The following is a 143603-nucleotide window of genomic DNA, read 5'->3' as shown; positions in this document are numbered from 1 at the left end:
TCAGCCTGGAGATGTTTCTGAGATGATCAGTTTAGATTTGGTGACAGATTTAATGCAGGGTAGAGTTCAGGCTGGTGCCCAGGTTGCTGCTTCAGAAGAATCTGACTGAGTGAGTTCTTAACATTTGGCCCGCAGGGCAGTGAGAAACATTCAAAGAACCAATTTTCTGAAACAGTTTCAGATGACATTTAATTTTAAGTTTTGTTAATTGTGTTACAATTATGTGCAACAATAAAGTCATACTTTGCATATTTATTAGACACATGTAAAGTCAAATAGCCTTGTAGTTCTATTTTTAAATAAAGGACTCCAGTTTTCTTTATGTAAAGTAGCATTTTATTATAAGAAGGGAAACAATAACAGGGAACACGCCACTTTAAAAAATGTCACACAGAGGTAGGGGGCTAATAGAGGCAGCCAGAATTTGTAACTCCCCTGGTGGCTCCTCAGCTGCAATCATCCATCAGGAATGTGCACCCGGAGAAAGAAAACGGCAATTTGTCCCTTTTCTTCTTTTGTTTTCTATTTTTGACCGTAGATCATTTTAGATAATTGTTGCAGGGGTGTAGAGGAAAGGAACAGAAGCGGTGGCGGTGGATGCTCGGATAAAGACACCGTGACAAAGCTGCTCGGCATTGTGAGGAGGAAACAGTCTGACATTTATTCACAATTATTAAAAAGCAATTATCATTAACAAAACCTTTTTTTATTTTTTTTTATTTTGTTGAACCAAGCGACTTGACCACCTGGACGTGTGGACAACAGCCCTGCGAGTCTGAGTGGAGACCCCATTCTTCTGCTGCCATTTGCTCCCCCTGCTTTCACCCACATTTTATTTTGGGAAAAATATATTCAAAAACTACTACTTGGGTTTCAACAATACCCAGGCTAACAACAGACCATGAAGAAACGGAGAGAGAGAGAAACTGTGAAACTCCAGTGTGGATCCATTATCTGTGCTCCGCATGGGTTCTTGTGTGCGTTCTAATCCATTTACCACGTGAAACTGCGTCATCCTTGTGACGCAGCCCCGACCTCTAGATACATACATATGGTGCTCGAGTGTGTTAATGTGGACTGAATATCTAAAGAGAATGCTGTAATTAGTGGAATTAAATGTCTCATGTTTCCTCCTGGCAGATGTGGGGTCTTTCTTGGTCCACCTGGTGGCAAAAGGCCTGACCTGAGTCTGAACCTTGGCTCGGTGAAGCTCCTCAGTGACGAAGCCCCATGGTGTTGTAGCATAGTGATAAAAATGGTGCGTGTTGACACAAATGTAAATAACAGAGTGCTGGAAAAGAGGTGTTCTACTAGAAGTGTTTTGCTTGAGTGTTGAAGGTAAAACCATGTTCTGGGCTGTAATATTCTAGCAGAAAGCCGAGGCTCCTGAGCCACATCGCTATGAATTTAAATCCAAAAGGTGTCTTTTTTTTCCTCAAATACAAAAATGTTGTCATCAATACAATGACATGCACTTTAACACTTTAAAGCCAATGGTAGGATTCTCCTACTCTCTATTCTAAAATTTCCCCTCTGGCGACACTGATAATGATCTATGTCATGGCATCTGCTCTGAGGGATCTTGATAAACTGTTGTGTATTTGGTCTTAAAGGGCCCCCACTGTTGTGAAGGCCCTTGTGGAGATGAGCGAGGCTGATCGGCTGTGTTGAAACAGAGATAGATGGCAGATGAAAGTGAGCCCGGGGTGCGGCACTTGAGCACTTTGGGTCTCCAAACTGAAATTGAAGCTAGCGGGCGACGGAGCAGGAGAGTTGGTGGGGAGGGGGCGGGGGGGGGGGGGGGGGGGGGGGCGAGCACGGTGCAGAAGAGCCTCTTGTCTTCGTCCTCGAAGAAGAGTGAAAACCACCACCTGCTTTCATCCGCTGCGTGAGCTGCTTCAGTCGCCAAACATCCGAGGCGTCTTATCTAATGCTGCGTCCTGGGTCCTCTGATCCACCTGATGCACCTGATGCACCTGATGCACCTGCTGCCTGCCTGCCTGCCTGCCTGCCTGCCTGCCTGCCTGCCTGCCTGCCTGCCGCTGGATGTCGGAGAGCTTGTGCTCCACAGATGCTCGCAGCAGGGATGTTTGACAGGATCGTTCGGGGAAAGGCCAACCGTTACCCGAGCACACATGCAGGCGCGTGCGCTCCAATGCACTTGCCAATATGCGAGCACACCGGCGTCCCAGCTCTCGTCTGATCACCGTTTGTATTGGCATTTTGACTGTTTGCAGCGGCTCCCTGCTCATCCTCCTGGAGGACAGCAAGGAGCCGGTGCCTCTTTACGTGCGCTCCCTCCAGAAAGTGAAAAGTTTGACTTTTTCCTCTTGGTTTTACGTTGAAAGGAAGCAACGGTAAAGCAGGACTGCAGATGAGGAGGGTGCAGGGAAGGTTTGCCAAGAAAAAAAAAAAACAGGGAGAGGGAGGGAATCGGGCAAAAAAGAATCTCCGTCTGTCCTCAGAATCAGTCAGGAAACATTAGGAGGCCTGCTTTTCTGATTGATTAATCCAGCAGATGGCACAAGCGCAATTGAGAGGAGTAACGCTGAGTGAGCAAAAAGAAGCAGGTGGAAGGTGGGAGAGTTCCTCCCTTTCATGCGGTAAGCTTTGAGACGTAGCGGCCGACAGGACGGAAAAGAAGTGCGCTTTCATTTGTGTTCGCTCGGGTCCCTTTCATCAGGTGCGGCGGCAGCAGATTGGATGGTGGGGGAAGATGGGAGGGGAATTGGGGGGGCAACAGCTGAGGGGCTTAGCTGGTGGCCGCAGGATGGAGCGGCAACATCCAACAGCAATCAAAGGCAGGAGAAGCTAAATCCACCTCTCCCGCCGAGGCGACCTGCTGTCTGGGCAGCGCCGGCCGCAGGAGACAACGCAGGGCCAACGCCTCCACCAGTCGCCTCCTACCTATCGCCTCCACCCGTCGCCTCCACCCGTCTCCTCCACGAGTTGCCTCCACCCGTCACCTACACCCGTCGCCTCCTACCTATCACCTCCACCAGTCGCCTCCACCAGTCGCTTCCTACCTATCGCCTCCACCCGTCACCTACACCCGTCGCCTCCTACCTATCACCTCCACCAGTCGCCTCCACCAGTCGCCTCCACCAGTCGCTTCCTACCTATCGCCTCCACCCGTCACCTACACCCGTCGCCTCCTACCTATCACCTCCACCAGTCGCCTCCACCAGTCGCTTCCTACCTATCGCCTCCACCCGTCACCTACACCCGTCGCCTCCTACCTATCACCTCCACCAGTTGCCTCCACCTGTCGTCTCCACCAATCACGTCCTACCTGTCACATCCTTCCCGTTGCCTCCACCAGTCGCCTTCACCCGTCACCTACACCCATCGCCTCCACCCATTGCCTCCACCTGTCGCCTACACTCGTCGTCTCCACCAGTCGCCTCCACCAGTCAACTCCTACCTATTGCCTCCACCCATTGCCTCCACCTGTCGCCTACACTCGTCGTCTCCACCAGTCGCCTCCACTAGTCACCTCCTACCCATCGCCTCCACCCGTCGCCCACCTCCCCCGTTTGTCTGGCAGCTCATCTCACCTGGGGTCAGGCCGAGTTTACCTTCATTTGTTCCCTTGCGCATAAGTAGCAGGCGGAATCAAAGCGTCCACAAAGGATTGATAGGCCGCCGCCGGGATCCGGATTAAAACGCCGGCTGTTCCGTCTCTCAGATAAAGTGCCTTGTAGACAAAAGAACTAATTCGCCGGGTTAGAAAAACGAGGAGCTCAATGAGGGGCATTCTGGCGGCGCATCAGCTCCCGCCAACGCAGCATCTCTCCCAATCGATGAATATTGAGTGGCCCCCGCCACCAGCATTTGGAGTAAGGCGGGGAGGAGGGGGGTTGGAGAAGCTGCCGATGTTCATATCTCTTATTGATATTTTCTCTCCTTTTTCTTCCTGCGTGCTCCCGGAGCCTCAGTCAGCAGCGTCGCAAAAAGTTTCTGTGCTCCAATAACCATGTTCCAACTTTCCATCTGTACGCAACGCAGGTCTTTTTGTTTTTTATCGTTTTTTTTCTTCAGTCCCCGCTTCGCCTTCCCGAACACATACCTTTTTTCATAATGAAAAGGTTGCAGAGGGCCGTGTTCCCATTGCTATTCACTTTGCATTCATTTGTTTGTTTGTTTTTTTTTTTGTTTTTTTTTTGCCCGTGTTTGACATTCACAGCTCGTTTGCGCAACAAGCCTGAAGCAAAGAAAAATACGTTGTTGTTGTTTTTCTTTGCAAAAAAAATAAGCAAGCACACTGTAATTACATGTTTCACGCACAAGCGCACACATGCACACACACGAACCCGGCACCAATAAGTAGAACCAGGGAGAGAGCATGTACCGTCGCCTAATAGCCCAATTTATTTGAGGAATATTACTTATTAATTTGCATAATGATTCAGATGATTCCGACATTTGTTAGAGGCGGAGTGCCGTGATTGATGGAAATTTAATTATGACACCTCTTAGTTATTAAACTGTAATCAGGCTAAGCCACTTATCTTTAATGCTTACCTTTTGCACATAGAGGCGGCATGGGAGAAATTAATGGCAGTCACAGGCCTGGAACGGAAATAAAATTCACTCCTCGTCGCTCCTTCGACTCAGCGCAATTTTAAAACATACCCGCGGCGTGAGGACATGCACAGCAGCAGCCCTGTAATGATCGCTGTTTATTCATTTGGCTGTTACATTTGTGCTTTTCTCAAACTCAACTCCTCTGCCTGCCCACCGAGAGTGAAGGACCTCCGAGAAGCGGAAAAAAAAAAGTTCCCGAGCGCCAGTTTGTTTTAATATGCCGTTTTAAATTGTGTACTTTGGGCTCAGTGGAGAGGCGGAGTTGACTCCCGCCGAAGCGTAAAATGGCTTTGACAAATCACGCTCCTGCCGAGGTGGCATTTATCTTCCCGCGTACGGCTAAACGCGGCGCTCCTGATGCAGACGCGGCATCACAACTCCAGAGTGTTGGAAAAGTGATAAAATGGCAGCGGAGACGCAGCGACACCCCGGGGCACCCAACTGAAAGTAATTATGCCGTAAAACCGCTGAAAATGTCACATATCTCCCTATTTATTTTCTGTTGGGGAAGCGTTGTGAAAGAGTTGTCATTGTCAGAAAGCAGCAGCACTGAAGCACAATTCAGGCAGGAACAGAATGAAATGCAACGGAAGCGAAGCTTTTGTTTCTGTCTCTACTGTTTCAGCCTGTTTTCCTAAATGGTTTCTTGAAGCTTGTGGATGTGGGGTAGGTAGTACCGCCGGTCACCATTAGGGGCAGTGTAACAAGACTCGAGAATGACACTCTTGAAAGCACAATTTTGGACTCGCACAGGAAGTTCTGTCTGCTGTCCACCTGCTCGCCCTCTGACTCAGCAGTACTGAGCCAATGAGCAACTTCATCAAATGATCAAATCACTCTCTAGACATGCAATGAATGATTTTTTTTCTTTTCGCTTTCTAAAGAGAAAGAAAAAGTGTTTTCACTATGTTTAATTTCAGAACCTATGTTCCAAATTTACTTGTTGCTTATTTGGCAGACGGAAGAATACTGGTGTGGAGGAGTCAGATGTATAAACAGTGGCTCTAAGATGTTGCTACCAAGTGCTTTGGAAAATGTTGTGTAGTGAATCCTCCCATCGAAAAGACAAAAGGCGATCTTGATTGTTGGAATGTCTTTTGCTGAGCAGCTATAAAGGTCAACAAGGGCTGAAGCCACTGACGGGAGAGTCAGTGGATCCAGCTGCCAACCAGTCAGCAAGAAAAGTGCGGCAGGTCGACTGTTCCTAAAGAACGCAGAGCAAACTCTCCTCCTGTGGTGTTTCTTTGTGCTAAATTCCTGTATTCCCGCAAAAAGAAAGGGAAAAACAACAGCCGACTGAAACACAAGGCTGTTAGTCGAGCTAAACATGATGTCGACGCTCAGACTCGCTGCCCATTTCAGGACACGCCCCCCAAAACAACCTCACGTTGTATGTTTTTGATTTGTTTTAGTTGCACAAATTCAAAGAAGTGACAGGTGAGGTTTCACCAATTACACTCACACATCCAATTACAAAAAAAAACTACTAATTTCTGTTGATTTGGCCCATTCTTTCTGTCCCTTTTGTTAGTTTCTGTGTACTCTTCAACAAAGTGCATCCCAGCGACTAATTTCCACCGTTCCTATTTACGCCACGCCTTGTTTCCCTGCACTCTGACAGCAGCTGTTCACAGCAAACATCCACGTGTCAGCCACCCCGCTATTTGGCCCCGCGTCTCTCCACCGTAATTATATGTATCAGTTTCAGGGCGAGAGAGAAATAACCACGCAGTACTCCCCTCTCCTCGGGAAATTTTGACAGCAGCTCCCTCCTTCGCCGAGTGGAGAGTCTACTGAGGCCGTTAACACACTGCTGATCTGTGTGTGGAGACCGCTGTTTAAGTGACAGGCCTGTGTCGCGTCAGCAGAGTGTGTGTTTAGCAGGACTCGCCCATGAATTCCCCCCCGTTTGTTCGCTGACATCTCACCTCTGTATCCCAGCGCTGCTGCTCCAGGCTTTTCCCTCCATGTTGCACTAAAACCACTATTAAAGCTTTATCTTTGCTAATCCGACACCCCAGATGGAATTATTCCACACGCAGACACAAAAAAAAATCCACTGGATTCATTTTTGCATCATTCTGAGAAATGGTCCAAAAAAATGAAAAAGTAAAAGAATGTGGAAATGAATTGAGTGACAAGGAGAGCTTCTTCACATTTGCTAACTCGTCTACTGCCTGCCTTCCACTGTGCTGTTTATGTAAACTCCAGCCAAAACCAGTTGGGAGTAGAGAAACGTACTTTCCTCCTCCATCAAAACATAATGCGCCATTTTCACTTGAAGTGAGCTGGTCACATGACCCCGTATGTCTTGTCCGGTGATGCATAAACGCGAAAAAATGTGTTTCGCGATTCTTTTGCATAAGAGTGTCAAAACCTTTTATCAGTATTTGAGAGGTTTTTCCAAGTTGAGCTGTTTCCATCACCAATTTTTATTGCGATATTTAGGTTTTGTGCAATTCGAGGGGTAATGAAAACACAGCTCGTGGGTCATGGCCGAAAGCCCACCCAACAGAGGACCACATGGCTGTGACTGGCCAGGATGCTTTATGTCCAGCACTGTACTGGACTGAATGGCTTCAACATCACACTGGTGTGAAAAGCAAAATCATTCACAAGGTTGTTTTTGGATCTGGGTGACTGAGCTGGCAAAGGTAGAAACCCTCTTCTTCCTGACAGAGTCCACGCTGTAACTGTGTTGTACCACAAACCACTCTGCTCTTCTCTTTCAAGAAAGATGGGCTTGACTAGACAAATAGAAGTTTGACTGTCCAAGCTGAGATCTGTTCCAACCAAAGGAATAAGGTTGGGGAACGAGGTAATCCTGGAGATCGTCAGGGGATCGTAAGAAAATTCTTACAACCACTCTGGAAATGACAGAGCTGTTGGTCAGCGTTATAAAAGAATCAATAAATTTGACCACAATTCAATATAAAAAAAAATGCACTTTCGGCCGTAACAAAATGTTCTTTTTTTGGTGGGGATGGGCGCACTTTAAAGCTGTCAACGGCGGCGGCGGGAGCAGAATTTCTCTCAGGGGAAAATAAAAAGGACCTCAATATTACATCCGCCGGCTGCAGTCTAACGATATAGTAAGAAAAACCACAGCAGAGATGCAGAGGCATCAATATGGCCCTTGTTATCCTCTGGTGCCACTGACACCAGCAGACGGACCAGCGACCTTCACGTTGACACGCAGGAATGGAAGCGGCTCGTGTTTGTGCCGCAACAACTCCCGGCCGAATACATCACACTGTCACCACCACTCGGCTGCTGCTGCTGCTGCTGCTGCTGCTGCTGCTGCTGCTGCTGCTACATCACGCTGTCACCACCCTCAGCTGCTGCTGCCGCTGCTGCTATGCATCCAGAATGACACACGCACAGCGTACATGGCGCCGAGCTCGTGCATGTCACGACGCAGTGCGAGGCTCATCTGTGTAGCTTCTCCAGGGCAGGATGGATGAGGGTGCGAGCGGCTGTGACGGCCACAGGGGGGCGCTGCCCAGGAGAAATTGATGGTGTTTACCTGAGTGGCCGCAAGCCTTGCGGCCGCTGAGGAGATTCGTGGGGGGGACGGCGAGGGAAAGGTGCAGCAGATTTAAGACCTCCATTACCTCCACCCACCACCCAAACCCACCACCGCCCCTGACCCCATCTGCTGATTTACAGTCGGTGGGGTGCGTGGCATTACGATCGGCAGCCTGGAGGAAGTCGCGCTGAATGAGTATCGGCCCAGCGGTCGCACTCGGCACTCCGGGTTGTAAATGTGCTTCTGGAAGAGGGTTGTTGCGGGGGGGGGAGTGTGGTGGTGGTGGTGGTGGGGTGGGGGCGTGGGGGATATCCGGTTCAACGCTGACCTTTGGAAGGAATCGCTTTTTCGACAAGCGGCCGGCGGGAAAGAGCACAGCAGCCTCCAAAGCGTCTCTGATTTCACTCTTGCTTTTTTCCAGCGGAACGAGCTGCAACAAATAAGAACCTTTGTCCCTCGGTGTGAAACTCACCGCTTGATCCCATCGTGTGATTCCAGGAAGGAGAAAGGAAAGAAGGAGAAAGAGAAGAAAGGGGGTACGGGGAGGGGGGGGCAGGCTGCTGTGACTCACCGACTCCACGTGTTCCTGGCTGGGCTCGATCAATAAGTAACCTGGCGATGATTCCTCACAGTGATCAGCCGCAGCATTAGAAGCACTGACAGCTCAGATGATTAACATTGATCATCTCGACGTGCTGCTGGGAAACAGTCGCCCTGGCCTGATCAGGACATGGCTGAAAAATGAGGATCTATGGAGTTTCCTTTTTTTCTGAGCAGTTGGTTGTTTTGGGAGAGAGAGAGAGAGGGAGAGAGGGAGAGAGAGAGGGAGAGAGGGGGAGAGAGAGAGAGAGAGAGAGAGAGAGAGGGAGAGAGGGAGAGAGAGAGAGAGAGGGAGAGAGAGAGAGAGAGAGAGGGAGAGAGGGAGGGAGAGAGGGAGAGAGAGCGAGAGAGAGAGGGAGAGAGGGAGAGAGAGAGAGAGAGAGACAGAGAGAGAGGGAGTGAGGGAGGTTGTGCTTGAGAGAATATCCAAAAGCACCACTGGGTCTCAGGAGGATCCTCGGCAGAATGTGACAAATTTCACTCCTGTCACATTTCATTGGCTTTTACGTGGTGCCTGATTTTATGTGTTTGCCATAAAAACTTTCTCTCTTTAACTGTCAAAGTGGAACCGCTCCGGAGTTCCTGTCCATTAGCAGCCGACCACGGCTACGGCTCTTGAGCTCCGGGAGCTTCGCTCGTCATCGATCGCAGCGATTCCAGTCCAACAACGACACGTTTTCAGAGGGAGGCGCCGACAGGTTGCTGCCACTCGCTGAGAGAGCACCCCCACCCCCCACCCCGTCCGACCTCCAGTTTCAAGTATCAGGGTTTGTTTTGTTTTTTCATATTTTGATTTTTTTTGGCAGATTTTGGCAGCAGTTTTTTTTCCTGCGTCGCTGGCTTTAAGTCGATCTTCTCTGTTGAGAGCCAACTGAACCAAACTGGCCTTCAAATATTTAGTTTAGTGATCACTTTATTTTCAGCAAAGAACTCCCTCTCTTTTCTCCAGATATGTTCTTTCCCTTTTCTCTGCTAGCAGCCAGCAACAAACATAATATTCTCGGGCGCTTCTTTATTACTGCAGTGCGAATGTGATTACAGTGCTGGTAATGAGATCGAGCTCTGCTGAGCCATTTTATTAACCTTACGTTGAGAGACATTAAACGCAGTGTTTTATTTCTGCTGAGCCACTACGATAGTGTTTTTAATTTAAAGCCGTGGCCAGAAACTGAACTCAAAGACGAGTGATGTTTTTTTTCTCTCTCTCTCTCTAACGTCAATCAATCTTAAGTTTAAAACAAAGGAGACAGGATTCATTTACTCTGTTCATTGAGCGAAAAGCTTTGATAAACACAGAAATTGCTGTTTTTCTGGGCGGCCGCACCCAAAGTCTGTGAATGTCATTTAAATTCAGCTTCCTGTTGCCTCGAAGTTTCCGCCAAGTGAAGCCAGAACGGCAGCTTCTGCTCTCGACTGCTCATATTTGTTCAATCATTTTCAACGCAGCACTTTTTTTCCGCCGTACAATATGCAGGATGTGTTACGTCCTTTTTTTAGTGCATCGACCCATTTTTCCCAACAGGGATCATTAAAGTTTCATCTAATCTTAATAAATTGTTACTTCTAATAAAAAAAGAAGACACTGGTTGCGGATTGAGGGAGGGTGAGGGGATGGGGGTGGGAGGGGGTGGGGGGGGTTGGAGCGTCTCGTCACACCAAACATCTGCAGAGAGTCCTTGAATTGAAGCGCAGCGCCTCCCCAGTCTGCGGGGCTGCGCACAGAGAATGGAGAATGGATTTTCATCTCTGACTTTATCCTCTTTTTTTCCCCCTTTTTTTTTCTTTTTTACCGACTGCTTTTGTGCCGTTTGATTGAAGACGGCGTCGTTCGGGGGCTGTGAGACGGAGACAGCCGCCGCCTTGACACGCAGACTCCCAGCGCGCTCGCCGAGTGAAAGAGGAGTTTTAATAAACACACTGGGAGCAATGGAGCGTGAGCGTTACGCGTCTTCTCCCTTCCCCCACCACCACCACCCCCACCCCCACCACCACCACCACCACCTTATCTTCATTCCATTAGTACTTTCATCCATTTGTCATCACCTCCGCTCACCTCGGCGTGGGTGAGTGTCTTCCCCCACATTAACCACAAGGAGCAGGAGGCAGGAACCACACGCAGAACACGGTGCAGCGCTCCTGTCGGGCTCCACCCACTGCTGGACCCACGTGTCACATGTACGTTCCATTTGCGTGGCGCAGGCAGGCAACCAATTAGGGCACGACGACGTCTGAAGTCGTTCAATAAAAAAAGAATAAGAAAATCTTGTCAGGCAAGGATCACATGATAAAGAAAAAGAAGGAATGTGAATTCATTCTGAAAGTCGCTTTATAGCTCTTGACTATTCCAATGCACTGATATTTCCAGTCAGACCGCTCCTGCCTGGGGAGCTGCCTCACAGGAAGCTCAGATGCTGTGCGCGCTTAAAGCAGCACTCTCCTTATTCCAATTATTTTAGGTTGACGTTGCAGCTTTGCTCAACATGTTGTTTTCAAGGAAAATGAATGATATGGCCGTCTCTTGCTTGTCATACAGTCAGCGTGCCTGCACGATATCGAGGCCTCATGTTGTTTACAGTATTTTGTACATGACACAGTTTGAAGCATTTTTCTTTTTCCTCCCTTGTATATTCCTGACTTTCTATTTTTCCCTTTTTTGCCGCTTCAGTATCATCTCCTGCAGAAGCAACTGAGCTCTACACCATGTGTGTGCCTGTGTGTGTGTGTGTGTGTGTGTGTGTGTGTGTGTGTGTGTGTGTGTGTGCTGCGATGGTGTCAGGCTGGCGCAGGAGAAGAGGTGGGAGGCTAAACCCACTGTTGCCACCTGGTGCTCACAGGGGGGAGGACTCAGTCTGAGGTGTGAGGGAAGACAAAGTGGGTCAGTGTGTGTTTGGCGCAGAGCAGCGGAGCAGAGTGTGTCTGCTGACAAGACCGAGCAGCAGAGCGCACGCGCACACACACACACACACACACACACACACACACACACACACACACACACACACACACACATACCTTTGGGAGCAGCATCCTCCTTTATGCCGTCTGCGGTTGTCAAACATGTGTGATTGTTTCTGCGCTGTGCTAAATGGCGCCCTGGCCAGCGCAGGTTGGCCAATCACTGAGGCCCGACACGACGCGGTCACTGTCAACGTTTCGCAATTAATTATTCTGCTGCTTGATACTCTGAATAAACTGCTCTTAATTTTTTAAAATGGATTTAGATTCCCAGACTATTGACTATTTGATAGTAGTGGCTGCCAAAGTAGATTCTCATTTTTATTTATTTTTTCTGTTATTAACTATTAACCAGAACCCACACAGAACAACACTATGTCCTTTAGTTTTGTGCAGATCGAAAATACTAAAATATTAATACTACAAATACCACAGCTTTATGCTTTATGCTTTTCGCACTTCAGTATATTTTTGGTAGTGTATAACATCAATAACTCATCAGTAACTAAACTATTGAGACCTTGTTGAAATGATGCGCGGTTGAGTGGAACTACTTTTCCTTCCGCCTGGGTAAGAGTGTAATGTGTAAGAGCTGCAGCAGGCTGAGCACAGAGGTCTGGGGCAGGAACTGCACAGGTGCAGAGGGAGGAGATGTGCCCACAACTGTTGCTGTTGGACTTGTTCAAATTCATAAATATAGTTATGAAAATAAGTAACAAAATAAATAGAAAGAATTCAATTCAATTCTTCAATTCAATTATTCAATTATACTTTATTGATCTCTTGGGAGGAATCCCTCAGGGAAATTGGCTCCCAAACACAACACTACACAAAAGGTATGAAGTATAAAGTGCAGTCAGTTATAAAATAGTATAAACTAGAATATTAAAAATTACAATTGAAATATATACACATATATATAATTGAGTCACCCAGTGTTAGTGCCGTTAGTGTCGGCTATTTAGAGTACATGGTTGAATCTAAACCAGATGAAGCCTTGAGTGCAAAGGAGCCTCAATCTTTAGTCTTTCGTTAGTCCCTGTGATTTCTCGCCCATGTTAAATTGAAACAACGAAAAAGCTCCCAGTCACTCCAGCTTCATGTTAACTGTGGCGTCTTTGTGCAAAGTCTGTCAGCATGTAACTGGGGAAACAACATTGTGTGGCTGCAGTAGCAGAGCAGACGTCAGTGACGGCGTCCATGACTTTGCTTTAATCAGTGGAAGCATGAAGAGGAGGAGCTGCGGCGCCAAGTCGACAGCAGAGCGGCAAAAGGCCAACGCCTCCTAAACGCACTGCGAAGAGACGCAACGTGACGTAAAAAATGAGTTTCCTCCTCGGTTTGTCAGAAGCAACACGGTGTGAAAACGTGCCAGTTCTCCCCTCCTGCTACTGTGGGCTAGTGTGACCAGATATTACGCAACACGAGAGTGGACGGAGCAAAACCAAAAGTGCATTTATTGGATTTCACCTCAGCCAGACAGCGAGGAGGCTGCGGCCGCAGCACAGACACAACGACACCGAGAGCGGCAGGACGTGAAAAACCTCCGAGAGAACGTTGGCTTCCAAACTTTGCCGTTTATTTGCTCCATCAACCCCCCTTCACCTCCCAGCAGCCCCTCCTTCAGCTGCCACGAGGAGGGGGGGGGGGCATCTGAGCCCTCCTGAGTAAATTCTGGGTGTCAGGTGTTGGCTGGGCCCAATAAATCCAGCCAGGCCGACATGGGTGGGAGGATGGGAGGTGAAAAGGGGAGGGTGGGGGGGCGGGGGGGGGGGGGGTATAATTTGTGGCCCCGGTGAAAAAATGGGGACATTCCTCCTCGCCGCTCATAAACCAAGAGACCGCGACCTGCCACACTAATCCAGAGATGACCGCCCCACCCCACCCCCCCCCCTCCCTCGCCAGCCAGGCGGGAGGGGCTGACATCGCTCTCCATCATTTGTGAACCATTGCAGGGCGGCGTGGCCCCGTCACTTATTCCTGCACCTCCAGTGGCGGGGGGAGGAGGGGGGCATGCGTGGTCGATGGGGGGGGGAGTGACGCGGAATATCACAGCCGTCTTCTCTCACCTCTCGCCGCCGCCTCCTCGCGCTCTGCTTCCTCTGCTTCCTCCCCCGAGCTGCTGCTGCTGCTGCTGCTGCTGCTGCTGCTGCTGCTGCTGGACTGTGCAGGTCCTGCGTGCATGTGTGTGTACGTACGTGCGTGCGGCAGCAACACGAGGGAGAGGCGTCAGGCGGAGGAGCGGCGGAGGCGGAGGGGAGTCGCTCTCATGAATCTTTAACACAGGTTCACAATATGAAAATATTTAATGAGAACCTCACCCATTCCTCCCTCCTCCTCCTCCTCCTCCTCCTCCTCCTCCCTGCTCCTTCCTTCATACTGCACAAGATGAGCTCGGCGCGCATTGATGCCTGCCGTGCGCTCGTGGAGTGTGTGTGTGTGTGTGTGTGTGTGTGTGTGTGTACTTTTGAGGCCGGCAGTACACAGCTCCCTGGCGGAGGCTCCTTATATGTAGACATATGCACCTCTTCGGTCAGTGTTATTGCCACCTAATAGCTCGCCGGCTGTGGATTTATAGTCTCGCACTCTGCCACCCCCCCCCCTCCTCCTCACCCCCACCCTCTCACCCCACCCCCACCCCCACAACCCTCACCCTGTCTGTGCAGCCCGTCCCTCCACGGATCAATGCATTCCAGCCCGCTGCTTTGAATACCAAACCGGGCCTGCTGCTCCGAACAGATTGCGCGTGGTCACTCGCAGCAACCGCCTCGGAAGAAACGCCTTCCCCGTCCCTGGCTCCCTCCCTCCCTCCCCCGCCTCCCCACACACACACACCCTCCCCCTCCTTCTGCCTCCCTCTGTGGCGTCTAACAGCAGCTCCAGCCGCCCTCTCCTGGCGCAGCAAGACGCAGGCCTGCTGAGGAGCCCCACCACCCCCACCACCGGCATGCAAAATTTATGACTGCGGCGAAGGAGGGTGGGAGGAGGGGGGGGGGAAATGGAAAAAAAAAAAAAAAACACAAAGGAAGCGCGAGATTCAGGAGCTGTTATATAGGTTTTCAAATCCCAAACTCGTGCACCCCGAGACGCCGTTCGTTTCCTACTGTGAGACTGTGGCAAGAAAGGTGTGTGTGCCTGTGGCTGTGTGTGTGTGTGTGTGTGTGTGTGTGTGTGTGTGGGTGGGTGTGCATAGCAGGAATTGGGGGGGCTTCTCGTCTTGTCTATTTTCATCCTGTTTGACAGAGTTTCTCTTTTGTGTTCCACTTGAAGCAGGGGGAGCAGACTGCCGAGCCGAGCCGAGCCGAGCCGGGCTGAACCGGGCTCTCTCTCCTCCGGCTGCGTTACCCCAGAGCACCGCAGCAGCCCCCTCATGTTCCATCAGCGGCAGGTGCAGGTGGAGGCAGGAGCCCCTCGTTTTCTGGAGCCTTAAAAGCAGCGACTCGACTGGCTGAGGAAACACAGGTCGAGGCTGCAGAGGAATCGCTAAATACACATTGTCCACTGCTAGCACTGTTTTTTAACACCACAACTGAAGCCATTTTCAGGGTTTTAGAGCGTTTGCGAGGCCCGCTGATAAAACGTACACAGCCAGCACAGACGTGTAGGTCCGTATCTGTGGATGGCTTGGCTTTGAAGCGGAATTGCATTCTGGATAAGACCTCGCGCCGGCGCTTTATTCTGCACCGTGCAATCTGGTTGGCTACATTGCTAAAAAAAAAATAATAAAATAAATAAAAGCGAAAGTGCCCTGCAAATCAATAGAATCTAATCTTGACTCATCATAAGTCTGGGCCTGCGGAAATCAGGCAGACGGTAAACAAAGTCGGACAACTTTTTAAGGGAGCGGCGGGCGGCGGCGCAGAGTCACGCCGACGAATTTCAGGTCAGTCATTACACGCTTGACCTCCGCCGCGTGTCGTCCCTTCTCCCAGGAGTCCGGCGGTCGTTAATCTGTATTCCGAGACGTGATGTGGCGTTTCTTCTAAAATTGCCGTCCGCAGAGAGGAGCGATTAGACAGACAGAGCGGCTGGATGAGCATGTGACGGCTCCGCCAGGCTCGGCGGCGCTCGTCTGCTTGCCACCGCGCTGCACAATTGATTGGCCTTAATGATATTTTTTGCGGGGAAGGAAACAAAGTTGAAGAAACAAAGCTGTCCAGAGTCCTGATTGGTTCGGTGGCCGGGTGTTTATTAGTTGGTCCATAGCAGATGCTGTTTTTCTATCAGCTGTCAGGGAGAAAAACGCGGCTCCACCATTGATTTATGGTTTTACGTCAGTGAGAAAGAAATAGAAACCTCCGTCTCTCACTTCAGTCAGCCTCAACTTTTCACCACGCTGGGTATCGCAGTTTGATATTTTCCAGATTTTTAATTCTTCCATCGCAACTCTTAAGTCATCTTGTCATCTGCGCAGGATTATTGTTTGCTAGTGATGTTTCTGGCTTGGGTTTGTTAAATCGGTAGTTTGACAAGAGGCAGCGAATTACATTTATGTTTGTAATTAGTTGAGATCAAATTTAACAAGTACATTTTTGCTCTTAATTTCCACCTGCTAACTTGTAGTTTTTTTGTAAAACGGTTCAACGTTAATAATATTAAAGCAGGCATATCAAAGACTGCCATTGTGTTGAAGATGTTGCTTGATTATGGATTATTCTGGACAATTTAAGAGTGATATTGTGTATGAACACAAGTGCATCATCAGCATAGAAACCTTCTGCCTGCGTCTCTCTCTGAACACCAGAATTTTTAACTATACCAAACATACATATAGTGTGCACACTCAGACTGTGCGCTTGTTTACCGAAGACCAGGGTCGGGAAAGGAAGTGATCAGTAGGTCGCTGGCAGCCGTGTATTCAGACAAGATGGCTATGCAATAAATACATTTTGAAAAAATGTGGATTGCAGAAAGGTTTTTGAACAGCTGAATTTTGAGATCCAATAGGGTGGTGCAGGATAAGCAGCGATATGAGATGGATGGATGGACAGATGGATGGATGGATGGACGGACAGACGGACGGACGGACGGATGGATGGATGGATGGAAGGACGGACGGACGGACGGACGGACGGATGGATGGATGGATGGAAGGACGGACGAACGGATTGATCCAAATACTAAATCCTTTTATTTACAATAATTATTATTACTCAAAGTTTAATCGTTGGCAAAAAAAAAAAAGAATATGTTTGTCCACTGTTTTATTGTTTCATGATTGAAAGACTGCAATCTCTGAAAAGTCTATTGGCAGAATGAAAGGCAGACTGAGATGATTCTATCATATTTACATTTATTTGAACATTAAGTGCAGAGGTATGGATGGACAGAGCGCTGACTGGTATGACTAAGCAGGGCTATTTCTCTCTGTGCTGCAGGCTTCAGCCCTCCGTTATTACATGCTTGAATGCACCTTTCTCCACAATTTTGCTCAAAATCTATTAATTATAGCTGTCTGTGACCTTCCCTTTTCTATTTTAAATGTATCCAAAAAAAAATATCTTCATAGTTTCTGGCAGGCTTCCTAAAATGCCCATTAATCTTAATTCCCCTAGTTATCGCCTTCCTCCTCAGAGTGATAGTTCGTATTTCCACTGGCGGGGAAAATAGCTTTTTAAGATTGGCCTGATGTGGTAACAAATCACAGCCTGACATCACCGAAAAGGGGTCAAAATCAATCAGGCGCCCAGTGGCCTTTGACATTCAATAAACGTCAACGGGAGGCTTGTATGTGGTTCCCAAGCCCTTGGCTAAAGTAACGGGCGGCACGTGAGCGAATACGATAAATAAAATAAATAACAATTAGACAGACAGTGTGCACGGATCACCGGCTAAATCTCTGGCACGCTGGGAAATAGAGTCGGGGCCCAGGGGATGAAGGGCACGGGTGTGTGGCGGCCAGACTGAGCGGCCGGCGGAATCATACCATTAATGTGATCATTTACCAGAAAGTCCGGCTCAGCCCACACAAACCCAAATGTCAGCGTCTAAATCCAGGCCTAATTAAAGCCCGCGCTGAGTGGAGAGGACAGGAAGTGCAGAGGAGACTAACAATATCAGTTGTTTACGCTAACATCAACCGTCTAGTTACGGGGGAATCTGTGACAGGGTGATAAGGTCACACATGGGACTCAATTACGCTAAAGCAGATGCAGCTCCGTGTGGTGAAAGTGATGGCGCCAACCTTCATCCTGTCCGAGTTACACTTTCTCCGCAGAGAGTTCCCCCGCTAAGTTTTTCACGGGGAGCCAGACGTCAGTTGCATCTGTGCACCGTTGCTTTTTCTAAGTAGTGGCAACAGATGAGGATGCGGATCTCGTGGCTTTGTCAAAAAATAAAATAAAAAAATTGAATATGCTGGCATCTGAAAAGTAACCTGGCACTCCAGATGGAACTTTGGGGAAAATCTTCGGATTTATATTGTGTTAGCGCCGTCTGCTAAAGAGCTCATAATAAGTGTTTGGAAAGGGAAGGCAGCCCTCACTGAATCTTTTTCCAGCTTTCTGACTGCAAATCAGCATCCATGAAAGCTGCTAAATCTGTTTTTAATTGTAATCTGATTAATTAATTAGGGTGATTTTCTTTAAAAAAATAATAATGATAATAAATTAAATCCCTTTGGGCAGGTATGGCTAGCAAGCTGCACTGAAGTTTTTGAATAAACTATTGTCAAGGCCAATCAAGCATTAAAAAGAAAACATATTATTCCACCAAGAAAACCTTGAGTGCTGTTTTTGTTGTGCTTTTAGTGTAGAAATGCCATCCAGCTGTGCTTAGAGCACTGCAGCCACAGAAACTAGGCTACAAGTTGCCATTTTGTTTTGCATCTCGGAGTGAAAACATCTAATAATGTTCCCAGAAAAGTTGTAATGCTGCCTTTGGCGTGTCTGGTTGGTGTGTTGCGGCCATTTACAGCATAAAGATAAAAAGAGTGTCTCAGTGGCAGATAATGGGTATCTTCTCGCACGTTTGACCACATTTGTATTCAGCTTGGCTCCAACACTTTGCCTATGTTCCCTTCCATAGGTGCAGCAACAGCGAGTCCCCTGCCGCCTCGACGGCCAGGTCCAGCGCAGCCCCCTTATACTTATGATTGATTGTTTTAATTTAGGAACAAGATGAGGTATCTGTTTATTTTTGGCCTTATTTATTTCACTAACAGGGGCTCCTATCGGTCGCTGACAGGTTCCACGATTCCAATTTCCCAAGTTGCTCCCCAACGGAAAAAATAAATAAATAAATAAACCGCTGAATGCATCTAATAATGGCCTTTCGCTCTATCAGCCGCACACTCCTGACACCCGTCCTCACCTTTGGCTTGGGCAGCACACATTCAGTCCGTCATTGTATTCCTCAAAGTGAGGAGATAGGTCAAAATAGACAGACGTTTGGCATTTCCGGGGGAAAAAATGTGGCGGAGTACAAAGATGAAGTCGGCCATTCAGCTGTCTAGATCCAGGCGGAATGCACTTAGCGGAAAGATGGATGGAGACGTGAAGCCAAAACGTGATCGCCCCCTGTTGGCTGACTTTAATAAAATTCATTCATGAGCCCAAATGAAAGAATTAAAATTTAAAAATGGCTTAAAAAATGGAAGAGATTTTCATTTTCTAGCAGTAGGTGCTATTTCCCTCCAGCTAATGCCAGAGTAAATCCATCACGGCAACGTTATTATTCCAAGCGCAGTTAATATATAACAGAAAACATGTAATTTAGTGTCACCAACCATCAGCATTACATATGTGTAGAGAGATATTTTCTTTCCCCCAGCCCTGCAATTATTACCACCCAACCATGGTGCCAGTCTCAGGGACCTTCCACAATGTAATTTCCACCAGACGCCCCCAGAGTCCCGACTAGGTTGTGGGTAAACACAGCCAACGAACTGGGTCCCCGAGGCCCCGCGGTGCCTGAGAGAAAGGGTAAGTGAGTGTGGATAACAGTGCTATCAAACAATGAGACGGCAAATAGCCGGCCATAGAGGGACCTTAACTCATTACAGCCGAGGAAGGCCGGCTCTACACTTGTCTGCTTATCGCTGTAAGAACTTCACTTTTATGGCTAACTGGGATCCTGCAGCAAAATGAGGTGCGCCGCTACCAGGGCCGGAACCAGATTGCAACGCTGTTTGGAGCCGAGCCAAATGAAAAAAAACAAGGTAAAGATTTAGATTCCAGTAAACACACTGCCTTTCTATTAAAGCTGTGACTGTTTCCCTTTTCCGTTTAATCCATCACATCAGTTAATCGCGCAGAGACTAAAGAGAGAAGATCAAATAAGTGTCGAATGAAATCCCAAAAAAAGGAAGTGTGTCTGAGCCGACGGAAAAATATTGTATGTGAGATAATATTAGAGAGGTGGTCCTGTTGCGTGCACATTGCCCCTCTGTGTGTGTGTGTGTGTGTGTGTGTTTGCCCAGCAGTTTTCCATTTCCCTCTGGTTCGAAGATCAAAAACTTAAATCTGAAACCAATTTGCTGCTTTCACCTCGCTGTAAAAAAAAATGGGTCAGGAGCAGCGTGCGTGCCAAACAAATGCAATCTGGGATCTTATCAAAGCATAAATATATGGGCTAATTGGCAGCCTTTACAGGAACCAGCCTCTTTGTTATCGTCCAGAATACTAATCACATGCTAATTACGGGCGAGACGCACTTAAATGGTACAGAAATAAATTTACCTTGAGTTCTACCGCAAGGTGCAGATCTACCATATAATTGGATTTAAAAAAAGAAAAAAGTCAAAACTACAAGCACAAATTATAGGTTGTACCTGTATCAATGCATTCCCATCGGTCGGCAGGTCGGTTCCTAGTCCATAACTTCTGGTAGTGACGTTGGCACTGTGCCATTATGAGAGTAGAGCGTCTGTGTTAGGTCACATGAAGCACAAGGAAGCCCATTAAATCTGTCAAAATAACACAATTCAGTGACACAGCTGTCACGACTGCATTGTACTCACTTTAATACTTTCAAATTGTTAATGCTTTTTGTCAGTGTTCATACTGTAGTTCCTAAGCTAAGCTAACATTTGCCAACCTTTCTATAGAACAGTGCCTTGACATTGCTGGTCAGTGGATTTTCATGCTGAATTCAGGCGATAAACAGTCAAAAGTCCAAGAGTGTGTCGGCCCGTACTTCACACAACACAGCTCAGATTGAAGGACACTGAGCAACGGTTACACACGTCATGCCTATCAGAGACTCCTGTAGGGTGAACAGCCGGCAAAGAGATGCAGACATGTTTCTTTGACAAGTCACATATAGTTTTCATAAGATGGGGAAAGGTGTGTCACTGCCAATCTAAGTGTTTTACCTGATGTATGAATTCAGGATATAAACTGTTTGTCCGGTTAGGTCGCCGCTATCACCTCCCACAGTGTTAGCCTCCCTAACACTTCGCTCTGAGCAGGTGAGGGCGACAGACAAAAGGAGGCCATGGAAATGTGTTTTGGATGCTCATCGGTTCACATAAAGAGACTCTTTTCCACGCAATGAGAAACGAGGTCAGCGGTTTAATCCCTGTACGCCGTATCTGGAAATAGACAAAGCTGCTGTTGACTCTGTCCAAGTCAGTAATTTTTTTTTTCCTCAGTCGTTTGAGCTCTTTCAACATATTTTCCATATAAGCAGAAGGAAAAACATCAAAATGCCGGCAAGTTTATGACAGGACAGCACAAGAGCCTTCAGTAATCTTATTAAGTTCCTTGAAAGAAGACCGACTGTTTTCTATTATTTCCTTTCCCTTGCCACTGACAGTCACGGTGTTTGGGACTCAATGAACTAAAAAGAACGTGTTTATTTAAATGATATGTGACTTTTGCCTGAATGTCACAGAAGAGTGACTCTGAATTTTCCACTCGTGTTTTGGTTACAACATTTCAGAAGAAAGCTGTCTGGCCGCCGGAGGCTGTCCTCGTGGGCAAGGTCGTGTACTCGGCCCTATGTTGCTGTTGTTTTTTTTTTGTTTGTTTCTCCCTGAGAAACATGATCCTAATTACACTGAGTGGAGACTGCTGATTGAATTGTTGCAGTCCGGTGCACCTTCAAACGTTCTTCAAATACACTCCGGAATAAAGGTCAGGATCTCAAGGGGAAAAAAAGAAAAGAAGTTAAAATGATGATTTGAGGCACTTTAGCTTTCTATGATTAAAGTATTCCAAATTATTGAATTTATATACCATACCAGGGAAAATACTCCTAACCTGTATCTTTAGCCTCTAAGAGAAGTCCATCCTTTACTTCATTTGCTTGCACCACTTCTCAGAAGCTGTGGAGGTCCATCCAGAGTCCGTGCAGAGCCCTCCATGATGTCACAGAGGGCATCTACATGTCTAGTGGCCCCTACACCTCTTCCACCACCTTGTGACTGGTGAAACCCTGTGTTTTTGCAGGGGGCTGTAAACAGAGGGCTAAAATTGCTAATGGCTGTAATATGAGCCATTCAAAACCTGCAGTTTACTTTGCTCAACACCGCTCATCGTGTTGTATTGAATTCTCTGAACAAGGCAGGTGTGAAATTTAGAGCAAATTTTTGTCGCCTCAATAAGTCTTTGTTATTTCAAGTGCCACCACTTTCCATGTGGCGTCTGCCACCGCTCTTTTTGTCAATGCTCAGGGATACAAAACAAAAAAAATCATCTAAATGCCTCAAGAATTCTTGGAGTGGTTGTCTTTGTGAGAGAACCTGCGCTGCGCTGCGCTCACTCGCTCTCGCCCTCCACTTTCCCGTCAACTCGCCACCTGATGAATGTCAAGCAGTCGTCCGGTGAAAAGCAGCGACGCTCCTTCGTCTTCTCTGCACTACTTCAACACTGATGGATTTCCATCCTAGCCAGAATGCTAACCTGTGTCTCCCTCTTCACATTCTCTCTCTCTCTCTCTCTCTCTCTCTCTCTCTCTCTCTCTCTCTCACTCACTCATGGACAAACTTTGTGCCACCGCCGCCGCTGCTCTTTGCCGCCATCGCTCCCCCCCACCCCCTCCAACACTCTCTTTATCTCTGCTGCTCCTCATTGTTCTTCATCTTTTTTTTCCTCGCCCTCCATCTGCCTGCGTGAGTTCATCCCTTCCTCAAGCTGCCGGCTTCTTCCACGCAGTCGCCTTCATTTTTTATCCATTTATTTCTCTCCGGCCTCGTTTTTTTTCCTCCCCTCCCTCGCTTTCTCCACTTCTGTTGCCGTTTTAATGTGTTGAGCGGCGGCGGCAGTATTTAGGGCTTTTGGTTATTAGCTCAGTCAGCTTGTTTGCCGAGTTCCTGGTTTGGAGCTTGATTTAGCGGAGACAGTCGGCACATTCGGCCGCCGCGCCGTATATTATGGGCACGGCAATTCTTATCGCTGCCGATTCTGCCACAGCGCACCCAATAAAAGCTCCTCAGCTGCGCAGTTTGGGGTTTTTTTTACTCTCTTGTTTATGTCGTTGTTGTCCTGTTGGCACAATATTATCTCGGGCTGGATGTGCTGACGGAGGACGTGGCGGTTGCACGCTAGCGTCAAGTGACGGCCTGCAGAAACACAGAGGGAAATTAGCTGCTAGCCCAGGCATCCAGACATGGGCAAACCATAGCCCAGGGGCCATATGCGGCCCATTATGCCTTTAATCCGGCCCGCAGAACTTGAAGAAATTATGTTAATAGTGAGTAAGTAAGTCATAAAATAGCTGTATTTCAATCTTGTTTTCAGGGTTTTAACAGTCATTTCAATAAAGAGCTACATACCGTGGGGTTTAAAAGACACTGATTTTGTCGTAACATCATTTTCAGTTGAAATTAAAGCAACATGTTTTCGACATATCCCATGATATATTTTTTCCTCCTATGAGGTGGCCCCCAAAAACACTCCATCCATCTGCTGCTGCTCCGGCTCCTCTGTCAAATTTTAGAAGCCGTTGTGGCCTCACCAGTCAAAAAGTTTGCTCACCCCTGTTCTAGCTCTTCCAGCTCGGGATAGCATCTTCCAATAGTTTTTGGTGTTGTGCACTTTACCTTCATGTTCGGGGAAGGTGGACTGGCCGGCCGTCACAGGCTTAGACAGCAGAAATTAAACATTAATAGCTGCGCCCCGGTTTGGCCTCCATCATCTGTCTTTGCCTTGGGTCACGGCGGGGACCGGGAGCCGTGATCCACACGAGCAGGGAAGGGGGTTTTCTCCTCTCCCTTGGCACAGTAACAGATCTCTCTGTTTCAGTATTAATGGCAGAAGTTGTTAAGGCCATACTGTGTGAAAAAGCACTTTTCAAACAGCTACCAAGGTGCAATAGATCACTTTGTGTCCCGCGCCGTGGAATTTATTTTGCCTTGTCTTATTCCATCAGATGGCTCCTGGTGCCTTGTTCCATTTCCTTCGCTTTGCCTTTCTCCCGGTCATATCCTCTTCAGGATGCCATTCCTCATCGACGGTGCAAATGCAGACATAATGTGTTGGACTGGTGTGTGTGTGGGCAAAAAGTGCACAGGCGTCGCTTTTTTTCCCGGCTGTGTTTAATGGAAATCTGCTGGGGAGTCTGAAAGAACATCACTTTGCACCTTTTGCTCTCCGTCACAAACAGTTCCTGGTTTTCTAAGACATCTCATCTCGCTCCTCGCCCAAGTCCGCCTTCGACCAATCACCCGCAAGACGTGGGAATTTAAAATTCAGCCTCCCTTTCGGCGACGGGGACATACGGTTATCATCCAGTCGGCCCATTATCCTCAATCAGTCGTCCAATCAGATGTTCCTGTTAATCGCGTCACCAGGCTCCGTTCGTCCACGCCAGCAGCAGCAGACAGACAGACGGCGTTGTGTTTCACCGAGTCTGTGGAAAAGTTTGGCGCATGTGACTTGAAACGCAAAGTTACATTTTACATTTTGGATGGACACCATGACGGCCAACCAAAACATTAATATTGCAGAACATAAATCAGTGCCGGCAGGATGGGCACTTTCAGGGCCCCTCAGTGACCGCTGATATGGATTCTGACGGTGCATGGCTATTGTTGAAGCAGCAATATGAGGCGGTTCTGGTCCTTTGACCTCTTTCTCTCTTTTCCTGTTAGATTTTCTTGCCATTGAAATAAAACCCCTCTGATGTCGGACCTCTTGTTCCCAACCATGACCTTCTATTATTCACTCTCTCTTTTTCAGCCAGCGAGTTAAAATACCCCCACATCCTTCCCCCCATTCCCAAAATGGTAATTTTACATCCAGACTGGTTTTCATTAACACCAGCCTTTTCTTTCCTCTTTAGATATTGTTTCTCATCACTCATTCACACCTTCATGTCCCGACTTTTTTACCAAGATTTTGTCCTTTCTGAATTATTTCTACTTTACAAAACCACCTCCTCCGTTGACGGTACCCTCATTGCTGCTTTGTGTCCCAGGCTGTTCTCCATTGTTTTGGCTCCTCTCTTATCTCTCTTTCCTTTATGACTCACCTTTGGGTTGTGAAATTGTGTCTGTCTGGATGTTTCTGCAAATCCAACATCGTCAGTTAGTTCTGTTTATTTGCTGAAAATCGGAGACAATGTCCCACTACCAGTGTTTTGCTATGACGGGATAATTGTTGGTCGGTTGTGATGCTACCTAACAGATTTCCAAAACACACTGCCATCATCATTATTGCTATTATTATAGCAATTTTCCTGTTTGATTCGACAGCATTAGCGAGAAGGAATCCAACAGTTAGAAGGAAAAGGTGCGACAAAATAACCACTACCCACCAACCGGAATTCACATTTGAAAAGAAGCAACCAAACTTGCAGCCGCACATCGTACCAAGACTGAACTAACAACAACATTTTTCACCCCGCAAACTTTGATAGACTTTTAAATAGAGAATTTAAAAGTGCAGGTGGCAAGAGTAATATTTAAGGAGGTCTGGGACCTGACGCACACATGCGCACGTGTCTCTGTTGGAACTTTAAAAAACCAGACCACATCCATTAAGGAAGCTTTCCTCTTCAAACACAATTTTATTTTATCCTTGGTTTTTTTCGCTCCCTCTCTGGCTAAGTAGGTATTGCTGATCAGATCAGCGCGTGAGGCACAGGGAGGAAGCAGGATGCAGAAATCCTCAGCGGGTCGATACACCAGGCCCTAAATTACCTCCACGGTGCTCACTTTTGAAATTGAATAGGCTTCCTGAATGATTTAAGAGGCGGCTTTATGGGAATAATGGAGAGCGAGAGCGGTAACATGGTGCAAGCTGGGTAACAAGCTTCCCAAAAAAAAATCCAGATGCAGATAAACATGATGGCGGAGCCAACAAATGGATGCCAAGACACACTACTTATGTGTGTGTGTGTGTGTGTGTGTGTGTGTGTGTGTGTGTGTGTGTGTGTGTGTGTGTGTGTACTCAAGCGCACTAAATCTCATGAATGGGCCAAACAATGTGATGCATCTGTATTTGTGTGTATTTAATGCTCATGTTGCTGCTGTTGCACGCTGGCGTCTCTCAGCAGGAGGTCTCTTTCTCCGTCAACGTTTTTCACATCAGTGACTTCAAAGTTCCACATTCTATCCTTGATCACATCTTTGGTTTTGTTTTTCGTTTTCTCCTGGATCCTGCGTAGCAGACTCACATAATTAATCATGTAAAAATCTCTGTGTCTTCAGAAAACCTCAAATTTAGCCTTGTGTGAACGCCCCCCTGCAGGAACACTGTTGCAGCTTCCTGCTAAAACTGAGGCTTTGTTTGCTTTAGAAGGACAGAACCAACCAACCAACCAACACTTGGCTGATGGTGTTTTCTGAGAGAGGTGGCAATGCACTTTTTGACATCACAAAGGGTTGTTTTCGATGAGTTCATGTTTTAGCGCACAGCTTCTGAAAACGTCATGTTCGATGGAGTTCACTGACAGACTAGAACCACAAACTGTTCTTCAAAAACATTAATGAAGTGAAATTTGCATCATGTCCTTTAACATGGCAACCTTCGCACTTCCTTAGTAAAGAATAAAAAAAATGAGACACATCACCAGTATGCAGCTGATCAACAACAGTCCATGTGCACTGCGTTCTTCAACGTTGAACATTTTCAGCTCTAGTGTGTTTGTCCTGTTCCATCAAAGAAAAAACCCAAAGCAGCTGCTGTTGTGACTCAGACCCTGTACTTCACTTGCAAGGCTCTCTTCTTCTTCTTCTTTTCTAACGGGCCTTCATTTGTTCATTATTTGCGTCCCTCCACCTCACGGCCTCGCCCTTTAACTTCTCATCTCAGCCACACTTGTTTGTGTCCTTCCTCTCTTTGTCTTCGTCCTCATGTTTGTAGTTCAGGCCGGGATGCTGCTCCGGCACTTGTCGTGCCTGTCTAGACTGGACACCAACAGTGACTTTCCTATGTGTGTAGCCGCTGCAGATTAGCATGCGCCACACACACACACACACACACACACACACTTTGGCGGTGGTGGCAGCTTCTTTTGCCTCTCGCTGCTTCGTGCGCATACAGATATTTTCACGCTCAGCCACGGAGGGAATCAAACCTCTAACCACGCTAGTGTTACTGTCACGCTTTGCCAGCGGAGCCCTCCATACAGGGAGCTCTCTACTTACATGGGATTATTCAAAAATATCCAGCAGCAGCACAGGGCTCGGCGCCAACACGAAATTCCTCGACTGCCTTGCAATACTTCACACACACACACACACACACACACACACATACGCACAAAAAAAAGTGGAGCACTTTTTGCTGCATTTTCCACACAGCCTTGAAGCAGCATTGCCGTCTTTGAGAGGGAGCGGCACCCAATCACAGCACACTCAAAGGAAATGCTAAACAAGGTGATTGGTCAGGAGTGGAGCATTTTTCAGAAGGATGTTTCTCCCTAATTCACACACTGCAGTCGGACGCCCTGGTTTGTGTTGGCCGCTCATCATTTTTAAGGTGTGTGGCAAGAAAAAAATGATAGAAAAAAAAGTCCATACACATGAAAGTATAAAAATGAGCAGCAGCCGTCTCCCTTTGAAATCCAATCTTCGGGCTTATATGCAATATTGTGCAAAGTTGCCATGGAATCCCTGGCCAACTTCCCCTTATTATGCATGAAATCTCCATCTAATAAGCAGCGCAGCCTGGTGGTAGTCATCACCAGGCTTTTTCCTTCTTTTTTTTTCCACACGGGCAGAAATTATTGCATCAATTTACAGTTTGTGTACCATTTAAATGTAAATTCTTCCACGCGTAATCAGGCTGAGATGACTTGTTTACTCCGTGTGGCACCTGGGGGTCAGCTAATCACCGGGATGACGTGATTTGTGCCCAACGTCTTCCTTCCTGAGTCAATGCCGTTGTCTAATTAAGGAGGCTGTGGCAGCGGAGCCACGGAGGATCTTGGTTTGAGAGAGTGTCTAAACAGATGTCAGAAATGATGACTATCAGCGCAGCGCGTCGCGACGAATGTTCAAGGCTTTTTTTAAAAGGCTTTTAAAAAAAAAAAAAAAAAAAGCCTTCGCTTTGATTTTGACCTCTTTGCGTCTGACGCACACGTAGACGCCGTGTGTGTTTCAGTCAGCGATGCCGGCAGCGTCCATGAAGCTGAGAGTCTTTCGAGTCTCTGCAGTAAAAGTCTGCCCTCTACTGAGAGGAGAGAGGAGTTTTACAGAGAATCCACACTGCATCCTGAGCAGCTTTGTGCGTTTGCTGCTGCGGGCAGTTTAAACCTTATTTTTGTTCCTGTTTGCCCCCCTTAGCAGAGAGGTCCTGAATTAGGTGGCCTCATTGTTGCACTGTGAAAAAGAAAGTCACACTTGTATGTACCAGCATTCAATTGGCCAGCATGAATGATCATTTCAGAGGGTTGGCCTCTGGGTCCTTTTCAAACGACAGGGGATTTTGTGAAATGTCAGCTGCATCGACCCGCAGGTTGTCTGATGGCGACTCCGTCCAAATGTTGAATTGCATTTGTCTTCTTTTAACAAATGATCTCCACTCAACTAAACGCTCAGTCCAAAGCAGCGATTCTCCCTTAAAAGTCACATTCGTAAAGTGGCTCTCTGCTCATACGTCACATTTCAATCAAGCACAGTCACACTTGGATGGATTTTAAAAACTGATTGATCGTGCGTCTCTTCCAGTGGAGGGAGCATTGCTCTGCACGGCGACAGGTCCGGCTCGCAGCCAGAAAGAGCAGGAGTAGAACTATAAGACGTTTGAGCCCTTTAATAGCAGGCAGTTTACGCTCACACATTGTTCTTCATTTAAAGCGATCTCTTTGTCTTGATGATCTTTTGTCACACTGCCGGCTGGGTTACACAAGCAGATGCGCACCCTAAAAAAATAGAAGATTCTGCTCTAGTGGGAATGTCTGTCCACCTCCACGTTGCTGCTCTGAAGCCAGTTTGGGGGTAACGGGTGACACCGTTGGGTAAGTATTATGGTTCGGGTTGAAAGTCGTGTTAGAGTTCGTGTTAGGGTTAAGATTGGGTTTGGGGTTTGGGTTAGAATGATCTCAGTGGCTCCCCCTACCTCCTGGACAGTCAATGCTGTGCGGCTCAGCGCACGTCATCTGCAGCTCTGCTGTCCTGACTTGGCTTGACTGTGGATTTAGGACTGTTTGGGAAACAGTGTTTACTGGTTTACTAGTGTTTGCTAGTGCACTGTAGCAGCAGTAATTTACCGGCTTTGGTGTCGACATCCCTGATGGTGACAAACAGGTGGAGCAGAAGGCAGCGAGCCTGCCTTGAATCATCCTGCGTGGGCGTGTTTTCCTGCGTGTCCAGAAGCAGCGCTGGAGCTCTCGTTATCGATCACTTTGAGAAAAAGGTGAACCCCATTACAATTACTAATTTGACCCACGGCAGCTCCCACTTTAGCTGAATATGTATGGCTTTGGCACGCAGTCGGTGATCAGGGCGAGCCAGCATTGGGAATATGGATTAAGAAGGAATGTGTACATAGTTTAACTCCCACACATTCATTCTAATCCTTGCGCATACACATTTCCGCTCGATTGAAGGGATTTGCACAGGTTCCAAACGACAGATGAGATGCTATCAAAGATTGGCTTTATTCTTTCTCTCTTTCTTACGTACTGTCATCCATTCTTTATTTCTTTTACAGTGCATTATTCATCAAAAAAAAAAGCTGATCAAAAGGCAGCCTCCATCACGTGTGTGTAGCGCGGCACACACTTAATGCATCCTCGCTGCTCGTCTCCACTCGCAGCCGACGCTGATAACATACAGCGGGAGCCTTATCTCCCCCGTCTCCTCCTGCACAGGGGCTCTGCCACCGTGTCACCATCGCGCTCAAAGGGGACGAATCTGCGACTTGATAAGTCCGGGTGACATCAAGGAGAAGCCATGTTTTATTCATCGGCACAAAGCTACAGAATTCGCTCAAATCAAATTCACCCGCCTTTGTTTGAGGGCCCGGGCTTCAGGTCTGACACATATAGAGATGATTGGATTTCTCAGGTTAATGTAAGAAAAAAGCAACACCAAGAGCGTTATGGGTTATTGGAGCGGCTGCATGGTGTTTTTAAAGAGTTTTTTTTTTGTTGTTTTTTAAAGTGAACAAACTAAAAAGCAGGATGTGCAGGCAACGCTTTACTGATTTGAATCCACAGCGGAGAATTTTTTTTTTTCCTTTGGTCTTTCACTGTCAGGCTTTCACCATTTCACACAACCTGCTTCCCCAACGGTGACTCTTGATAAGTCACTCCTCTCACTCCCAGTGACCTTGGCCCCCCTGCTGTTTTGTTTTGCGCTTGCCTCCTCCTTGCTGATTTTCTTGTCCATCCCTCGTCTCTCCCACTCTGATCTCCTGCAGTTATAGAGATTCTAACTACTTTCTGGTGCGGTACCCAACCAAAGTCAATGTTGCTTGCAAGAAAAAAAGAAAGAAACCCTGAGTTGTTCCTGCACTCTGATTGGACAATGCTGCAATGGGGCAGAAAGGTCTCATTTGTTTGATAAGTCTTCAGTAAACACAAGTCAAACCCTGCGGGACTTTAGACTGATTAAGAATGAATTTGCACTTCTTTTGTTCTTTATCAAATTTTTGGGGGATTGTCTTTTATTTTCATCTTATCATTAATCCTCTTTCACCGTTTTCATCAATTAAAGTAAATTAAACTAAACCTCCGTAGACACTCAGCTGGGACTGTGGTGTGTTTGAGGTCACAGCAGCAGCAGTGTCAAAGAACCGGAGTTTCCTGAAGGTCTTATCCAAACTGAGCTCTCTAGTTTGGGTTATATGACACTCATGACAACCAATGTGTTGGCTTTGCTCCTGCTAATATTAGAATTGAGTAAAAGTGAGGCCTTATTCATGTCAAAACCAATGCCTTAGAAAACAGCTGACTTAACAGTTGCTATAACCAGTTGTGATGTGTGTGATTCTACAAGATACCAGACAAATAAATCCATCCAATAAAACAACAACCCTAAAGGTGGGAACCGATGGGGCATTTGAAATAACTTGGCTGTCTTGCTGCCGAAGTGACAGGTGTGCAGCGGTGTCAGTCGTACTGTATTTAGCCAACACATTTTTTTCTTTTAATGTACAAACAGACAAGAATTGGAATCTTTGGAACTTACTATTTTTTAAAGGCCAGCTGCCCAAAAGATAAAATGTTGAAGTACATGGAGAAAGGTGTCTAAGGGTGAAGGGGATTTGCCGAGTGGTGTCTGACTTTCACTCCTAAGTCTTTTGCCAAACGTCACATTTTTAAGCCCAGCAGCCCCGATGATAACGATAAAAGTGGCAGGATATCACACTGTGAGAGCTCAGGTCGGATAGCTCATAAAGTTGAAAGGCTTGTTCAAAGTCCCAAAGGTCTTTGGTTCAGAACTGGCCAAAGGCAGTGAGTTTTAAAGGCCTGTAACACTGATGATAACGTTAAAAGCATCCAAAAAGAACCTGTGGTGGGATAATCTGCAAATATATACTTACAGACTCTTACTGATGTTGTGGAAGTCGGTCAGCTCCTTTCTGTGATTCTCACAGCAGATGTGGTTGAAGATACAATGTGTAATAAGGGTCAGTCATCCACGAGGTGAAGATAAACGTGTGACAACAACAGTTTCCCACGAGTTGGAGGAGTTTGAAGCCACATTTACTTTGCGTTGTTCAGGCTGCTTGCATGCATTTGACTCTTACAACGATAAAGCTCATTTTGTCGAATGATAAAGATGAAGGTTACGCCGTCAGGTCAGAGCGCTCCCACATAGGGGGAGTGTGTTATATTGGTGTTAAGTGCAATATAAGTTATACAAGTTATACAAGATTCCTGCGCCCATCGTTGAGAAGGTATTGAAAAGGGGAAATGTCATGTTGACATTTTCTTTTTCATTTCTAAACAAAGAATAATGTGTAAAAAAAAAATGAGTGAATTCAATTCATGCATGAAAATATGATAATACTGTGTATATGCATTATTTTGTCAACATTTTGCTGTTGTGAATTATCTGGAGGTATTCACTGGAGGTCTACTTAGCATACAGAGTAATTACATTTCCTCTTAGTTTTCCCTTTTCAAAATCCCAGAGACCGCATGTCCTAAAGTCCTAAAGCGAAACCTGGTGGTCCAAAGAACAAAACCTCCATGTTCCTCATCTATTTCACACGTTTGTGTGTTAATTGCACTTTTAGGTTCTCAGAAATAAAGCCACATTCACTGGAATGTGTGTAACGTTATTCACACAGTTTTTTTTAGTTTAGCATAAAAAAAAACGGAAAGAACCTGAAATCTCAACATGTCGAAAATTTAAATTCCTGGATCAGCTCAAAAAGATCAGGGAAGGCTGTTCACTGATAGTTTAGCAGGAAAAAGACAGAAGACGTAGAAGTAAAAAAAAGAAAAATTATAACCTTTTTTTTTGGGGGGGGGGGTCGGAAGGGTGATGAGCCAGAAACTCACTCACATGATAGTTTAGCATGAAACTGGATGATAGCACACAAAATCCCAACATATCCAAAAATCAAGGGGGGAAAAAAAATTATACTGTACCTTCCCACAGGAAGTGGCCTGTAGCAGGACTCGAACCTGGATCCCCCATGTGACAGTCAGTGGTAGAACCCACTGAGCTATAATCTCCTCTTAATAAGTACCTCAAGCACATATGGATGGCAATAAACTTGTTCCTGAATTTCAGTTGCCTGACACTGGGATTGAACCCAGGGCTCCCGCGCCACAAGTCAGCAGTCTAACCCAATGAGCTATCCTGTCTGCTTCAATGTCAAGGCTTGAGAAGTTTTCAGGTACCTCGGAAAAAAAAAAAAAACACGCACTGGAAAAACTTTTTGGAGAAGTTTTTTTTGCCTGTAGCTGGAATCGAATCTGGAGCTCCCACTAGATAGATAGAAAAAAAAAATCTTTACTAGTTGCTTCAACCAGGAATTGAACTCAGGTCTCCCGCAACACAAGCAGTTGGATAACTGGTTGTAGCAAGCTGTCCTGCTTGCTGCAAAGGAGATGTGGAAGTACACATGAATCTCTAAATGGAAACACATTTGAATTTTTTACAAGCGAGGTTCTGTTGCCTGGAGCAAGTATTGAACCCAGGTCGCCCACAACAGTCCATCTTACCTCTTCACTTGTCAGCGCTGAAGACGGCCTAGTGGTGAACAACACTGACTCCCAAGCAGGACATCGCAGGATCAAATCTCAGTGCGGACCAAAGGTACAACACGTGTGTGTGTTCGTGTGAATGTCTCAATCAAACAAACAAACCAAAACTCAAAACCAACCAAACAAACCAAAACCTTGCGTTCCGTTGCGTTCGGCGAATTTCCGAGCATTTCAAATTTCCGAGCATTTGGAATTTCATTCACCTGCGAGCAATGGGATCTACAACAAACAGGTAAGAGAAGCTAGCGCCAGCTAGCTCCCCCTTCCTTCTTTTCAAATTGTATTTGAATTAAATAAAAATGAGCAGTGAGAAAGAAAAATATTGTGTATGTTGGATTGAAATTCTTTAAAAACGTCCCAAATGGGGACAAAAACTCATTCTACACACTTTTGCTTTTTTCAGGGGGACAAAAAAGTAGTTAGTAGTAGTAGTTAGATAGTCAGATTGTTTAGCATGAAAAACAGTGATAGAATGCAAAAATTGAGAGAAAAAAAGTCATACTATACACTTTACACATAAGCCCCAATTCATTGAGAATCGTGTCTGCCTGAGTCGGGTGTTGGTGATAAAGAGATGAGTGGCTTTGGCCTCAAATCTGCAGTATACGAAAGTTTAGCTGATTGTGTGTGTGTGTGTGTGTGTGTGTGTGTGTGTGTGTGTGTTTTAAGGTAGTCAGTCAAGACTACCTTTGTCGTGTGGCAATCCACAGCTGATTCTTCTAATTCTTCGCAAATCCTGCATCACGACAAAATAATGTACCTGGGTCAATAATCTTATTAGAACACCTGTCATAAAAAGAAGAAATCAGAAATGTGTAAGAAACCTTTGAAAACTTGTTTGAAACAAAATGTTATAGTTATTTGACATGTATGAAAGGGAAAATGAAGTAATTTGAATGCACCTTTTTGCCAGCGATAAAAATTAATAAGCACTATATATGTTTTGTTTAAACGGATACACGAGGAGTCTACAATACTGACATTATAAACCTACTCCATCAGTAGAGTTCATTGCCAAGTCGTGGCTGACTTGGCTGCTTTCTTACGATGCTCTGCTGCAACCATGTGGCCGTCTTGGAAAATGCATCTCCGGGGAAGAGAGAAGGCAGCAGTGATGGTGTGAGCTGGGACGAGTCGCTGTGTACAGCGGGGCCCCAACACATTTATCACCGCCAGTGGCCCACATTGGTGCGCTATTAACAAAAGCTTCAGCACGTTCACTCTCACCTATAGCTATTGATAAAGCAATCACACATTCTTCTCCTCTGCGGACACCGGTTTTCATTGGCACCAAGACAAATGAAGTGTCAAGATGCTCCTCCAGCTCCAATACTGAGCTCCGCTGTGAGCATGCTGCCCTCAAACCCAGAAGGGCCCGGGCCAAATCATTCAATCAGATCCTGGAATCCATAAAAAATGGAAATGGAAAAATGGGTCATATCCACATCAATTGACAACACATTATGTGGATTAGAAGATGGCTAAAATAATGAAGAGAGGAAAAGACCAGAAAAATAATATTGAAAATCCATCCATTTTCAATAGCTGCCTCTTCCTGAGCTCAGGGCCCAGAGGTCTACTGGAGCCTACAGTGTGAAGACAGGGGGGACCCTGGACAAGAGACAAAGAGACCATAGTGTGAGTACACTCCACACAGAAATGTCCCAGGGCCAGAATCGAAACCATGACCTTCTTAGTCCACTGCACCACCATGTCGCCCATATTGAATATCATTTTTTTTTTTTTTTTTTTTAATTTCTGAATAGAATCATAGCTGCAAGCCACGCCTTCGCTCTCTCCCCCATGTTGTGTTAGTGAAAGACAAACTACTTCTCCATTTCTTTTTATTAATCCTTTGACAGTGTACAAATACTCACACACAAAAAAGTTCTCGCCCCCTCCCTCCCTCCCACCCGAGTGTCTCGTAAACATTCTCCTCATCGCGCAGTTCCGTCTGTGACCTCAGTAATCGTGTGCTGCCACTATATAAATATTCTCTGTAAAAACAGGCCACGGCGTCACATCCTGCTGCTCCGCCCCCGCCCTGCCCTGCCCCGCCCCGCACAGGCCCGTACCGTCCCCTCCGTTTCATCGCCTCGCTCGCGGCCAAGCAGCCGGACAGCTCGATGCTGAAGGGAAGTCAGAAATCACAGTGTGAAGCAGGAGCTCCTGACATCAGCGAGGACCAGGGGGCCGTATTGCATTTGTATGAGACTGCTTCGAGCTTAGTGTTTATTACATCTGGATCAAACAGTTGAATTTATATATATATATATATACATATATATATATATATATATATATATATATACATATATATATATAAACAAAACAAACAAAAAGAACACAGTCCGCGCTGTTTGTCGACACACAGCCTGAAACCAGGAAGTGGAGGCCATAAAGTGGTAGTGCGGTACAGACTATCGACTGACAATTACACAATGTTTTGGCGAAGAAAAAAAAAAAAGATATTCTTGCAAATTTGCGACACTTCATGGCACTGGTTTTTCCTTGTACGCATCAGGAATATGGCACTCTGACTGCAGGGAAGATTTAATGCAGTCAGTGAGCGCCATCTGGTGGTGGCACCTCACTTTAAAATGTTGATTTACTGAATAATGGAATCAGTTTGCGAGATTTAACTTGCAAGAACTTAAATAATCTCCACATGAGTCCATGTCAACCTCCACCAATAAGAATCTATGTCAAACGTCTAGAAGGACAATATGAAAAAACAACAAATATATGTATTTATATGTTTTTATATATATATTGTTTTTTGGAGAGAGAGTCACTGAGTGGTGGGACTGATGATTCCTTACACAGTTTTGGCTCCAATAAAACTTGCAGCATCTCTGCTGCCTTTTCTGTAACTTCACTCAATAGGTTTTTCACAAGCAGCGGATCTTTGCCCCGCGACAGCAGGAAAGCGGTAGTGCAACAAACTTATAGCAGGATTGTTTTGTCCTTTTCATAACGCAACAATGGGGTTTTCAAGTAGAGGCATCCATGAGCGTTTGAAGCGAGGTGCAAACCACAGTTTGGATGCAAAGTAGTTTTACAGAAACATCTTTCTTACACATGTGATTTAAAATAGAAGTAGTTGTTTCGCAAATTGTCTTCTAAATGTAATTTCTTGGCTGCACCTTTTTGACCTTTTACAAGTTAGCAAGGTTTTTTTTCAGCTTACTGCTGGATTTACATGGAGCTTTTCTTCTGTACAGTTTAAATTTGCACATGAGAAAACTACGGTATGGTGACCTGTCGTTGACTTTGTAAGTTCTTCTGTGAGTAGGTTAAATGTCATTAAGTCATTAAAGCAAAAGACATAGAAAAATAAGGCTACCAGCGTGAGGCGCTCTAAGCTCCCAGACTGAGCTACATTCCATGTTTGACAAGGAACAAAGAAAACAAAAAAAGAAAATGTGTTTAACTTACAGTGAAGTCTTTTTCTTTCGTAACAGGGCTAAAAACAATTCTTTATAATTTAATTTTGTATCTGAAGCTGCGGGTTTCATTTTTTCTTCTTAAATAAGCTTTTGATTTTGGAAGAGGAGCGCTTGATTTTCTCTCCATTGTCGCTGGAGTCCTGGGAGGAGGTGCTCTGGAGCTTGTGTTCCCTCCCCATGCTCCGGCCCTCCGAGTCCAGGGAGGTGAGGGACGGGTGGCGCCCGGCGCCGGGCAGCATGCTGGCGGGCAGCTGGCCGAAACTGTACGACTTCTCCAGGACGCCGTTGTACACGCCCTTCCCCGTCGGAGAGGCCACGCCCCCCTGCGAGAAGGTGGCCCTGTGGGACTCGGGTATGGTGCGGGTGAGGTCGGGGGAGCCTCTGTGTGCAAACGGGTGGTGCTCCATGGCGGGGGAGGGGGAGGTGGAGGGCGGGCCGGAGGGCGTGGTGGCCGGGGTGGGGGGCAGCGGAGGGGGAGGCGTGGAGTCCCTGAGGCTGCCGCTGCTGCTGCTGCTGCAGCTGGCGTGGCCCAAGGCGGGCAGCTCCGAGCTCTGGCCGAACAGCAGCAACTCATCGCGGGAGATCTTCCGGTAGGGGGCGTCCAAACCCGCCGTGGGGGGCTGGTGGGACGGCTTGCGGCTGACGGAGGAGTTCAGGGAGTCTGTGTCGTTGCTTCCTTCCTGAGACGGCTCCCTGAAAGGACAGCACCTGATATTAACAACAGCAAACCACACCCCGAACCAGCATAAACAAATAACTTGAACGATAAATATTAGGGCTGTCAGTCGATTAAAAATATTTAATCGAGATTAATCGTATTAATGTCCTGAGTTAACTCGCGATTAATCGCAAAGTGCAAAGTTAATGAACACGTTAACTTAGCCCTAAATAAAATCTTAATAAATGCTATCGTAAAAGACATTCACAGAGATTCTGCTCTGATCCGGCCCAGTTGGAATCAGAGTTAAGGTTTAGTCCAACCCTAAAGGTCTAGTATGTAAAATTTGGCAGGATCTATTTTTAGAATTGTAAAAGTAAAAATATACTGCCCATCAATACATTAATAAAAGTTTGTACGAGCAGTACAATAAAAGTCATTTGGTTTTCCTACATGGCTTCACTCCCAGTTAGCTGCCACCTTGCACCGGCACATTTCTAAGGAAGCCTATCAATCCAGCTGCCTGACTGCACATTTGGTATTTTGGGGTGAACGCTCATGTCCTCAAATAAACATACAAAGAAAAAGGTGGACAAAGAATCCAGGTTTGTGTGCGAGAGCCTCTGGCAAGAGGAAGGGAGAGGAAGGGTGAGCGACAGCGCGCAGCAATCTACAGTGTAACCATTTGATGTCGCTGTTCCTTCTCAAAATCTCCAAATATTACACACTTAACTTTGAATTCTGATCAATGCCTATTCACAAACTTATCCAGTTATGTTACATTTTGCTAGTGACAATGTTCAACTTCAGAATCACTCAAGAGTAAACGGAACTACAATCACAATGAACTGCATGGATGCTAACATGTAGCGTGACACCATCGACAGCACAAACTCATCGGTAAGGTCGGCTATGCGTTAGAATATTTAAAGTTAAATTATTATAATATAGCATTATAATATTTCAAGTTTAAACAAAACACACACCTACACGTCACACACAAACACACACTTAAAGCATTAGTGTTAATATTCGAATCCAAACACCTGTAAGTCCAAACTGTAAAACCATTCCGCGGCGTTCCGGCCACCGCTACATACCCCCTCCTATCCGAGCTGAACATGATATGTTCGTCGTCGGCCTCGGGCCGATAGGAGAGGGACGAGCTGGCCATGGACAGCAGGTCGGGGTCAGCCGACATCAGCGAGGACTGCGGCGAGCTCAGCAGGCTGCGGCGGGAGCGGCACAGGCTGCTGCTGCGGGTCAGCGGCGGTCGGATCAGCGTCGCCGCTGGTGGGGGGGGGGCGGGGGGAGAGACAGAAACAAGCGTCAACACCGCAAATCCCCCTTTTTTCCGAGGCACCCAAGCGGTCCCTTCGCCTTACTTGTGAACTGTGGAATGATGGGAGGCGTGTCCTCGTCCAGGTCGTCCACGCCCCCAGCAATGGGGTAGGGGGGCACGGACACCCGGGGCATGACCACCCAGCTGTGGTCCGAGTACAGGGTGGCCGTCAGGCTCGGCAGGCCGCAGTTGTTGACCACGGGGAAGTTGCAGAGCTTCTCGATCTGCTGCCAGCGGTGCAGCCGCTCCTTCAGGCACGCCGTCACCTCCGACAGGGCTTTCCTGGAGCAAATCAACCAATCAATCTTTTGAATTTTTCACCTATCCATCCATCTTCCGCCCTTTTATTCGGAGTCGGGTCGGGGGGGGGCAACAGTCCCAGCAGAGATTTCTTGACTTCCCTGGCTTCTCCAGCTCCCCTGGTGGGACCCCAAGGTGTTCCCAGGACAGCCAAGAGACAAAGTCCCTCCAGCGTGTCCTTGGTCTTCCTCGGGGTCTCCTCCCAGTAGGACTTGCCCGGAACACCTCTCCAGGGAGGCGTCCAGAAGGCATCCCAAACATGTCCGAGCCACCTCAGCTGGAGGAGCAGTGGCTCTACTCCAAGTTCTTTAAGGGTGCCTTAGCCCAGCCACCCTATGGAGGAAATTCATTTAGACCTCTTGTATCTGCGATCTCGTTCTTTCGGTCATCACCCAAAGCTCATGACCATCGGTGAGGGTAGGAACATAGGTCGACCGGAAAATCGAGAGCTTTGCCTTTCGGCTTTGCTCCTTCTTCACCACGACAGATCGATGCAGCGACCGCATCGCTGCTGACACCGCACCAGTCTGCCGGTCCATCTCACGCTCCATCTTTCCCTCACTCGTGAACAAGACCCCGAGATACTTGAACTCCTCCACCTGAGACAGGGTCTCCCCACCAACCCGGAGAGGGTAAGCTAGATTTTTCCAGTCTTTTATTTTATCATTCTGAATTACATGTGTCTTGTGATGATTCCCTTTAGGTACTGACAGCCAATGAAAGCCAATCTAGTTTACTGATGTTGTGCAGTCTTGCTGACAGTATAGCAAACCAGTAGGAGGCGCCATTGTCTCACGTTTGCCTCTCTAGCGGCTGTGACTCCCCCCACAGAAGGTCCCCACTCCTCTTACTTTGCTTCTAGAATCTTGTGGTCCACCTCATCCAGCGAGGAGCTGTGGGCGACATGCAGAGTCCCAAACACGGAGCTTCGCTTCTTTTTGATTTTCTCCGCCTGCGATCAAAGAGAAGAAGAGTCTCGGTTTGTACGGCAGATTTGCAGGTGGAGTCGTGACATAATCGCCGGACAATCAGCCTAATATCTTCCATCTGAGAAAAGCTACATTTTTTTAAAGGCAACCTAAATCTCTGATCAAAGCTGCAGACTTCTATCTGGGGAAAGCCACATAAGACTCGGATAAAAAAAAAATTAAGACTGGATTTTAGCACAAAGAAGGACGCTTCGCCGTTTTCCTTTCAACATGAATCAGAAAAGATCAAATATTTGTTATAAAAGAAACTTTACATGAATTTAATCTTTCCCAGCTCCCTGCTTCAACATTGGGACTACATGATTGGCCAGTCAGAGGATCCACCTTCTCATCAGCTGAACCCTGACCCACTGTCACTTTGACTGTCACTTCTGAAGAAGCAAGGCAGGCGGAGGAGCCACCAACATCTTCTCACCTCTTCTTTGGCAATGCACAGCTGGAACTCGGCGCTCTGCTTCTTGATGTTGTAGTACTGGACCTCCACCTCGTGCGTGAGCTGCAGCCACTTCTGCAGGGCTTCGGGCACCGAGCGCTCCGACTGCATCTCCTTCTCCGCCCGCCTCAGAGCCTTTCGCACCTGCGTGAGGCGCAGGTGAAAGACGCAACTGTGCATTTAGGGATCCAGCTGCAGTCGGCTGTGTAACACTTAGGAGTAGCTTGCAGGAAGATCAGTGAACGCACATTATGGATGACTTATGAAACACTTGAATTTTAACCAGCAAAATCAAACTCCGTACAAAGAGCAGCACTTGATATACTGCTGCTGTATATTTTATGTGAAGAAGAAATGAGGAACTTGCAGGTGAAAGGAATAAAAGTCTAATGTGTCTCAGCAGCAGTCAGGAACTCTGGTAGCCTGTTGCAGAGTGGCTGAACCTCTGAACTTGTGGTGTTTTGGGGAAAATTCACCTGCACCAGCTCCTCCTCAGCGTACTTCAGCCGGCTGAGCTCGCACTCAGCGCCTTCTCGCAGGTCCCGCAGCCGGTGAGCCTCCATTTTGGCCTCGGAGATCTCGTCCTTCATCTTCTGCTCCAGGTTCTGCTTCTCCACTGCCACCGTGCGGTTCTCCTCCTGAGCTTTCTCCAGGCTGGGGTGACAGACGACAGTCAGTTATGCCCTCCGACAATTGTCACATAAACATTTCGGTTTTCCCTGCACGCACCGGCTCTGCAGGTCCAGGAGGCTCTGCTCGGCGTGCTGCAAGCTCTCCAGATCCTTCATCATCTGGGAGATGTGCACCTTGCTCGACTTGTTCTGCACATACGCAAACCAGCAGCCGCCGACGCCGATCACTATGGAGATCATCAGGACAAAATCCTTCATCCAGTTGTGTTGCGGACCTGCGGGAGGTGGTCAGGAGGGGAGCGGTTAAATGCTGCGGAGAAAAAAAAGAAAAAAGAAAAAAGGTCCACGTGGAAAAACATCTTGCAGACTCACGGAGTGGAGGCCCAAACAGCACTGCGTCTAGTGCCTTCAGGTTCAGCTTCTGTTTGTGCCGCTGGTCGGAAATCTTCAGCTGCATGGACATGAATGTTGGCTCATTTGCAGCTATTCTGAAAAATCAAGTACAAGATAAAAAAAATAATAAAACATTTCAAATATCTGCATTGGGACCATCGAAATATATCCTATAAAATACAATTTAGAAGTGATAGAAGTACATCTTCAAAATTGCAAAATTCAATCAATGCAAGCACCAGTGAGACAGGACGGCATGCCCAGTTCAACATTTTTTTTTTCTCTCCTCATCTGTACTTGTGTTGTATTTTTTTGGCCAGCAGTGGGCAGCATTGAACAGCGGAACGCGATGTAAGAGCTCAAACGGGAAGTTACTTCCTGGGAACCCAGGTTCTCACCGAGGTAAGGTGTTCCCCGTGACCCCGAAGTCCCGGAAGTTCTTCTCGTACTGCGGCAGCTCCACCGACTCCTTCAGCCACTGCACCGAGTCCTCCGTGGTCCAGTTGTGCACTGCATCAGAGCAAAGACGGTAAAACAGACTGGAGTGAGTTGGTTTACTGTTGTTGACAAGCGGACGCTTCAATAAGCAGGAAACCAGCCTTGACTCTAAGGAAAATCTGCGTTCTCTTCCTGGAGGTCAGTAGAAAAAGTGTCAACCAAAAGTTTTCTACATTACTTACAGAGTCACATGGACTACGCTGTTTGTTTGAGAAAAAAAAAAAATCTTCCTACAACAGTGTCAAAGGTATTTTTCCAACCTTAAACAAACAGCAGTGAGTCAAGCTGAGAGGGATGGTGCAAAGTGCTGCAAGTGTGTTTTCTTTAACCACACTTGAAAAACAACCTCAGGTTGTTGGATTTCAACTTGCGGCCAGAGCCACAGAGTCTGTCAGGATGCAGTGACTCGCAATAATAAGCCACTAATAAAAAGCTATGCGTGTGATTTATGAAAAAGAATGGCCTATCTGCACAGCCAGAAATAAATGCTGAGGATAGTCTCGGAGTTGGAATCACTGTAGGCGCTACTGGATGTTGTGACCCGGCCGTACCTTCAGAGGTCTTCCAGCCCTTCCACAGCTCCTCCACCGTGATGTGCTGGTCCTCCCGGTGCAGGTTGCTGTGCTTGTTTGTTTGCTGCTGCTTCATGTCTTCAATTATGAACTGCGTGGAAGAGACACAGGGCAGGGTTTCAACAAGGCAAAGAAGTGGCGTTTGGAGTGAGAATGTCACTACATAAGCGTTATTTAACTGGGGGGAGGGGAGGCTCAGGCCTGTCTGCTCGGCATGAAGAGAAAGCTGGCTTTGCCTAAAACTCTGGCTTTGGGTTACACGCACACACGCACACGCACACACTTTCTATCCAGCCTTTTCTTCCTTTTAGGGACTTTTTAAAAGAGACCACTTCCACCTGTGTTTGCAGTCTCCAGTTCTCCAACTGTCCACGTTTGGTCGCTCAGGACTGAATGAGGTGAAAACCTGCGGCCACAAAGGAACCGAAACCACAGCACTGCCAACAGCACCAACAACGCCAACAAAAACAAGGAAGAAGAAGAGGAAGAAGAATGAGGCTGAGGAGCTGAAAGTGTTTGTCATGCACCATCGAGCGTGCGGCCTCGGCACAAAAGAAACTGTTGAATCCATCACACTTTGATGGTACGGCTTTAAATGAAGAGCCACTGCTACACTGAAAACAGACAAATGTGTTGACAAATGTGATCGATGTGTTGACCAGCAGTACTAAGCAAAGAGGCAACACACGAGCTGTGACAAGTGCCTATAAAAGGACAAACTGGGCAGCAGGTGATTCATCCTCGGGTCACGGTGACTTCTTGTGACTTCTGCTTTGCCATCGGAGCCAAAGGAGAGAGAGTCTCTTTCAACAAGTGAGCGGAACACAAATGTCGCGGGGAGCCCCAAACTCCCGCAGCAGTGCTTTCCCGCTCTTACGTAACGCTGATGCAAACGAGGCTTTCTGCTGCTGATGTGCAGCCAGGAAGCGACGGCGTGCTGAGTCACTGGAGGCAACACACAGCAGTGAAGCCTTTTAATGCACACAGCACTCTGGGTGCGGGGTGGTCGATCCCCGCTGGCCTGGATGCAAACCTCCGGGACATGCAGCGGAATGTGCGACAGGATGGGGAGGACGGTGGGGTTGGGATGAATGAGGAGGCTGATTAAGACGGTGGCCACGTCCTGGTGTTTACAAGCAGGCTGAGCGTCAACACAAAAAGCTTTCAAAGTTAAACGGATGAAATTTGCACCGTTGATGCTTTTCCATGCGGTCACAAAGTGTCCATACAGTCAAAGCCTGATCAACAAGTCATGACAACAACAAAGTCTGGAATAATCCTTCATGCAGTGCAGTTAAAAGGATTGACTGCGTGGCATTGCAGTGTTTGCACTGGTGATGTAACACAATGATCTGACAGTCTGCACTGTTGAAAAAACAAAAAAAAAGCCAAGGGTTCTGAGATGAATGTAACTGGGCCTGCTAAACCTCAAGGACCCTTTCTTGTAATGTAATGAACGAGACTAAAACCAAAACTAAATAAAATAAAAAGTAAATAGAGGCAGTTTCATTGCTGAAGCAAATTTCTTAAGCTAATCTCAGCCTTACAAATTGTTTTTGTATTTTCAATCAATATATTTTTTGCTGCTTTATGTTTATCTATTGTGTTAAAAAAAAAAAAAAAAAAACAGCAGATTTCTGGGGGGCCTCTGCACAGCAATGTTAGGTGACCAATCACAGGAGGAAAAAGACAATATAATTAATGCAACAGTTTTTGTGCGTTATAAATATAGCCCGTCTCCCACTTCTAAAGGGCATTTTGGTAATGGGCCACGACAACATGGCAAACCGCAAGTCAAAAGTGGATCTTTTGAGTGTCGTGAAAGAATCATAAAATAGTAACGCTGCACTGTGTAATCGAGGAATAAAGTTTCTCCCTCTCCTCAGGAGACAGTAATCAGTTTGGGCCGCCATGGCTGAATATTCCTTTTGTCCCTGAGCATGACACACGGTCAGGCAGCAGCAGTAAACAAAGGCATTTCTGTTCCCGTGGGATTCCGCACTGGGTGGACGCTGACTCCGCTCCAAGACTCTTCCCATGAGCCTCTGCTCTGCCCGGCAGCCGGCGGTGACCGCCTCCACCTCACTACCTCTTTTATCAGCTTGCTTGAACATTTAATGACTTGGCACGAATACATATATCCCTTATCACCTATCAGCAATTATATTTTTATTAGATGGCAAGTGGATGAGCATCAATCAAAGGCCTCGATAGCTGGAAACCGGAGGAGAATTTTGATATTTTTATTAGTGTAAAAGGTTTCCTGGGGTATGATTTATGGTGCGTGACATCGGGGCAGCCTCCACCTTCAAACATTTTCTCTACTCTCATAAAAGTGTAATTTCAATTTTTATTATTTTATTTTTTTTAAATGTTGTGAGCCGGGATTCACAGCACGGCGTTGGCCCAGAAGGTTCATCCAGTCCCTTTCCAAGTTGTTTCATTGGTTTATTTCCTTCTTAGACGTTTTTTTAAAGGAATCAACAAACTCCATGAGAGGAAGTGGCAGCGCGTCCAGCAGCCAAATCTTCCTCAGGTGGACCAATCCATGACCTCTGAGGGGAAACAGGTGGTAGCATCAGCCAGGCTGTGTCCCAAACCTACAAGCACTCGCTGTTGCTAGTTTGTAAGCAATGGCGGTCCAGTGTGGGTGGTCAGTTTGGTCAGTAGTGGACAAAAGCAGGGGGAGAAAACAACACTTCCTCTCTTCTGGCTTTGGGTAAAGTCAAAGCACTGAAACACTTCTCAGCTCGACACCAATGGGCAGGATCAGTAAGTCTAAGCAAGCAACAGTGTTAGAGTTTGGGTGAGAAGTGTCAGTAAAAAAGAATTCTAATGCGTTAAATTCAGGGTGAAACAACACCAACACCATTCTGCCTCCTGTCCAGGGGGTAATTATAGCACGGCCTGAACACTATTTTGAAAATAAACTACTGCTACGTCTCAGCTGTAACATAACAGACAAATACACAAAGGCACCTACATCTTGAGTAGATTTTTGGAAGCAGACTTGCAAAGTCACACAAGCACAGTGACCCCTGAGTCACCACTTTATATGTAGATATTGCATACGAGTCCAGATTTCCCTCCGTCTTGTCATGCACGTCTAGTCGAGAGCTAATAATGTCCACTGGGGCGGCGGCACCAGCCCTCGCTTTAACCCAGGGGGTGAGGGAGGGGGAGACGAGGGGGGGTGTTGGAGATCTGCAATTTTAACAAGCTGCAAGGCGATCCAGCATCCTGAGGAGGAGACAGCGAGACACCTGCCGTCCCCAGGGGGACTGCTGGCCAACGGGCCGCTGGATGTCCCTCAAGACGCCCCTGACGTGCGGCACACAGGGACGGCCATGTTTTCTCACTGCCTTAATGAAATTCCACAGGGAATTCATTTAGAGGAGCAGAATTTCAGGTGCGTTTAGACGGCTATTAAGGATGGATGTGGAGATCTTCTGGGGTGGAGAAGCGCTTCCTCTGAGCTCTCTGGTCCGCACAGCGCACAACAAGAGACGACACCATTAGCAGAGAGTTTATGGTAGATAAAAGAGTCGTCTCTGCTCCGCACCAGGCTCTCAGAGCCGTGACAACAGTGCTTACTGTTCATCAGCAGACTGCAGGCCGTCTCATGCGACGCTGTGTGCTTGTGGAGCGAATTAGGACGCTTGTCAGCTCATCACTTGCTCGCTTGCTTTGCTCCACATGTGACTCCACAGAGAACATCAGTGTGCGAAGTGCAAGTCAGTGTGAGCAGACAAACTTCCATCAACCCTCATTGTTTCTTTTTGTTTTGTTTGGTTTTGTACCTCAGATCTCCTATAAATATTAATTCTGGACGACTGTTGGAAGATTTAACATCTGAATATTTCCAAATCCATCTGAATTGTTTTGGGTAACGTCGAGCTTTCGCTAGTGTATTGCTCAACACAATGAGGCAGTGTGGGAAGTTGAACACAACTCTGCAATTAGTCAACACATAAAGAAGAGCAAGCACCGATACTACAAACATTTTCTACTAGCTTTTTAACTGCATGTGTTGCTCAAATCTAAAGTCAGGGACCGAATGGAACAACCACTGCCAAGTTACCAAGGGATTTTATAAGAGTGTCATTAACATTGCTGCAACAGCGGGTGAACTAACAGGCACACTTCACAGTCGGCTGGTGACTTGACGGTGACTTTGAGCTGGTTGTCAGGCCAGGCCGACGTGCCCGATGGGAAAAGAGAATTTACCTGCAACCAAATTTGTCTCCATTAGTGGTTTACTTAACAGAACACTGAGGGGAAACACTGAAAAGGCTTTTGCTTTGGTAATTCACCGATAGAGGCAGAATGATATCAGGCAGGTGATATCAAAACTATAAATCAGCTATTAAGAGCATTCATCAGCAAACAATCAGCAGCCAAACTAAGCAAACAAGTCCACTTGCCCCAACTTAACCCCTCCGGCCAACCAGAGTAAAACAAAAAAATGAAACATGCAGACACATATATACATATACATACACTACCAGTCAAAAGTTTGGACACACCTTCTCATGCAATTTTTTATTCTTTTTTAACTTTCTACACTTCAGATAGATACTGAAGACATCAAATATATGAGCAACATATATGTAATAATGCAGCAAAGAAAAACATAACAACATAAATAACTTTAAATATGTTTTTTATGAAAGGTGGCTATTTTGAAGAATTTAAATATAAAAAGAGTTATTTTAAACTTTCATTGTTTCCTACATAATTCTATGTAGTTTTGAAGGTAGTTTGAAGGTAGTCTTGATGCCTTCAGTGAGAAACTGTAATGTCAATAGCCATGAGAATGAAAGAAAACACATGTGTCCAAACCTTTGACTGGTAATGTACATATAAACATAGATGTATATACTTTATATATATGCTATATACTCAAATAGACTTTTTCAGCATTTCACCTCCAACAAACCCAAACCATGCACGCTAACACAATTACATTGTGATATCATTCCGTTTTCAGGAAAGATCCTGACAATGGCTATGATGTTACAGAGCCTCAGGCCTTCGTCAGCTTCTCGGATTTTAAACACGTCCATATAGCCGAACAGGAAGCGCTGCCGAAATCCCCGTGTCGGGTTTCAGCCAGGTGGCGGAGTGAGGGGTGGCGGGGTGACGAGGCCTCGACCCCGCACTCAGCGGCACTCTTTGACTCATCGCTCGCTGCCAGGAACAGACGGATAATCTCCTGACATATAGACATTTCATGCCAGCAGAGCAGCATTTTGCTCTGGTGTGGGAGTCGAGGTGTGAGGCATCAAACCAGCAACCAAGCTGCACCTTCCACCATGCGGAATGAATCGCATGCGTTCTGTTGCGTTTATGGCACAGTTGTCCATTTCCTGCACACACGATGCAAGCGGCTGTCTGATGTCAGAGTTACTGAAGTGCTGCAAAACTGTCGGCACATGACCGCGTTTGATAACCGGCGAACGCAATGAATTTCAATGCCAGTCACAGCTCGAGGAAGCGCGACGAAGCGCGACGAACGCAAACAAGACGTCTTTTCACGCCAAGTCGGCGGGCCGGAGCGTTCCGAACAAGCACAGAAATCAGCGCAGAGTCACGGTGGAAAAGGCCCTCTTTCCCTCCACAGCACTGATAGACAGACACTCGCTAATTTGGCAAAGGGAGCACGTTATGAAACTCCTCGGAGGCGGAGCCTCCCCAGAGGCGGCTCGCAAATCCTCCGTAATGAGCCAAAGACAACGTTCTGCTGGAAAAGACACGAGTCGCTGCCCTTATAAAGACAAAGGGTGAAGTGAGGGCAGGGAACACCGCAGAGAGACCGAGTATGAGTGTGTGTGTCTTCACACGCACACAAATTAATGTGGGCTTGGGGGCCCAGTTCCTGACAAACAGGGAATCTGGTCTTTGGTGGGTTTTCAGGGTTTCAGTGTCCCTCGCCGCAGTCATGGACGACTCCTGTGCAGCACAGACACACACAGTGTGCAATCACAGACCCAGTGGAGTTCTCCTGAGTGTTCGGAGCTACCCAGCGGGGGTCAAAGTGTCCTGCCTACTGAGGCAGCCTCGGGAAAGTGTTGGCCCAACACGCCAGCTAAGGCAGAGAGACGACTCTGTCACTGCATCGCCATCAGGTTTAACTCAATTTAAATCAAAACACTGGAGAGAAAGCAAGGTCACAAAACATTTCTAACCATCCATGCATGCATGTTTCGCATATTTCACATACATGTACTGAAGCTAAAAAGTCAAAGTGTTTAAAGAATGGCCTAGTTTACGTTAAGAGGCCTGCGATAACCAGTGCTCAATTATCCGCAAATCTTGAGAACACCACAGAGAACAGACAGAAAGATCGTTGGTGAAAAGACAGTGTGGATAAACAACAGAGTGAGAGTGAGAGAGGAACATTTTTTTGTCATTGAAGTTTCCTGTCTCAATAGCCCAGTCCGCCCACCCAAAAGAAAATGAATAAAAAATAAAACAGGAGGTTTGCAAATCGCTTTTGTTGTGTTTATTTCCACTTTGCACACAATCCACGATGGATCCACGAGCACCGTGTCTTACTGTTCACTATTGTTTGCGGCTTGCTGTAGTGGAGGTTAAAGGGAAGACTGCTGGCTGGTCATTAGTAGCAGTAAGAAGTCCGTTGCCCGACGCTGCTGTTGCTGGTTAGGTTGCAGGATGGGGGGGCGGGGTTTAGAGCTGTGACATCAGCGTTTCCAAAAAAGATCAGTTTTTGCATTTACACGAAGCCGGGCAAGGCGCCATTTTCAAACGTATCCACCGTGATGAGCGTTTCCGAAAATGTGCGGTTTCAGTGAAAACGGCAGCTTCGTGTAGCCGCAAGGCCGAGCCGAATAAATGTTTCTTCATGCAAGAAACGGCTTCAGCCTCACATGACAGTCAGCTGGTTCGAAGATGCCTGGTTGTCCTGGGCAACCAGCACTCACCTCTACGCTCTCGTTCACCTCGATCCCGCCATCGTTGTCGTCGTCCAGCTGTTTGTGGATGTGCCGCAGCGCCTCCAGGCTGAAGCGGTCGGCGTCGCCCATGCATGGCGGCATCACTATCAGACAGGGGTCTGGCAGAGGAAGAGAAAAAATAAAAATAAATCAGGTTAGCGGAATGTGTTTACAGATCAGCGACAAGACAGTGGCCTCACTAATAATGTTGTCCAGAATGGGCTGTAGAGGGTGGTGGGTGGGGGAGGAGGAGGGGGGCGGGGGGGTCACTGCACGGGCCCCTCTGGGTTTTAGTCACACTTGTGCAATTTGGAACGAGCTGCTAAAAGCCATTTTAAATGCAATTTATGTCCCCGCTGGCCTCAGTCGTGTGTCCCGGCTACTCCTGCAGCGTCCCCAGGCATCGCTCTGGTGTTTTTATTCAGTCTCCTTCCCGTCCCCGTTGGGGAAATGAGCCCATTACTGTCAGCGTCCCCAGCGAGGGACAGCCAGACCTGGCTGCAGGCCAGAACTGCTGCAGCCCAGCCACAAAACACACACACACACACACACACACACACACACACACACACACACACACACACACACACACACACACACACAGAAGCCAGCAGCTCACATGACACTGAGGCGATTTAAAGACAGTCGCGTTGCCCTAAAAAAAACATTTGTATAAAACTTTCAAATGAATTCAATTGAAGAGGCGGAGCCGTGTCTTGCAGAGCACATGGCATGGAGGTCGTATCAGGGGAAACAAAGCTCAAGCTTCATTTAAAAATGCCTCTGAAATCAGTGTGCCGTACACGTTACAACCTGCCCTTTTATTGGATAATATCCATCTCAGGAATCACTGAGTCACATGACATAGAAGCTTTCTGTTATAAAGTCCTACATATTTGAAAGACTGCATTAAAAAGTAAAAAAATCTGACTTTGGTCTGCTTTGCCCGTGCAGTCTCTCTCGTTCTGCAGCGAGTAGAAAAGAGGATGGGCCCATAGTGAGACGCAAATGCAAACGCAAACAACCTTGAGCGCTCAGCGAAGATCAACGCGCAACGTTTGTTTAAAGCCGCTTGAAAAGGCAACGTTTGCACAGCACACGGAGGCTGTTCTGCTGCCCCTTCACACCGCACACAGCAGGATGTGCTCAGCTGACGGCGCGTTGGAGCGGCGTAACACAATCACGAGAGCACCACCGCTGATGCGACGATACGCATTAACAAAAAAAAATCAAGTTTTGTTGAAATGTAGACGCGTTGGCGGTAGAAGAAAGTATTTATAGGGGCTTTTAATGAAGGATCCGTTTACTAAAACAAGGCTTGACACCTTAGTTATAGAGTTGCCGCTGACTCGCAGATGAACCGAGCGGAGACGCTGGACTGGAAGTGAGCCCGAGGAGGAAGTCCAGGTCAGAGGCCTGGACCGACCTCAGCTGAGCGGGGGGGGGCGCTGGTGCGGCGAGCAGCTGGCTGTATGACGGCGTGCGGGACAGGGAGGGGGTCTCGACTGGAGCGGGTGAAACCAGAGCGGCGTCCGTGTACATCCCAGCTGTCCGTCAAGTCAACAAAACGCTTGGTTTGTGTGTTGACTGAGCCGCGCGGGGCGACAAGCAAGACGCTCGGCGGAATTCTCGCCACGCGCCGAAGAGAAGCATCGAGCCGACCGCAAGCCACGTTAGCGTCTTCATTTCCAGTGTTTGATCAGAGGCTATGGCCCTTAAAAAAAACAGAAAAAAAAAATCAGCCTTTCCTGAGTGTCGCCGGAGAAGCAGTTACATAATGCATTTGCTTAGCTCCCGAACCCGGGCAGCTGTTTGCATAGCCTGCCTGCCTGTTTAACTAGCGCGCTACTCAAATACTTGGACTTGCGCTTTACATATGAACTGCAGAAGGCTGCAAAAATCCCGCTTCCGACATCAAGAGTCCTGTCATCAGCGCTGATAACAGAGTGTTTTCTTTTTAATCTTCATGCATGTTGGTCTTTTTTATTTTTTTGTTCTTTTTTTTCCACAGCGGTGGCCTGATTCTGTTACAGTTTCGTGCAAAAACCCTTAAAAAGCTCCAGGGGAATAAAGATAATCAAAGATCAAAACAACAAGGGAATAAAAAGCTGTCATTTACTCGGTTTGGGGGGGAATGGAGAGGGGGGGGGGGGCACCTGCCACGCAAATCTCAACGAAATCTGACAGCAGACGCTTTTTTTCTTCCTCCTGGTACCTATTTCTGGGTACGACGGAGCGAGTTTAGGAAGAGCTGCGGGCACCCGCAACGGGGGACCATGTGACAGGATGTGGCCGCCGCCGACCCCGAGCATTCCGGGGGGGACGCACGCGAAAACTCCAAACACACGGAGGAAGTGGTCCCGAAAGCTGACAAAAATTGGAAAGCGCTGGGCTATTTTTAAACCGCCAGGCTTCCAAGTTGTCAGGATGTAAAAGCCCAACAATGGCAGAGGTCTCCCTCGCTCAAACACCAAAAACCAAGACGCACGCGTGCGCGGCGGGCAAAAAGCACACACTGAGACGCTGCCGAGCGCTAATTTACTTTGCCATAACTCACAAAGGAGTGCGGGCTGTCGCTGAGGGCAGCAGGTTGGCTTCAAAAGAATCTGATCATAAAAGCACAAAGCTGTCAGCAGCTTCCTTCAAAGTGAAGCCCAAAGATTCCAAATGGAGATATTTCTTTCATTTTTTTTTTTACATGTTTTTTTACTTCAACACAACGTATGCATGTCATTAAGAGGTTTTCTGTTCTCGTCTCTTACAGGAAGCTGTGAAGCCACTGACGGGACAAGCAGACAGACTGGACTGATGTGTTCGCTGGTATTTTGGGGAGGGAACTTCCTTGAACCTGCTCCCCTGAGACCAGGACATCATGTTTATGAAAGCTGAACAGAACTTAGATCCATAAACCCCAGGTGCATTCTGGGATGCCTGGTGAAATGTTTTTGAATAAAGGGAAAGGGAAAAAAACAGTTTCCTAACGAAGGTTTGATCTAAAAAAAAAAAAAAAAAAATCAAATAAATAAATAAAATTATATGACAGAACTGACACCAAAACTGTTAAAGTAACTTTTCCATTTCCACCCTGGTGCTTTCAGTTGACTCACATTAGCAGCATGACAGTGTAACTTCAGTTTATGCAAGTGAGCCATCAAGAATTTTATGGAATAATTATTTTTCTTATGGATGGTCTCAAGAGAAATCGTGTGGGCCGTGTCAGCTTGTGACCAAGTGCTAGAGACAGGAAGCTGTAAAACACTGTTTTCACAGCAGCAGGGCACTGTGCATATTTCCTCAACCTCAGTGATCTACTGAGGATCTCTCCTTCAATGTCCACCATGAGATGATCAGGAGACTGCACCGAACACCACCACTACTACTACTACTACTACTACTACTACTACCTATACCATGTAGCAGTGGAAGGTTTGATCGATGGCCTCATCTGGCTTCTTAGCAGTCTTAAAGGTCTACTACTGCTTGTTAACATGAACAAGAACTTGAACTTGGACAAAATGTGATTCTCTTTCCTTTACTGATTACTGATACAGCTTTGTGTATTTATCTTTGGTTCATTTTAGTTTTCCAGTAGCTAACTGAGGCTGGCCACTAAAGAAAGTATAAGTTTAAGGCTGAAGCACCGACTTTGTCTCAACCAGTCATAGTTGCCATGGTCACTGCCACAGATACATGTGCTGTGCATAAGACGATGTTCCATATCGACTCGGTTGTTGTGGAGAAAAGCACCTCATTCGCCTTTTCAACATTTTCACTGAAAGCTGGTTGATCTGATCTGAACCCAGACATATTTGTCTCGGAAGACATAAGTTAAATCAGTGGCTAATTCAATTGAGCCAACTCCAGCCAAGTGAACAGCGGACTTTGGATATTTATCTGTGACTGATGGGATTCAAATTTTTCTTTAATCTACTACTAGAAATCCATCAGAGATGCAAAAAGTGGTTAATGAAACCTCCATGATAGATCATCATGGATCAGAGACAATGACGCAAGTAGAGTGAAGGTCCCCGAGACTTTGGTCACACCACTGACAGAAGAAAAGTAAATATGTAACAACTGAAACAACAACAAAATTCTAAATCAAAGTTGTGCCGCTGTGTAGCACTGAATGTAATTGCAGATAAGAGCAAGCGAAAACAAACAATGGCCGAGGAGTTTCATAACATGCTCCCTTTGCCAAATTAGCGCCTGTGTCTCAGTGCTGTGGAGGGAACGAGGGCCTATTCCACCGTGACTCTGCGCTGATTTCGGGCTCCGGCCCGCCGACATGGCGTGAAGAGATACGTTTCAGCCACCACCAATAAAACCAGACCCTGAAATGAAGACAGACTAGCTTAGCCCACAGCATCTTTCAGCAGTGAACTGAAGATCCTGGTAGCGGGTAACACTTAAGTGGCATGGAATACCAGTTCACAGGTTAACTGTCACACTGTCAGGTTGACAATGTGCACAACCAGGCAGCTGCTCCTCTCACTCCAGTGATCTCTGGAGAAGTGGAGGCACGACCTCCTCAACACAAACTCAGTTTCTTGCTTACTCTGATACCACGGAACCAACTGGACTATTTCTACACCACTAAACACCTGCCAATAAAACTCTGGAAAAAGGAACTGCCATCCACTGTTCTACTGAGGGGGGCAAGAAAAACAGCTAAGAAACTGTACCAGCAAGAAAATGACTCACCAAGTGACCAGAATAAAAAAAGAAATGATTCCCAGCCCTCTGCTGGGCCATGACAAAGTGCATTCATGGCCAACCACCTGTTTCATGCCTCACGCTTGACCGTATTTTACGTCAATAAACCTCAAACTGTTGGTGGAGCAGATGACTGAACCTCCAGGCAACGAGCCTCATTGGCTCTGACAAGTCAAATGTTGTGCACAAGACATTTGGACGATGGCAGACAAATCCGTGATTCCCCAGTTTCAGAGCCGAGAGGGCAGACGGCTTGCAACTCGGTTGACTTGGCCATCTTGCACGGCCACGGCAAAATGACGCATCCAGATTTCCGTCCATCGGAAGCACAGATTTTTATCAAGGGAACGTTTGGAAGAATGCCTGCGATGCCACTGTGTATCAAGCTTGTCCCCCGTAACTTCTGCCCATGTGGCAGCATCGTAAGTCAAGCTGACGGCTCCGTACTAAAGGCGAGTAAATAAAGCTTCTGGGAGAGTCTACCATTTCAGCTCATCAGCAGCCATTAGTACGACGCAAATATCATCAGCCGCATGCAAATGTCGCCAAGCTGGTGCAGAGGGCGAGCCGCAACTGCTGGCACTGAGTTCTCACGGTGCCTCGAGAGCTCTCGCACTCGCCCGAAATCAGCCAATTGAAAATTTTGAGGAGGAGAAAAAGTTGCACGAATGAGGGGAATGTGACGAAGTTCAGCAGCAGGAGGGGAAGAATCTGAAGGATTTAACCTAATTTCTGAGGACGGTACAGCAGCGCTTCCAGCTCGGCTCACGTGTGAATAATGTCTTACTGCACCATTGTTGAACATGACTCACATGTCAAGGCGACAGTGTCCGAATTCCAGCCACCACAGATGCTTGCAAAACAGCTCATAAACAAAGCTGTACCCTGAAGCATGTGTTCGGGCTCAGCCTCCTTATGTCAGAAATGAGTCATTGACACCCGAGTCATCCCAAACCTGATTATCTTCAACGCAGCGTGTGAGTCACAGCATCTACACTGAAAATAATTACAGGTGGTGCTGGGCCTTCTCAAGCAACAGGAGTGTTAAAGTTCAGAAGTTCAGCATCCCCAGAGACGTGTTGCTGGTAGGTAGGAATGAAGGAAGTTGACGCTTAAAAATCATGTCAACATTAAAACTTCCTGATCAGACAAAGTACTTGTTGGCTGATCAGTCGAGCTGAACAAGAAATTCTAAATTGCAATCTCGATTCCAAGCAACATTTTATCTCCTTTTGAGGTGACAGCGATTCTCCTGCATTTTATTCCACTCGATACGTCACAAATAATGGCTCCTATTTTCCTCTCGGATGTTCTCCAGCGCAGCCTTGCCGCTGCCTGCTCCCTAAACACATTACAGAGCGTCGCAACATCATGTGATTCAGTGGAGGAGGCAGGTCCTGCAGTTGAGAGTGCAGGATAAGAAAAAAAACTGAGGATGTGGTTTGCGAGACTACTCGAACATCCTGTTTCTTTTCTGTTGAAAATGTTCATCAGTGAAAAATGTACCAGAGAATGGTCATCTCAGGTCTAAACAACAAAACAACAACAAAAAATTATTCACATTTTTTCTAGAACCGTGCAGCCCTACAGATCAGTATGATGATCAGCAAAAACTGTTTTTTTTTGTGCTCAGTCATCCCCCAAAAATCCCAATGGAAGTTTTTCTACCACCAAAGAAAAGTTTTAAAATAAACTCCTTGTTCTTCTTGTCCTGGAGGCTCTTGGCCTTCCTGCAAAACAAACTGAAACTGTGTTTGTTCTTCAGGAAAGTGTTTGTTAAAAACTAAAGTCTGATCTTGTGGCGCAAATGTATTTTAACCAATATGATTGCAGTGTTCCTTTCAGGAGGGTCGGGCATTAAATTACTGAATCGGTAGCCGTCATGCTGTCTGAACTCCCCCCAGAAAGAACACCGGGTCACAGTTTCACACAGTTTTCCATCCTTTATGCAATGCTGTATTTCCATCACAGAAGGTTCTGATTCCTGCACTTAATTTAATCAAACCTTCAGTAACTAAAACCCAGGATATGAAAGCATTCCAGAGTTCTATTTAAGGTGAAGTGAGGGACAGGGGAGCTGTTCATCTTCAGCCACAGTCATTCCCACCAAAACAGGGTATCCCCTGCTCATCTAACCCACCATAATGGGCACCATAATCCGCTGCTTATGCCACAGATCACATGGTGAGAAGAGGCAGCGAGCAAAAAAAAGAAAAGAAAGAAAGACAGTTTGGAGGCCCGGAGTGTCGGATCCAAAAACTTCCAGAAAAGGAGAAGCTACCCGCGGCCCGGACATGGCAGGATACTTTATTAACAGCCTGAAACACGGCGGGTGATATATGCTGCAGGAGGAGAAGATGAAAAGGCAGGAGGAGGCCGAGCACTGGTTTAATGCAGTCACTTAACAATCTGCCCTTGAGTAAAGCAGCTGATGGTAAAGTTAACATTGAAAAAAAATACAAATATTCTAGTGCAAGTTATGTCGACAAGCATTCGGAACACGTAGGTCAGATCACCTCAGTGCGGATGAAGCCTCCTCATGTGTGTCACAGCCTCAGGAAAGAAGAGCTGAGAGTTAAGACCTTCCCACAGGCTGAGTGACAGGCATCAATGACAGGGTGAGGGCTCACTGTCATTAGCTGCATTTCCATGACCCCTACAATTGTGCAAAACCTAAATATCGCATTAAAAGCTTTGAAAAACCTCTTAAATATGGCTAAAAGGTTTTGACGCTCTCAGGAGGTTTTTCAGACGTGTCGATATAGAGGTACATCGCAAAAGTGTCATAGAAACATTTTCATGTCCCTAGACGTCCCTAGACGTGAATTTGCTTGAAGTGAAAATGGTGCGTTATGTTTGGACGGAGGAGGAGACAGAACATTTTTACAAGCAATCAAAGAGAAAAATATAACAACCATTCTTGAAACGTCGAAATGCAGATTTATACAAGACATTTTGAAGGGAAAATGGGGTCTCGCGGGACGAGATTTTACGAGAATTACGGCTTTTGCGCTTCACACCATTCAATGGAAACACCTGCAAATCGTAATTGTACTTTGTTGAAATTTTAGAATTATCGCTTTTATTTTGCGAGAAACTGTAATGGAAACAGAGAGGGAGGAAACCCACCAGGGCAGGAAGGGGAAACAAACAGAAATAAAACTGAGGGGTATCGTTCTGACCAATCAGTTGAAATAGAAACTGAAGGGAGCTGATGGCCCACAATTTGCTTGCGTTTTCATTTATTCAATACCCCCTCCCCACAGCCCCCCCCCCTCCACCCCACCCAAAAAAAGATGTATGAAGAAATTGTCCAAAATCAAGCAAAATACAAGAGGTGGATTTAAAAACTGGGCTGCTCAGAACCGCCCGTGTCACTTTCACTGCTGCACTGTGACACCTTGTAATCCCAAAGGAAATGAATAAAAAAATAAAATAAAAAAAAACCTGAGCCATAATAAAAACAGTGAGTGGGGGTGTTTGGGAGTGAGGGGGGCGGGGGGGGCTGCTAGTTCAAAACGAGCAGGCTGGAGAGGCAATTCAAAGAGTGAGCCGAAGCTGAAGCCCCCCTGCTGGGAGATTTGTGACGACTTATGTTTACATCTGGTTGGATCTGCCGTGCTGCCGTCAGCCCGAAGGCTCTTTGATGAGGATTCACCACCACACAGAACAGCCTGCTCAAACTTCCGACTCGCTACCTTTAAACCCTGAACGCTCATCAAAACAAGCTGATGCGCGCGTGAGTCCTTCTTGAGAAGGGCCACTTGAAGATACGGTCACAGCGGCAGCACGGGAAAGTCTGCAGAGCCGACAGCAGGTTTGGTTGTCTTCTCCCTTCCTGCTCGACTGGATTCTGACGCTTCTCCCACTCTTTCACAGACACGCGCGCACACACGCACGCACGCACGCACGCACAGACACACGCACATACACAGACGCTTCAGGCAACGAGGCAAATTCAACAGGGGTGGATCCGGGAAGTACTTCTCAACAAGTGAGACCAAAGAAACTCCTTCGCAACCCGAAGGATTAATAACGCACAAAGGTAGAATGTAAACCCGCCAAAGCGATTCCAGGCAAAAACGGGCCGCTCCAGCGCTGCTGCCCCCGATGGAGGACAAATGAAGTGTGGACAGAGCGCCACAATGTTTGCCCGTGTGGCTCAAGCCCCCAGACTCCAAGATGGCAGCCCTTTCATTTCAATGAAGTTGCTCAGCCAGGGCATACGGCAAAAACGTTTTTCATTTCACAGTAGTGTTTATTTTTGCATTGCGGTTTATGGGGAAAAATGCTTTTTGGGACCATGGGATTTTTTTTTTGCTGCAGTACCTCGAGTGGCCACTGGGAAAAATCGGTTATAATACATCCATGGTGTGGCTGCCGTGGAACTCGACCAAAGTCGCTCTGGCGGCGTCGGCTGCTTTGATGTGCAACACAAACTGGGCCCCTGGTTTGGCTCCCTTGAAGAGAAGGTCGAGCGGCCCCTCCCACCCAGGAGCCACCTGTTGGTCCGGACGTGCTACCGTTAGCGGCACCGAGACGGATTAGCAGTGTCTCCGCACAGTGAAGCAGGTCTTCAGAATTTCCTCTGGAAAATGGACTCAAATTGCTGTAATTGGAAATGAATCCATGTCTCAAGATTAATTGAAACAGAAGCGGCAGGACTGGAATAACCGGTTCCGCTCCCAAGAGGGATTAGCAGCATCACATCACACTCAGTCACTTATGTAAAACAACCAAGCCCTAAAACAATCTTCACCCAACTCATTACTGCCTGTTTGAGAAACAGGCCGTTCTCACGTTTTGGACACAAATGCTCTGTAAACAAAGGTAATGGGAGCAAGTGAGAGTGAAAGGAAGCAGTTTTGACTGTCATCCAAACAGCCACAAAGACCCCTGACAGGACGAGGAGGACAATTATTCATATGGATATCAACAACAAGGAGAGGGCAGGGGGTGGGAGGGGGGGGGGGAGTGTTGAATACTTTTGCAAGGGAGAATGACTGATGAACTGATTAACACTGATGATTGCAGCTCTAAGGTAACTCAAGTGTGAGGTTGTTGTGCTCCACCGAGAGGGCAGCATGAGCACACGGCCGAGCAGGATTAGGTGTATGGCCGCACTGGAGAGGGAGGGAGCGGCATGCCAAAGAAATCCACACCGCTCCTCGCCCCCTGGTGCCCAGGTCTCAGCATCACGTGCCCTCGCCAAGGGAAAGTCCCTGAAACTGGAGGGGAGCACTTCCCACAGGCTGCGTCTCACTTGAAACCCCACAGGAGTAAGAAAATAAATCAAAAACATAAAATAAAGACAATTTGATTTATTATTTTATATAATAATAATAATAATATTAATAACAATAATAATAATAATAATATCTTCTAATCTAATTCTTCTCCTCCTCCTGCCAATCAACAATCACCTTCAAGGAGGTGCGAGGCAGCACAGTCAGTCGCTGGTATTTCTCAGCACCTGTGAAGGACGCAGCCAGGACTCCTTCCTGCGTTAAGGTGTAAAGTATTATCACAGCAGCAGCCGCTTTCCGTGGCGCCGCTGCCGAGGAGAGGATTTCACTCAGACACTGTAAAAATGACCTTCAGAGCTGCGTGAGCCGGCGGAACAGAGGTCGTTTGGAACGTTAGGAGGTTAATGCTCACGTTTGATGAGCCTGAGCAGCAAACTGAGGCATTTTCTCTGGTAAATTCCAGCTGGCAAACCACTGCAGCGCTGCTGTTTGTCCAGCACGGTGCAGAAACTCAGAGAAAAAAAATCTATATCAAATCAAACACGTTCTTTTTTTGTGTGCACTGTTGCCAACCTGTGTTTTCATCACGTGGGGCCCTGCTAGCAGCCCATAAGCTGCTGGCTCAGGGGGGCTCTGTGTGCGTGCGTGCGTGCGTGCGTGCGTGCGTGCGTGCGTGTGTGTTGAATGGCGACACCTTGGGGGGCGCCGTTGCTGCTCAACAATAGAGGCCTCCGGATGCTAGGCGAGCACGCAGCCCTGCTACTGTACCGCGAGGGCCACGCACAGCAGGAAGCAGCGCACAGCTGAGTACAGTGACCTACATCTGCGAGCGACTAAGGCGCCGCCTGCGTGACTGGCTGGGCCCTGCCAGCTGCTGCACGCCGCCACCAGACACAGCCTGTGTGTGCAGGATTAACATGAACAAGGAGGTCCTGGGAGCTGAGTTCAAACTTGTAAAAAAAAAAATACCCAAAACTACCAAAAGAGGAATTTCAAAAAAGACAAAAAGCAAAAAAAAAAAAAAAAAAAAACGACAGAGGCATTTGCGATTCAGGTCGTGGATCATCGCATCTTCTCCATCCCTGCACCCACAGCTCAGCCTGCGGACACTGAAGGGTCCAAACTGTTACATAAAAGCCAATTACTCACGTTAAAGTCAAGCGGGTCGCCCGGAATAACCGGAACCTGTTACATCAATGAGCAGGCGGATGGACGACTTGAATGGAAAACCGCACATCGTTAATTTTAGCCCCTCTGAAGCGAACAAAAAAACCTCGGCAGGAGCCTGGCTTCCCTCAATCCAGGCTGCGTTGGTTTCCATGGAGCGGAGGACACGCACTGGCAGCGGCAGGAAGTCGCCCAAAAAGCAGACCGGCTTCTGATTTGCCTGCAAAAAACGAAGGAGTCGAGAAACGATGCCGGTTTTTAAAACGCAAAGCGTGACAGCCGACACGCAGGAACGTCCCACGTGTGCTTTTTCATCCCAATCCTGAATTTTAATCAGCGGCGACCACTTTTCTGCATCTGCAAATTATGCAACGCCGGCGCAGCCGGCAGGCAGATTACAGCAGAATGTCATGTTCCCCTCGGCCAGAGGGAAGGGCTTTGTTTGTGGAAACGGCAGGCAGACATATACACACAGCGCCATTAAAACTGGCGACGGCCACGTTCGCACCGCCGCTTAACAAAACGTCTTATCTCTGCCGCAGAGCGTCCAAATGCACCGACGTAATTTATGGCTTCCCGTTGCGTTTTACACGAGGGGAAGGATCTCATGGGCTGTGCAGCTCTGCGTGCAAATGGATTTACCAGCATCCAGCAATCAGTCAGAACTTAAAACTTTAAAAAAATTAATTAATTAATTTCAAAAAAAGAGAAAAAGGCCCACAATGAGGAACAAAGAGCAGAGAGGTGTCAGAGTGAGTTTCACGGCAGCATGCAAAGTTCTCCCCGCAGAGACTCGCAGGGGAAGTCACGTGCGGCTGCTCATCTGCATCCAGCACATCCATCGAACATCTTTGTTCCCTTTAACGCGCATTCCAGGTCAAAACAGCGAGACGGAGCAGCGCAAAAGACCCCTGACCCCCCAGTGACTGTCGAGGTTCTCAGATCGTTCCGCTTCCAGACGGCGACGCTTTCAAAGACCTGTCGGGAATTATTCAGCATCAACAGACGACACCTTCACTCACCATCTGTTAAAACCGCATCCCGTCCCTTGAGGCCCAGTGAACAAAATGCCTTCATGTGTCTTAAATGTGTGTATCAACGACAGATTGGGGGGAGTGCTCAGTGAACACCTTCTGCTACTGAAGGTTGTTTCGTGCTCTCCCAACTCACTCGTAACGCATGGAAAGTGGTCACGATGTCCAGAGGTCAAGATGTCCTTCAAATGAAGGAGGAGGAGGTGCTGAAGTTCCTGGCGGCAGGAATTCATTTGGGAGGCACCAACTTGGACTTCCAGATGGATCAGTATGTGTACGAGAGGAAATGTGATGGTTTTTACATGATCAACTTGAAGAAGATGAAAACCTAAAACTGCAAAGTAATGAAACAATGTGCCTCAGCCAAATTGCTGATAAAAATGAAATAAAGGGTCTAAAAATGGGAAAACAGACGACGGATTTTACGGCATTTCAAATTTTCAGTCATCAGTTAACATTATCATCACACAAATTCCCTTTTTGACTGCACACAAGGGACACAGGGGAGCTTCAATGTACTTCTGAGTCACTACTAGTGTCCGCGTGCGTCAGCATAGCGTTGTCGCAGCATAAAAATAACAACAGAACCAACAGCATCAGAACTCTGTTACATTAAAAACTTTTTTACAGTGAAACCCAATATTTTGTCATGATAACATTTTATTCCAACAAACAAAGTTTTCTGGCTAGTTGGTCCTTTCGATATGAGCAACACAATAAAACACAACATAGACACAAGATTTAAAAATGGCATCACTTACAACAAGTGTAAAATCAATGGGAGATGCTATTGCCACATTGTGAGCCACTTTTAGGCAGCAGCAAGCAATACCACCACAGCCCTAGATAACTTCAATAACACCGTGGGAGCCCATGGTGACTCCATGACGTGCCTGATGGGAACTTGCACCAACCTTGTGTATACATATTTGTTGACAGGGTGTGCTAAGTTGTATTTTAATAATGAATGAAAAACAATAGGAATATGTCGATGCTCCTTATTAAAATGGGCGGCACAACCACATTACTTCAACAATGGTTTTAACAGTCATCAAACAGCGTCAATAAGGTTTAACCAACCAGGATTAGCAATCATGAAGGGATGATGCTACAATGGTTCGCCATTTAGATACAGTACTAAACAGAACAGAAGTTCACCTCTATACATGTTGCTACATGTTCCAGCTGCTCACCAGAGGAGCCCCACAGCTGCTAATGTGAAGCCATTCTGTTTTAATGACAATATGTCGGACCCTACAACCCTAAATTAGAGAGAAAGGCACCAGGGAAGCGTTCTGTTCAGCGGCTTTGTATCCAAATTAGTTTCAAACGTGAGCCCCTGCCCTGCGTTTATCCTGGGCCCGCTGGGTAAAAAGGAAGCTGACCTTTGCAGGAAGTGGCAGGAGGCCGGGAAGGCTGCGCTCTTGTTTACTGACACTATATGAAGTCCCGCGCACCGTCCCTTCAGCGCCCACTTTCACACTGCGCAGTGAGCCGTTGCCGTGGAAGTGGCCAATCAATATTGTAAAACGCTGTTGTTGTTTCTTCCGGAAGGTGCCTAACGCATGTCAACAGTCGGCCACCAGCGCTTAACAGCCGTCTGGGCCCAGTTTTACTGCGTGGCGCAGAAATGCCTGATAAAATGGCTTTGAATACAGAGATGAGCTCGAAGCTGAGGCTGCCAGCATTTAGAATGAAGGTGGGAGTTTGACTCTAAATATTACACAGGTAGCCCAAAGCATAAAAAGTCCAAATCAAACAATGTTCAAATGATTTTGCCTGAAATGTCACATTTTCTGTATTTTAAAGAAGATGCAAATTCATGCTAATGTACAGTTTGCTGCAAACACAAACCTGCTACAGGTTATAGCGAGTGTCTCTAACTACCAGGATGTGGTGTGGTGCTTGTTTTTAAAATGAGAATGTACACCAAACAAACATGTGCAACTGGGCCGAGAAGCAAACCTGTTGCTCTTTCTTTGTAAAATATAATCAAGTTGGCTTTACAGAGGATGATATCATTGATATCATTGAAAATGACTGACGCCATGAGACCAGCACGGACCAATGAGAATGCCTAAACCTGATGAAAGACGGCGCACATTTCTCTCCCTACTCTCCCTCTACCTACTTTAAGAATACCAATTAAGCCTCAATTGATCTTAGCATGAAGACTAAGCCCAACTCAAGGACAACAGCCATCTTTGTTTAATCCTTAAAAAAACAAAAAGCGTAATATAATTTAACACAGAATCTGCTTCCAACAAAAAAAACAATATCTGTATCCCACTTTGTCAGAATCTTCCTGGAAGGCTCTCAGTCATCACTGACTTGAGGAACAACAAACTCATTTCTGAACGACTTCCAGGACAGCCGCAGCTCGGAAAAACACATTCATCGTTCTTTGACGTCAATCGAGGCACTGTGGCAGGATGGAAATGTTGACTTTTCATCAGAGATGAGCAGCAACCTTCCATCGTTGATCACAAGGCACGCAATCCCACACCCTCCTTTCAGAAAAATCCATGTGTTGCAGCGAACGACCTTGATTTCAGGGTGAAGCGAACACCCTGTAGACACCGGCCGGCTGAAACAGATGCAAATAGATGGAAATCCTCCCCCCTCCCTCGCCCGCTTCTCCCCATTAGGTTATGTCAATAGCGGTGTTTCCAGATAGAAAGTCAACCTGTGGCCCTGTGGCCTCCAAGGCAACTGCCTGGGGAGGAGCGTAAACACAGAGGCTCACCTGTGAATTATGCACACAACCCGCTGCTTTGTCATAGCACAGGACCGGAGGGACGAGGGTGGTGGGGATGGGGGGGGGGGGGGGGGGGGGTACATGAGGAACATGGAGGTGCTGCGATAACCATCGCAGCATCTGCGTGGATGCAGCCCGCATTCCTGGCATGTCAAGCATTCCTCGGCCGATGCAGGAGGGAGGGATGGATGGATGGGAAGAGGGACGGAGGGAAAGACAGTCGGTTCCCAGCGAGCGAGACGCAGGGCTTCCCCCGGCTTCCCCCAGGAAGAGCCACACAGAGGTGGTGGTGGAAGAGGAGGAGGAGGAGGAGGTGGGGGGAGGAGACCATTCCCCCCTAAAGCCACGAACGGCTGGCTTGCGGCTTACCTGTTGTGGCTACGCTTGCAGCAGCAGCAGCAGCAGCAGCATTAGACGGCTGGCTGGGTAGATCAGTGGAGTGGGAGCACACCGAGCCCAGTACCGCAGAGATGACGAGTCCACGTAGCAATGCATTCAGCAGCCGGTGGATGCAACTCATGGTGGTACCAGTGAGGGGAGAAAAACAAGTCTTTCGTATCCTGTAGGACTGTAGGCGAGGGTAAAAAATAAAAAAACGAAAACCACAGGGAGTAGAAAGTGTATAAATGGAAATGATCAATATTGTGTCTTTTTTAGAAAATAAAGACGCAGAATCCCCCAAAAAATGCCCCCAGCTTGAGAAAAAAAGGGGGGGAAACACCTGCTGTACATTAGCTGGCAAGGCGGCTTTCTGCTGTCACAGAAAACCTCACAGGGGGCTGAAAAATGGCCTCAGAACAGTTCATGGTGGGTCAGCCAACTTTGAGAGGAGATCCAGATTAATGAAGACACACCGGGGAAGCTTCTAATGGCTCGGCTGGATGTTGACCAGGGCTGAACTTCCGAGGTGAACGGGACGAAAGCCCATGGCGGAAATTTAACCGATTTCTACCCCCCCAAAAAAGAAAGAACGAACACAGAAAATAATGGGAGAAGACGGTGAGGAGACAAGGCGACGTGTGATGACCGCAGGCAGCCGAGCAGCAGCGGCGGCACACATGCAAAAAAACACTGAAGGAATTCCCTCAGAATTATAGTACGCCGGAAGAAGAAAAAGAAAGAAAAATGAATCCAGGATATCCAATACGTAAAGCCGCTTCACAATCCTCACGTAGGCCGGTGAGTTGGGAGAGAGCAGCCCTGCTCGCACTCCCACGGACACAACACCAGCACCGGGGACGGCTTCAGCATAGTGGACGGCTGGCTCGCTGCTCCACAGCGGCAAAGCCCGAGGCGTCGCGAATGACAGAGAAAAATGACAATAATATTAATAAATAATTGGGAGAACGGCTCTGCTCCGCTTCCCGACGAACGCCGCCCACCGTCTAAATCAAGTTTTCCAGTGCAGTCAGCTCTTCGCAGCTGATACTGGATCTCCCTCCTCGCGTCATGGTAGCTGCTCTGCCGGCTGATGATGCAGACCGGGCGGGGGAGGCAGAGCCCAGCGGGCCGGAAGTGGGTATGAAAGGCGTGGGTGACATCACGGAGGGGTGGGACTATATGGCTGCTGGCTGTGACGGCAACTTAAATAAATAAATAAATAAATAAATAAATAAATATTCCCCAGCTGCCGGTCGTCCGGCACGGCCGCGGTTCGACCAGCTGTTATCCCCCCGGCTGAGAGCGGCTTCAAGCGGCAGCTCACTTCCGCCCGGTGTTTGGGGCTCCAGCCGCGGCGGCCAGCGGGAGTCCCGGCCCGCCCGCCGGCCACACTATCACAATCATCCCCGCAGGGAACTTCCCTGTTTTATTGACCCACATCTGAGACGAGGAGAGCCGCCTCATTGTTTCTGCAGTCCGGCTCCATGCGACTTTTCCCTGGCGACCTAGAGTTGTGATTGGCTGCAGTGTCCCAACATGGCAGAGCCTGATTGGCTGCTTCAGATTGCATTCTACGCGGGAATTAAAGCGGCATCAAAATGATGAGTCCCAAGTTGCCTCGAATTGTTTTTATTTGTAGTTTTCATTATATAATTATCCTTTACTTCCACCTTTATTATGAAGGCAGATCGATGCATTTGTGTTTCAAAAGTACAGCATTGCAGCACAAACTGATGCATTTGTGTCCAAGTTTAATTAAAGTTTTTTTTTGTTTTGTTTTTTTAACTCATTATGAAGTAAATTACATTTATTTCGTATCAAAGGAACAGTTCAAAGCTCACTGCATTTCAGTATAAAAATCCATCTCCAAGTTATGCCATTTCTACACTGTTCAACAGTGTGTGTTCGTTCCAGCAGATCTGGTGGGAAAGTGTGGCTCAAAATCTGAACTTCTGGTAGATCGGTAGGTCTGCCTGGGGTGCCAAATGCAGGCAAAGACATGTCCTGGAGGCTCACTTCTGGTGATCAAATACTATTTAGAGCTCAGATATCAGATATCCACTCCACCTTCTACAGAGGGACCATCGAGAGCCTGCAAGAGAGCTGCATCTCTGACTGGTCTGGGAGCTGCACGGCTTCAGACTGGAAGTCTCTGTAGAGAGTGGTGAGGACAGTGGAGAAGATCCCTGGGACTTCCTCCCAGCGAAGACATTGCACACATGCTCGGCTGCATAGGAAGACCTCACCTTCTCCGTTCCGACCCCAGCCACCCCCACCAAACAGCTTCTTCCCCGTCTATCAGATTGCTCCATGCTCATGCAAGTACCTAGAGACAATATTTATGTTTTTTGAACTCTCCGTCACTACATTTTAAAATGCTTTTTCTATTCAGTGCAAACATTTTCTGTTTATTTTGCCATTTATATTTATACTCAACAATCAAAACTGTAAGAGCATAATTCTACTCCCTGCTACTCTGCTTTGTGCAATACTCCATATACCATCTTGTCTTTTGATATTTGTATGTTTATATTGCATTCATATTGACATATATATTTTCTGGTTATGTAGTCCAACCATCACTTTCATTTCCGAAGAAGAAAGTACCACTGAATGTTTCTATATAAATGCCCTATTTTAACCATATATCACTTTGGCATGACCTGTTTAAATTGTCTATAAATTCCATAACAAAAGCCCACAAACTGAATATCTCGAGCTTTTTCCAAGGATTTTATTTCATATTTCATGATCATAAGACGGGGGTATTCCCTGTGTGTGACTCTACAGACACACACTAATTAACTTGTTTCACGCAACTTTGTGTGTGAAGAGTAAACTATATTCTCAAACAGAAATATCATTGTGTGCTTTGGACCCTCATAGAGCATGTCCAAAACAATACTAAGAATTTCTGTATCACAATTATGTCTATCTACAGCTATCTAATTCACACAGGCACTGTGTCATTGTAATTTGTTGAGAAAATGGAATCTGACCTTTATTTTGTGTCGCTTTATTACCACAGCTTCCGACCTTAAAGCATGAAGTGCACGAGGCATGTGCTCCTACGATGCAAAAGAACATCAGCCACACAGAGGAAATGCGAAAATCACATTTAGGCAGCGACAGACAGTCAACAATTTAAGATTCAAGTCTCGCAGGACTGTTTCTCCCCAATGGCCATTAAGAAGCAACACCACAAAACATTTATTTCTGACACTTTTTTCCAAGTCTGAGTACCAAATAAAATGTGTTTAAAGGAAAGCATTGGCATCAGGAAGAACACAGTTATTTATGTATATATATATACATATATATATATATATATATGTTGTGTATACATATTTGCATATTAGTCTGGTGCAATACAAAATAGGTGCAAACAATGCAATATTTAAACATTAAATACCATAATGTTAAATAAATACATACAGGCTATCTAAAGGGATTTAGAAAGCAGCCAAATGAAACGTCTCCAGACACTCAGCAGCTCATCAAAGCAGAAATCATCCGGGTTGCTTCTAATCCAGTGGCCTTAATGCGTCTGATCCCCTCATTCATCTGCACACCATCATCACGCTGTTGTAACAGGCGGGGGCTGCAGAGCAGGATAAACTGTGCTGACTAATTAGCACTTGATTAGCTGAGCTCGTGCATGTTGGTGTCGTCCTCTCCTGCACGCTACCCTTCACAAAATTACCGCTTCACGCAACTCGTAACCTGATGGCAGCTTCTGCAAGTGTAGTATCGTCTTCCCCGCTAAGCATATGTCCTGGAGTTGGATCAACTGTCCTCCTCTGTGGGCTCCTTTTACATTCTGAATGCAGGGTATAAACTATTTATGGTTCAACGGCACTGAGGAGGCGGTTGGTTTCATTTGGACGAGCGCGAGATGATACGTGGGATGCCCGTTTTCCTTCAACATTGTGCGACATGTCACCTGCAATGCTTCCTGGCGGATTATGTATAGCGTCAGCGTGACGCGCGCCAAGTGGCGAAGACAGCGTGCACACAGGTTTTTTTGGCTCCTCAGATGGTCGTGGCGTACAGGAAGATCTGGATGAGTGGCATTACCTTCAGGGTCGACAGGTCAGCGAGGACAGCCTGCAAAAAAAGAAAAATGAAACACAAGAAAGACTTTAATCCCATGGCCCATTCTACATTTGCCCACCAGGGGGCGCCAAAAAAGCACCCCCCCCTCTACTCCCCCCCCCCCCCCCCCCCACACACACACACACACACACACACCCGCGACATTCTCCAGAGGCACATTCCAAGACTTAAAAAAAGACTCTAGTACATAATGATGATGCAGGATCTTAGGAAGCGAGCGCTGCTGCCTCAGTGAACACCGCTGCCCAACTCTTGGGATCAGCTGATGATTCATTTTAGGGGTCCTATCAGGTTTAGAGGCGGGGGTTTAATATTTCACCACTGGGCCCTCAGGGTCTAAATATAAGATAAGAAGCTGTATGTTATGATACCGTCCTCCTCTCTGCAGGGGCAGCTGGTAGATGAGTCAGCCAGTGTCTGGAGAGGAGGAGTCAGGCGTCACACAGCACTTCAACCCATCCACCCCAAGCACCACACGGTCTATGCAAATTACGCACACTAACGCATGCAAACGTGTTGAGTGTTCACTAGCTGCGTTTCCATTACCCCTAGAATTCTGCAAAACCTAAATATTGCAATAAAAAAAAATAGTCACGGAAACACCTTAACTTTGAAAAACCTCTCTCAAATATCCCTAATAGGTTCTTCTGCTCTCATGAGGTGGTTTTTCAGACGTATCGATATAGAGGTATATCACAAAAGTGTCATGGAAACACTTTTTTCGCTGTTAGACGTCAGCGGAGGTGACGTACGGGGTCACATGACCAGTTCACTTCAAGTAAAAATGGCGTGTTATGATTGAACAGAGGAGGAGACGGAATATTTTTTACAAGTCATCAAAGAGAAAAATATAACAACCATTCTTGACAGCAAACAACATCGAAATGCAGATTTATACAAGGTATTAGAAAAGGAAATGAGGGAGAAGGGCTTAGAGCACAGAGCAAGGCACTGATTGGGCAGGAGTTTTGACGAAAGATGAGAGGGAGTTTTGCATGAAAACCAAAATTGCCATTTTTAAATGGCCTGCGTGTGGATTGAGCGACACGCAATGAAAAAGTCATCCTGGTTTTGCAGCTGGTGGTCGCAGTACAGCAAAACAGTGTCGGGAGAAATTAAACAAATATATACAGAGCAGCTGCCAAGCGACTACCACAGCATCAAATAGAGGGACTTATCAAAGACGCTTCATTTTTGTAGCAGCCTGAGGGATGCTGGGCGTTCTGAGTTTTGAATAGACGCTGTTGAAGTTAAAAACAGAAGCTTCTTCAAATAAAGAAGTGTTTTGCCCCAACCAATGTTTGTTTATGAGCGCAGGCTAATTAGATGGAAATTAGGGCGGGAGTTAAGAATTTGACTGTTTGCCATTATGACACACCAAGCAATGCCGTCTGTTTTCCAAGAAGACGGCTTTTTACTGGGCATACGGCGGCGTGGGACTTGATCATGACTTCAGGCTGATGTCAAGGGTGAGGGTTCTATAATGTCCAGTTGGGTTTTTTTTAGTAACCCAATTTTCTGACTTAATTTTCCGATGAGCGCGTATAAAAAGTTTGGGCAACTAAAGCACTGGATGCTCATCAACAGCTATTTACAGACTTAGTGGAGTATGTGCAGACAGGAAGACGTCTGGGAATGGGGTGTCATTCTCTCTCTCACACACACACACACACACACACACACACACACACACACACACACACACACACACACACACACACACACACAGCGACAGAGACGTACCTCGGCCGAGGCCAGAGATGTCACCTCCATGAGGTTCTCAGACCGGAATGCAAACACAGCAGCTGCGAGGACTGAAGGGGGGAGGTGTGTGAGCAGAGGAAGTGTTATGGCAGAGGGCTGTAAAACAAGCGTAAATCGGGTTCTAATATTGTCAAATGCAAGAGCAGCAGTTGCTTTTACCTGCGATGATCTCCAGCGAGTCGTATCCCAGGACTCGATCCCACAGTAGAAGCAGCTGGTCGGTGGACAGGTAGCCAGAAAAGGCCCTCACCATCCACTTGAAGGCGATTCGCAGTCTGATAACAAGAAACAACAGGCAGTCGTATTATGTGACTAAGAACAGAAGAGAAACTAGGACATGAAAACAAAGTACGGAGAAGTTCCAGGACTTGGTTTGGTTTTCATTACGTTATGACAACAAATTGTGATTCCAATTTTTTACCACATGATGGCAGTGCCTTATCAAAAAACAGGATAAGTGCTGTTGAAACGTGTCCTACAGTTTATTAAACTTTAAGAGGAAGAACAGCCAAAAATATAATAATAAAAGATGAAAGGTAGGTTTTTCAGAATGTGTTTACTCATAAATGTGCAAAGCAAGAGTTTTGAAGTTTAAAAAATTATTTAAATAGCGTTTAGAACTCATCACAATGACTAAAACTCTAGACTTTCAATCGGTTCAACTGCCTGTCTGCCAATAACTCTGTCTCCTGGTTTTATATTAGCTTTTTAATCTATTTTGTTTGTTTTTCCCCTTAAATGCTATTTTGTTTGTGTTTGTAGATGGCTGTTTTGTTCTGTTAAAAAGAAAAGGCTAATAAAAATATATTTAAAAAGAAATTATGTAAATTTGTGCAATTCTATTTTTATGACATATCCCCAGATTCACCATCTCTTACAAAAAGTCCCTAAGCAGTTTTTAATTTTCATGATTTGTTTTAACATCTATGACAAAATGTCTTTCAGGACTCCACCTCGAGGTGTGTCTGACTTTAAACTTTAGGAAAATCTACTGAGATGTTTGACTCTTGGCGACACTATTTGGCCGTTGTAACGGTGCATGAGTGGCACATTCAGCTCGTTGCCACCACAGTGCGGATGCCACGGCAGGCTGAGGCAGCAGCAGCAGCAGCAGCAGCAGCAGCGCCTACTCACGGCTGAGCCCCGATCTGTCGCAGGTGGTAGAAGAGCTGAGGCAGGTGGGCCTGCAGCAGCCGCTCAAACTGCAGGCACAGAGACACAATGCCCTGCAGGGGGAGGGAAGCAGAGACAAGTGGTGAGATTGCAAACGACCCGAGCGCAAGCAGTGCACAAATTCGGGGGGGAAAAAGAGGCAGCTTACAGATGAAGAGGAGGAGATGGAGTGCAGCCGGAAGAAGTAGCGGGTGTACATTTCCTTGAACACGCTGTACAGCTTGGAGGGCTCGTTGTACAAGAAGCACAAAGGCGCCACTGCAGCGACAAACGCAAAACAGACACTCATATTCTACCCCAGGAAACAACTTTATTTTTCATTCAAGGCAAACGGCTAAGCCTCACATGGCTCAATTTCCCAAAAGCTCTGTTGTTAACCCTGTTTACAGCCTCCAGCAAAAACATTTCAACACTTCAGTTTCATACCTAATATATTGGACCTTCCATATGTGAAAAGAATGGATGTTTCTCATTTGCAGGCCATTCACTGGCCAGAGACTTATTTTATTCTTGCTACTACTTGCAAGCTAATTCCTGCAACTTCTATAGCAGAGCTCAAAAAGTTCAACATTTTGGCAAATGGTTTTTGGAGTTTGAAGTTCTTGGACTGTTTGTGTGATGAGTTTTGAGGGAGGGCGACCTGCACAGTTCACTTCCACTTTTGCCAAGCTGTGCTTAGTGTCTTCGCCCCCTACAGCTCAAAACACCTGGCACTGATAAAGGGAATGTAGCTGCTCATATGACTGCAGGGGTTATGGCGACAGACCAATACACAGGGGTGGGAAATACTTACCATACATTGAAAAGCCATGAAAAGGGATAACACCTGTTCAGATGAGATGTGTCAGTCAAACAAAGTAAAAAAAAAAAAAAAACAACAGAAGAAGTTATTGTGCTATAATATATGACAGAAACTTGGCACAGGCAACAACAAGCTCACCGTTGGGAGGATAAATGATGGCGGACTCTTCGTCTCCAACCTTCCCTGTCAGACAGAAGCACGCACACACACTTTAGGAGACACAGCAAGTGGGTGGGTGGGTGTGTGTGTGTGTGTGTGTGTGTGTGTGTGTGTGTGTGTGTGTGTGTGTGTCCCAAGTACTGCTATCGTGTGTGACTTTGGGGTTGCAGACACACAGCAAAGAATCAATTGGTGTAAAGTGGCACTCCAGTGTGTTTACATGATGATGGATGGGTGTGTGTGTGTGTGTGTGTGTGTCCTCTCACCCTGGATGTAGGATCTGGGAGGGGTGGCACTGTTGTACTTGAAGTGATCCAAGACGGTGGTGTCCCGGGAGAAACACAGCAAGACCTGACAAGACAGAGGTTAAAAATGAGTAGTGAGAACCGGTGGTGAGGGGGAGACCTGTCACTATTTCACTCCTTGTGTTTGAGGGATGGGTGATGGCCTCGAATCCCGTCGGCACAGTCAAAGCGCCTGGAGCCTCTGAACATCGCAGCACCGTCACTGTGTCTTCCGCTTCATCCTCAGGCACTTGAGATAAATTACAGTCGCAGTCGAAGAATGCAATGAGACAAGCAGCCGCTTGTTATTATTGGTGTGTTCTGTGTGTCAACTCAGTGTTTTTGCATGTTTTAATTTAACGGTTGCTTGGCTGTCTCACAGTCATGGTGTTTCTAAGACATGGATTTCTCTTTGGGGAAGAAATTCAGCTGCTCTTAAAAACAGCTATAACATTTAGTGTGAAAAGGATTTTCATTTTTTTAAATATTGGGATTCTCCACTATGACACTTTGTTCTTGTATCCTCCCATTTCACTTCCCTCTGTGCCATGTCAGTCTGTGTCAGTCTCCACTCTCCCTGCAACCAGTGCATTTGCTACTGCCTAGCGAGCCTGACATTGGACCAATATTGACCTGCGCTGCGTTCTGTTCTCACTTTGCTCACTGCTGAGTTACCGTGGACCGTGACTTGTCAGCGCAGACCGGGGGACTCATCACCAGCGGCGAAATAAACCGGTTGCCATGTGTGTTAGCGCATGTTTATCGCCCAGGCGGTGAACGGCAAACAGAACGGTGAAGAGCAGAGCAGCTAACGATAACGAGCTGGTATGCGCACCTGTGTGTGTGTGTGTGTGTGTGTGTGTGTGTATTACATTTTTTTGATATTTTATTCATAGTTATAACAATTATTCCCAATTACTGTTCTCAACTTTGATAGAGAAGATTTTCGGGTTCCTGGGCAAATACTCCAATGGATGGATCCACGTGGTGCGGAGCATAATTCAACAAGACGTTAAAGGTTATTTCAAAAGCCAGCCTTATATTGCTGTGGCTGCATGGGGTATTTAGTTGAGGCTATTTAAGGCTATAAGACAAAAATGTCTTGTTTAAGTCCAAAGGGCTGAGAGACACGAGAGACACCAACCTGATAGAGGAAATCTTCAAACACAAAGTAGTAGTCGTCGTTACTGGCGGTCAGCTTCACATCCTGTGGTGCAGGGATTTCAGATGGAGTCGTTATCACTCCGCAAAGTTCAGACAAAATGTTGAGTGTGCAAGAAGCCAAAGGAGTGTAACGCATGTAAACCAAGATGCCTTATCAGAAAATATTTCAAGGACACAAAACCTTTGTATCATAAGTTTATGTTGCGCTCTGTAAATATTTTAGGGTTGGAACTAAGATCTCACAACTGTCACTGTTTGTTTGTACGAGTTCTGGATTATTTTGTTTATGCAGCCCGAACAGAGTCAATACAGCGCACAGGAGTGTACCTTATAGATAAGGTTGTCCACTAGCAGGTCGTGCTGTATGACTCCGGCTGTGAGCTGCTCGTAATACATCACATCCTGAAACAGACAACAATTCCGACATTAAAGCAGAATCCAGAAAATAATCTAGTATTTCTAAACATTCATCAATGAATTTCTGGTGATGATACGTCTGTAAATTATTTATCTTTTATAAAGAACTAAAACTGAACTGAAACAAAGGAAGATTTATTTCCAGAGTTCTGATTTAATCTTGCCACACTGTACATTTGCCTGCTTCAATTTATGTTCCTTCCTCTGCCTTTGCTCTCTGAGTCGGGTCCCCTCGCTAATCTTCATCCCGGACTTTTGTTTTATCGCCGTCGCCGCGACGAACTGGAGAGTCTGGACTCTGGCATTTTGCACAGGCGGCTGGGCTGTTTAAACTGACGTGCTGGATCGCCAGGCATTTGATTACCTTAGTGTTTGAACATGTGGACAGAAGCGCAGCCAGCTGTAATACACAGCAGAGGGGCTAAAACTGAGGGTTTCACAGGAGCTGGTGAGGTCAACCGGTGCCCACGGTTCGGTTTTAACATCGGACTCCCAGTCAGGACTTGAGATAAAAAGAGCCGCGACTGAAAAGCCTAACAGTAAACAGCCGTGTTGGGAAAGGCCGCAGCTGCGCCTGCTTCATAACAAATAGTGTCAGCCTCCACCCCCGTACACCCCTGGCTGCGTGTGTGTAAAGTGCGCGTCGCACCTGCGGCTGGTTGGTGGAGTTGAGGATGAGGGCCCACAGCTCGGCCCGCAGCCCTGTGGGGCAGCCCTGCCGACTGTACTGCTGCGCCGCCGCACTGTCCTGCTCCTGCACCACTGCACCAAGTCAAAGAAGGAAAAAATAACATACATGGACAGCAAGGTTTTCTCAATGAGATGCGCCTGTTTCCTATCACTGACTACACACACTGTAGGAGAACACAGGAGCGATTGGTCAGTTAGCTGGTGGCCAGTCTAATCCTGATCTGACCCACTGGAATCAATACAAAGGCTCCTGCTTGGCAGACAGGATGATATAATCTGTACAGTAAACAGTGAAGTCATCCATAACAGTGGTGCAGAGGCCGCGGGTGCAGCTGGGAGAGTTCACACCTGCTGAACATCGAGCGGGCAGCTCCACTCTTTTCTGGTTTCCCCACAAAATCCCAATTTGGACTTTGTATTTATGTTTTGGGTAAAACTCTAGGAGGGAATTAGCATGACTGGGTTTCTCGGAGACAAAATTTCCTTAAAACAACTGAGAGCAAACTGTATGTTGGGTTGCCACCTCACACATTACTCAAAAAATGTTTCTCTTTGATTCTAAAATTGGTCCATTTTAGGAACCTAAAAAAACAGCACTATATGTTTTTTTTCTTTTTTTTAATCCTTCAAATAATTTTCTTCAACATGTCTGCAAAATGGCAGAATGCTTTAAATTTCAGCGTGCGCCGATCAGACATGAATCTTTAATTCAGAGACACACAAAGGCTTTGCTTGGAGGTGCTGGAAAGTCAAACCTTTTAAACATCCTCTCTCAGTGCTCCTGGCAGTTCATTTGAAATAAACCCACCACAGCTCAGTCATATGACAGCGAGCCGCACCGTGATCCCTCTGCAAATAAAATCCAGCTTGTGTTTAGTCTAGTAGATTATTTCTGAGCGGTCCCCACAGTGAGAAACATTGTAGAGGAAAGCAGTGAAGCAGTGAAGGCGCTTTTAATGTAACTATGAGTACGTGTTAATCAAGATAAAGATTGTACTAGGGACTAAATTGTATTAATTTTATGCTGTGTATTAATTTTATGCTGTGACTCGATGGCCCTGCTAGTCTCCCAGACAATAAAAGATACAATTTAGTGCATTTTTAAAAAATATTTTTACAGATTGTACTCAGCATTGCATGTTATTTTGGTAGATATCACTCTAGTCCTTTATTTCCTATGTATATTAACCGTATATTACATTTCTTACGCACTTGTGGTTGATGTCCTTGGTTGATCAATGCTTTACGTGTCATCCTCTGATAGTTTCCTTGGATAATTTACCCATTATTTGTTGTTACTATAATTTATGCGTCACTGAACCAAGCTGCGTTAGTGTGTCCTACAGGGTGCAATCGTAACAACAAAGAAGCCACATCTAGAAACAGGAAACACTGACCTTTTTTCCCAATTTGAACATAGTCGTTCTCAAACAGGTCTGCGTGTGCATGTGGGCAGATAGGAGAAAACAGGAGAGTCAATAATCCGCAGCACTTTTCTTTCCTCCCAGGCTAATTTTATCCCTTTGATTTTCAAATGAAACTGCGTCTGCTGGAGACGACTCTATTTAAAGCCCAAACACCCGACTGCAACAATGTCAATAGATGACTGACAGCAGATACTGCTGGAGAAAACGCAGGCCGCCGTGAGGCAGAGGACGAGACCGGCGGGCTGACTTGGAGTCGGGCGCACTGGTTAACGTCAGCGGTCTTCAGGTGATCACATCCATCACCTCAGTGTTTCTAACCCGGTGCCAGAGTGAAGGAAGTGTTCAGGATCTGATCATGTGAAGGCTTCATCTTTGTTAACAATCACATGACGAGTGCAATGGGGATAATGAGGACTAACTGTTTCAGCAGGAGCATCATTCAGCCATCCTGTCCAGTGAATCGTGAACCACAGCAAAATGAAACATCAAGCCACGATCTCTCATTTATTAACAAGACAAGCAGATCCATGGATGAGGTCAACTTCATGTGGTGCAGCATCTTTATTCACATGTAAAACTTTTGATCATATTCTTTGTTTCATTCACAACCACTAGTGATGTTTTCTAGTAGTTTTGTAAGCAGTAGCAGTGAGAACAACTAAGAACTAACTGCTGCGAAAATGTATCTTATTTAAAATCTATTTTTGAACTGCAGACCATCTTAGTTTATGCTTGTGAGACTCTAAAATACTTTAATACATCTTTTATTGGCGATGCCAGGAAACAAAATTGATCCTGGAAATGGCGAAGAGCATCAGTGCTTTGAGGAGAAAACTATTCATACGTGTCCAAGCTGTGAGATACTTCCATGAGACTTTTGTGCGTACCTGGATGAATGTGGGCGTGATCATCAATTCCCAACTGGCCCTTGGTCAGGTTCAGCTCAGAGTAAGCCTTTCTCTGAAATACAGAAACACACAATTTTTGCGTCCACCGTGCTTTCTGTTGGCGGCTGACAGAGTGGCAATATGGCAGAGTGTAAATCTTTTCCCAGTGGCCATTCGAGGTACTGCAGCAAGAAAATCCCATTGGCCCAAAAAGCATTTTTCCAATAGACCGCAATACAATAATAAACACCTGTAAAACGTCTCACTGGACGACAGTGATCTGAAACACGATTCATAGCAAGTATTTCTATTGTAGATTTTTCAGTGGTCTTGTAGTCGTTAAAATCGCCATAAAATCACCAGTTAAGAGTTTATTCCCAGTGTGACGTCACAACGTCAGTGTCCAGTGTAACGATTCTCCAGAATCATTCTGATTGGCCAGATAGATCATGTGAGTTTCAGAGGCATGATGGGAAGTGACACTACCGCACATGCTCTATGGGCCCATTAATGCGGAAGTCAAAAACTTCTTCAGCGTGTGCGCTGGGTGAGCAATTTCATTGAAATGAATGGGTCGCCATCATGGACTCTGGAGGCCTGGTGTCCACCTACCAGCTGTGGGATGTCCCGCACACTGAGCGGGACTTGGATGAGGCCCCAGTGGCTTCTGATGCCCACATCCTCGCTGCTGTTGTGATTCGGGTTTCGCAGGTTGATTAACACCTGCGCGAATAACAACAATGTCGGACGATGACGTGACTTTTTTTTTCTACCTTCTTTAACAAGAGAATGAAAATTCAGATTATGTAGCTGTTAAACATGTATATGTAAGCATTTTGATCCTGCCACAATGACTAGTAAGGACAGCTGCTGGCAGCACTGGCTGAACTATTTGCTTTAGTCTGCACGATGAGTGAATAAACCAGTATTAAATTAAACTGGGCTCACCTCTAGGAAGTCCTTCGGGGCATAGACGGGCCTGAAACGACTTAGATCTGTGAACACAGAGAGATTAACACATCTCTAAAACCGCAGTAGACACCTAACTATCTGTTAGCTAGATGATCTTGCCCTCTGAAAGCAGGAACATTTCTTGTAACGCTGAGGAAAAGTGAAGGACCATGTCGCCCCCACAGCAGTACAATGTGCCAGAGATTTTAGACTTTGGAGAGGGGAGTGACTCCTGTTATCAGTGATTCACACATGGAGTCTGGAGAGCTTCTGTGTACGCCGTTAGCAGTGTTTACAGCAGGAAAACTGCACATCTTAAATGTTATCCTAAATGTTTTGTATATGCATCTGAGCTGCGATAGCATTGTTTGAACACCACATTGCTGCGTCCTGTCTTGGAGAACAGTTTGGCTAGTTCGAGACAAACAGCTCCTCCACTGGAGAAGCTCAGCGGTTAATAATCATCTGCTGCTGCACAGCCAGAACCTCAAAGAACCTTGGGGTGATTGATCACAGCGCGAAAGCACACACAAAAGTGGCAGATCCAGTTTGGGGATATGTTCACGGTGCCTCAACCATGGGCAAACAAGAATAAAAGTCAACAGGGATAAATCCTAAAAGGCGGAAGGCAACAGTGGCATCCAGAAACCTGGTTCATCGGTGCCCATCTCGTTCCATTTGCTGGCCAGGTCCTTCTGCTCGGCTGCAGGCCTCTGTGGGCGGAGAGAGGAGCCGTCTGTACAGGGTCCTGTCTGAATTGTGTCAAAGTGAAACTACGGTTCTTTGATTACAAATTTGGTTGGCATTAAAAAAAAACACAAGATAAAAAAGATCCCTGCCTCTGGTATCTGCTTACCATCAAACTATGTTTACAAAAACACTGCAAAGCCTTTCCCGACGCGGCTTAACTCGTTCTCTGTATCCTTTCGATTTCAGTCACGGCAATAACACATTCAGAAATTCGCTAAACAGTTGTGAAAAAACAACCACATTACAAGGAAGACAAAAAAACGAGGAGCTGTTGGAATGACAGGTGTGATTGACAGGCTTTGAGGTACCATGCGAGCCAGAGGCACGTCGAGCTCGCTGCTCATGCTGTTCAGGCTTTTGAGGACGCGCTTCTCCCAGCTGGCCTGTGTGAGAGAGCACACAGAACACGGGGGAACGTTTGGCTGCAAATAATACAAATGCATAGCTGAGAAAAACAACAACTGTGAAACTGCAGGAAAGAGCAGAGATTCAGATCGGTAGTGGAGGCAGGTGTGACGGAGATCAGAGCCGACAGACTGACCTGCGCCTTGCGCATGTAGGCCAGCGGCTCTTTGAGATGCTCGGGAGGAGCCGCCGGATGGCTCTGGGGCAACTGTCTGGGATCAACAAAAAGAAGAGGAAGGAGTGTTATAGTACAATAGAAGATGGGAAGATCTGAGGAAAGATGCAGCAGGCTTTTAGAATGTAACATGAGCCGTCACACAGCTCAAGATGAGTCAGATCCAACAGTGGTCTTGTGTCTTCTCCTCTTTTAAGCATACTGTGTGACTAATAATCTTTGCGCTTCGACAAAATCTAAACACCTACAGGAGAGTGTCGGGCTGACTAACGGCGAAAAAGGAATGAGCCCATGTTAAATATACAGCTTGTCTTGCTTTGAAAGCAGAGCATTACGAGGCCTCCTGTGTCAGCACAAGCCTGCAGAGAAACAGGGATGTTTTCATCTGAAAGGTAGAGAGGATGGAGGAGGGACAGTTTTTACAGCCATTCCGTCAGCGTCTTGGAGTGGACTCTTTGGAAATGTGGAACAACTCAAAGATTCATTAGACCTAAATCTGGAAAACTGACCACACTCCTTTGAGGATGGACATTTTTTCAGCAACAATCTGTGTTGTTTAGACACTTAAAAGAGATGATGGAATCCAACATACAACAATATAACTGGACACCAAGACCTGCAATTCAAATTAAACATCTATTAATTACAATTAACATAATTCCATCTATAATTTCTGTAAATAACAAATAAACCACATTTGGAAGCAAAACAAAGAAGAAGAAGCAGCAAACCAAAGAAGATCCGCGTCAAATGACATTAGTCTTGTTTAAGTTCAACAATAGTTTGTCAAATGCATGAGTAACTTGAGTGAAACTTACATAAGCAGCTCTCTGTAAACAGCATTCTGCAGCTTTCGCTCCCACCCTGTAAATACACAGAAGTGTGATAAGGTAAAATTGGAAAACTTCACCTAACGCAGACTGGGGAGAAATAATGAAACCATACCTGATGCTTTGAGAAAACTGCGTACGTCATCTTTAAGGGACTCCAATTTTATTTCAGGTTGATGTAAACATTCCTAAAATATTTGGGGTAAATAAATTAAAGGGGTATCTAGCAATAATATAAAAACGATAATAATATTGACAATAATGTGCCACGCATGATATATCTGGCTAATTTCAGATTGAAAACTGACTCTTTTACGACATTCGAGCCCCGTTGACGGCAACCTGTCCCGCAGAGTTAGCCGGATGCTAGCTTGTGGACTAACTCACTTTGGCTTGTCTCTCTATCTGCGAGTGTAAATGGCTTCCTTTGAGGCGCTGCACGATCTGAGCGATAGTCAGCGACAGCTCGGCGTTGTCGTCCATCTTATCGGCTCTGCCGGGGCTTCAAATGTCGAGTACAAACCCGCCGCGGTCAGTGAGTCTGCGGCGCGATGACAGCAGCAGTAGCATCCATCCCGACCGACCGCACAGTTTCTTCTTCTGCGCTTAGCAACCGAAGTACCGCCGCGGCGCATGCGCTCTTGGGAACATGTACTACACACTTGATTTCTGGCAGGAAATCAAGTGTGTGGAAAAAGTTATTTGAATAAGTATGTGTCTGAAAACTATGATCATGTGAAAAAAATAAGTTATTTCTTTCGAAACGAAATAAATAAATTCATACACAACTAAATGTCAAGTTTATAACTGAAATAGTGCTTAAATTTAATCTGAGCTGCAGGATTTAGCAAACACGATAAGATTGTAATGAAATACTATCATTGCACAAAGCAGTCTAGCGTTACTCAAAAATTACTCTTTTTTTTTAACATCCCACCTTATTTTACTATTTAATTAAGGAGATTCGCAGAATACATGTTTAGGGACGCTGTCCGACTCCCAGCCCCATCCCCCAGTGACATGAGGAAAAATGAATAAAAGACTATAATTTAAACCCATTTGAAATGTTTGCCCTAAACGCTTCTCACCGGGGGTGGGGGTTGGGACTGCACGCATCTGTCGTCACAATTTAATAGTGATTCACAAGCCAGTAAAAATCAACGACCGCTTTAAATCTTTCAGATGAAGAGAACAAGTTTTTTGTTTGTTTGTTTGTTTGTTTGTTTGTTTGTTTGTTTGTTGTTGTTGTTTTTGTTGTTGTTGTTGTTGTTGTTGTTGTTGTTGTTGTTGTTGTTGTTGTTGTTGTTTTTTAAATAATAACCAGTAAACTATGGACCACATCTTGGCGCGCAGCTGTTTACAAAATATGAGGATTGGCGTTGTTTGGGCATTGGGGGAACGCAGCGCATTTCTCCAGACATCACAACAATTGGGTCCGACTCATCGAGCCTCCCACATGACCGCTGGCATGTTCACATGAAATGCCACACGCGTCTAACATCAAGCGGCGACACGGGGATGGGTGCGCGCACTGCAACAGATAGAACGCACAGAAAAGGAGTAGGCCCGTATACTGACATCACGAGGAGATGTCGTTTATCCAGTCAAAGGTCTTGTGTTTCTAGTGTGTGGCTTCATTTCATTGTCCTTCACAACACGACATTGCAAACGCAGAGAATGTAGGTAGTGGTTGTCCCGCACTGTGTCAGTGTGAGAGGGTATAGTGCTGCTGACTTGCGGAGACCCCAAAGGCGGTCTCGTCATTGAAGAATGCGGCTCCTCTGCGTGTCAGTCGAGCTCGGCGTGCAGCACAGCGCAGTGCTGGAGCGCAGCTCACCGGTCCGGGAGCGCACGGAAACTTGGAGAGAGAGAGAGAGAGAGAGAGAGAGGGAGAGAGAGAGAGAGAGAGAGAGAGAGAGAGAGAGAGAGAGAGAACGGCAGCTTTTCAACTCCCTTGTTTCAATTTGGAACATATAGACAGGGTAGGAATTCAGAGTTAAAGAAAAACAACTTCAAATTTTGGATTGTTTTTGGCCGAGATTATGACGAGTGCTACGCCCTGCTGTGACTGACTTCACTTGAAGCTCGAAGCCAGAGAGGACGCGCAATGGAGACGTTCACGATACACGGCATGCTCATGAATTCAACTGACCTGAACAAGATTTTGTGTAATTTTGGCATCAAGAATATTTCCGAGTGCGAGGACGAGGAGGAATCTTCTGTCGAACCTAAAGGTATACATCCCGCTGTCATCTGTGCACTAACGTCCGGATAATTAAGTCATACATGTGACCCAAAAATGCGATCATTTTGTTTTAGAAGGAAGAATCGACATTGAATTGACATTTTTTGTGCGTCAGTGCACATTACGCACACGGCTGAGATCATTCTGCAAACTGTGAGCTGTTTGTGCGTCGCGGCACATATGTAAAAGTCAAGTGCACGGCCATTAACATTCACACTTGAGCGCACAACGCTAATTTCAGCGTCCCCATCGTGAAGTCCAATCCATGTCTACTGTGATTATACTCCAAGACATTTAAAATTACAATCGTGCGCGCACTCGCGCCACAAAGCCACTCCAGCACAAGTAGTGGCAAATAAATATTTTAGGAATATTAAAGTGGTTTTACGTAATTCTGGGGGATATAAAAAGAAGCGGCCAAGGGAGAAAGGGGGACAAAGAAGCAGTCAGGTTGCGCTTTTTTTATGAATGACGCAGCCGCTGACGCGCGCGCGTGTCCTCATCCCCCCCGCAGACATCGACCAAACGGTGCGGATCATCCTCTACAGCCTGATCTTCCTGCTCAGCGTCCTGGGCAACAGCCTCATCATCGCCGTGCTGGTGAGGAACAAGCGCATGAGGACCGTCACCAACCTCTTCCTGCTGTCGCTGTCCGCCAGCGACCTGATGGTGTCGGTGGTCTGCATCCCCTTCACACTCATCCCCAACCTCATGCGGGACTTCGTCTTCGGTGCCGGGGTGTGCAAGTTGGTCATGTACTTCATGGGTGAGCGTTGCACCGCTGGACTTTGAAGATAAATTATGCTACTTTCTAAAACTTTTGTCACCACCCAAAACCTTAATACTTTGTGATAAAGATAAAAGTAGTAGTGATTTGTAGTTTTATTTATTATTTTTTTTTTTAGGTTGTATATCTTCTGTGACCTCCATTTGAGCAAAAATATTTAAATGTCCCTTGTAAAAAACAAAACAAAAAAAATCACTTTCACCCATTTTATCTAACTGAAGTATATTATTAACTATATATTATTATATTTCACCCACATGAGCATAACATTTTACTTTTACTTAATTTCCACTTTTGATGGTGTGAGCTAAAAGTGTGAGGTATATACACACGTTTTAGGAAAGAGCTCTGTGTGATGTCACAAAGGGCACTGATGGTCCTTAACACATAAACGGCTCCCCAACAGGATTAGGGGATACAAAAAAAACCACCTTCAAGTCGGATTTGCCCTGAATCCCTGATATGTTGCTAGAATTTAAAGGAACTAAACACCTGGAGCAATGAATAGGGCCAGGGATGTTAAAGTATGGAAGACTGCTGTGAGTGTTTGAAATTGGTAAAAATGTCTCCTCCAAACTTCATTTCAAAAAAACATCCAATTGAGCCAAAAGTTTAACACTCTCCCATTTTTTGTTTTATTTGAATGAAACTATCCAATTTAAATGATGTAAATGATTCAGATTCAGAAGCCAGAGTCAGCTGGAGGGAGATGAGTCAGACGCGTCACGACTGTGAATCAACATTTCCCTTCCTATTAACTCCCAGTTATTTCTCTCTACCTTTCAATAAGTCGATGCTGGGAGCTCTCTAATAAGCCTCGCTCATTACACACTTCACCAATATTTAATTTTCATCCAATAACAGGTCTGCAAGGAAATCTGATTTACCTCATTCCTCCCATTACTCCCAGCATCGCTCAGTGACATCCTGCAGCATCATTATCCCAATTGTCCGCATGTTTATCTCGTTCTGCGTCGTTCCTCTCAGTTCGTGCGAGGCACTAATCTAAATGTATTCACAGGCCAGTTGTTCTTGTTTAAAAAGTGACTCAGTGTGTTGAGTCTGACTTGGTGACAGGCGGCGCTGGATGTGCTCTGTCTCCTCTCTGCGGCTCAAATCGAATGTGACACCGCAGCTGATGTGCCACACAGTATCACGTGCGCCGCTGCCACCACGGTGACAGGGTGCTGACTGTTCAGTTGTGGGAGACGCAGCCATGCGACACACAGTGAACTCCGAGGGCCTTCGCTCCCTTTAAATTAGTTGCTATCTGAGGAACGTAAACAACTTTTCTCTGAATTTTCTGATTTGAATTGGTAGTCGGCTGTCCAACAGCAGCTTTGAAAGCCATTTAGTGTACAACCAAAGCGGTTGTTCCACTCTTCATAGGCTAACGACATGCAGCAAGGACAATCTAAAAAGGAAGTAATAATCTTAGACATAGAAATATTTTACTTTGTCAAATTTTTAGATAAGGCCAGAAATACAAAATAAAGATCACTCTATTAGCATAATCAACACCTTTGGTTGGAAAATCAACACCTATGGTAATTGAACGTACCATGAGCCTTAGCCCCACCCCCACCTCCTGGTGGTTCAATACCTGGGACTCTCCAACTCCTTTATTTGAGAAGTGAAGAAGTCTTTTGGAAAGAGAGGCGAAACGTCTTCAAGATCACAAGAACAAGTACAGTTGCCCTAACTACTTTAAGAAGACCTGGAGGACTGATAAGCTTGACAGACACCTAAAGCTAGACATTAACTTTAAAGGAGGAGCTTATAAAAACATATTTTTTTTAATTCACAGTCAATGCAACGAGCAGCTGCAATTGTTACATTAAACGTAAACTCAAGACAGTTCACTCTTATGCAGTATTCTCTACGCTTTCTAACACACATACCACCCAACAGATGGCCACTGCAGCTAACAGACCTCAACATTAGCATGTAGCACGTCTCCGTCCCTGTTTACATGGTGTCATTGAAGCATCAGCCACACGACTGAACATCTTCTCCAGGCTGAGGTGCTCCGATGTTTCTCTTTTTTCTTCTATAGCTGTTGAACTGACTTGACCTGACACAGGACGCCCCCTGCCTCCCTCTGAGGTAGCCTATCTTCCAGGCTAACGTAGCATTTGCGTCAAGTCAGGCTGCGAGCCTTCCAGATGCCACTGGACGTCAGATGTATTCTGCTTTTCTTTAGTCTCTATTTTGTGGCTGTTTTTTTGTTTATTTGTTTGCTTAGTTATTGTTGCAGTGCAGGAACGCAGTATTCTTCCAGTGGGTGAAATTGAAGGCAGAGTGCACTGTTCACTCCAGTGTCCCAGCTCTGCTCTGCCTTTAGTTCTTTTCCCTTCTGTTCTGTCGTTTTTATCAGAGCACCGTCTGTCACATCCGTCCACTCCTCCTCCATTCCTGTCTTTTCCTTGTCCCTCCAGGCGTCTCTGTGAGTGTTTCCACCTTCAACCTGGTGGCCATCTCCCTGGAGCGCTACAGCGCCATTTGCAACCCGCTAAAATCCAGGGTGTGGCAGACCAAGTCCCACGCCGCCAAGGTCATCACCGCCACCTGGGTGGCCTCCTTCATCCTCATGCTGCCCTACCCCATCTCCAGCACGCTCAAACCCTTCACCCGTCGAGACAACAGCACGGGTCACATGTGCCGCCTGGTTTGGCCCAACGATGTCATCCAACAGTCCTGGTGAGCTTTGCTTTGGTTTTGTGTGTTTGGTATATTGGAGTTATTTGACGTCTGTGTCACTGTTCCTCCCAGTGGGAGAGTTTTCACTCTGAGACTGAGGCAGCCAAAAGAGTCATTCATTGATTTTCAAAATCAAAGCAAATCTCATAAATAATTATTTTTGTCCTGTTGTTTTTTAAGAAACTCATAATCCGCTAGACTCGGTGTGGGCAAACTGCGGCTCGGGGGCCATATGCAGCCAGTTAAAGCTTTTTAATCCAGCCCACCAAACCTGAAGATATTATATTAATAGTAAGTCATACAATAGCTGTACTGTATTTCATCCATTTTTCAGTGTTTTAAGAGTCATTTCAAGAAAGAGCGAAATACTGTGGGTGCTTCAAAGACACTGTTTTTGTTGTAACTTTGCTTTGGTTCATTTTCAATAGACATTAGTGCACATATTTATCTACATATCCCATGATGAATTTTTTCCTGCTATGAGGTGGCTCACCAAAACACTCCATCCATCAGCTGCTGCTGCGGCCCCTCTGTCAAATTTTAGAACCCATTGTGGCCCCACCAATCAAAAAGTTTGCCCACCCCTGTGCTAGACCTTCCTTGTCCACGTCCCCAGAAGCTGCTTGAAGCTGTTAAAGTAGTGCCAGCACAAAAGGCAATGGATGGATTTTTCTCATTTCTGTAGAGCTCACTGGCAGAGAAAAGATAGAGTCAGATTATTGTTAGAAAACTACAGAGGCCTTATTCTCACAGTGCATTTTGGAGCTTTTAAGGAACATTTTTGGAACAGATCTAATCATAGCGGGAGCTAAAATAGACCAGACTCAAATGCAGGTGTTGTATTTGAAGCAGACAACTATGAGTTGTCTGAAGACGCCCCGAGCCTGAATATGTTTTTTTGCCCCTCTTTGCCACTGACCTTCTCTCCCTGTGCTCCGTCCCCTGCCAGGTACGTGTCGCTGTTGCTGCTGCTCTTCCTGATTCCCGGGATCCTCATGATGACGGCGTACGGCCTCATCTCCCTGGAGCTCTACCGAGGCATCAAGTTCGAGCTCTCCAGCAGGAAAACCTGCCGAGGTACAAATCATCAACTATCAGCATGATACGATGACATTACACCACATGCTGCTCTGCACTTACTTTTATGCACTTTGTAGATTAGATTAGATTGGATAGATACTTTTTTGATCTCCAGGAGAAATTTGCAAAATGTAATTTTGCATTAGTGTTTGTAATCCCTAATGCATACAATGGCCCGAAGGTTGATGGCACAGTGTATGAAGACATGGATGCACTGAATGAATGAGATGCGCTTTTTTTTTTCAATGTATTGTACTGACTTTTCATTATGCTACCCTTTTCCAGTACATGAGTGCACTGAATGTCATTGTATTTCTGTGCAATGACGATACCTATCTATCTATCTATCTATCTATCTAATAACAAAACACACACGTCTTGTATCACAGAAGTTGAAATGTCCTGGCCCCCCCCTTGCAGACAGACAGTCCAGCGGCGGCAGCATCAAGCCCGGTGACAGCGACGGCTGTTACATGCAGCCATCCAAGAGGAAGAGCCTGCTGGGCAACTCCAGCAGTACGCCCATGGTGGGCCGTGTGGCCAGCAGCAGCAGCAGCTCCACGGCCAACCTGATGGCCAAGAAGCGGGTCATCCGCATGCTGCTGGTCATCGTCTTCCTCTTCTTCCTGTGCTGGACGCCCGTCTTTGTGGTCAACGCCTGGCAGGCCTTCGACCGGCGCTCAGCCTACCGCCTCACGGGCGCCCCCATCTCCTTCATCCATCTGCTGTCCTACACCTCGGCCTGCGTCAACCCCATCATCTACTGCTTCATGCACAAGCGCTTCCGCCAGGGCATGCTGGCCACGTTCACCTGCTGCAGGTGCTTGAGTAAAGGCGAAGGAGGGGGAAGAGGAGGAGGAGGAAGAGAAGTCGAGAGGAGGTCAGCCGCAATCAGGATGGCCAGAGGAGGGGAGGTGAGGACGGCGGCCAGGAGCGTGGAGCTGAATGGCCACACGCCGCCCAGCGGAGCCAATACACGCTCCACCGACTGCGTGTGAGCGCCGGACTCCAAGTGGATGACTGGACTTGAGAAAAGGGGGAGGGGCTTGGAGGTGTTGTTTGCAGCGGCGTACAGCAGGTGTGAGTTATTGAAGCAGGGAGCGCTTGGTTCTTCTCACATCCTAACATGCCAGGGATGCAGACGCAGCAGTTCACAGAGTCCCAGGAGCTCCAGACAGCCGAGAGACTTTGGTCGTAACGCGGGGAACCACTTCTCTTCTTCTCTTCCACCGCAAACCTCCCTGACAAGACAACGTTTCACGGTGGATCGAAAAAACACCATCTGACACTTCACACACTGCCAAAAGAATATCGCTCCGTCCAAAAAAATACAATTTCACCAATATTCTCACCCAAAGGAAATTCTGGACATGAACATTCTGGAGTTTCACATCAGGGAAGAGATCCACCCATTGCCAAGACAACTGAGGCCTGTGGCAGCCATATACTTGCACATAACAACAACTAAAAGTACAACAACAAACTGCTTGTGTGGTGTTGTCCAACTCGGCCAGAGAATAAGAGTCAAAACGCTGATGTTGACGCCAGATTCTCTGATAAAATACTCAAAGTGGCCTCGTAGACATGAGTCGCACCAAACATCTTGAAACTCACCAGATTTAACACGACTCCTCCATACATTTGAATAACATCTACGAAGCAGTATTGAGACTTTATGTTGCTTTTTGTACAAATTTTCCAAAAAACATTTTGACTTAATGTTGTAGGCCAATAACTTCTTAATTATTGGTGCTCATTTTGATAAGTTTTGTCACAGAACCACTGGCCATTAAATTTCTGATTTTTCTAAAAAAAAACTAAAAAAAAAAACTGTCACACAGAGCAGGTTATTAACGCAGAGACGGTTTTTAATTTGCATGTGTTAGTTGCCCTCTGATCTTCCTCACAAACAGGCAGTGTTTTGTTTGGAGGGACAAAAAAAAAGAAAAGAAACAAGCTTGTCAATGTGTCTGCATGTAGATAGCACTGCTGTCGGCCTTGATCCACTGAGTGAGAGGGAGCCAGAAAGCGGTCACTGTGTGTGTGTACTCCAGGAAGTGCAAAGAAGCCTTATCACCTGGTGGGATTTGCTACACCTGTATCTCCAGTCCCTGTGTAAATAATAAATAAATAAATACTCATCGCCTGATTTCCACTCCTGCTGAAACTGAAACCTCAGCTGTTTTTTTTTCTGTCCAAGGTCTTGAAAAATAGACTATTGCATTTTAAGTACTGTTTTACTGTGTCGATGTGTGATGGTCATCCAAGCTGCAGCCAAGACTGAATGTAATCCCACTGACTTCACTGATCTAGCAACATATTAAAACTCAAAAGCCAAGCTGCACTGGGAACTGTTCTGCATCCTTCTAAAACGTGTAAACACGCTTTTATCTTCTAAGATCTGACTTACAGTTGACCATAAAAAGGCAACGAGTGCCCAGCGTGCAGAAGCAACTCGGGGCTTTAATGGCTTGAAGAGAAGTTGGAGTGGTGGGGGGCAGCATGAGGGAGGGAAGAACACAGGGACCTGCTGGGACAGCTTTATTATTGCACATTAACAACAGCCTCCCATTATCAGCCTGCCGGCCGTCCTGCCTTTAGACAGCTGGAGGCGCTCAAGATGCAAGTGCAGGTAACTCTTCACCCATCAAGCCTACCAACAGGATGGGACATCTTGGAATTAGATTCACTTCAACAGTGTTAAATAAAACGCTTCACATTCAAAGATGTTCAGCAGGAGAGAGAAGCCTTCAGCTTTGGGATGTCAACAATTAATCGATTATCGATTAATTGTTGATTAAGAATTTAATCGATTCAATTAAATTAGTCGCATTTAATTGAACATTTTTACACGTGTAGTTAATATCATTATAACAGCTGCATCTGATTTGCTTTAGTAGAAAAGTCCAATCATTTCTGATGACACCAACCACATTCCATTATTTACAAGTTCACAGATATGTCCAGTTTTGGTCTCAACCACACTTAGTCTGAAGCTCCACCCACTTTGTCCTTAACGATGCCGATCGGTCCTGCGACACGCCAATCAGCTGAAGGTTTGAGTTTTCAAACTTGGAATGCGAGAGCCACCTTGAGAAGATTAGTTGGATTAGAAACATCCAACAACAAAAGAAAAAAAAACTGTCAGTTCAATTAAAGATACAAGTTTTTTTTTTTTAAATCACTTTTTATTTCTCATTTTTATGCCAATATTGCAAGTTTTTTGTCTCTTTTTTTTTAAATTTTTTTTCTTCTTCTTCTTTCAATGACATACAGATTTGAGCATGACCTGGAGCTGCAATATGTACAAAAAAACTAACATATGTTATTTAAAAAAAAAAATACAAAAAAACCCCAAACAACTGTCCCCTTTTGTTTTTTGTTTTTTTCTTTTGACGTTATTGCTAAAAAATGTTACAAACGGCACAGGTTTCTACCATCAGCAACCCTTTGAGCACTGAGTATACTACCACAATGACACCTCTGCTTACCACTTACTAGAGTAATACACAGATACAGCAAGAGTGTAAGATAGTGACAGGACGTGGATGAGGAGAAGAGAAGGTGACCACAACAAGGACAAAGAAAAAAACCAAACAAAACCAAACAAAAAAACCGGACTGCAGCAAAGCTAAGCATCGACAGGCTGCGTGTCGGGAACAAAACACCCGACTGAACGCCGGGGAGAGAAGAGAAGAGAAAGAAAAAACAGTTAGCGCTCTGTAGTGCAAACAGCCAAATAGTCTTAAAGGAGAAGTAAGGCTGAGTGCGACAGAGAAGGGCTCCACACTCCTCTTTTTTTTTTGTTTTGTTTCATTTGTTTTAAAGCTGCCTCTCACTCTGCCCCGTTTAGTTTAGCAGTGCATGAAAACTACATTATATAAAAAAGACATTTGGCATTATTAGAGGATACATATGTTGTTCAGAGCTCGTTATTTAAAAAAAGAGACGACGAGAAAAGCTGCTTTTGGAAGAGCCAAAGTAAAAAATAAAGGAGCAAGTAGGAGCAGACAGAGAGTGAGAGAGAGAGAGAGAGAGAGAGATTGAAGATATGTCTCTAAAAAGCGTCGCTATTATGAGATGGAGGATTTTATTTTTCTTCTTCCCTCACTGAAAAGGCATGTAACATTTTTTTGACCAAAGATCCCCTTTTACCAAGGAGGTTATAAAGTTATGTATCATCGTCTCCGTAAAGGTTAAGAAAAAAAAAGTTTTGCAAAAGTTGTTTGAAGAGAGGAAAAAAAACAAAGCAAAACAAACTGTAAACCAGCTCAGATTGTCAAGGCGACACATTTTTTTTTCTTCTTAAACAGAAAAGAAAACCATCACGCTTCTCCACGCTGACGGACGTGACAAAAGCTGCTCCGTTCAGGTTGATGAGATGATCAAGGAGGCAGAGGTGTAAACCAACAAAAAAGGAAAAAGAAAAAAAAGGCTGAAAAGTGTGTGTATGTTAACAACGCAGAGGTTAAAGTTGAAACCAAACTTTTGAGCCAGTAAACGAAAAAAAGACAAATCTACAGTTGAGATTTGAAGACTTTGTGAGCTCTGTGCAGCGTTCAGAGTTCAGGGTTCAGTGTGGCGAGGCGCAAACAAGCAAGAAAATAGCTTTTGATGCTACACGACTCCTCAACAGTTCCAGGAGAGACAGGAAGTGGCCTCTGGAAACAGGAAGTGGCCTCTGGAAGAACAAAAAAAAGAAAAGAAACAAAAACACTCCCAGGCCATCCTAGGCAGCAGAGGCAATAATGCACTTTTTTTTTTTAGTAAGACGAGGGGAGTCTTTGTACCAATAATTTAAAAAAAATATATCAATATTACAATATAGAACATTTAACATTAATGACTGACAGGTGGGCAAAGTTTTTTTTCTTTTGATGGGGAAAAATTGTTTTTTTACAGTGAAAACTGGCAGGTGAATTTCTGTTTTTTTCTCCCATTTCAAGAGTTGGAGAAGAATTTGGAAAGATTTCATGAAGCAGACATTCAGGTTACAGTATTCTCAGTATACTTTTTTTTTGACCCTCCAGAAGAGTGTGTGCGAACTGCCGTGGCGTCACACTGAAATGAGCGGTATTGCCTTTAGAACGTTCTCGAATAAGACAGTTGGATCCTGGTGGAAGACCTGCTGGGGAAGGTGGGAAACGCTTCAGGGGGTTTCTGTTGGAGCACTTTGATAATGGAGCGAGTCTGACTCAGTATTCCATTGCAGCAGAAAGACACACACACACACACACACACACACACACACACACACACACACACACACACACACACACACACACACACACACACTTGCTGGCTGGTGAACTAGTTCTCAGGGGGACAAAGACGGTGAAATGACCTGTACAGTATTGCTGTTTCCATTTTTGGGAAAGGAAAAAAAATGCATCTTGGATATTACGTACACATGCGGGCACACACACACACACACACACACACACACACACACACACACACACACACACACACACACACACACACACACACACAGAAAGAGAACGAGAGAGAGAGAGAGAGAGAGAGAGAGAGGGCTAGAAAAGGCCTTTATGTTCCCACAGGAGACGACGTCGCCGTGAACATGTATGAGTGCAACTACTCGACGTGCGCACGCTCGTTTAAAACCACAGGAGATTTTGACAACTTTTTCGTTTTCTTTCTTCTTTTTTTTCTCTTCTTTTTTTCTTTTCTTTGTTTTGTACATAATAAGGAGAAGGCTGGAAAAAAAAGAGCTTACAGCGCTCGCGAGACTTTGTACCTTAAGTGAAGCGGTGCTGGGCACCGTGTGAAGGAAATCAAGGAGAAGAAAAACAGACAAAACGACAGCTTTGTTTCTTGTACTTGTTACACCAAATAATTTAAGAGGAGCAAGGAGAAGAAGGCTGGGAGATCCTTCATAAGGCTGGTTCGCATGACAACGTGATTCCCGGGAGCTGCAGCGTCGAGCTCCATGCAGCCGAGCTCTGCTGAGAAAGAAGCCAGGCGTTTGTTTCTATGTTTCCTTTTTCTCGTTTTTTTTTTTTTTTTTTTTTTTTTCTCTTTTGTGCTATGCAAAAAGTGAGTCAACAGCAGATAAGTAAAAATGTAAAGGTTCGTATTATCATCAGTAAGGCCACATTGAATTTGAAAAGCGTCCGTCTTTTCTCGGTTCTTTTTTTGGGGGGGGGGAGTTTAAATGCCACCGCAGCTACAGCACAACTGGAAGACACCTGGACGGCTGCTGAAAGACGAGTTGTGGTTGTTGGTGTTGTTGTTGGATATGTGACCGGCTGGACTGCGAATACAGTAAGGATATACAGTACTAAGGCGATCCGTTCAGAAGTCAACCGTGACGCTCGCGTTCCATTTGTTGGACGACAGCAAACTTGTTTTTTTTTCTGAAAATGTGGGAGTCAAGTTTTCCTTTTGTTTTCGATTTTTCTTTTTGTCGTATTCAGAGTACTGTAGGCAAGGCAGAGGCGTTGCTTAAAGCTTTTCTTTTTTAAAGACTTCATAAAAACCAATGATTTTTTTTTTTTTTAAAAGAAAAAAAGAACAAAGGCCCTCTGAGGTTATTCCCCAATTGAAAAAAAAACAAATAAAAAAAACAAACAAAACCTTCGCTTATGCAAAAAAAAAACAACCCAGACTTCAGATTCTTTCCCCCCCAGACAGAAGAAGAAAGAGTATCAAAACACACAAAGTTCCAAACCCAAAGACTGAAAAGAAAGACAAAAAAACAAAAACAAAAAAAAACAGGCGTTTGTCGTAAGGTCACAAGGTCAGGTAGGGATTTTGGACCTCAAGGTGGGGAAACAAAGCCCGAGCTCAGAGGAAGAATAGAAACTATTTGGTAACAAAAGTGAACTATATGTTTAATACAAAAAAGGTATGGAGAAAAATGTACCTTTACTAAAGCTTATACATGATCCTTGGTCCATAAAAACTATGTTATCGTCACTTTTTTTTTTTTTTGTCGTTTTTCGTTTTTCAATGCGTGTCCCTTTCTCGCCATCCTCACGCTCCATGCCTCGCCCCTCCCCCGACAGCAACGCGTCCCACCTCCTCCAGGAGAAACCAATGGGACGGGCCACAGTGAAGCGAGTGATGGAGAGGGAGGACGAGGACGAGGGAGGAGGAAGAGCAGGAACAATATACTTTCCTTTCGGAGGGGCCGGGGGCGGGGGCTGTTTGTACACGGCGGGACGTATTGTTGCAGTTGCAGTTTCCGTCCTCACGGCGGCGTGAAGGTGCTGCTGCTCCGAGCCCCCAGGAGTCTGACTCACTCACTCACTGACTCACTGACTCACTCACTCACTCACTCACTGACTCACTCACTCCAACGCAGCACAACTGGAAGGGCAGGTCCCAAAAGTCAACCACAGGGAGCAGGGTGGGGGTGGAGGTGGGGGAGGGGGAAAGCGTAGATGATGCTCGAGGGCGGGTGTGTTGACAGCTCCATTCCCATTGGCCCATCGGGAAGTGGAGCGATCCCTCCTCTCCTCTCCTACCCTCCGTCACGGCTCCTTTCTTCTTTTTTTTTCCCGCCCGCCGTTTCTTCCGCTTCTTCCACGCTTCTTTGTATCCAAAATTTGAAAAAGAAACAAAAAACGCAGCACTTTCAAGTGAGTCAGTTGTTGTTGGTGTTTGTTTTTTTTTCTTGTTATTATTCCCGCCTAGTCTGTGTTTGCCCGGCGGCGCTCCCTCCTTCTCAAGGCGTCCCCAGCGGCGGCGGTGGGGGAGGGGAGGTGGGGTGTTAGGAGACCACGGCGGCGGCGGTAGAGGGCGTGACGCCGGTGCCGGTGCTGTTGGGGCCGTAGACGCCTCCTGGCCCCGCCTCCTGGCCGCCGCCGCCGCTGCTGAGGAGCGGCGAGGTGCCAGCCCGCAGGATGGCGCCGGCCGCGTTGCAGTGCGGCCGCGGGCCGGGCTCCGGCGTGTAGGTGAAGGTCAGCGTGGTGGAGTAGATGATGCCGTCGTTCCGCACCAGCGTGACGGGAACCTGCACGGGCTGCCGCACCCAGCGCCAGCCCTCGCGGAACGCAGAGATGTCGGGCACCACGCACAGCATGCTCTCGCCGCACCTGCAGGAGGAGGAAGGGTTGATGAGGTTGATGAGGCCAAACTAGGGATGTTAACAATTACTCGATTAGCGATTAAAGGTTGATTAAGAATTTAATCGATCCAATTAAATTTGTCGCAATTAATTGAACATTTTTTACACGGGTTAATATGATGAGAACAGTGTAGTTATAAACCATCACTTCTGACAGGAAACTAAAACTCTGAGTGCATGGCTCAACAGGCCAATTCCAGGGCATCTAAAGGGTTTTATTAGATATTAATCCCACTGGAGTCTGAGAGCTGCGAGCTTTGAGGTTTCATGTTGCACCAATGGGCTTAATCCCTCCAATCTCTGTCTTTCAAATTATAAATAAGAGGAGAAAATAACCTAGAGTTGACTCTGATCTCGGCCCGACTGATTCAGTAGACTCAACACATCAAATCAATCTCACTGTAAAATCTAAAGTCACCCAGGAACGTTTGAAGAAAAGGGAATTATTACAGGAGAGTAACTCCCCAGTGCCAGATGGATTTCTGGCACAGGTTGCAGGTAAGACGAGCAGATGGGATAACCTGCCTCGATGATCAATGAATCCCAAAGGGCCAAGATGACCATTTCTCGTATTACACCATTAGGTCTAAAACGAGAAAGTATTAGGTATTCTGAGGAAAACCCAAATCCAATACGGACGTTGGACTTAGCACGATACTTAGACCAAGTTGCTGCACAGCAGAGAATAAAACAAAGGCTAAAATAAAAGAAGTGGACTCACCGGTACATGGTCTCCGCCTCCACGTCTCCAAACCAAACTCGCAGGTTCGGCGTGAAGTTCTGTCCCGTCAGCTCCAACATGGCAACGTCGCCGCCGCCGTTCAGCTGCAGACGGGAAAAGGTTTTCGATTAAGCGCTTGACAGGAGACGGAGGAGGACGGCGGACGTGACGTTTGTACCTGTAAGCTCTCGACCACAGGCACGGGGGTGACAGGCGAGTGGACAGGGCCCATGCCCTCGTAGAAAGTGTATTCGGCCTTGTCTGTGCTGATGATTGTCCAGGAGGCGCCGTCGTTGATCATCTCCTTGTTTGGTTCCTTTGGGCATGGAGTGGCCTGGCAGGGACGCGGCGAGCAGAGATTTAGTGCGAAAACTCCATCAACATGAGGGGATTTCAAACTTTGTGAACGAGAGAACGGATGTCAAAGACGACACGCACGCACATGCAAAAAAAAAAAAGGACAAAAAAAGAAGCAAAAGCAATCAGACTCAATCATCCACCTGAGGATGAGGCGACCTTGAGTCAAGAGTTGAGGCTTAACAAGAAGAGGGAGTGGAGGGCATGATGTGCGTGCGGCTCACTTGAAATTGGATGATCCTTTCTTGGGAAAGGCACAGGTACATGCGCTCCGTGTCCTTCAGGTAGAAGGCACACTTGTGGAGTTGCGAGACGGGGTCGTCGGCGTCCAGCAGCGCCGTCTGCTTGTCCACCTTGCGGATGATCTGCAGGAGGCGAGAGCAGCGGAACGAGTCAGAGGTAAAAATGGGCAAATGGTTCAAGGTCTAGTTTTCAAAGCTTGAAGTAAAAGATAAAAATGTATAAAACCTAGAAATGATGCCATTCAGAAAAAAAAAAAAACCCTTAGCTCTGTTTTCAATAACTTCCATGTGACTTCTCTATTTCCATCCTCCTTTTAGCAGCTGTGCTGATCTTGAACCAACTCCACAACTTTTCACTCGCATTTCCTCTCACAGTCTTCAGCCCTTTTACTGCTCTACTTGTTATTTACCAGTCTGGGCAGCGCCATGCCGGTGACAGAGCAGACCAGCTTGACCGTCTGGCCGTAGTGGATGTAACCGTCCCTCACAGTGAACTCCTCTCCCTCCGACTCCTCGTCATCCACTGAGGAAAGAAGAAGAAGGCGGCAGAGAGGTGAGAGACACGCAGGTCCTGCAGCTTCATCGTCAAACAAAGTCGGTTTTAGTTAAACCAAGACTAAATCAAGTGGGTCAACACTCTTATAGGATGAGATGATATAAGGATGTAAGCTTACACAGGTGGATGTAAAAGGCACCCCACTGCTGGGAACTGGCGTGGAAGTTGCCGCCCTCTACGTGCAGGTAGCGCGTGCTGACCGTTTGAGACCGCAGACGATTGAACAGCGCCACCTTGGTCCCCGATGCAATGCACACTGTGGACAGAAAGGAGAAGCCAGAGGGCGGTTAGCAGGCTGACCCGAGCATGGCGGGTGATGTGACAGGTGGCAAGTGTGGGCGCTCAGCTGAGAAAATATTGCCCTCTAGTGGATGAAAGTGGCAAGACTACTTGGGGTCTAGTTGCAAACAGTAATCCAAAACAAGTGACAACTGCAGCAAAGAGATAAAATGAAGTCAAATATTTAAATAAAAAAAGCATATTCAATACCAAAAGTCACATACATGTGCCTTGTTTTTTGTTGATATTGGTCTCATCTTAATCCTGTTATTAGTTGTCTGAGTCTGAGCATCACCACTGAACTGAAAGCTGTGAACATCTAACCTACTGACAGTGACAAAGTGTGTGTGTGTGTGTGTGTGTGTGTGTGTGTGTGTGTGTGTGTGTGTGCGAAGAGAGAAAGAGTGACAGACGTACAGTCAGCGTTTTTCAGGGACTGCTTCTTTTTGGAGGGCTTGGAGATGACTTTGATCCTCTTGCTGAGGAAGACGCCGATGTCGGCGCTGTTGCCGTAGAACATCTTGACGGACAACATGAAGTGCTTTCTCTTGTCAGAGTCGGATATGTACAAGGTTTTGGCTGTGCAATAGTTCTGGATGGAAGGAGGGAGAAAGGAAAGAAATATGGTCAACTTTTCACACTGCATCCAAACTCTGTGAATATGGATTTCATTTCCTTTCTTTCTGAGGTGAAGCGCAGAGTGGTCCCGTGGTTCGCTGCAGTACCTTTCCCTCTAAGTTCAGCTGTTGCATTTCCTGGTCGCTGTTGCCGATGCCGATGAAGGCGCACGGCTGTGACTCCTGCTCGGAGCAGCCGTCCCGCTCCATCTGCTCCTTCTTTTTCTTCCAGCCGCTGCCCATCAAGTAAACACATGGAGGAGGGCAGAAAAACCTGCACGCACACGCGCACACACACACACACACAAAGTATTCCCTTGTTTAAAATACGTATAAGAGTGAGATGAAAAAGTGAAGAGAGAAAAGAAGCCAGTGCTTTTTGTGTGTGTGTGTGTGTGTGATACATAAATACTGACACAATCAATATATTTTAAACTCTTATGGCTTAAGGAGACAAACTTTAGTCGAGGATTAAAAAACAAGGTGAAACTCCCCAACAGACTGAACAATATGCATCTCCTCTATTGCACCACTAGAGGTCAGTGGTGCAACAGTTAATGACAGGAAGCCAACTTCATGTGACACCAGAATTTTGCCTAAAATCCGGTGTTTTACATAAAGCTGAACATACCAGGGTTCAGTAAAAGTTCCTTCCCTCCATCAGGATACTTTCTAAAGTGAAGTGCAAAATTCCTTTGAGTGCAACAATAATTTTAGGCAATTGTGAAAACAGATCATTGGTGTAGGTTTACCGGCCTCTCTTCAAATCAACATGCGAGAGTAAGACAGGAACTGCAAGGAGACATTTTTTCATCACAGCAGCAACTGCCTCTGTGGGCGTTTGTCTCCTTTCACCTTCTATAAAGAGCAGCGACCGAAACACACATTTCCATTCAACAAGGACCGGGACTTTTTATTTCCTTTCACTACAAAAAAAACCCTTTCATACTGAACACTGAACATGTGAGCAAATCATGGCATGAGACCAAGGAGATAAGCTTTTTATCTAAAGGCAATTAGGATTTGTGTCAACAAAACATCCAATGTCACGCACGATATTTCAGAATCTGAGGCAAACTAAAAATCAAAAAGCCCAATGAAGCCCATTCTTTGGAAATAATAAAAACCAAACTTGACTGTCATATGTGAAATTTAAACAACTACTCAAAAAAATCTAATTCATCAGAAACTTACAATGTGTTTTTTGTTTTGTCTGAGCCTAAAGTGTATAATCCAGGTAAGCAAGCATGAGCCCAACAATGAAGGCAATGCTTCCTCTCTCCCTGCCATTCCAGGTGCCTCGCTTCAAGTGGACAAGACATTTAATCGGAGGACTTCATCTCAGTTTCAACCTCTTCGTCCTCCTCCTCCTCCTCCTCCTCCTCCTCCTCCTCCTCCTCCTCCTCCTCCTCCTCCTCCTCCTCCTCCTCCTCCTCCTCCTCCTCCTCCTCCTCCTCCTCCTCCTCCTCCTCCTCCTGGAGATCTCTGTGGTGTCTCAGTCGGCCCTGCGCCGGGCTGATTTACTCGTAGATAGGCCAGATGAGATTGCGAGCAGAGCAGGCAGCCTCGGCAAGGAAAACAAAACAAGCAACGGAGGAGCGAGCGCTGAGGAGGGTTGCATAATGAGCACGGTGGTCGGGCGCAGGGGAGGGATGAGGAGGGGAGGGGGTCAAGAGTGAGATGCACAGTGGTGAGAGGTAGGAGTGCAGCAAGGGCTGGGGTGGAAAAAGATGATCTGCAGAGTTTGAGAGTGCAGACGGAGACCAGGAAAAGACGGCAGACGCTGATGTGAGATGTTTTTATTTGGATTGCGACCGTGTGAGACGCAACCCAAACACCCCCTCCCCGGCACCCCCCAGGCTTTTATCTCCCACTTCCTGTCCCTCCGGGCTCTGTCTGCCTTCCCCATTTCCTTCCACATTTTATCGGCCTTCACCTGAACGTGACCTCCCGCCGGAGGTCGCCGCTCATTTCCTCCACTGACCTCTCCTGGTGCGAGATCAGAGGGCCTGACTTGCCCACGCTGCGTGGCAAAGAGCAGGAATGTGTATATCACTTGCTCGGAGGAGTCTTTACTGCAGCATCTTTTCATGGATTTATGCAGAAATGCTGCGAGAGCAAACTTTTCCTACAATCTAAACAGAGGCAGGTCAGCTTCAGGCTGATCCACAGAAACAAATGCTGAACAAACAGACCTGAGGTGCTGTGGCCAAGATCTTCCAGTCTACTACACACAGCAACTTTGCACATCAACCGGATTCCTCACTTTAAAAAATATCATTGGATGGACTCCAAAATGAACTGGTACACCTTAAGGATAAAGAAGCAGGAGGTACGAGGGCCAAATCATTCTCACATTGAATTAACATAAAACAGCCAGTCAACGACGTTCTTGCTGGACAACAATACTGGAAAGAACTCATCTGATTGGTCCACTTGGAATCTTGGAGCGCAGAGCAATGAGCACGTTTGTCCAATCACGTTCGATCACTCACCTTCTGTAGGACACACGATTGAGGAAACATTCGACTCACCTTTTCTCATTGCCGTAAGATTTCTGTGCAACTTTTGCGTGCAGGATCATGACGGTTTGGTCGCCTCGCTCCTTCAGGTAATTCCTCATCGCTTCTCTGTAAGGATAAAACACAGGAGGGGACTGTTTATTAGCAGGCCGCATGCTGGTGGAGCAGGTGAAATGACAGAACACTGGGCGAATCTTGGGTGAGTTGTGTTGACATGGCGAGTGCCTGTTACCAACTACCAAAAAAATGCTACGACCTCTCCCAGCTGGAGCTGTTTGAGGTGGAGGCACTCAGACACGCCCCCAGAGTCCAAGATGGCGGCCCTTTCATTTCAATGAAGTTGCTCACCCAGCGCACACGGCAAAGAAGTTTTTGACTTCCGCATTAATGGGCCCATATAGCATGCACAGTAGTGTCACCTCCCATCATGCCTCTCTGTAACTCACATGATCTATTTGACCAATGAGAACGATTCTGGAGAACGTCACTTACAGACACGGCAGGACGCAGCCAATCAGAATGAGCTGAGACACAGTAGCACGTACAACGCTGTGACGACACGCTGAGAATAAACTCTTTACTGGTGATTTTCTGGACTTAATCATTTTTCACTCAACGACTAAAAGACCAACCAACTGAAAAATCTACAATAGAAAGACTTGCTATGATTCGTGTTTCAGGTCACAGTCGTCCTGTCAGCCGTTTTAAAGGCGTTCTGCTGCAGTACCTCCAGTGGCCACTTGGAAAATTGGCGGGCCGCCATATTGCCAGTCCAGTATCCAGTTCTTATAATACATCCGTGGACTCAGACCGAGCAATAACATTACATGACAGACTCTAGGGGCAGTGTGGAGCGAGGACACAGAGCCGAGGGGAGCGGTGACTAACAGAGACGGGGCAGAGTAGAAGGGGCTGATGGGTAAGAGGGGAAGAGGGGTAGGGGCGGGGGGACAAACCCAAAAACAACAGCGCTGAGCTCACTAGCTAAAGATTCCTCGTCTTGTTGCAAAGTCTGTACTGCAATTATTTCTGTCAACGCTGCCAAACGCAGCCCAACCGCACCACAGCGCACCTCTCTGCACCTCCTCAGCAAAGAACTGATCAATAGGAGGAGAGCATTCAGAGGCGGCTGGCGCCTGCTACACATTATGCCGGACTGAAGGGGCAAGATGTCAAAGATCGGAGTGGTTCACAATTAAGATGCATCGCAGACACACACACACGCTCACAGACACACAAACCCAGCCACTCCGTGCAGATGTCAGTGACACCTGACACGCCAAGATGCACAGAGGGTTATGCACACACACACACACACACACACACACACACACACACACACACACACACACACACACACACACACACACACACACACACACACACACACACACACACACACACACACTTCAGTGAGACAGGGTCTTTGTTACGAAAAGCAAGGGGCCCCTTGCAGTTCAAATGTAAGTGTGTGTGTGAGAGGGAGAGAGTGAGAGAGAGAGAGAGAGAGAGAGAGAGACAGAGACAGAGAGAGAGAGAGAGAGAGAGAGAGAGAGAGAGAGAGAGAGAGAGAGAGAGAGAGAGAGAGAGAGAGCGCTACAAAGGAAAGCTGAGAGGGATTTTGAGTTTATCGACTTGGATCGGAAAATGATTCATTTCTCACATCGCTGCGATAGGAGTCGACGATTTGGCTGGACGAACGTTGCAGCTCGAGCCTTTCGCAGGTCTGAATCATAACATCACCCCCTCCGTATTTATTCGGAATTTTCTTGCAGATACCGATCACCAGCAAGTGCAAGTGGAAAAAAAAACATGAAAAATAGAAAATTCCAAAGATTTGACAGCATTTGCTGATCCGATGTAATCTGAGGATGCTTTACGGGTGCAGAAAATTATTTCTGCAAACTTATTCCTGATTTTTTTCATGCTTCAGGGATGGATAATTATTTTTTTCAGCCCTTGTTTACAATACAAGGCAAGATATTCATTTATTAAGCAAAGCACTTTTCAACAGCGGACAAGACTCCAAGTCTCCGGAGCTCGCGGCAATGATTGATCACAAGCCCGCCCCGTCGATGCGGTTCTCCTGGCGCTGCTCCAGCACGTCACATGACGCTGGAGCCCTCTGACGATGCCCGTGACCCGCAGGGCACGCAAGAGGGCTGAGACCACGGGCAGAAGAGTGAGCACGCTCTCTGAGCAGCCAAAAGGATTAACGTGGACGGTGAATTTTCTGCACACTTGATCTCCGTGCGTGCCCATTAAGTCACCATATAATTGGGAGGAAATGAGTCAGCACTGCAGCTTCGCAGACAGGAATCAAACATGAGGGAAGCATGACGTATGACAAGCTGGCACTGGAACTGAACCAGTCACAGGGCAACTCAATACGTCTAAGGGAAGTGGCTGTAAACACCCTGCAGCAGGTTGGCAGAGGGCTTCTTATGGCACTGCCACCTGGATTAGTTTATAACTGCTTAATAACGAAAGCGCAGTTCCAATCCTGTCCCCCCTGCTGCTCATATTTAACACCAAGGTTTAACTGCAGCCATCCAACGATCCAGAAATTGAGCTTTTTTAAACCAAAAACCAGCACCAAACATCTGGCCTCGTCATTAATACCATCTAATATCCAATCATATACGCAGCAGCATAGTTATTGCGTGACACCAGACTATTGCAATGGTGGTGGTGGGTGGGCTCCGTGCGACAGCTCCAGCTTGTGGTTGACGCTGCTCCGCGGCTCGCCGGGCTACTCCAGACCTCTGCGGCTTGACTGGGGGAAACACATTTCCCCTCGTCAGGACGGAACGGCTTTAGTGGGATATTGAGCTCTTGCTCACAGTCACTCCTAACGAACTGCTGTCAGCCCTCAGTGGCCCTCAGCGCTCAGCCGCCACACCTACAACAGAGAGTCTGAGGAAATACGACCCAACAAACGTCTAGTGGACTAACTTATCAGGGCATAAAAATGGAGAAGAAGAAGAAGAAGAAGAAGAAGAAGAAACCTTTTCAATCAACCATGTAATTTAAAGGTCCAGTGTGTAAAATCTGGACATGATTTACAATTTTTATATTGGTAAAAGCTTAAAATACTGCCCATAAATACATGAATAACAGTGTATATTCGCAGTAGTGGAAAGTCACTTGGTTTTCTCACACATAGAACAGTTATTGTATACATAGACAAAAATATACACATAGCAAGGGTCTTGCTCCTAGTTAGTTTCCATCCTGCACCAACATATTTGTAAGGCAGCAGGTGGACAATCCAGGTCACCTCACAACGCGTTTCATATTAAGCGTGAGCACTCGCGTTTCAAATAAACCAACGAAGAAGAAAGTGACAAGATATCCAGGTTTGTGTGAGAAGGTTACTGTAGTTCACTGGCAAGCTCGGGAGAGGGAGAGGCGAGCGAAAGAGTGTTGCAATCTAAAATGTAACCACTTGATGTCGCTGTTTCTTCTCAAAATCTCCAAATATTACATACTTCAGACACACTTTAATGTAATAATATAAAGTAGAACTTTCCAGTTCAGATGATACTTGTGCTGACATCATTGTTCTCTGATTGATGGTTCACATGAAGGCTCCATGTGCCTCAGAAGAACATAGTTTAAACAAAATGTTTTTTCAATTAAATAAATTGCCGGAGTCATCTATGGTTTATTATTATATAAGCATCTAATTGATAGTTATTATGACAGATCAATGTGCTCCATATGCCTTAGAGCATAGATTAAACAAAATGTTCTTAAAATCAAAATCAAATGATTATCGTTGTAGTTAAAACAATACATAAACGGATACACATCGCCAGCGCTGCACTTAATGCACCAAAGCGGCTGCTTGACTTTCATCGGCTTTGTGTGAACTGACGTGACTGGAGGACGATGATAAATGCGGCATTGCCTGCAGATGATGAGCTCATTATGGATGCTGGTAAAAAAAAAAAAAAAATTAAATAAAAAATGAATAAAATTGTGAAGTAACCCCGGCAGCACTGTTGTAACCTCCGGCAGGGAAGGGGAAGCAAGTCGGCTGCAGCTCATGACAATTATAGGAACACACGGTCGAGATTAGGCCTCTTCCTGACTGAGAAAGCAAAGGAAGCAGAAGTGAGAGTGACAGTGACGAGGGCACAGTGCAGGCGGTGCGAGGCACGCACAGCAACACCAGCCAGCGCACAAAGGTGTCTGGATGGCATGAAGCCAAGGACGCGGAGGATGCGGAGGACACGGAGGACACGAGGAGACATTAACGGAGCGAGGCTGCATCGCAAAAGCAGCTGATACCAAAAACACACCAATAAATGATTGCCAACTAACTTCACAGCAGATTTACTGTGACATAAGAGCATTATGTGCCAACTTGCAAGTCACTGCGTCTCAGAGTAGTTCACTTCCTATTCTGCACGCATGCACCACCAGACACACAGCAGAGCAGAGCAGAGCAGAGGCCGTGTTGTCAAGAAGAAATGTTGTGATGTTCTGTTTTGACTTGTCACAGTTTGACTAACCTGAGCTGGTGTCTACTGCACGTCCGGCTTCACCGCCACCCAAGGGTCATGGCCATAAGTCAGTTTCACTTCAGGTATAAGCTGATAAATGGTAGTGATGTTATGTTGCATCATTATTTGCTGCATCTCAGGTTCACTGCCTTTCAATGTTTTGTCACATTCTGTAAGTTTCTTTTTTTATTGTGTTCTGCTGCATGTTGTTTATTGCCGATTGTGGTATGTTGTGCTTTTTTGGATTTATTTCTCTTTTCATGTAAAATATTTATTTCATCCTGCATTAATCTTTTAATAGGATTGAAAATCCCTGTGCTGCCCCGTTTGTCATTTTGTATTTTGTCAATACAAAATGACCTTTTTTCTATACATTTGAGCAAAGCAGATGACAGATGCAGACATTATTAAAATAATCACTCCAACCAAACAGCACAAACAATCAACACACTTTTCATCAGCACCAGGAAGGGAGAGTCATGTGCATCTTAGCGTTCACTTTGACACACACAAAAGCCACAACACTCAAATGTGATCTCCAAAATATATAAATTTATGCAACACTTTTGCAGACACAACTCACATTTTAGGATCCACCCAAAGTGAATGGACACATTGAGTAGTTCAGCCACTGTAAAACGAAACAGAGCAGGCGCCAAATAAAGTGAAGAGGCACGATGACGCAGGAGTGACTGAAGAGGACAACAGAAGAAGGAGAAGCAAGGCGCTCTAGAGTTTTGGTCAGAGAAAGGCAAAGGGAGAGGAGAAAGGAAAGAGGAGCAAGAAGAGACATAAAGACACTGGACAGCATGAGTGACAGATAGGAGGAAAACGTTGGTGATGGAATTAGAAAAGACAAATTCAACAGCAGGCACGGGGGGGGGGTTGTTAGTACAGAAAAAGTGTGTGTGTGTGAGTGTGCGTGCGTGCGCTAAGGTTAAGCCAGGCTACAGATGCAGTGGGGCAGACAGTCATCTGTCCCCTACATCTGCCACAGCGTCTACAACAGAGCGGCGCTGTCACAAGACCCCCTGCGAACACACACACACACACACACACACACACACACACACACACACACACACACACACACACACACACACACACACACACACACACACAGCTGATGTAGCTTGCTTGCACACACGCGCTCTGCCACAAAACAGCTCAATTAAGCTGATCAGACTGCAATTTGTGTGCGCTCTCATGAATCACAAAAGGTCGATTACACAAACCTGCAGCGTCCAGCTCATGTTTAGAAATTAAGAAGAGACCCTGGCTCTTTTTTTCCTTGCACCTGGTCTTAAAATACTCAGTGGTCCAATCATATCAAATCGGATCGAGACAGGGTTTTTTTGGAACGTTGCCCAGAGCAAATCACAATCGACAATCAGAGGTGGTCTGAGCTGAAAGTCACAATATTCTTCAACCAGTGGAAACAGCAGTCTGTCCAAGGACACTGTGAGGGACAACCCACTCAAATGAGCACACACACACACATAGTATATACTCTGCTTATCACCAGTTGGGGCGAGAAGGAAATACAAAAAATTGTAGAGCAAGAGAGAGAGAGAGAGAGAGAGAGAGAGAGAGAGAGAGAGAGAGAGAGAGAGAGAGAGAGAGAGAGAGAGAGAGTAGCAGTGGCAGACAGGCCAGAGTGAGTTGCAGGGTTAACAACGAAGCTCTCACAATATAGATGCAGATATATAAAAATAAATAATTCTAATATGTAAATACAGAGAGACACACATAAGTATATGAGGTATATCAATATAAACATGTTTAAATAGGCTTAAATGTTAAGTAGTGGGGTGGTATAGCCGCTGTCCATGTAGAATGTGTTAAAAGGGTTAAAGTGTTTGTTCAATGACACCTCTCAAGTGTCTTAACACTGAGGGTGTGTTTAAACAGATCATTTACAACCCCAGATCATTAAAAAAAAACAACAACAGAGAAATACATTAAAAATGTGAGAAACTGCAGCGTCAACACGCAATGAAGTGAACTAAAATGACTAATTTGCCCCCATTTTCAGATCTTTATTCTTCATCCAGTCTCCAATGGAGCAGCTTCACACCATTATCCAAGAGAGTGGACAGATCTCCAAAAAAATATCACAGTTAAGCATCTGTTGACCAACATCCGCTTATAGCGAGCAGCTACAGCCGAGGCCACAAACCGGTTCGTGTTAGAGATCTTTGCATTCGGTGACACCTTTGAATGAAAGCTGACGGGGAGGATGAGCCGAGTGCTCGACTACAAAGGAGGGAACTCCCCAGTGAATCAGCAGCGCATGACCTGTCACGCAATGAAGTGACAAAAATAAAAGGCAACCAATGATTCAGGACATGAAGGGTGTAGGATGGAAAACCACAATTAAAAAAAAAAAATTAAAAAGGATTTCGCTCCCCTCCCAGAAAAGGCTGCATATCCAGTCAGAGTTCATGTTTCTGTGTGCATGTGTCATGTGCTATATTTCTAGCTGAGCAGCCTCTCTGACAGGGCCAGCCTGCAGAACTGACTGTGCCTTAAAAAGCACTGGCGGGCCTGACACTGCATTGGTTTTTTTTGTTGTTGTTGTTTTTTTTTTTTTTTATCAGTCAGGCAATGGCAAGGACTGCTAAACCAAGGATGCTGCGAGGGAGGAGGACGACAAGTTGCTGTGAGTGATGGTACACAAGATCCTGCGATACACAAACACACACGCGCGCACACTTCACTTGCATGAAGCCCTTTTGTAGTTGTGCAGAGTATTTTTTTCTTTGTCTTATCTTTTTTGGCCATGAAACCGATAAGACCAATAAGAGGAGCCAGTGGACTGTCAGTACACAACATCAGAAGAGGTCGGGTGCCTGTGTTCTGGAAAGCCGGCCTCAGTAATTCCAGGCTAAAAAAGAAAATTCAACCAAACCCCTCATTTTCCCTGCAGAACTCTGCGTGTAGAAGCCCAGCGCGTGCAAAACGTGCAGGCGAGCCGGCGTCTGCTTCGATGACAAGAAAACACCGGCGGGCAAAACAAGTGCGCTGCGCACATCTCAGAAGTCTCCAGGACAAAACCACAACATCCATCAGGCAGCGTTTGTTCCCAGCGTTTCAGCGAGAGGGACATGGCAATCAGAGCCCCGCAGCGGTGCCGCTCGCCAGAGCTTTATAGCTGTGAGCAATTAAGTTCATCCAGAGGCCAGAAGCAGATGACCTATGACCTTTTAGGACTGTTTATCGAACAATAAGCGGCATTTAACTAACAAACCATCGTTATCGCAATAAATATGTGGGAGCACAGCAGGAATTCAACACAAATCACAGCTGCTAAAAAGTACATCTGAAACACAGGTGCGTTGACAAGACAACACATTGCTGTGGCAGCATGCATCCAAAAATAACCGTTTGTCTTCCAATGTTTTTTTTTTAAAAAAAGGCCCTAAATTATTTTCTACACTGATCCAGATCTTTATTTACAATCCTGGCCTCCACAGGCGCAGCCTTGGTTTGATCCGTTCCAATAAACTCTACAGATTTCCAGAAAACACATACGAGGAGAAAGACAGTAAACGCTGCATTTGACCTTCCTGCTAATACTGATGGTTTTGGTTTTTTTTGGACCTTCCACATGTGTTGGAAAAGAAGGAAACCAATGCGGCCACAAGGCGGTCTCAGAATGTGGAACCAAGACCTAGCGAGGGCTGCAGTTCCCGATCCTGACCTGGGAGACCTAGCAGTATGAATGAACGTCCTGCGTGGTTTTAACTCATGATGCACTTTGTGATCACAGAGTTTTGCAAAATAAAATTCCTTCAAATTCATTATAGGTTTTAAGACTCAAACACGCTCCTCTTAAGAAGACAGTTATTCATTTTTCCATATTATTGGTTGCCAGTTATGAAGTAAAGAGAGCAAACAAGTACCAATGACTTAAAAACAAACAAAAATCAAGCTTGTGTGGGAAAGCCTTGTCGTGTGTCTGTGCGCGTGTGTGCGCTCACCTTGTGAGGCGCTGTGGCTGAGGGCGCTCCCCGAACTTCCTGTAGAGACACAAAGTGAGAAGTAAACATTAGTGGGCTGCCTATCGACCACAAACACACACAGAAAGTAAACACGACATAACACAAAGCTGCACCTTCACACACAAATACGTGGGGCGGTTTGTGGCCTTGACAGCAGCACCATAACGACAGGCGAGAGGCAACGCGGTCAACGTTTCAGTGACAACAGTAGGACGGCAGTTGACATTCAAACCGATACCTGCTTTATTTAAATGTGTTTCTTTCTCTGTCGTACCGAAGCAACGTGAGCGACACGGGTTCTACCAGTGGGTGGTTGTGTGTGTGTGTGTGTGTGTGTGTGTGTGTGTGTGTGCACTTTGTCAGGTGCAACTTGCGTCATGTTCATCAAAAACTGGTCGGATGACAGTCTTGTTCCTATTCTGTCATTCTTCACTTTCAAATGGGGATATTTTTTTTTTTTTTTTACCTTCAGACAAATGTTGGCTCATGTTCATGTGTGCTTGGGCTAATGTGAACGCAACAGACACTTTTCCAATTGCTGAGATATTGGCAAGTGAAAGTATCCCCACGCAGACCCGTTCACTTCACTTTTAAAACATGTCCATGCATCCCTTCATGAGATAAAGCCTGAGGGTTCTGTCAGTTATTTCATCAGGAGCTTATTTACATCTTGAACCAAGAGCAACTCCTCAGAGAGCAAGCCAACGCAGCACTGCCTGGTTTGAACAATGCCAAAGTCAAAGCTGAAACCTTTGTTAGCGGACATGTATGCGCCACACGAGACAACTTCATAGAACACAACCACACATATAAATGAACAAACTGAAATTCTATTGAAAAACGATGCATCGCTCGGGCATCAGGAATTTGTCCATCAAGAGATGAGTGGACGTACACTACCAGTCAAAAGTTTGAACACACAATCTAATGCAATGTTTTTGCTTTTTTTTTTTTTTATTACTTTCCACATTGAGATACATACTAAGACGTCAACAATATATGAACACAATATATTTAATTAGGCAGCAAAGAAAAAACAAGTTAAATAACCTTTTTCTGAAAGGTGGCTATTTTGAAGAATTTAAATATAAAACGTGTTTGAGTTATTTTACACTTTTATTGTTTCCTACATAATTCCATACATACATAGTTTTGATGCCTTCAGTGAGAAACTGCATTGTCAATAGTCATGACAATGAAAGAAAAGACATTGAATTCATAGGGTGTGTCCAAACTTTTGACTGGTAGTGAATTAAAAGTGAGTCTAATATGAAGTTTGAAGTTGAATGGGTGTCTTTGGGGATGGGAGGGCACAATGCACTTGAATGGCTAATGTCTAATTACTAAAGTCTACAGTGTTCGTTCACATGAGCAGACCACACATGGAAAATTACCAAAAGATTGCTTGAAAGTGAATTATCGCCTCAAAGAATGGTGTAACCTTTCAAATGTCAGGACTTCATAGTGCAGTAAATTATTAACAGCTTCCAAAATCTTCCCTTAAAAGATTGGCTATAGACAAAAAAATAACAGATTAATAATAAGTTCCAGCAACACATGTATGTACTGCCACAAAAAGAGCATTCCTTAAACGCGGACAAGATGTGTTTGCCTGGTCTGTGGCAGACTGCGATCACCACACCACAATCATGCAGACACTACACAACTTACACAACTTTTTCCCACCTTGTCAAACTTCATCACACAGTTGTCAGTTGGCGGCTCGGAATGCACTTCACCTAACTAGTTCATAAAATGTGGAGCAGCAACTTGCACAACCTGTACCTTTGAGTATTTAAATCACACGAGTAAATAGCCATCACGTCGATGGCAGACCTGCTGCAATCAGGATTTTTGGGGCTCATCCCAGAATTAAACAATGAAAACACTTTTCAAAATCCTCAGTCTGAGGTCCCCCTAAAATAGCAGAGACTAACAGTAAGAAAAACCCATGGTTTTAGGAGCAAAAACAAGAGCAGAAACAGACAGAAAAAGCCATAGAGTGTGGAAACACCAATGTGTGACTACACATGGGCTGATATTCAGTATAATCCAATATAGCAGTACTTGCTGTCATATGCAATCATTTTAGATGTCGATGATCAACAAACTGTCACTGCGAACATCCTCAGACTGCTTTTTTTGAAAGGAAAATGCACGCTGAAGATTTTGATACGCGTGCAGGTTTAAACAGACAGAAAGTGACGGGCAGGATTTAGTCACAAAGAAGAAAGCAAGCTCGCAAAATTAGCAACATTTCAGCTTTTTACCTGGGGAAAATGGCCAGCCAAAAATAAATAAATAAAGCCGCATGGCATCTTTCCAGCAAGAAGGTGATGATGAAGAAAAGTGAAACCATTAAGTTGTGGTCTCACCTCAGAGTCCATCACCCAGCAACAATGTGTGTTTTTTTCTATTTAACTGTGAGTGTACCTACTTTCTAAGTATAAACATTTCCAATTTCGAAGTGTTGTGTACAAAGTACAAAAGAAGAAGTGAACAGCACATCAACGTCTCAGCCATTATTTATTCACACACCGAAGCTAACCCACCATCCCATTATACCGTCTATGGCAATATTGGCTGGGACAATATCAAGATCCTTCAAGCAGAACAAAGAATTTTCTTTTTCTAAACAGAGGAAAAGTAGTGGATGTGTGGGAGTGGAAGAGGGAGGAGGAATAACGGCAGAGCAGAAGCGAGCTTGGCGCAGGATGTCTTTCACCTCGGGGTGTTAGCATCGCCTCCTTGTGATTAAATATCAGCGAGCGCAAGGTCGTGTTTCGGTATGCCCCGCATAATTATGCTTTTAACAGATTCATACAGTCAAACAAGAGTCTGCGTCGAGGCACGTGCAGACTCAGAAGTGCCATGTCTACCTGGGAAAGCCTTGGCAGTGTGTCAGCACCTTCTATTTGGAGAAGCTCAGAGACCTGAAAGTAGGAACTATTGGTGAACTAAAAAAAAAAAAAAAAAAAGACGAAGAAAGGCAACGGAAGCACATTGTTGCCACCCTAGAAAACCCTAGAAGGGCTCAGTATCACGTTATGCCGTGGTAATTTTTTTATGTGGTAATTTTCATGTTATTTTGTGAAAGTTTCACACTATAACGTGAAAGTTATCACATAAATTTTTTTTTTTATGTATTATGTATTTGTACACAGATTATAGAGGTAGATTCAACTAGGTGTTGAGAACCCCAAAAGTCCTTGGAATCGCTGTCCTATTGTGGGTTTGTTTTTCAATCAACTTGAGTTGATACAAGCGCATTTACGTCAAAATTATCTCGAAATAACGTGATAGTTTGATGTTTTTACGTAATAATTTTCACGTTATAATGTGAAACTTCCACAAAATAATGTGAAAATTATCACAAAATAACATGATAGTTTGATGTTATCACATGATACTGAGGCCTGTTTATTTTCTAGAGTGGCAGGAATGCACTTCCATAAGATCTCGCCTTTTTCTCCCAAAAAAAAAAATAAATAAAATAAATAAATAAATAAATAAATAAAAAAGATATGCTAAGTAACCTCGAAGAGAACGAGATCCCTGCAGCTTTACAGGACTCTGGGCTCTGCAAGCCTGAGTGCAGGAGAAGCAGCGATAGCAGATGGATGGATGTTGAAAGTATACACTGCACTCCCTTCCTGCTGCAGTATTAATATACAGCAGTGTTGTGTATGTGCAGCAAGTTTATTTAATCTGATTAGACCCATTGTGTCAACATCTCGGAAATTTGTTTATCTCATTCTCTCCATCTCCCTCCATTTATTTTCTCTCAGATTAGACGCCGAGTGCATATGAAGCCTGTGGATGCAGTCGGATCTTGTGTCAACTGTGGCGGCGTGGGGCTCTAAGTGTGTCACAAGGTCATTTGCGTCCTCGCAGCGCCACGGACAGCGCCAACAGACGGGGTGTGAAGACAGAAAAGACAAGAAACTGAAGGCCCGACTGGCGCAGGAGCAAGGAGAAGGTGGAGGAGGATGAGGAGGAGGAGGGAGTGAAGGAGGAATAATCATAAAGGAGGGCGATCAATAAGGTTCCCACAGTGAAACACTGATGCCTTCACCAGCTAATGTATTCCAGACGGCACTCCTCTCCCTCCTCAACCCTTCCTGCTGTAAACAGAGAGCAAGAAGAGAGCGAGCAGGCTGCAGGGAAACGGGGAGGAGGGAGGGGGAGGAAGGGGGGTGCATGGAAGATGGAGCTCACTGATCTCGGTGCGAACAGGAGAGACCAGAGATGGAAGATGCAAGATGGAACAATCAAAGCTATGTTTGCAGAAAAACTATCAACAGCATGAACAGCAGCGACGGGCAGGTGTTTTTTAATGTGGGTTCTGAGTCAACCCTAACTATGAATGGCCTTATAGCAAAGAAGATACAGTTTGTGTGTGTGCGTGAGTGCGTGTGTGCACGCGTGTGGCGGGATGAAGCTGGTCAGACAGCAGGTTTGGGTGGGGCAGCTTTAGTTTGTTTCACCTTGGTTCACAAACATGAAGAACATAAAAGAACAACCACAAGGCAGGAAACCACGATGAAGTTGCAAAGAGTTGAAAAAGAGAGGCAGGCTATCTGATGCATCTGCAGTCTTGTGACGGTGTGTGTGTTTATGTGTATGCGTGTGTGCGTGTGTGTCTCACTCTGTGAAAACCACATGCATGGGACTTCCACGAAAGTTTGAGTGAAACGTTTTCACTCAGCTGAATTTGACTTGTGTAAATGTTTGCACTAACATCAACATTGAATCGGACGCTGACTTAAAAGCCTCCGCAGGTCCATCACAACAAAATACCTGAAATGACACTCATCCAGATATGCGAGTCGCTGTACAGGCAACGGGCAACGGAATGAATTTTGTTCTGAGCAGCAATAAGATATCCGATCTGATGAACTCTCACTCCTTTCACAGTAGCAGTAATCTGCAGAAAACGATGTCCTGACTCTGGGCCTCTACTAGGAAGTGAGAGTGATGCTCCGGCCGACTTACACGCAACCGGCTGTTTGTGTTGTGCGTCACGCTCACTTTCAAGTATTACGACTTTGGTTGTTTGGTTGACCACCGTCTATTTAAAAGATGTCAAGGCAAACTGAAGATAAATATCACATTGGGTCATATTGATTTTCAAGTGTGGACAAATAAGTGTGCAGCAGAGACATTAGCAATGCAACATTATTAATTAAAGAGGCACACTGACACCCATTTGCATCCTGGCCTCAGGTCAATGATCAAAAAGCTATTTCGGTGTCCTGAAAACAGCATACGTGGCCTTCTGGGTACAACAAACCCCCAGCTTTTCCACCGACTCAACGTGACGCTTTCTTGTGCGTTCCACATATTACATATGACATACTCCCAGAGGACAAGACACCCAAACTGGGAACTGACCGACGGGCATGTGAAAACTACCACTCGAAAACATGAGCACAAGTTCTACCTTGAATGTGAAACGTAAAACTGGTAAATGTTTGCCGTCTAATGTGAATGAAGCTTGAATGCAGGTCAACAAAGAGATTCAAATAAGTTTTGCATGGGGTGTTTTTTCATTGTGAACTCGGTGAAAGTCATCCAACTTGACTTGTGACTGACAGAATGGGGGTTCCCACTGAACACACACCTGCCATGTCACCAGTCTGTATGCCAGAATGCAGACGTTAAATTGTTACAGTCAAGCAAACATTCTTTGTGGTACTGGTGTTCACAGCACCAAACATACATGTCGGAGGCAACACCCTTAAAGACCCTGGTGTCCCCTTCGAGACGAGCAAGGTCAAAGGGTCAAAAAAGATGGCGTTATTATTTCTAACTATAACTAAATTAATGTACAAAATGATGCCTCATGATGCCCTGAAAAAAAGGGAGCTTCTTCCTGCCATGGGTACACTGAGTCCAAGCCTGTGCCTTCTCATTTAGGGGATGTGTGTGTCTCCAAAAATATTCAGTTGCTTTACATTTCACACTGGGTGCACAAATATGCAGAGAGTGACTCTCTGATTTCTCAGAAGCTCCACGCAAGAGCAGCCAGAGGATGACAGACCATATTTTGAGGTAAATCCAACACCTCTCGCCAACAGCAGATACGACGTGACGCGAAGTGAAACTTCACACCGAACTTCGCCTCAAGCCCTTACTCGCTCAGCGCTCGGCACACACACACACACACACACACACACACACACACACACACACACACACACACACACACACACACACACACACACACACACACACACAACCACAAACACTTAAGTCATCGTGGGCATCTTTTAAAAGAAAGGGGGGAGGAAAATGTTTGTCAAGTCTGAACAAAAAAAGTCTCAAGTTCACGAAAGAGAAATGAGACGAGGCTTTGTGGTCCTACTCTTGCTCAAGCAAAAGGTTTTCTGCAATGAAAATGGTTTTTGGCACACACTGGAGATTTTATTTACCAAAAAGATTAGACGTGATTAAGGATAACCAATGTTGGAACGACAACACCACCAACAAACCGCAGTGTTGGACTGTAGAGCATTGCTCATTGCAACCATCCAATCGGTGTTTACGACCAAATAACATTTCACCTCCAAGTAGACAGTAGCTGCCTTTCCATTAAAGTTTTCACAAAATAAAAGCAATATTTCTAAAATGCCGACAAAGAACAATGGTGATTTGCAGGGGTTTCCACTGAATGGTGTGAAGCGCATAAGCCGTAATTACGTTTGCTTTTGTTTGTTTACATTTGTTTGCTGTCAAGAATGGTTGTTATAGTTTTCTCTTTGATTACTTGTAAAAAAAATATTTCATGTCCTTCTCCGTCCAAACATACAGCGCCACTTTCACTTGAAGTGAACTGGTCACGTGACCCCGTACGTCACGTCCACTGACGTGTAAAAGCGAAAGAAGTGTTTCCATGACACTTTTGCGATATAGCTTTAAATCAATACATCTGGAAAACCACCTCATGACGGCGTCATTTTTCAGTTCAGTTTAGTTTATTCTGTCGTAACTGCACGTATACAAATAAAGGGATAACAAAGGATACAGCAACAACTAAATTATATTGACCAAAAAGGCGTAGGCTGAAGCTTAAGCTTATGTTACCTATAGTTTCTGCATAAGCAGCTTTTAGTAAGCAGGTAATTTTTCAATAATCCATACATGAACAAAACATGGAAAACAAAAGTTCTAAATAATTTTCAAAAACATGTTAATCACTCCTGAGTTTTATATTTGTTTACCACCTTGTTTTTAAACATTCATTATAATACGCAAAGTGAACTACACATTTTTAATTCCTCATCTCAACCATTCCACAGGTTCACCCCTTTAACAGATCCACATCTGCTCTTAATGTTTGTCCTTGCTCTTGGTTTTTTATTCCTAATCCCCTGAGTTCACGTTGACTCTCTCTTGTTTCAAACAGCCTCTGAATACAGTCGGGGATTCAAATTGTGGGATTATCAGTTGTTCAAGTCATAAAGTTTTCCCCAGTTCCAATGGTTCTGGCTGGTGGCACCATATTCGGAAACCCCATTGAGGTGTGCGAGGGTAAACAGACAAGGTGCCTCGTCGTCTTCCGACAGGCAGGAAGGCAGATGATGCATTGGTGACAGAAAGATGGCAGTTGTTATAAATAGACCTCCGCCCCACCCTCCAACCCCCAAACATGCTAACACACAGAGACACGTTAACACATGTCAACAAGTACGCCCATCAGCACACACAGCAGGGAAAGGTTGATGGCGAGAGTGCGAACCCAGCCGGCTCCTGGTACAGGGTTTGGCCTGACAGGTGTGACTGACAGTCCAAACAGCGCTGATGGAACAAAACGCAGTCGTCGGCACCCTGATGCTCCGAGGAGACTGAAATACACACCCTGACACGTCCCGGGCACTGTCTGCCAGTCCTCCAGGGAGAGAAATACACTTATGCAGCATGTTGCAAGTGCACACACACACACACACACACACACACACACACACACACACACACACACACACACACACACACACACACACACACACACACACACACACACGGTTGCTCAACAACGTATCAGACGCATTTCTGGTAAGTCAAGCGGGGGCAAAGTTTTCTTGGACTTCTTGAACTTTGGGAGATGAATCACGGTGAGCGCAGATGCAAGGAAAAGGATTTGAGCTGTCTAAACACTTTTTGGGCACCAAAATTCAGCAGGCTGTCTTGGCTTGATTAGGCTTGAAGACCTGCTGTGAGTGTGTGTGGCACACAGAAAGTCCACAATTTAAACAAATGTGCAGCAATTATATTCAGTATAGGTGAAATGATGGTGAGATGAATCAGCTGTTGTAAACTGTCAAACCACTAAACCTGGGTGGATCCATGTGTCAAACACAGCACACCATTAGGACCAAACCCAACTCTGTCATCACAACAATGTCAATATTGCCTTCAATATTGACAGGGTTTGTCATGGAAGCATTTAACTGTCTGTTTGCTCTGTTTATACATATATATGTGTATTTTCCTCTTGCAGTGCCAAGTTCACCATCTCACTCAGCATCTTGGGCAATATTCTTGTCACAGAAGTGCAGGTTACAGGTGTCGCCAGGTCTAAAGTCAGTTGGCCTTCCAAAAAAAACAAAAAAAAAAACCTTCATGGGAACTGCCCAACGCTAAACAGGAAACACGGAAAATTTAACTTGTAACAGCAACAGCACCTTCCTGGTTTCCTGTCTTCAGAGCAAAAACCAACAGAAAGAGTAAAATGACTAATTGATTCATTAAACCTGTAAACCCGTTCCATCGCATTTCACCGTTGTTTGAATGCGCTGCAAAAACCTCTTTAAGAAAATAATGAGTCAAGTTTAGATTGTTCTGAACTGCTTAGCAACATAAAACCCCTCGAGAAAAAGAAAAACCCTAGTGAGAAAAAATCCCCATGCAATAAACATCTACACGACACACTACCTAAATGTGTCTCCGTCAGTGAGGAGACACATTTGGCCGAACACCTTCGTGTTTTGTCTACATCTCGGCCGGCCAAAAACAAGCATATTTATCTTTGGAGAGCCTCCTCAACACCCAGGGGGACCGAACACGAGCCGCAGACGCCAGATGCTGCAGTTCACACGCTCAAGGTCGCAGGTTAGGCTGCGACCTGTGGAGTCAGCGGGCAGGCAGTGAGCTTCCTGGATAAGGCCTGTGACACACTGACACCGAGGAGACACACAGCCGTGCCATTTGGAAGCCGGCTTTATTTAATATGGGGCAACAGAGACACTGTCGGATCCTTCGGTAGCGTCGACATTTTAGTTGGTTCCTTCCACCGACTAGACCAGGCATGGACAAACTGCAGCCTGGGGGCCATATGCACTGAACTTGAAGAAATTATATTAATAGTAAGTAAGTCATAAAAAAAGCTGTATTTCATCCCTTTTTTTTCAGTGTTTTAAGAGTAATTTCAATAAGGAGCTAAATACTGTGAGGCTTCAAAGAGAGATATTTTGTTTCAACACTTTAGTTAATTTTCAATGGACATTAAAGCAACATGTTTTCTACATATCCCACAATATATTTTTTCCTCCTATGAGGTGGGTCACCAAAACACTCCATCCATCTGCTGCTGCTCCGGCCCTCTCTGTCACATTCTAGGACCCAATGTGGCCCACCAGTCAAAAGGTTTGCCCACCACTGAACTGGACACTGTGTCCTATGTGGCTGCACACCTGGACAGCCATTGCAGGACTTCCGCTAATTTCGACGCTAGTCGTCTGAGTGTGTGGATGAAAAAAAGCACGCACACGCACACACACACACACACACACACACACACACACACACACACACACACACACACACACACACACACACACACACACTTTCCGCATAGCTGTGTGAAGTGCAGACAGAGAGAGAAAAAGAAAGAGCGAGAGAGGATGGGAAGAAGGATTAGGCCCATAAAAAGGTGTCTGGTTTCTCCACCCCAGGGCTGATAGCAGATATCACAACCTCTCCGAGTGGCTGTACACCTCATTATCACCCTCATGCTCTCTTGCTGCCTCCTCTGGCCTCCGTAGCCACAGGCCAACTTGGCGACACCGGATATGTGAACTCAGTTCTAAAACCATAGCGGAAAACGAGCAAACGACATAAAAGTTAAATCTGAAAGAAAACTTACTTTCAGAGTTCATTTTGATCACTTAATTCACTGCATGCGCAGCTATAGGACACTACAACAACAACAAAAAAAACATGGCATAACATGCTCAAAACATATTTTCAATATGCATTAGGTTGATTGGGCAACACGTGAAATATGTTGCTGAATCAAGAACGTGTCTTGATTGCTACCATTGATAAATGTTGCAGCATTTATCAGCGGACAAACAAAATGGATATGTGCTGCACAGGACTTCTCTGCACCTTCAAAAGACCAACAATGACGATGAAGGCAGGTGCACGGTGCAGCAGGAGGAAGCTGCCAACCACCAATTGTGCAGCGCGACAACAAGCTTATTGACACGCACCAGACACAACAGGTAAAGCCAAATTACAGGGTGCCGCTGCCAGGACGACCTGTTATGAATGACCCGTATACCCAGGGACTGCCTGCCTGCAAGTCTTCTGTTTTGTTTTGTTTTTTTACTTGGAAAAACCCTGCCAGACACTGCACGCTTTGTGAGTTACCTGTGCGGTTGATGTGTTGTCATACTTTCAAGAACGGACGGAGAAGACGGAGAGAAAAAAATGGGTGGAAAGAACATGTCTCACCAGGCAAGTGAATGTGTTTATGTGGAAGACTGGGACGGAGAGGAGAGAAATGTGGAAATCCGAGCCCGCTGGCAACATTAGCCCTGGCAAACTAATGAGAGACAAATACCTGCACACAGATGTCACCACACACTCTCGCACAAAGGAGCAACACACAGCTATGGCATTCCCCGAGCGCGCACACAAAGATCAGCCTCTCACTCGAGGGAATGAACAGAGTTTTTGGGTAGCGCGGTGTTACCCAGGCCTAAAGAGACCAAGGTGACTGGCGGTGAGACTGCCGACCTCAGGCAGGTGTTTGAAAAAGAAGAGAGCGGAGAGACGGCCCAGAGCCGAGCCTCTGTCTGGAGGCCTGCCTGCCTGCTCTCAGTTTGGCTCTGCCACATGGCATGTGCCAGCGTGCACGCCAGCAGCCGCAGCAGCCTGCTGAAAGGGAGGAAAGAGGGCAGGGTCACTGCAAATACACAAAGCTCTGCCGAGGCGCAGACGGCGCTGCAAACAAACGCTGTGAAATAAAGGCTGACTTTTCTTCCATAAACGTCCCTTATTCTACCAATGTTCACTTCTTTTTCCCAACCTGGACTCCAGCGGTAATTTGTATGATTAATTACACCTACTAGCCCAAAATAAACCCTGTATAGATCTCTGGAAAACACATTTAGCTCTCCGTCTACCACTTCCATCAGTTTCAGCTTCCTGCTAAAACTGACCCTTTGACCTTGCTCGTCTCGAAGGGGACACCAGGGTCTTGAAGGGTGTTGCCTCCGACATGAAAGGTATCCGTGCCCCTCGTGACATCACAAATAACCGTTTTTCATTACCGTTTGTTTAAGCACACAGAAATACAAGGCTGAATTTTCTTTGTCACAAAGCTCATCGACTACCTGGGAGGCACATCGCTGTTACAAAAGACTGGCAATCAAAGTTATAAAAGGCAGTGATATCATATAACCAACATTGTTGGTGGTGCTACGTGTTGAAATATGCAGAAATCGATTTTCCTGAGGTGCTATACCTAATTCTGCATAGTGCAAAAACCACTGCACACTCGGCGGCTGACTCTCCTCGTGCAAAGGGAAACCGAAAGATCTGTCTGGCACAAGCAACGCATTTTGTCCAAGAGCCGAGGTTGAGCGGAACATTCCCCACTTCTGCCGGTATGCGGCAACGCAACAGAGAGTTCAGGATGACAAAGAGCGATGCGATCAGAAAGTCTTCTGACGGAGAGCTTTTTGAAGTGTTGCGTGAGGGGGGAAAAGGAGGAAAGAGCTAAAAGCTGACCGAGTTAACCGACTACTGATGAGCCAGCCGACCCTCCAGGCAGACTGGCTGCAGATGGCAGAGGTCTGCTGGCTGCCCAGAGACGCCCTGCTGGAGGCACAATAAAGGCCAGGGCTCTCTGCCGTGTGCGTGTGTGTGTGTGTGTGTGTGTGTGTGTGTGTGTGTGTGTGTGTGTGTGTGTGTGTGTGTGTATAAAGAGCAGGGAGGGTCACATCAGTCTCTACTTGCAAGTGCACACACACATACGCATGCATGCGCGCGCAGACACACACACACGGCACCAGCTCCATCTGTCTTTGACATGGGAGAGCTTAATGACAGAGGCAGAAAAGCCAAAGAAAAGGCCGCCGCCGCCGCCTCCTCCTCGTCCTTCGTCTCTCTCTCTCCCTCTCTCCGTCTCTCCATCTCTTCATTTTCCTTCCCTGCGCCTCTTGACCGCACACCCCGACCATCAATGCTCCATATGGAGCTCTCTGGACGCACTTTAAAACTGGCCTCGGTCTGGCACGCGATCAATAAGACATCTAGACGCGCTCTCGCTCGCTCGCACACACAAACTCCACGCGGCATTAATGAGTGTGATGCTGCAGACGAGCTGGAACAGCCGGGACGGACGCTCCACCGAATGATGACAATTCCAGCGCGTGGTGCGCAGCCAACCAACACACACACACACACATACATGCCCCTGATAGTATTCTATCTTTAATGAAGTTGCCATTGTGAATGGTGCAGCAGATCTGACTCGGTTTCCTGGACTCCGGCTGCCACCTGGAGCCGCGCAGTCCTCAGATATGACAAAATCCACAAAACAGCCCAACAAAAGGCTGCAGACGCACACGGAGAGGTCACAGCATGGCGGGATGGGTTGGTTGTCCCGTGTCGCTTGAAGACTCATGCAGGGTTTCGCATAAAAGATTGCCGATATGAACTGGAAAATTACACCGCATGTGGCTTTAAAAATAGGAGGTGCAAAATGAAAAGCTTCAGTTTGGTGTCGTTGTTTTCAGCCTCGAGATTACTTTGCCCTTTTTTTTTTTGCCTAGAATGAGTATAAGGGAAAGGGGAATTGATGCGGCATGGATCCCTTTATTATCACCTTTCCACAAACAATTTTCACCTTTCCTCTTCACATTTTTTTTTTAAATTAATTCTCTACTCAAATTGAATAGTGTTTAAGATTGGGATTAAACAAAATGCACCTGGTAGATGAGTGAAACTTCTAACCACCAAGACCTGAACCCTCAAGTTCACATCAACTAAAGCAAAATAAAATATTCACAGTCTGAACCATGTGGAGTCAAAAAAAAAGTTGCGCTGGAGTGACAAATGTGACTGCAGCGCGGAAACCACATTAACAAGGCAGGGGTTTTGGGTTGAGACGGGTCATGTGCTTTGAGGCGGGCGAGGGGGCCTTGAACCCTGAATGAACCGCCCACTCCCCCACTCCTCTCCCCTTCTTCTCAGTCTCTGCTGAGCTGACGGCTTGCCGCTGAAACAAGCCGAAGCAGGAGCCGTCCCGATCCAACCACAGAAATGTGCATAGCCGTAAGTGTGCAGGTGGTTTCGCATGCAAATACCACACCAGTGTGGTGGATGCTGGGATCAAACCCCAGTGATGCAATCTATGTGCAAAACTCAAGGGTTTTTCTAAATCAGTACACAAATGGCAATCGTATTGAAGTGCAGTACGCTGCCTATTGTTGCAGCTTAACAATGTGGTAAAAACTACGAGCCACAAACTTGGCATGTGTTTGGAACCTAAAAGTCTCAAGTTACATTAATGGCTTTTAAAGCAAACCCATATGCACACATGCAATACATTTTTAGATATACTGTCACAAAATTGAAATGTCTAATTTCTCATCCCAAACGCCTGTGCAGTCACTGACAGGTGAAGTACTGGTGAGATATCAGTGGATATTTTTGTTCATGACTTACATACAACATACAGAGAAAGAGCAAGAAGAGCTGAACTTTTCTCCTGGTGGAATTCAGAGACTGGTGAGACCTGGCATGATTTGCTGCAGGCAGCATCTGAAATGAAATCCTCAGATAACTACCAGCACAAATACATATATTATATTCAATTAACGAAATGTTGCCCAGAAAATTTAGCTGGTAATCATTTCGATTTAATACAATGGCTGTCAATCTGTTCATTGCTCTGTCCAAAAATTAGAAACATCACACACATTTTCATTCAGCCAAGCTGCAAACTAAAAATAACTAAACTAAAAAAAACGACTGCCAACTAAAAAAAGAAATATGTGGCTACACAAGATTGAAAGAAAGTGAATCTGCACAATATGTAGACCGCATTAAGAATTATAAATTGATGAATCGATTCCATAAACACTGTCTCATGTATAATGCAAGGTAAATCTTCGAACTGGGCCGGCAAAAAACAACAACATGCTCCTGGTTGAGCTCAGGCACTGTGACCACAGTCGCGCTGTGGCCGGGATGCTTCAAACTACCCAGAGGACCAGCGACGGTGCAGTAGAAGGAAATAACTTCTTGCAGAAACAGTAAGCGTTGTGACCTTTGGCCCACATGCTGTCCTTCAAAGAAAAGTCAACTATAAAGCACCTCTGCTCTGTGCACACTCACGTGTGCATCTGACGAACAACATTGTGAATTCAAGACGTCTATTTGGTTTGAGAGACGTTCAGAGCTCCTGCTGCCATCTTACTAAAATATGCCACTCCGATTGGGATTGAGATGTGAGAGATGGAATTCTCGTAACCACACACATTCACAGCAATTTGTATAATTATAATTACTTTGAGCCAAAAATCCTAAAAAAAATAATAATGCAAGCACAGTTTGTTCTATTCTGGGATAATAAAAACAATGCAAGCATTTCATGACAAAAGCCCAGCTAACTTGTCCAGCAGAGTTCTGGGGAGAATATCTGAGGTCAAATCCAGAGCGATAAATACAGAAACATTTGAGGATGAACATTTAGTTTCCTTCCATGAGCTAATGGGAAACCACACGTACATTCTTCTGCCGCGGTTCCAAAACGACTTGGAGGACGGAGAACGCCAGAGCTGCAGCCGCAAGCGCGAGAGGATGGACCACAACACGGACGCGCTCTCTCCTCGAGGAAAGGAAAAAGCATTGTTTCCTTTGCCACAATCAATAGAGCGCTCCGCAAAATGACACACACGTCTATTACTTCATTGTGATTCTAAGCAAAGGCCAAAACCTCCTGACGTCAACGGCCACAGGAATGCCACCAGGCAGATTCTGCAGTGAAACTCTCCGGCAGCCTTAGTTAAACAAGCAGACAATGCTGAGAAACGCTGCGAGATAACGCCGCCGAGTCTTTCCTGGAATCCCGGGACCTCCGTCTCGCTTTGTTCCTTTCCTTGGATATTTTTCTAACACTTGATAACACCTATTTGTATTCGCTCCCCGGGTGCGTCGTTGATGCAGTGTGCGTGTCTCCCCCGAGGGCCGCATCACTCGTCTTGGCAAACGCCACCACACGGGTCTCCCTCAAGTCTGGGAGGGCGTCTGGGTTGGCGACAGATCTGCCCTGTGTGCAGCTGTGTTTGCCACACACACACACACACACACACACACACACACACACACACACACACACACACACACACACACACACACACACACACACACACACACACACACACCTGATCCAAAATAAATTCAATTGCAGTGCATTGACGTGCATTGCTATGCAAAGCCCCCTTTCTGTGAGAATGTAGATGAAATGATGACAAAGTTAACTGTTGCCGTGCAATCAAAGTTAACATTAAAAAAACTTGCTTAAGCAGTAGTGTGTAACACTGGCAAAGTTAAACAATGTAAGGTGCACAATGTCAATATGCACTGAAAAACCATCTAGGGAAATTGAATTCCAACAAAGGAAGGGGGGTGTGGGGGGGTGCCAGCCAGAGGGCCAAAGATGAGTCTCTCTGGGGCAGAGCAACCTTGAAGAGAAGCAGATTCTGCTCTGTAATATCCGATTCGATGACACCACCTCAGTTCTGCTGCTCCAGGAAGGTTTACTACTGCATCGGCCGGCTCGCTGCAGCCACTCCCTTTTTATCTAATTCACAACAAGCGGCGGTTGCTGGCGGCCATGGGAGGCAGTCTCGGCGGGGGCTTTCCCGACGCGGGGAGATCCTGTGTATATACGTGACCTTCCTCTGAATGGGTGAAGAGACGGCCCCACTGTGGAGAACAGACAGAACATTCTCAAAGCAGCGAGCTCCTTGAATAATGCTTCTGTGCCCTCAGATGAGAATAACAGAGGAACCTTTTATTCCTTCCGAAATATGATGGCGGAAAAAAGCTTATCTTTTCAAACCTGCTTCTGGCAAATTCTCCCAACGGCTCGATGCACAGCCCCCCTTCTGCATAGTCAAAAAAAATAGTGAAGGTTGAAGGTCCGATGTGACCAATTTTTTACATTAGAGAATAAAAAGACCCTAAACATTTATCCTCTGACTTTAAGTTGACTTATAATGGGCCACGCTTTATTAAAAGAAAAAAAGTTGTTTAAAAGTAACTTGTTCTAGGTATACAGATATGAACCATGCCATTTAACAAACAAAAAAACAGCGTTAAGATTCTCTATTAATAGCGACTAATTCAATTTAATCGATTAAATTTTTAATCGACAATCGTTTAATTGTTAACATTCCTACTTCCAAAGCACAGACGACCTATCGTGCATCAAGAGAAACAACACATAGGGAAACACGAGGAGACAAACAGGCGCCATTTCTGTGTTGTGTCTGCATTGACACAAAGAGTAGGTATGAGCTTTTTCACTGAGGCTGAGTGAACTGGTTCTTGTTTTGTGAATGAAACATCCTGAATGTGAAGGGACAGTTGGGGTGAAAACTGCTGACACGGTACAAAGCACCATCCCCTTGGCAAAGCTGCAAATGCAAGAAAGAAGCAGAGGGACAGGGCAGAGAGAGGCCAACGTGAAAGCGGAGGAAACTCTTGGATGTAGGAAGTAAATGCAAGAATGTTCTCCTAGTGCCGGCTGCATTTGCCTTCTGTTAGCTTTTCCGCCTATTTTGTCTGAGTTAAGCAGCAGAGACAATTCCAGCAACAACACCGCAAGGATTGGAGCTGCTATCAAACACGACACCGGGGATGTTTTCAAAACCACACTGGCTGCAGATTAACATCAGAATGTTCCGTCCCAAACTCACAGAAGCATACAGCCACAAGATTTTTGGAAACACTGGGGAAAAAAAGAGAGCATGAGCTCACAGTTAAACATTCCGAGTCTTGCACAAAATGTCCCATTGCGATGCAGTTTGCATGAAAAAAAGAAATGTTGAATTCTTATCAGACAGGGCTTTAAAAAGTGGGTGATGCAACTGAGATTCGCCATCGTGAAACATAAAAAGGGGAAGTAAAAGCACAGCAGTGATGGAATGTCTGGCCGACGCAGAGATGTTGTGCATGGCCGAGCAGCCAAAAACAGCTCCACATATGTTTGAATAAATAATCAAAACAGTATTTATCTTGACTGAGGTGTCTCCTATGATTGCCCCTGGAGGACGGAGCCACACAAACGGATTGAACTGAGAAACATGGGAGTGAGGACAATGAGTCAACAGCGGCGAGAAGGCTTCCAAGAGATTCATCATTACCCCACCAAACATGTTGAATCTAAACTCTGAGTGAAACTAACGGCCTTGGGGGAATATTTCGATCATCAGGAGATACGCCGATGAACTCCAGAAATAACAGGTTACCGAGCCATCAGAATAAATTCCCCTAAAAGAGTCTGACAGAGGTCTTTGCTTTATGTTTGACCCTGCAAACAGACTAAGACAAGGGATATTTAGGAAATATTTCAGATTCTAAAGCTGTTGCCGAATTTCATTTGTCTATTTGGACAACAGAACATACAATAGACACTGAACTGGACGATGTTTCGGTTGTCAGTTGGAAAAGCAACAGGCCCCAGTCTGTGTTTAACCAGTGTCAGCACTGTCAACACCTACATGGAACAGCACAGTTGATATTTGTTTTGACCGTAAAAGTTTTACAACGCTGCCCAAACAGCTTCTTAGGAAACTCAAATCATACCAAGTGGCAACTCAACAACTCAATACAAACCTTTTACACAATGTGGGTGAACACAGCAGGGGTATTTATTCATAATCTCCTGGTTGTACAGGTTCTTCAAACTCTACATCCAAATAATCTGAGCCCAATAGTATGTTTTTGATGATAAACTGCCATCTGAACTTGCACAATCCAATTTTGCCCTCATCATGGAACACACCGTATTTCTTTGTGAGTTCACAACACAGGAAATTGATACCATTTTATTTCTATTTCAGATTAGGGACTTTCCAGAAAAGGAACTAAGAGACGTGTGTGTACTTCAGTACTCCACATTCGTCAGTAAATACAACACATCACTTGCCAGGGTTCGTAACAGTGAACTTGGAAGTAAAGACAAACTGAGTGATGGTGAAGTTCACAACCAAAAGCACATGACAGACATGACAAACACTCAACTATTTACACCGTATGCTCGCTAGTGTCCCCATTCACCAAATATAACCTGTTGCAGTTCATTGTGGTGGAAAGTGGAATAGATCTAATGCAGATCTATTGTATTGCATAGAAAATAGAGGTGTGACGTTGGTGAACCAGTCAGTTGTTTGAAAGGCTTTTAAGTGAGCAATGAGTACCGGATCAACTGCAAGTCATTCTGATAGGCTAATCAAATTGTTTTATGTACATGTATATTTATTCTTAATCGTACATTTTTAGATTTTTTCTGTTCTGGTGCGAAAATTTTTACAGTAAAGTTGTGTTGCATGGGCATAACGCCTGTTGCCTGTGTAGTTTTTATTGTGTCAAAGTTTTATAGGTGAGGGAAAATTCGAAATAGTGCCATAGTGCCAACATATCCCCATGCCTTGCTAAAGCATGGGGATATGGCACCACCTTATGGAATGGTTACATTGAAAACACAAGCCAAATAAAATTATAGTCACTATTTCAGAACAATTCCTACCAATAGAGTATTTGTTGGTGGGATGTGTAAGTTTTAACTATTTTGACCCACATTGCATCTTATATTACTATAATAATAATAATAATAGCAATAATACTTATTTATTTATTTATAGGGCACTTTTCAAAGTCCTCAAAGACACTTTACATGAAAGAAATAAATATATTAATAATAAATCAAATAAATCAAGGATGTGGAGTAAAATGAGAGAAAACAGGGAGGTGAGTATCAATTGTAGTTGATAAGTAATATAAAAATGTAAATGAAACATTAAAAGCAGTACGGAAAAAAGATGTCTTTTGAGTGGGGATTTAAATGATGGCAGGTCAGTACAGTCACGGGTGTAGGTTGGGAGTGAGTTACTGCCACCAGTGATTGTTTCCTTGATAAAAAATTGAGTAACACCGGGTTTAATTCTAAGAAATATACAAATCTGACAGCTCTTTGAAAGGAAAGGCTTCTCAAGATCACAACATAAACCTCAAAGGTGCATTTGGTTGCCGTATTAGTGCCTGAACTATGCCGGTGCAGAAAGACGTTTCCACGCTCTGGATGAATATTGAAACACTTCGGAGGCTGCTGGTTACTGAAGGGACATGCAAATGTATCATCCCCTGTCATTAACCTATTCATCAATGCCACAGATACGGTAGCAGTAGCAGCAGGATGTGTGTGTGTGTGTGTGTAACTGTTTAGAGGGGCAGTAGGAAGGCGGGGGATCCTTTTAACTCCAGCCCAAGCCTTTGCCACCATAAAGGTCAGTGCTTCGACATCTGCTGCTCTCTCTGAACCTCTCCTTTCATAAAAAGGAGAGCGGGGAAGAGGAGAGGACCCTGGGGAGTGCATGCACGTGCAAACACACACCACACACGCAGATCATCTTCTGTGTGTAGGTACATGCACATGATCACCTTCACACAGTTGCAAAGACCAAGCGACACACATGCTTATTCACCAGCGCTGCACCTCAAAGAACTGGTATCGTTTCAACAGCACAGACGCTTGGCTTTTGGCATGAAAGACTTGCTCCAGGCTTTTAGTTTTTTTTCTCTTTTATAGAAGGAGGGGGAGCTAAATGGAATCTTGTCCCCCAGGGGCATTGCAAAGGCACAACAGTAGTGTTGAAATAAGTTATTCATGCTGTTATCATCCCAGGTAAACCATGCTGCTTATTCCGTTATCAATTGATCAGATTAATGGCAGGAGGGATTATATTTGTTTTGTTTTGTTTTGTTCCCTTTGCTTGCACAATAGAAGGTAATTAGCCCGAGTTTCGCTGATCTGTGTCATTTGTGGTAAAATAGAAATTAACGTGTCAGAAAACTGTACCACAGTACACACACACACATCAATTCTGCCTGAGCTTTCTGGTCTACGTATGACCAAGATAACAGAACAGTTAAACAGCCTTTTTGCACTATATTCTTCTATTCTTTTTCAGTAGACAAAACAAGGAGTTACAGTATGAAATCTGAAGAATTAGAGAAAATCATGCTTTCAGTATCCTGAAAACTAAGACCATTACTTTTTTTAGTAAGGTAAATGGTGTGCACACAAACTGTGATTCAAAGATGGGAATTAAAGCCCGTTTTCACTTAGCAAAAAGCAGGCAATTTACAGGCATTTGTAATTTACCCCTCAGGTAAAAACGGTCACAGATGTATTTTTTTTTTTTTTTAAACAGCATTTGAGAGCCAAAAGAGAAATTCCTGCAAAATTTCTAGTGTTTTGGCAAGGTAGCATTATCTCTCCTGCATGTGAAAACACTAGAGGGAAATTAGCCAGTTAGCATTATGAGGCTGTGTACGCTGCGCACATGATGCGTGGCCAGGCAGGAAGTGACAGCATCAATTCTGAGGATTTTGTTGTGTGATCTGCGTTATTCGACAAATGAGTTTGTCTACACAAAATAAACAGGTTCAAAATGTAAACACGTCTGCAGCATTAACACAAGACCGGGCTCCATGGCACGCGATGAGACAAACAATGCAAAAGAAAACAACTTGTGAATTTGTGTCATTTCCTGTTTTGCATAGTCTTGCGTGGTTACCGTCACTTCTCACGCCAAGTTTTAATTACTATCCCACAGAAATTGTCCTGCAAAATGCTGCATTGAGGAAAAATGCAAGATTGGAGAGCATGTGAAAACGCCTGCCCTGCTTTATATTATAAAGTGCAGCTCATTGCACACATTCAACCATGTCTGATCATTGTTAATATGTTGATCTATGAAACACAACACAGACAGTGGGAAAACTCATATCTCTGGTTCTACTGCCCTGTCAAAGGAGCAAAGAAAAAAACTTTAGGCACAATAGAGACTAATTGCTCATACTTAACATTGCATCTAGAAAATGTGAATGAGACCATTATAAAAGCATATCGTCATTAACATTACTCTTTCAGTAATTGGTTATTGATTTTAAAAAAAAAAATGGGACTAAAATTGTGAAGCTGCTTCCTGTCCAAACCTGATGTCATTCTAGTCATTCAGAGGTAGTGGCTCTGTGGTCCGATGCCACCAAGATGACCTGCTATCGACTAACTGGCCCCATTATGGCAATTTCATTTTCTGCAAAAAACCCTCACCCAAACATCCACCCACCCAATCATACGCAAGAAAAATAAAAAAAAATAAAACACCCACCCGACCCACAAAAAAAAACCAACAGACACAGCCACAGACACATGAATGTGGAGATATCATCTGGACAGGTGGCCAGCCACCCAGACCTGACCCGCCTGCCCTCTAGCGTACTGGCTCCCTCCCTCACCCCCTCCCTCCCTCTGCTGCATCCCCCTCCATCCTCCCAGCCCTCCCCTCTCCAACTGAAATTAGTTCAGCTCTTTTGGAAAGCCCCTGATGCTCATGCACAGCAACCCCCCCCTCCCACCCCAACACCAAACACCACCTCCCCTTCCCCTAACAACACACACACACACACACACACACACACACACACACACACACACACCTCCAACAAGCCCCACAAATGTCTGTCACCCACTGAGCTGTCTGTGGGGATTATAGACTCCAAAGAGAGAAAAAAAAATAGGTTAATGTCTCACTCCTGTGCCGGCAAAAATTATTTTTTTCAATGAGGGTTGACTTAAAAATGATAACACACAAAAATATAAAACGAACACACACGTGCTTGCAACGTTAGAAAAAAATATATATTGTATGATTCAATGCATTCAAAGTACAACATTATGTGGCATCCTGCTTGTACGGACCATATTCTAACTCATTAATTAATAATGAAAGATTGCAAACTGAAGTATCAGGCGTACAGTGCAGGTTGACTCAACGAAAATACCGACTTACTAGAAATGGTGACATGAAAATATCACAGGTGTCTTCTCTGCTTCCGTAATGTGTTTGCTACAAAATACGCATCAGCTTGATTTTGTTGTTGTTTTTGGGGTCAATTTAGAGCCATTTTCTTTTCTTTTTTTATCAGATGAGTTAGACTGCGCCTTAGAGTGTAAATACAATACTAAACAAGTTTCGACTAAATGAATATCTTTGGATGGCTTGTACACTTTCAAAAAAAAAAATATATAATGCTTGCAGTGTCTGTGAAACTCAAGAGCTCGAATATGATTTTAAAATTGTGCGCAGAGTTTATACACACATTACTCTGTAAGTAGTAAATAGCGTTCCTGATATCGCAGCAACCACGCCTGCTTCTAAAAGGCTCAAGTCAACAGAGTAAACACAAGCAACTGCATGTGGCAGCTCTGGGCAACAAAACACAAAAGTACACCCAATGACGCGGAACATTTGAAGAGCACCAGCAAAGGGAATACCTTGCTCACAAAGCCGCAACGTGTTTCAGTCCGATCTCGCTAGCGGGTGTCCATTATCGGACAGCTAGCTGCGTTCAGTAGGGAATGCCATCCGTAGGCGCGCTGCCCGGTCAAATGCTGAGCACGTTTCGAAGAACAGACGCGGGAGCGAGAATTTCAAAATTCTACTCATTTCAAGTGGGGAATAATATTTTTGCATAAATGTTTAAAAAATATATATTATTTTAAAAATATTGCCTCATTGCTTGTGTTTAGCTTTCTGGTTAGCCCCGCTAGCTCCCAGCTTGCCGTTGTCTGGCGGGGGGGTGAAAAAGACGAGACCACCGAGGGTGAAGTCTCTGTTAGCCGGGGCTAGCTCCACAAAACACTGCTGCTGCTGCTGCAGCAGCAGCAGCAGCAGCAGCAACAGTCAGTAACTGGGCAAAGAAAACAACACTCGCACGCAAACACGCTTGAAAGGGCGACAAAGAAACGAGTGGTGGCGGCCAAACCCGGTAGTCGGAAACAGTGTTGTGTACACAGCGTCCGGCACATGGCTCAAAGATTTAACCTTGTTTCTGCGGCTCGCCAAGTTGAATAGTCTACACACAACTCTGCTCCCCACCACCAGCCCCGAAATTCAGACTCACCCTGTCACAACAGGCGCCATCTTCCACAAACTCTCACCAAAACTCCAATACTCGCGATATCCCTTTTTCCTCTCTCCCCACGAGTGCAACAATCCGCCGAGACAACAGAAGCAGACTGGAAGGTGTAGGGCGAGGGAGACGGAGAGAAAGGGGGTGGGTGAGGAAGACAGGAGGAGAGAGAGAGAGAGAGAGAGAGAAAAAAAAATAGGGGGAGGCGGCGGATAGCAGCTACATAGGAGTGGAGGGGGGGAGGAGAGGGAGAGAGAGTGAGCGAGAAGGGCAGACGCCACAACAACAGGCGTGGGAAACTTCGCAGATCGCGCGATATTTGGAAAACTCTCACAATAGGCGAGCGCTGGAGGAACGTCCACTCTCGCGAGAAGTGCTCGGAGCGGAGGGTTGTTTATCTTGCGGTGCTGAAACACCATTTCCCACGTGTTTACCGTGTAATAAATTACTGCACCCATCGGGTTTAGGGGAAGCGGGTGTGGGGCGAGAAAAGACAGCGTCGGCTTTCCCAAGCTTTGTCTCAGGTTGAACTATTTATCTTGTAATCTTTTATGGCGTCTCTGTAAGTGTTCCACATCACACATCTGTATGCAATCAGAGCCGAAACATAACAGTTGAGTGCAAACGTGTTTTATTCGAGGAACTCCACGACATGCTGCAAGTGTAAAGAGTAGAGACTGAATCTGCATATTAAAACATGTATAATGTAGTCTATTTTCTGAAGAAGTCTTGCTCAATTTGCTTCCTAAAGGCTTACATTGGATTAAAATTGTAGTTTGTAGTGTGTATGAAAGGCCCTCTATGGAAGATTTTGAAAGCATGTAATAAAATACTGCTAACAAAGTTTACGGCTTTCGAATGACCCCATGGTCTCACTTCTTTCTTATATCGGCTGTATATTTTTCCATGTTTGGACTACAGTAGACGTGTTGTGGCTCAGTATATTATTATATGAACAAATGAAAACACAACATTTATTTATTTTTTATTCAACTTTACGAACCTAAATAAATTAATAATTAAAATGGGCCTAAATGGGATAGTGAATTTTCTGAATGCGAATTATTGGGGTGTGTTGTTTAATTTATCTAATGTCATTCATCAATGTGTGTAATTGCGGCCAAACCTAACAGCATAACACTTCTAAGAATGATGGCCAATAAGCACGACAGGAAGTGAGAATGCACGGTAGGGTTCATTTTGAAGAACAGCGAGAAATTAATGGAGGATTTCTGCACAGCATATTTACAATTCCCCTGGGTAATATTGCAGTTCCTGTTTAGAATGTGGAAACAATGGTGTGAACACATGTGAATGGGCCATACAGGGCAGATTAGTGCATTGCTATCACACTGGGGTAGCCTCATGACCACCCTCCTCTCAGCCCAAACCCTCAAACTAAGGACAAGGGAGGCTATTATTTAAAATAATCATGCCAGGAATTGTGGCATGGGGTTTTGTTAGCCTCTCTGTTCATGATTGCTTCCGTTTCTCCTATCAGCAAGATCACTTTGCCGTAAGCGTGTTTAGAGTGGGGGTTTGGTCCATTCACGACAAGTCAGATCATTCCTGTTTGTCAGGGAGGGGCCAGAAAAGCCATAAACCACCCTGCAGGTTGTTGTCTCTGGCAAGCCCTCATTTAAATATGTTTGCTGTCTTTGTTCTTGTTACGAGTGACTTCTGGTAAGGAGTTTCTCCAGCTTCAAAGACAAAAGCGAGGTGCCTCTGAGACCACACTGATGCAAAGTCAGAGCTCTTGTTTTGCAGGTGTGTCACCTGCCGGTGGTTGTTTTGGATGGAGAGGTGAAATAAAAGACAAAAACAAAATAAAGAAACGGTGTGACACAGAGCTGAGGACCTCATCCTGCCATCAGCCATGTTTCTTTCTTTCTTTCTTTCTTTCTTTCTTTCTTTCTTTCTTTCTTTTCTTACCCCTTGTTTTATGGCTGGTTTGGAGAATAAATTTCACTACAAAGTTTTACGGCTGATGCAATGTTTACACGTGTTTTGGGTTTGAAGTATAACCCAACAAAAACAATTATGCAGATGATCTAACATTTTCCCGAATATCCAACAGTCTTTTCAATGCCTCACACTCCAAAATGCATCCAATAATCCGAGAGAAACAGATTTAATGTCTTATTATTCAAAAGCTAATGAACAAAGGTCTTGATCTTCCCGCACACCCCTCCTCTCTCTCTTTGGGAGTAGAACACGCTTATTCTAATTGAGACGGGACCGGTCCAAGCAATCATGACTAAGCCGTAAGCCTCCAGTTTTATAAATCCACTCACTTGACTGCTTAAGCTGGTGGCTCAGGAGGAACGAAAGATTTAGATAGGAACGTTATTGTCCCCATGTGGAAAAAAGGCGAACACCAGCAGGTCGATCCCTCTGTACTGTCTTTGTTTTGGGTTCCGCCAGCATACTGTCAGCTGCACATTAATTCATTTGACAAATGTTTTGCCACCAAAAACACGAGAATGTGCTTGACAAAACGGGGTGAGCAGATAGAACCATTTTCTGAATGAAAGTTAAGCCTCATAATTCCCTTTTTAAGTGGCCAGCTGAGACAGTGAAATTACCAGTTTTGTCCCCTAGTTCAGACGATTTTCACATGCAGCTTATGCTGTGAAGCAATACCGTCACTTTTTGTTGAAAAGGGGGGGGGATTCTGGCTGATTTTTATCAGACAGGCTGAGTGAAAACGGTACGAAAGAGTGAGCGAGTCAATTAAAGGAAGTAAAGTTTGAGTTTCCTGATTAGCAGCTTCTTGGCTTGGGGCCATTTGATAGTGCTGGAGCGTGGTGAAACTTCCTGAAAAGTAGGAAATGCGTCGAATGACTGAGAGAGAGAGAAAAAAGTGGCAGATAAGAGCGAGACGGCTTGAGCAACAGCGGGTCAAATGTTAGAGCCGGGCCGAAAACCCCCTCATGATTAGAAAAGGGACATGCCCTGTGGAAACTGTACTTGAAGCAGAAAAAAATACAGAAAAATCTGGCTGTTCATATCAGCCCCAGCGCTCATCATGAGATTAAAAGTCACAGATTAATTAAGAAGGTCTCATGAGTGTGGGTTCACAGCAGAGGGGAAGGGCGTCTCTGTCTGTCCATTCATCCGTTATGTCTGGCTGCACAGCGACACAGGGAAGCCCAGGGGGTGGACGAGGCCAGACAAACTGACAAATGGACAGGACCATCAGGCCAGGACGCTCTGGTCAAAGGCCCTCAGTCTGTCTGACATGACCGCCGTAGAAAATTAGGCTCTGACAGTGTCACAGAGTCAAGAACAGTGAAGTTAAAAATAAATAAAAGAATAATTAAATAAATAAAAAGTTTGTCCTATGACAGCTGGGAGATGCTCCAGCAGACCTCTGCAACGCTGAGTTCAGGAAGAGGCTGGTATTGAAAATGGATGGATAAATAAATAAATAAATAAATAAATAATGACAGGGCGGTTGAAGGAACTTTGGCCTGTTTTGCCAGTCTAGTCTTTCGAGTGAAGCAAATCAAAGCACTATGAAAGCCATGTTTCTTCTTTTCTTCAATCTACACAGTTCATGGGGAGTTCACACCGTCAAGCATACATGGGGTTAAAGTAGGTTGTGTGGCAGCAGTGACATGCCCTGAATATGACACTGGAAAATAAGCATTGTGTTTATGACTGACTCTGCACAGCAAAATGCTTCTGCTGCAAAGTTGCCTCGACCGAGTTTTCCTGCCCTTCTCTTGTTCACTGTTCTGAAGAATCTGCAACGAAGTAACATTTTTTTCTACTAAGTTTGTCTAATGATCAAGTTTCTTGTCAGGAACCACTAGTCTGTTGAATAATGGTATGCAGTTTTTAAAACTGTTCTTCCAAAACAGGATTACAGGATTCATCATGCAATACACAGGGACACAGAAACGCCTTACTGCGGCAGCAGTCGACTCTGCACATCATTTCCTCCAGCATAGGCTTTGCACCCTGCGCATTTTTCAGGTCATCCCACTGACAACCGTGCACCTTCAATTCTGTCCTTGTTTTTAGCAGAGGAAGGTCTTTTACAAAATCAGAAGTCACACAGTCCCTCCGTGTCTTGTTTTAGATCATCAGGCGTCTGCCCCGGGGTTCTGTGCTGTAAGTACAAAAACAGACTTGATCATGAAATCAAAAGGGGATTCAAACGATGTACTTGAAAGTATAAAATGATTTCTCATGCAGAATACCCCTTGATGAACATGTGATGTTATGAGCGGGGGACTCGCTCTCGGACTTTTCCAAATGAAGTGCCATTTGTGAACGTTACATATCACCGAACCCCCTGGACTGAAAGAAGTCATTTAATGTCAGACAGAAGTCAGAATGATGACTTCTGACATTTTCTGGTTCATGCCCATTCATTGTCATCTGGGGAATTTGCAAGAGTTTCAGGTCTATATGGAATGCCATGCACGACTAACAAGCACACAGCACCAACTGTAGTTAGCTTAGTGATCTGCCACGATCCAAAGCAACTCAAAAATAAAGATGAATTAAGAGAAAGATCTTGATGCCTGAGGGAGGTCTTAAAAGAAAATTCATCTGATGACAACTGAGGCCTGATTGAAGAACAGACCAGTTGTTATAACCCGTATTATTATGAAACAGAGATAAAATGTATACAATTCGTGTTTTTTTTTTCTTTTTCTCTATTCGATTCCCGACTAACTGCAGCCACTATTTAAGCTAAACTGAGCTAATTTTGCTCATTGCAGACAACTCTCCTGGATGAATAAATAAGTAAGTTTAGAAATGTTAGTTCCTAAGACCTGAGCTTGGAATTAGTGGCATTATTAGGCACCTACATGCTAACATTCATGAACGACCGCAGCTTCTAAATCTCGCAGCAGATGGGGTGACATCAGTGAGGTAATGCGCTCTCAAATCCCTCGGCGACCACCGCTGAGACGCCCTTCAGATTATGTGAATCGAGCATAAAACCCCATTTCTCAAGTGTGGTTGTTAAGTAGAGGGAAGACGGGCAATATAAGTTCAAAAATAGACCTCCTATTCCTCTCCTGACGAGACGTTGCAGAGCAAGCACATGGGACAAAACCTCACAGTCGTGATTCAGCGTTTCAACCGGAGAAAAGTCATCAAATGATAAAAGTTCACCCCGTCAGTGGTCTGTCACAAGCAGGGGGCAGATTATTTACTGAACATCCACTGGTGAAACCGGAGTTGATTTGTCAATGCATCTCCATCAGCAATTTCCTTTATGAGTCACTTTCGCTTGAGCGGCGCTTCTTTAAATACGTGTTACTTCGAGTGACCTCTCCCGCTCGGAAACTCTGACTCACACACGCACTTCCCATATGGACGAGTCCAAACGACTGATTTATGGTTACTATAAGACATAAAGGCTGGAGGAACCTTTGCTCGGGTTATTTTGTTTGTTTTCAGGATGTGGTTGAAACACCATCTCCTGCAGAACCTCCATCGCGGTCAGCTGGGGGGACGTGCCAGTGTTTTTAGTGTTTTTTTTTTTTCTAGATGTTTTGTCTTGGAGAAAAAAATTAAAACGGCATGGAGAGCTCCTCCAAAAAAATCTCCAAACCCTTCGGAGACTAATCAGGAACAGGGTAAAAGTGTCATAACAGTGAAACCTGCCAAAAAAAAAAAGTTAAAGAAAGAAAGAAGATCCTGCTTCATGAAACCCTCTTGGGATCCTCACATTTGGTAAACTAAGAGTATAACTCATTTGGCTTGGCCTGAAGCCCCTGTCAGTTAAGGCTCCGAGAGTCGGTGTTTGATTGAGGCTCAGAGAAGAAGCAGCCAGATAAAGTTACAGCCCTGGATGTTAATGTTATTTTAAATAAGAACAAGTGACAGGTCACATTATATCAGACAAAAAGACTGATGGACGTTCATATGTCGGCACAAAGTAGCTCAGGCCGCTCCCCCCAAATCCGTCCTTGATGGATCAATGAAAACAATGGCAGCTGGGATCATTGCAGTAATGATTATGTAAGTGCGCTCTCTCATTTTCCCTGCACCTTTTGCACTGTTCAACTTGTAAAACATGATATATAGTGTATTTACACAACTGGCTGCCTTTGCAATTATTTGGGAGATAATGTTTAGATAGAGAGCCTCACTTTGTCAGCAGCGGCGTTTCTTGGCCGCTGCGCCTTTTCGAAAGGACGGGCTGCTGCCAAGTGAATCCCTTCAAACCTCGACCTTTGACCTTTGCCTTTGCAACGCCTACGCGTGCTCTGCCTCCTCACGCAATCACATTGACGCACAAAGATCCGCATGGTCTGCAAAAATTTGCACAAGACTCCTTGACACGCTCAAAGGAAACCGTAATCTCTCACACACACACACACACACACACACACACACACACACACACACACAGTGGCCTAGTGAGTGTACCACCAAGGCCTTGACCCCTAGTAACCCCACCCACCCCATCCCGCCTTCCAGGCTGTCTGTCTGGAGGCTGATGTAGGCAAAAGAGACAGGGTTTGGCGGAGGAGCACAGCGAGGAAGACGAGGTCTGGTGATTAGGAGGGGGGTGGAGGTAGGAAGGGAGAGGGAAGGGTGGTTGCAGGGTGAGAGAGGCGTGATCATAGCCCTGACCCTCCGTCCCGTTCAGGGCAGCCAAGCCCCGCCTCTCCAGGAGAGGAGAATGAAGGACCTGCAAATATTTAAACTGGATCCACACCCAGAGATTAGATAGTGGACATTCAAAGCCATCGTCGTCTGGATGGCACACATCCGTTTGGGTCACTGTGTTGGTCCAGGTGGAAATCCCTCAGCAAGTTCTCAGGTGCACTGCCAAGAAATGTGTGAGAAACATTTTAGGCTAAGAAGATGAACAACGACTGAAACTTGAAGGATTAACACACATTAAGATGGGAAATTCAGGCTTCTGAAACTCTTCTTCACACTTCCTCTTCTTGACAAATGCTGTTTTTGCTGTTGTGGCTCATCAGCTGATTTGGACAATGCAAAAGTATGACATAAAGCACCATTGTCGTCTTGCAGCTTCTTGGCAAATATTGACGTGTAACAAACAACATGCCCCTTTAAACCTTACAAACACTATTCTTGGTCAAGAGTGTTTCTCTTCAGCCGACACTGCACCTAGACAGTTTCTGTCTCCATGTTGAAGACTTGGATCACGTTTTCTCCTCAATTCACCACCAACATTTTCAAACAATAACTTGTGCCCCTAGCCCTGTCAATGAACTCCCCAGAAATAAAAATAGTCTTTTGTGATGTCACAAAGGGAATCTTCACTTGTCAATGCGTGACAAGACCTTGAGCCAAGTGCTGGTTCCACCCTATCAAACCACCTTCTGGACGCCTTATTATCATCCACTTCCCATCGGTTTTAGCCCGGAGCCGACGCTGTAAACAGAGAGCTAAACATGCTCCTCTCATGAGATCTTGAGGGAGCTTTGCGGGTCATGAGAGGCAGCTGGACTTGACGCCAGGAAAAAGTAAAGATGTGAAAATGGTTGGAACATTGGAACTGTAGAATCTTGGACTTCTTGGAGAGTTCAAGAGATTTATGCGAACCCAAAAGAGCAGTAACTACCAAAAACTGCAATAAAAGCTCTCAGATTTATTAGCCGCCGTGCGGCAGCCGCGGAACAGATCGGGCGGCGCACGAGTTCCGGAAGTGAGGACAAGAACGGTAGTCATGGGGTGAACGGTAGTGGTGCCGTGAACAGGCACCAGCAGGAGCGCTTTGGAAACGCAGGTGCCTTAATTGTCCCGTCATAAAGCCTCGGCAAGTGGGCCAACCTGTGAATGAGTGTCTCCTAAAGAGCGCAATGAATAAGCCCGCACGTGACCGAGTGAGTGAACGGGTGAACGAGTGAATGAATGAGGCAGACGAGTGCCTGCAGGAGCCTGGGGGGGAGGGGGGGAGGGGGGGTAGTGAGGAGAGGTAAGACATGAAAGAAGGAAAGGAGCAGAGGGGAGAAGAGTGGAGGGTAGGGGGGGTGTAGGGGCAGTAGGGGGGTGTTGGGGTGCAAAAATCAGGATAGCAGGGGGGAGTAAAGTAGGAGTGGGGGTGGGTGGGGGTACGGGGGGGAGTTGGGGTTGGTGGTCTCAGACAATATGACATGGCACACGCTATTAATTCTGGCTCAGCGGAGAGACCCTGCCCCGCCATCTGCTCAGGGTCAGGGGCGTTCGAAGGGGTCGGCGTCACATCCACGTCCACCACCACCACCACCACCACCACCCCTCCCCTGACAACCCACACACGCACGCACGCACGCAGAGCCCCCATCCCACCCCACCCCCCACATCCTCGCCTGGCAGACACCCGGTCAGGCCCGCGCCCATTTCCATAAAACAATTGCACGGCAACCTGCTCCCGTGTCGGGTGGGCGGGGCTAAGAGGGGAGTGGAACGCCGCCTCACGCTCCCCCTCTCTTCCTCCTCCCACCCCACCTCCCCATAACAATGGCCTGTCAGATGAAAAGGCCCTTGGTTGAACTTGATATACATTACAAAAGGGCCACACCACGGTAGGCCCCAAGCCCAGCCTCGGCGGCCTGTGGTTGAATTTGAGCTTGGCGTTCGTCCGTTTGTTTGCAGTTTGCAGCCGCTCTGCCCTCCCCCCACCCACCACCACCTCACCCCCTCTCCTCCCCTTAACCTCAGCAAAATTACTCACACACACACTCACGCGTGTGTTTGTGTGTGTGTGTGTGTGTGTGTGTGTGTGCGTGTGTGTGTGTGTGTGGCAGGCTGATTTTTTTTAAGGAGGCGAAGGAGGTCGTGGTACCCAAAGAAATTATAATTCAGTAGGTTTGGCATCGGTGTAAGGAGGATATTTCAATAGAAAGCAAGTCAGATTAGTCATGAATAATGTAGATGATTTTCTTTCCAGCACTTTGCCTTACTGTTCTACTCTATGAGTAGAGTTTTGCTCAGCTTTGAGATCAGGCTGAATGACAAAAAAGTGTAGTGCTGATGTTGAAGTGAGTGGTGTCTTTTAAGTGAATAAAGCTGAATTATAGTTAACAGAAATACCTTCAAAATAAAAAACATTAAATGTTGCTTTGTTTTCAAGTCCTAGAGTTGCAGTCTCACATGGCTAAATATCTGAGATACGTGTTTTGTTGGGTCTTTCTCATGTTTGGAAGTGGACAAAAACAAGAACAGATCCACGGCAGAACAGGGGAACTGTCACCTGTCTGAAGGTGTTGCCACTCCCCTGCAGGGGTAAGGGGACGGGGGTGAGGCACCAGTGTCATTTGAGGCATCTCAAGGGGGGCCGATTTCACAAAGTGTGTGTGTGTGTGTTTTTTACCACACAATTTCTAAACAGCGGAGAAAGCGAACAACGGCCATGACGGCCGTGGAGCAGATTAACAGGGTGATAAGTTCTGCACGCTCCTCTTGCACCAAAACCATCGCGTGCGGGATGTGGCAAAGCCCCGGTCTGGGGTCCTTAATTCTGTTGGCGCTTACAGTTGGGATTAGCACTAAAACAAGAGAAGATCACGGCTGGGAGAGGTATCACTGTGTCAACACATTACTTCCTGTCTTCCTCTTCCTGCCTCCCAACCCTTCAACCCCCACCCCCTCCACCCACCCACCCACCCTCTCACCGACCTCCGAAAGAAAAACTATGACCTTGTCCGCCTCGTCGCCTGGTGGCTTTTCCCTGAGACAAAGGAACACGTCTTGATTTCTATGACCTGCTCCCTTTTATTGGCCTTCATCAAGGAAGCGAGGATGCAAATGGCCCAAGAGTTTTAAGTCTGCCAGTCCTCCTGACCCCCCTACACTCCCCGAGCTAAATCCCTTAATCTGCTCTCGGACACGTCTGGAGGGCAAAACAAACAAATAGGATCCCCCAGTCCTCCTCCTTCCCCCCTTCTACTGCCAAGCACACACACACACACACACACACACACACACACACACACACACCATCAGCCCCTCTCCCTTCGAGACCCGTCACCAAACACGACATCACTGGGGGAAAGGTGACGTTACCCCTCTCAAGGTTAATGGAGTGAGGGAACAATCATGGCGCTGTCCGCTCCAGTCACGGATGATTTGGGTTTTGGAAAAGCGCAAACATGGCGTGCAAAATCTTCACTCTTTCTCTTTAACTCAGCTTTGTGTTTTTGTGGTCAGCGTTAATTGGGAGAAGCTGTATTATTCCCTTATGTTTAAAGTGGCTCCACCAGGATTTATAGATTTGGGACCTTATTTTGCACACAAATATCGTCTGGTTTTCTACTTTTCAGTGAATTCAGCTTTTTCTGCCTGCACGCTCTGGAATCAGTCAAGCTTTTCTGCTTAAGACAGAAAGATATAATGGTCTCAACTTTACCACTTAATATGCTTTGAAGCTCTGTTCAACATATCATTCTATCCATGAAATCCACGCTCAACATATTCAAATTTATGTTTAAACGTTGCTCAAGATGCAAATGAGCTGGAATCTTGTTAGACGACCCAGCTTGTCTTCATGTGCCCCCTGCAAGTGTGTGTCAGGTGGTCTGAATGGGGCTTACTGGCCATTAAATGGAAAGTGAGCGGGAAGCGGGGAGAGGGAGGGGGAGGAGGTTTCCAGAGGTCAGAGTTGAAGGGTTAAGAGATCAAGGCAAGGCAGTGTTGTGAACGGCAGCTGCTGCATCA

The 143603-nt window shown here is 45.8% G+C and overlaps 4 protein-coding genes across 8 annotated transcripts; 1 reads left to right on the top strand and 3 right to left on the bottom strand.

The window, feature by feature from the left end:
* Positions 1–36266: 36266 nt before the first annotated feature.
* stim2b (stromal interaction molecule 2b) lies at positions 36267–65941 on the bottom strand. Of its 2 annotated transcripts, none has more exons than XM_076028381.1 (12): positions 64739–65941; positions 49437–49567; positions 42472–42583; positions 41821–41932; positions 41402–41517; positions 41127–41304; positions 40874–41051; positions 40380–40541; positions 39827–39927; positions 38719–38957; positions 38434–38623; positions 36267–37368 (listed from the first exon to the last, which is right to left on the bottom strand). In XM_076028381.1, the coding sequence occupies exons 1-12, from the start codon at positions 64887–64889 to the stop codon at positions 36741–36743; spliced, it is 2298 nt and encodes a 765-aa protein (XP_075884496.1). In that variant the 5' UTR covers positions 64890–65941; the 3' UTR covers positions 36267–36740. The 2 variants fall into 2 exon arrangements, with proteins under 2 accessions (XP_075884496.1, XP_075884495.1); XM_076028380.1 differs by having other exon boundaries at positions 38380–38623; positions 64739–65939.
* A 1001-nt stretch (positions 65942–66942) lies between these two features.
* On the bottom strand, positions 66943–81334 carry tbc1d19 (TBC1 domain family, member 19). Of its 3 annotated transcripts, XR_012926850.1 has the most exons (22): positions 81132–81334; positions 80860–80932; positions 80733–80778; positions 79876–79951; positions 79643–79717; positions 79234–79297; positions 78582–78628; positions 78246–78356; positions 77634–77706; positions 76717–76755; positions 75279–75391; positions 74540–74614; positions 74193–74255; positions 73031–73115; positions 72744–72788; positions 72597–72629; positions 71952–72061; positions 71765–71856; positions 70790–70905; positions 70610–70680; positions 67774–68857; positions 66943–67063 (listed from the first exon to the last, which is right to left on the bottom strand). XR_012926850.1 is itself a non-coding variant. In XM_076028382.1 (21 exons), the coding sequence occupies exons 1-21, from the start codon at positions 81225–81227 to the stop codon at positions 68783–68785; spliced, it is 1578 nt and encodes a 525-aa protein (XP_075884497.1). In that variant the 5' UTR covers positions 81228–81334; the 3' UTR covers positions 67465–68782. The 3 variants fall into 3 exon arrangements, 1 of the variants encoding a protein (XP_075884497.1); XR_012926851.1 differs by lacking the exon at positions 76717–76755; XM_076028382.1 differs by lacking the exon at positions 66943–67063 and having other exon boundaries at positions 67465–68857.
* An 836-nt stretch (positions 81335–82170) lies between these two features.
* Positions 82171–89693, top strand: cckar (cholecystokinin A receptor). 2 transcript variants are annotated; one of them, XM_076028379.1, is made up of 5 exons: positions 82171–82354; positions 83504–83755; positions 86215–86476; positions 87426–87553; positions 87977–89693. In XM_076028379.1, exons 2-5 carry the CDS (start codon positions 83605–83607, stop codon positions 88552–88554), a joined length of 1119 nt encoding a protein of 372 aa, XP_075884494.1. In that variant the 5' UTR covers positions 82171–82354; positions 83504–83604; the 3' UTR covers positions 88555–89693. The 2 variants fall into 2 exon arrangements, with proteins under 2 accessions (XP_075884494.1, XP_075884493.1); XM_076028378.1 differs by lacking the exon at positions 82171–82354 and adding an exon at positions 82445–82978.
* A 4027-nt stretch (positions 89694–93720) lies between these two features.
* Positions 93721–133212, bottom strand: rbpjb (recombination signal binding protein for immunoglobulin kappa J region b). The gene is made up of 11 exons (XM_076028376.1): positions 132951–133212; positions 109437–109475; positions 100955–101050; positions 98529–98694; positions 98221–98395; positions 97643–97780; positions 97379–97491; positions 96951–97091; positions 96548–96703; positions 96370–96473; positions 93721–95616 (listed from the first exon to the last, which is right to left on the bottom strand). Exons 1-11 carry the CDS (start codon positions 132968–132970, stop codon positions 95292–95294), a joined length of 1473 nt encoding a protein of 490 aa, XP_075884491.1. The 5' UTR covers positions 132971–133212; the 3' UTR covers positions 93721–95291.
* Between the last annotated feature and the right edge of the window lie 10391 nt (positions 133213–143603).

The sequence above is a fragment of the Nelusetta ayraudi genome, unplaced genomic scaffold (genome assembly GCF_046127955.1).
Source record: "Nelusetta ayraudi isolate G7.1 ecotype Tasmania unplaced genomic scaffold, CSIRO-AGI_Nayr_v1 ptg000022l, whole genome shotgun sequence".
NCBI classification, from domain to species: domain Eukaryota; kingdom Metazoa; phylum Chordata; class Actinopteri; order Tetraodontiformes; family Monacanthidae; genus Nelusetta; species Nelusetta ayraudi.
The sequence above is the reverse complement of the archived record's forward strand: the minus strand, read 5'-3'. Positions and strand labels throughout refer to the sequence as shown.

Excerpts from the sequence above, each read along its gene's own strand:
- stim2b (XM_076028380.1), bottom strand. The coding sequence starts at position 64,889 with ATGAGTTGCATCCACCGGCTGCTGAATGCATTGCTACGTGGACTCGTC. Across the intron at positions 41,933-42,471 it reads GGGCTGGAAGACCTCTGAAG|TGCACAACTGGACCACGGAG; the intron begins GTACGGCCGGGT and ends GCTCTGATGCAG. Across the intron at positions 38,624-38,718 it reads CATCATTCCACAGTTCACAA|CGGCGACGCTGATCCGACCG; the intron begins GTAAGGCGAAGG and ends CCCCCCCACCAG.
- rbpjb (XM_076028376.1), bottom strand. The coding sequence starts at position 132,970 with ATGGCGCCTGTTGTGACAGG. Across the intron at positions 97,781-98,220 it reads GTCCCTGAAAAACGCTGACT|TGTGCATTGCATCGGGGACC; the intron begins GTACGTCTGTCA and ends TTCTGTCCACAG. Across the intron at positions 96,474-96,547 it reads CTGTGGTCGAGAGCTTACAG|CTGAACGGCGGCGGCGACGT; the intron begins GTACAAACGTCA and ends TCCCGTCTGCAG.
- cckar (XM_076028378.1), top strand. The coding sequence starts at position 82,852 with ATGGAGACGTTCACGATACACGGCATGCTCATGAATTCAACTGACCTG. Across the intron at positions 86,477-87,425 it reads GATGTCATCCAACAGTCCTG|GTACGTGTCGCTGTTGCTGC; the intron begins GTGAGCTTTGCT and ends GTCCCCTGCCAG. Across the intron at positions 87,554-87,976 it reads CAGCAGGAAAACCTGCCGAG|ACAGACAGTCCAGCGGCGGC; the intron begins GTACAAATCATC and ends CCCCCCTTGCAG.
- tbc1d19 (XM_076028382.1), bottom strand. The coding sequence starts at position 81,227 with ATGGACGACAACGCCGAGCTGTCGCTGACTATCGCTCAGATCGTGCAG. Across the intron at positions 79,298-79,642 it reads ACGTGCCTCTGGCTCGCATG|AGGCCTGCAGCCGAGCAGAA; the intron begins GTACCTCAAAGC and ends CTCCGCCCACAG. Across the intron at positions 73,116-74,192 it reads TTGAAGATTTCCTCTATCAG|GTCTTGCTGTGTTTCTCCCG; the intron begins GTTGGTGTCTCT and ends CTGTCTTGTCAG.